The sequence below is a fragment of the Varanus komodoensis genome, unplaced genomic scaffold, assembly GCF_004798865.1.
Source record: "Varanus komodoensis strain SLA01 unplaced genomic scaffold, ASM479886v1 scaffold1, whole genome shotgun sequence".
NCBI classification, from domain to species: domain Eukaryota; kingdom Metazoa; phylum Chordata; class Lepidosauria; order Squamata; family Varanidae; genus Varanus; species Varanus komodoensis.
In genome coordinates, this window is record NW_025335268.1 from 10,469,479 (window position 1) to 10,609,933 (window position 140,455).

The 140,455-nt window shown below is 41.2% G+C and overlaps 4 protein-coding genes and 3 non-coding genes across 8 annotated transcripts in view; 1 reads left to right on the plus strand and 6 right to left on the minus strand.

Moving 5' to 3' along the window:
* Nucleotides 1–32,864: 32,864 nt before the first annotated feature.
* On the minus strand, nucleotides 32,865–70,127 carry WDR43 (WD repeat domain 43). The gene is made up of 18 exons (XM_044438980.1): nucleotides 69,802–70,127; nucleotides 64,797–64,931; nucleotides 61,669–61,787; nucleotides 57,586–57,706; nucleotides 50,609–50,748; nucleotides 50,174–50,276; nucleotides 49,918–49,982; nucleotides 48,916–49,087; nucleotides 48,383–48,469; nucleotides 45,538–45,666; nucleotides 45,138–45,278; nucleotides 41,752–41,838; nucleotides 40,625–40,656; nucleotides 38,578–38,641; nucleotides 37,294–37,407; nucleotides 35,100–35,169; nucleotides 34,144–34,196; nucleotides 32,865–34,048 (listed from the first exon to the last, which is right to left on the minus strand). The coding sequence occupies exons 1-18, from the start codon at nucleotides 70,087–70,089 to the stop codon at nucleotides 33,899–33,901; spliced, it is 2,070 nt and encodes a 689-aa protein (XP_044294915.1). The 5' UTR covers nucleotides 70,090–70,127; the 3' UTR covers nucleotides 32,865–33,898.
* Nucleotides 47,456–47,533, minus strand: LOC123034443. The gene has a single exon (XR_006416755.1). It is a non-coding gene; the product is annotated as a small nucleolar RNA SNORD53/SNORD92 (small nucleolar RNA).
* Nucleotides 57,383–57,466, minus strand: LOC123034455. Its single transcript, XR_006416758.1, has one exon. It is a non-coding gene; the product is annotated as a small nucleolar RNA SNORD53/SNORD92 (small nucleolar RNA).
* LOC123034449 lies at nucleotides 60,297–60,374 on the minus strand. The gene has a single exon (XR_006416757.1). It is a non-coding gene; the product is annotated as a small nucleolar RNA SNORD53/SNORD92 (small nucleolar RNA).
* A 3,365-nt stretch (nucleotides 70,128–73,492) lies between the features above and the next one.
* On the plus strand, nucleotides 73,493–87,652 carry TRMT61B (tRNA methyltransferase 61B). Of its 2 annotated transcripts, XM_044439107.1 has the most exons (7): nucleotides 73,499–75,139; nucleotides 76,733–76,835; nucleotides 78,222–78,412; nucleotides 81,806–81,897; nucleotides 84,774–84,997; nucleotides 87,181–87,252; nucleotides 87,427–87,652. In XM_044439107.1, the coding sequence occupies exons 1-7, from the start codon at nucleotides 74,276–74,278 to the stop codon at nucleotides 87,492–87,494; spliced, it is 1,614 nt and encodes a 537-aa protein (XP_044295042.1). In that variant the 5' UTR covers nucleotides 73,499–74,275; the 3' UTR covers nucleotides 87,495–87,652. The 2 variants fall into 2 exon arrangements, 1 of the variants encoding a protein (XP_044295042.1); XR_006415584.1 differs by lacking the exon at nucleotides 87,427–87,652 and having other exon boundaries at nucleotides 73,493–75,139; nucleotides 84,845–84,997.
* Nucleotides 87,653–87,684: 32 nt separating this feature from the next.
* Nucleotides 87,685–97,752, minus strand: SPDYA (speedy/RINGO cell cycle regulator family member A). The gene is given in 7 exon segments (XM_044439279.1): nucleotides 87,685–87,794; nucleotides 89,681–89,712; nucleotides 89,714–89,970; nucleotides 90,949–91,120; nucleotides 94,733–94,818; nucleotides 96,272–96,330; nucleotides 97,106–97,752. Coding segments are annotated over 7 exon segments (924 nt in total). The 5' UTR covers nucleotides 97,335–97,752; the 3' UTR covers nucleotides 87,685–87,705.
* Nucleotides 97,753–113,209: 15,457 nt separating this feature from the next.
* Nucleotides 113,210–140,455, minus strand: part of PPP1CB (protein phosphatase 1 catalytic subunit beta) — a 43,508-nt gene continuing 16,262 nt past the window's right edge. Inside the window, exons 2-8 of the mRNA XM_044439395.1 lie at nucleotides 131,839–131,970; nucleotides 130,651–130,881; nucleotides 130,286–130,390; nucleotides 118,328–118,399; nucleotides 116,708–116,859; nucleotides 115,506–115,640; nucleotides 113,210–114,895 (exon numbers count right to left, since the gene is read on the minus strand). Of these exons, the coding sequence (XP_044295330.1) occupies nucleotides 114,791–114,895; nucleotides 115,506–115,640; nucleotides 116,708–116,859; nucleotides 118,328–118,399; nucleotides 130,286–130,390; nucleotides 130,651–130,881; nucleotides 131,839–131,970 (932 nt within the window). The 3' untranslated portion in view covers nucleotides 113,210–114,790. The remainder of the gene's footprint in view (nucleotides 114,896–115,505; nucleotides 115,641–116,707; nucleotides 116,860–118,327; nucleotides 118,400–130,285; nucleotides 130,391–130,650; nucleotides 130,882–131,838; nucleotides 131,971–140,455) is intronic.

A 140,455-nucleotide genomic window follows, 5' to 3' on the forward strand; every position in this document is an offset into this window, starting at 1 on the left:
AGTCTGTCAGCCATTTCTCAGGCGGCTTCCCTATGCAGCGATATATTTACAGTTCCTCCTATGTATTATGTACTGCTACATGAATTCCTAAATTTAATCACTTGCAGGTCTAGGTTAGTTTCAAATGCTAAATCTCAATGCCCCTCAAGCGACTGTGAAGTTTTATGCCGAGAAGAAAAACTCATCTGAAAGCAGACAGTATGTGGGGCGGCAAAACCAAGTGGCAACAGGTGTGCCCACGGAATCAGCCCCCCATGATTCCTCTCGCTCTTCTTACACCCACGTGCTTCTCATGTGCAAAATGAAGGGATCCTTTTCTTGCTTTGTCATGATAAAAACTATGATGGGATGAGAAGGTGGGAAGGCTGCTGAGTGAGTGAAGGGAGCCCTTGGCAGGACAGAGAGCACCATTTTAGTCTCAAGCATCTCTGCTTCTCTCTGCACCCCTCACTTGATGGTTGGCTGGTTTTGCTGCTGTGACATAATAGAGAGGCTTGCCAGCATCTCTTAATGCCCAAGAAGGAGGAGATTTTGACTCCTGGAAAATTCTTTTTTCAAATTTATGTCCTGCTATTTCTTCCTGAAGGCTAAATGAAACTCTCCACCATCATGATAATCCACTAATGAACACCATACAGTTTCCACTGTGTTGAAAATGTGATCTTGCGTCACACTGAAAGGCGATTGCAGAAGTGGGAAGAACTGGCAGAGAAATGATGCTCCAAACCAAACTTTTTTTTCCGAGTCATTAGCTATACAAAGTCTGAAGGAGCTAACGGGCAGAGAATTTTTTTTAAAGGGAAAATAATCACAGCTGCTCCTAGCCCCTCACAAAACACCATGGAGTGGGAAAAACAGATGGGGAGAGAAGAGAAGGCTGTACTCCAGCTTGCCACCTTTCTCCCACCTCCTGTGGAGTAAAACCAGCTGGATCATTCCCCTCCACACAAAAGCAAGGGCAGCTGCTGCTCCCATGCTGCCTTTCTGAAGAGTGGGTGTCATCAAAGTCAATGTGATTCACCTTTGAGTTAGCACCACTGAGAAGATTGTGACTTACTCCTGAGTAGACATGTCTAGAAGCACCGATGAAACTAATGCAGTTTACTTCTGAGTAAGTGATGGTGTGATGATGTGACTTACTCCTGAGTAGGCATGCAGCTGTTCCTTACATGGGGAGGGGGAGGGGGAGGGGGAGGGCACCACTGCATTTCCCCTCAGCAAGTCAGAGAGGGAGAGGCTGGGGACAGGGAGGAGGTGGGAAAGCAGTGGAAGGCAGACTGGGCTTTGCCGCTTCTCGGAGTTGCTGCTGTGCCATCCAAGGTGGATCAGGCACTTCTTTCATCAGCCCTCCCCCACAGCCCTCTGGTCAACTGAACTCATTCCCCCTCCCGGAACAGTACCACAAGCTTAGCACACTGGAAATAATGCAACATATATTTAAAAAGTTGTGGTCTGACTGGTCTGAAGAAATTTGGGGCATAATGGCAGAAACAGTGCAAGGAGGGTGGTTTGGGGTCAGCATCCTGTGACATGTCAGTGGTTCAGGCATTAAAATATCAGTAAAAATGCCAAGTGCATATCCCCTCTGTGCACAGGAACCTTGAACACACGGGAGCCACTGAGCACAAATTCAGCCAGTTCCACGCATTCGTTTGTACCCTTCATCATCTTTAGACTTTGATTCAATGACTGGAGAAAGGAGTTGGGTGGCACCCAGAATCCCCAGCCAAAACTTCCAAGTGATAGATGTAATTGCTGCACTTTATTCTACACTGCAAAGAGATCAAACCAGTGACTGCTCAACCCCGACTGCTCTTTAGAAGGCCAGACACTGAAGATGAAACTCAAATACTTTGGCCACCTAATGAGAAGGATGGACTCCCTGGAGAAGACCCTGATGCTGGGAAAGATTGACAGCAAAAGAAGAAGGGGACGGCAGAGGGTGAGGTGGGTGGGTGGAGTCTCTGGGGCAGTGGGTGTGGGCTTGGGTGGACTCCAAGGGATGGTGGAGGACAGGAAGGCCTGGAGGAATGTTGTCCATGGGGTCAAGAAGAGTCAGACATGACTTAGTGACTAAACACAGCATCTTAAAGCCATCAAACAGAAGAGAGCAAAGAATTATTCTCTGGTGCTCCTAAAGCCAGGTCCAGCTTTAACAGGTTTAAACTACAGGACAGTAGATTTCAGCTGAGCATTTAGGAAAACTTCTGAGTGATAAGAGCAGTTATACAATAAATGGCAGCATTCAGCATAAATGCCAGGCTTCAAAGTTTATACTAATATGAAAATCAAATAGGATCATCTGATGAAGTTGAATTCAGGATAGAAAAAGCAGTGCTCCTTCAAACAGTCCAGAGATAAATTATTAAATCCACTATCCTATGGGGTGGTAGTGGCAACCTTTTCAGGTGCCTTTAAGAGAGGATCTGCCAAATTCATGGAGGCCAAAGTTATATATGGCTGCTAGTCGTGATGGCCATGTCTGTATTGCAGATAGTATCACCCTCAGTGGATGGCTGAGGAAGCTGGGAATTGTAGTCTAACACAACTGAAAGGTATTACATTGGAGAAGGCTGGATTTATCTTATAAAGGATCTGATTACATCTCACAACAGAGGTGAAACTTAAGCACATTCAGTTTTTATCCAGGTAATATGAATCCAAATTATCTTAGTTATGTGGGTGGGAGAATAGAAAGGAAGCTAGTATAGACTAAAGGTTTTTTTAAACATCCTTTAAGCATTTCCAGTGGATTGCCAGGGACATTGTAGGTGTTGCCCTTGATAAATGGAGCAAAGTGAGGATATGGACAAAGCATATTTGAGTGACTTCTGGACAAGATCCTAATCTAGAACTCACTGAAGTTAACAAAATGCACTTTGTTGACAAGTAGCAATGCTCTCTAGATCCAAGCCCCAAGGAAGTATAAATGAAAATATACTTTCTGTTCTTGCTTCTTTGTTTGCTTAACTGCGAAAACTTGCAGAAAGATCTATCAGCCACCTTTCAGAAATCAGTGTATCTTGGCCACAACTCTAGTGGAGACAGTAACAATATGTACTCTGAAAAGACTGGGCACAATGCTTGAATAATCTGTAATGTCCTAAGCCTGGCACTCGATACTGGTGTTAATTACCTCTATAGTTTGTATTCAAAACCAGTTTGCCCTGCTTTTGTTCACTCCGCCCAGCTCATGCTTCAGCTTGTGATTGCGGGGCAGGTTACATTGCCAGAAATCTTGTTTTATGCAAACTTTTAATATGACCATGGCCACTATCAAACTTTTAAGAATCTCTTAGAAAAGGAGTCATTCTGAACTCCATGAGTTAAAGAATTAGAAAAAAAAAGCTTATGAATTTCTTAGCCGAGAAAGTTTTAAATGAGCCCTATATTACTGGACTGAATTTAGGTTTAAAAAAGTCTAAAGGACATGCATCTAATTTACTTTTATGTGATTAGTTTAAAACAATATCTACCACCTTGGATTTTTCTGGGGAAAGTAGAATCTTAGAATTGGAAGAGGCTTGTGGATTATTTAGTCCAAAAGTGTTAAGCCTGAAGCACATGAGTCAAGTCTGGCCGGCTGGGTTTCCCCTTGTCCCCTTCCCCTCCCTAGCCACAAGCTGATTCCAAACTGAATACTCCCCTTCCCTTCCAAACCAAAAAAAGCTGGATCCACCTTCAAGGTGGATTATGCTAATTATGGGCCAATCAGCAGAATGTTCCTTAATTGATCCACCTTCTCAGTGTGGCAGAGCATAATTAGACTAATGGTGTCTATCCATTTCAGTTTGCTCCCCAGAATCCCTCCCATTGCTTTCAACTGTGAGAGCCAGTGTGGTGTAGTGGTTAAGAGCATGGGACTGGGACTCAGACGACCAGGGTTCTAGTCCCCGCTCAGCCATGGGGCCAACTGGGTGACGTTGGGCCAGTCACAGACTCTCAGCCCAACCTACCTCACAGGGTTGTTGTTGTGGGGATAAGATGGAGGAGGAGAATGATGTAAGCTGCCTTGAGCCCTTTGCAGGAAAAAGGCAGGGTATAAATCGAAATTAAAAACTGTCTAGTTCTCAGTTCCTGCCTTGCTTATCTGTGTGCCCAATGGCCTTGGCGTTTCCGCTGCCAATTCCAACGCCAGCTCTTCTTCTACTCTTGAATCAGAGTCCAAGTCCACTACCTTTGAAGACTGAAGGGAGGAGTCGGTCCAATTCCTGGAGTCTGCGCATCCTCAGCTCTTGCTTCCTCACCTTACCTGCTACACTGAGCTTGGCTGCTAATATTTAATTTGAAAATACAGTAAACATAGACTGAAAATGGTATTCATATTTCAGTAGATAATCCCCCCCAATTATTACCTGATTAATATATTTTTGTGGAATGTTATAAAGCAGGATCTTGATTCGGGACATAGCCAATAGCATCTAAAACAACAAAGCAGCTGTTTGCTGAACATTAGAGAAGTGGACCGTGTGGCTGCCAAACGGACCTGGCTTTGCACATGCCCTGTGATCAACTGCAGTAATGAACCATGAGTGGGTGTCCCACAAGCGGTTGGCCACTGTATCAACGGAGTGCTGGTCCAGATGGACCTTGGACAGATCTAGCATGGCTTCTATTTTTAACAGGAACTAACTGAAAAAATGCAGAGGTCAAAAACTGAAACAGCTTGGCTAGAGGGCAAAGAACTATGTATCTGTCTATACTATTAATGCTTGAATAAATGTTGAATAATCTTAATGGTGTGGTGCATGCTGGCCAAGCCATTCTGGACATACCTATGGAGAGGACTGGGCCCACTCCTCCTATGAAAGAGCCTTCAAGGGTCACGGGAGCAGGCTCTGCATCAAATGAAGAGGCGGGGTTGGAATTCACAGCTGACATGGCAAGCCAATGGACTGAGAGTGGAGCCAGGCAGTGGCTGAGGATCAAGCAGCTTCAGGTTCTGTGGGAAAGTTCAGTGAGCAATTTTAGTGGGGTGGAGAACCTTACATCTCCATGAGTTTGAGGACATAGTGCAAGTTAAAGGACAGACTAGTAGAGAAGCATCAGACACTCTGGGTAGTGGGCCTTGAACTCTTCTCGGTTTTGAAAGGACAAGAAGCATTCAGTTCAGAATTAACTTTTCATCCTCAAGCAGCATATCCCTACAGCAGATATGTAGCCTTTCTTGGTACAGAAATTTGAGTCAAGATCATGGCTAAGAATTTGGACTTCTGTACAACTCACCACTCTGCCTGAGCAGATTGCTTCTTGAAAGAGTCAGCTCTGTTTATGGTTGAAAAAATTTGTGCGAAGACTGCTTAGCATCCCCGATTTCAGTCTTAAATTTAAACATTGGATTTGAGAGAGTATGCTTGATCGTTCTATGCATAAATGGTGGTGAAAAGAGAAGTCAGGGGGAAATGGGCAGCTACAGTGAAAGGCTGGATTAGAAGATAGACTCTTTTCTGACTGAGTTTTTCCAGGGCTGGCTCTGAAAAGTTTCAGTTCACACCGGACCCTGCCCAAGCCCTGCAGGTACTATCTCTGCTCATCCTTGTCAGGTCTAGAGCTTAATCTCTCCTAGTCCAAAGAGAGGGGAGAGTCTAAAGTCTAGATTGTATTTAAGGGGACAGTGAACAGTTAACAACTTTAATACATGTTGCACAACTATCACCTGTGGATTGCCTCAAAGAATCCAGAGCACAGTTTGCAAAAGCAAAGAGCAGAAGTCAGAACAAAATTCCAGCAAAGCAGTAACCCTAAAAGACAGAAGTACATAAAACATTTCCCAGAAGGAGTGTCCTGGATCTGATATATAGGAAGGAGCAAGCGACATTTTTAACTCCTCTGCTTCTGCCACTGTTGACTTTCATGCAGGCACAAGGCCAGAAGAGAATATTCTCTGATTTCCAGCTGACCAGAAACAACCAACATTTTTCATTCCAGTCTCGTCAGAGGAATCAAGGGGCAAGTCTAGCAGGGTATGGGCAACCTAAAGTATTGAGATCGTTCCATAGTACTACTTACCACCAAGTGAAAAGCTGCAATCCCAGGTCTTTTGTCCACAGCTATCAAGTGGATGAGCTCCTTTGACTGTTTTCTGGCACCTGTGGGAAGGAATCGTTGCCATGCCTCAGCAGAACCCTTTGCTAGGTCTTTTCCTCATCCCACAGCCCTTGCAGAAGACCTGCTTGCCTCAGAGCTGGAGCAGAGTCTCTCAAAGAAACAGCAAGCACCATCTTTCTCTCCAGAGGAGGAGGAGAGAGCTCTCTCCAGCAAACATCTCTAATAATGAGCTGAGGGAGCGCAGCCTTGTGCCCCTTAGAGAAATGCAGAGGCTCTGAACTTGCTTGCCACTGGCAGGAGAACAGCCTCTCTGCTGCAAACATTCCCAGGAATTTCTGAAAGAAAGGAGGAGCCAACTGGGAGCAGAGAGCTTTCTCCCTGAGGCGGATCCTGTTGATTGACGATTGGACCCATTTGACCAAGAGAGGACAATTAATTCCTGCACAGACCTTCTATGCTAGGGAGGCTACAAGCCAAACTGCCCTCCCAGTATCCAAATGGACAGCAAAACATTTCCTCCCAGTTCACTATTTCTCAGTGGCTGCAGCTTTCAGAATACATGAGGACAGGTCCCTGCCCTGAGGAGCTTACTATCTGAAATCTGACACAGGGGAAACAACAGAGCAAGAGCAGGAAAGCGGATCTGGGGAGAAACAGATCACTGTGCAGTGCTTTCCCATGCATAGGCCAGCCTTCCCCCAGATTTTTGAGAATACACCTCCAGTAAGCAGCTGGCTGGGGCCAGAGGTCCAAACGCCCCCAGTTTGGGGAAGGCAGGTGGAGACACGGATGCCCCAGGGGCTGAGACAGAGGCTTCATGGAAAGGGTGGGTGTAAGGAGAGATATGAAGGAAGTAAGAGGGTTGCAGGTATTCTGGGAGGCAGAATCATGCTAAGTTGGGCCTTTGGTCTATCTAGACCAGTATTGTCAGCGGAGACTGGCAGCAACTCCCCGGGATTTCAGGCAGGATATGTAGGCAGCCCTGCCTGGAGATGCTGGGGGTTGAACCCTGGACCTTCAGCTCCACCACTGATCTACAGTCCCTCCTGGCATCCAGGATGGTGAGGCAGAAAAGGAGAGTCCTTTAAGAGAACCGCGGATCATGTCACCAAAACAGAATTAAACCAGTGGCTAGAAAGAGTTTAAAAACTGCTTCTCAATAAATGGCTTGTGACTGGAGCCTAGATGCATTTTAAAGGTTTTTCACATTTGCTTCCCCCCGTCCTATCTAATGCACCAACAGTCCTCAAAGTGCCATGGCTCCTCAACGGATCCACAGTTCCTGCTTGAGTAGTCATGTGCACCCATTCTGGAAAATCGCCGAAGCATTGAGCAGGGGATCACGGCGTGAGCCTTCCTTTCAAGTCAACCGAAAACGGCCCTGTGAAACAAAGCACTTGCGCTCAGTTGCTCAGCTCAGGCTTCCTGCTCCTGGCATGCTCGAGGAAGCATGAATGGAGCCGAATTATAAGCTGGAATCCACAGCTGATCACTGCCATCGCTGAACACACCTTGCCAGGATACCCAGTTTTTGGCTGCTTGGACTCAAGTAGGGGTGCAGTTGAGTTGCCTAACTTTGCTTTCAGGAGTGGCAGTAGCTTGAGCCGCTCCATTGTAAGCACATACAATGTTCTTTTTTCAATAAAAGGGTTTAGCCATAGTGCCACTGACCATGTGCAAAGTTGTTTTCCCCAGAGGAAGTGTCCTTCCAGAGACTAGCTGAACTTGCTGCCTCATTGCCAGCTTTAACCAAAGGCAGTGATGATTCTGCTTATGACCGAGGGGTGGAGGGAGTTCAGGTTTTCCCTGGGATGGCCAGCAGGTCTGTGCATCACCCCAGAATCAGACAGCTACAAAAGACGCTACAAAAATAGCACTGGCTTCCTTGAAAAGGGCAGGTTGCCAAACGACAGAGTACAATATGCCCATCGAGTGAATCCATGGTGACCTGCAAAACGGGTGACCAGTCTTGGCACTTCCACAACTGTTGTTGATTTTCTTGGCATTGCATCCCATAATTCATACATTATGGTTCGAAGGGGAACACTTGGGCTGGTTGGCAGGCAACCCAGCACTGAAGGCCCCCCGTGCCCTGCAGTGGGGGGCTGTCCCAAATGCATGCACAGAGCCTGTTCAGCATTCTGCACGAAATTGTCCATGGCGTCTGTCCCTTGCCTTGCACCTCCAAAATGGCCCTAGCACTACATAGACCCCGGTGGGGCAGCAGGCAAACTCAGCAGAGGCTTTCTCAACGGTTGCTGCGAAGATGAAGTGGAGGGGCCACGTTGGCTGCTTCAAAGCAGGGTGGGGAGACTGTTGTATAGATCATGAAATATGGATCTATATCCTCCTTCATTTTCTCTGGAGTAAATGGGCTTTTCTAGGCTTCACCACCTCCACCTCCTCTTTTGATAACGCACAGAAAAAGTAAAGAAATGGGTACTTTTGGCCTCACAATTTCCCTATCACAGTTGGACATTCCTGCCCCACCAGAGATGCTCCTCTGTGCGAGGATCACTTGAACAGCCCCTTCTCTGACCTCCGAAGGCTGTTTCTCAACTACCCGCTCCTCAGCTGGCTCCTCAGCAGGCATTAAACCCTCTTGCCGGGTTGGGGGGGGGGCACGTTTTGCTGCTCCTCAGAGCATTAGCATGGCCTCCCCATTCTGAAGCCCTACACCTCTGAAGCAGGGAGCATCGTAACTCAGTGACACAGCAGTTATATAACAAGTTACCTAGCAGAGCATTTTGTGATGGGTGAAGGTATTTGCTGCAAAGTAAACAGCCTTATGAAAGATCCTAGCTCTGTGCCAGCAGCCAGTAATGAATGCGGGTCTGGTCACTCACCTGCATGGAAGCTCCTCTTTATTTCAGGAACCCGATTCCCATGTTATGGAACATGCCATCCCTTGGGGAGTCACAGAACGTGGCTGAAAGTGTTGTCCCTTTCCCTCTAGCAGTCGTGCTTTCCCCAGATCAGATGGCAGTTTTGGAAAGCTGTGGATATCTCACCGAGGCGAACCTTGCACTGCCCTGAGCTATTAAGCTTGCACCTCGCAGGTTATGCACACACAGAGCAGGCAAACAGTGTCACATACCGTGAACAAACAAGGCTGCATAGCAACCATTCCTTCAAAGAAGTCTTAAGATACAGACCTGAGGAAGAGCTTTTGCCGGCTGGCGTCTTCCTGGGTATTTGAATGGCAAGCACCTGAGTGCCCTTGACAGCACCCAAAATCCCCAGCCCCAAATCACGACAGGAAAGGGGTTGTCAACTTGGCTGCCTGCTTGTAGGAGCTGGCAAGAGAAGAGCATGCATAAAGCAGCTGAAAAACACTCAACAGATCAGGGATGCTTTGAATTCTCCAAAATTTGTGAATGAGAGCGGAAACCTGGGTTCTGTTTATTGGTGGAATAAAATATTCAAGCTACATGGTGTTTCTCTTCAGTTTGGAGTTACTAAGAAGATTACAGCAAGCAGTAATAATGAAGTACTACACTCATAATTCTGCTTATCTCTGTTTTACTTGTGGGAGTGTGATTATGTCTGTCAGATGTGTGTAAATCCCACACAGACCCACAGCTGGGGAGTATGAATGAGAATTTCATTTAGAAACACAGAAACATAGAAAACAGAGCGAGTCAGAAGGGGCCTCCCGGGCCATCTAGTCTGACCCCCGGCACCAGCCGGCTCCGCTCACGACATGCCCACCATGTGGATGTCCAGCCTCTTTCATAGCAACCCAAATTTGCACATTTTTCCAGTAACAGAATGGAAAGAATGTGAGATATAAGGAAGGTGGGAAAAAGAGAAACTAACTGATTTCTCCATTTAATTAGGGGTTCAGTGAAAGTGTGACCAGTGCAAATGGCTGAGAGTTTTGTATAGCTAGCTGGTGTGCAAATTGAATAAGTTCTTGTCCATGTCTTCATAAACAGAATGGACCCCAAGATCAGAAGGAGCTGGAAAGTGGGAGAAAGTGAAACTGACAGATTTGCCCTTCCCCGTCTGGGAAAGACTCCCACTGATCACAACAGGGCTTATTTCTGAGTGCATAATATCGCACTGTTAATTTTTAAAAACTGCAGCAGGAAGGACTTGCGCTCATGCACACAGCATAAGCATTCATTAGAGCCCAACAAATAGGTCTACTGTTCATACAGAACTGCCATTTAAGTGTCCTACCTAAAGCACCAGAAGGGAATTAATAATTCACTACCAAAAAGCAAATGGAGTCCTGCAGAGATACAGAAACAAGCCTGCAGTCCTTGTAGCAAGAGCGTGCTGAGTTCTGAAGTGGCCGCAGGGACTACGAAGAAATGAAAGAAACTACTGCTAGAAACAACATTCTGGGAAAGATTATTAGAGGGGGATGTGTTGAACTAATTTACAAAACCTCTCCATGCTGCTCTTTACTTCCTTCCACACTCCACCAGTACAAGCAGATCAGCCTTGCCAAAGCAGAAGCCCAAGGGGCTTGGCTGGATGCTTCCCTATTCTTGTTCACATGTTCAGAGAGTACCTTCAGATGCAGTACCTTGATAGCTGGGATGTAAGGCATGAGCTGAACATGTAATTGAAATGTGACCTGAAGATCCCGGAGCACTGAGGCATGGATATTGTTCAGCACTTCTTGCTGTGACAGAGCTAGCCGCTGTCCATTTCCGAACTATGAGAATAATTAGGCAAGTTTCCATTCGCTTCAGCTTCTCATTCTAATTCATCTCAAATAGTTTTTGTTTTAGTTCAGTGACCTGAAAATTTAATGTTCAGGGAAATAAAAATCCACTTGTAGTACACACACACACACACACACACACTTATTTGATGGTTGCATTTTCTGAACAATGTATGGCAAGTTAGCCACACATAGTTATGACCATGTAGAAATCGGCTTAATACGCTGCTACAAACCTCCAAAAGTAGACTAGGTTAGCTTTACAGTGTTGCACCAAAGGTTTAATCCTGTTTTGGCAAAAGGAACACATAAGTGGCCCAGCAAGAACCCAAAGTCTACTCAGCCATCTTCTCCCAAAGCTACCAAGCAGTTGTCAGAAAATACCTTTTATTCTCTTACATTGTGCAGCTGAACAAGATCTTCATTAAATTAATGTGAACCATTCTCAAAAGTTATATAGCAAAACTGGCTGTTCCCCAAAGCTTTCCCTTCCAGTCTAAAGAACCTTGTTTTCCATCAAGGGCCACAGTCCCTTGAGGGGCCCATGACATCGCTGTGCAGGCCCAAGCCAGCACTGGGTAAAGCAAAACATGGGCAGGGCCTTCCCTTTTGCCTCTCCCTCCATTGCTCCCCACTCAGTGGGTTAATGGGATTACTCTTGCCAAAGATCTGGTCACTTGCATGACGTTTCTGAAATTGGGCGGAGAACTTTCAGACTTCTGTGTTCTAGCTGTTTAACAAGTCTAGTTTACATAGTACTTTCTTCAAACAGAGCTAATCTGGAAAGACACAAAAACCCTTAAAGTAGAGCTGCTGAGGTGTCAGAGGAAACTACTCCACTGGCCAAAGTCACAGAGGGATGGGGAAAAGAGCAACCGGGGTGTTAAAGAGTTGGGAGGATGTAGACATGGCGGTGGCAGCGGCAGGAGGCTGGGGAGGAAGGCCATGACTGCCTGCAGTGGCAAGAACCTAAAGGTGGTCCATACTTGGAAAGCCTCCCATGTCTCCTTCAGTTTGCTAGCCACAGCAACAAAGCATAGGGTTATGGGATTTCAGAGATGATTCCAGCGATGAAACAAATCTGTGTTGTTATTGGACTGAGATCACTGACCCACAGCTAAGCAGAATAAATGCAACACAAAAAGTTCAGTGGTAAGAATGAACTCCTGGGCTTCTGTAATAAACTCAAGAATACATCTTCCTCCAGCTACACCTTGAATGATTTGCCATGTGATCTGCTAGCATGCATAAGACTCACATGATCTGGAGGTAACCTCATTAAGCTTCCTGTGCCATTAATCCAATTAATCCTACATATTGGCTTAACTGCATACTCCAGTTTTGCAGCCAACAGCACAGAGGTCCTGAGGCTGCTGCTCCTCAGATTGCATTTGTGCTGGCTGATACAAAGAGAAAAGCAAGATAAGATAAGCTTTTAATGAGCCCTAAACAGTGTTAAGATGGGAATGTTAATAAAGCATCAAAAATAGCCTTCAGCACGAATAAGACTCCATGAATTCTTAAGAGCAGCTGCTAGGAAATGGCCTAAAAGCAGGCTTTTAGATTGAACATCCAAAGCTTTTTCTCCAGCTGACATAAATTTAAGGCATGCTCTGATTGAATTTAGATTCAGAGTAAGTATGCTCTGTAAGTAAGTATTAATTCAGAGTAAGTATGCTCTGATTGAATTTAGGCTCAGTTTAGATAAGAGATTATGTGTTTACTGTTGGGCCAATAGTTTGTCTTCAAAAAACAGACTTCAATTTTTCAAGTCTGTACATTATATACAGACTTGTATATAAGTATATTCTATATAGTATATTCAGTAGTTTGGAATAACATTTTAAGAGATTCAGTAGTTACACATATCCCTATTTATTAGTATAGAACAGACTATGCTACTGTTATGAAAAATAATTATGCATTGTTCTACTTCTTGATTCACTTGTTTGGTCTGTCCATCCATCTGAGGGTGTTGTGCTGGTGATAGTCTTTGCCTGATTTCACAGAGACCCAGGAAGGCCATTTCCTTCTCCCCAGCTCTTCGAGATCTTGGCAGGAGGCAGCTGGCTTGAGGTTGGTGGAAGTCAGGTGCCTTTCGGAGGTTTGGCGGCTGCCATGACGGAACAATCCCCAAACTTCCTAACACTCCCCAGTGTGCAGCTCCTCATGCACTTCAAACAATCACAAAGTGTTTTTAAAATAAATACTTTAAACAATATTTAAAAATAAGCACTACACAAAGTATCAAACATTTGAAAAACCAAATATACAGATAAGTAGAAGATAAAACAATCTTAATAGTATGCTTAAAGCTGAAAATTAAGCTACAGTAAAGAATGGTAGACAACTTGCATTGCCATTTTAGAAGGAAGCCATGTTTTAGCTTTATTCTCCCCCTCCCACCTTCTCTAATGGTTCAGTTCAGTTGTTTTTTTACTGCACAATAAAAACAAATACTAAAACATGCAAATTCAGCAGTAAGTCTTGCTTTCCAGAGGGCTTACTCACAGCTAACTGGGTTCAGTATAAGACTGCAGTCTAAAAGAGGACCAGATGCACTAAACTTGTACTAGAGTAAAGGGAGGTTTGCCTAATTGAAAGAAGACTGTGAGCTATCCCAGACTTGCACTCAGCACATCTCTGCTTGGACTGGAGACACATAGCAACCTTTTGTTTTTCAGAGAAAGCTGAACGCTACGGGATGGAGGTGACACACACACTGATCCTACCATTATTTTAGTTCACAGCTTTTCACGAAGCTTCAAAAACCCATTTCATCTGAATTTTTAGTGAGACAAAATAAACACGATGGTTCCCCTTTCGTTCTGCTTTCAACTCTCTAAAATGCTGACACTCTCAACATCTCTGGGTGTTTCAGAAGTGTTTGTCAGGCTAAGCCGGTGAACAACTGTAAAGGGGCTTAAAGCATGATTTGTAGTAAATTTTACTTATTTATTTTTTCCAAGGAAAAAGGAGAGAAGGGAAGGGGTAGCCCCTCATTTACTCTCCAGTTCAATGGGCAAGAGAGAAACTGTTGAGGGGTGAGGGACACAGGAGAGAAACCGTAGGCTGATTCTCTTCAGAGCTGCTATTTTGTGGAGGCTGCCCATGCTGAACATGGCCAGAACGGCATCCCTTGAAGGCCAGATTTGGCCAGGGGCTCTGCTGGTGATCCACTGCAGAAATGTCAAACTATCAAGATGTAAAGAAAACAGTGAAAGATGACAGGGGAATCTCACCAGTCAAACCGGTTTTTATTCTTTGCATTAGCCACAAGGCAGATAAGATCACAGGGAGCCATATTATTCCAGCAATTATATTTTTTTTTTCAATGCTTGTAAGATACGTTGACTTTTTGTTATGAATAATATATTAATAGGAATGGAGAAAAGCAAACTGATTTTTATCCTAAAATCAGAACAGGAGCTGAAAAGTTTCAAAAGACAGACATCAGTTGGGACAAAACTATGGGGAAGAGAATGATTATGGGTTTCTTGTCAAGCTTTGGAACATCTACTGCTGGTCAGCCCCGGGATAAGCAAGCATCTGCTCAGTTACTGCTGAGCACCAATGCCCTGATCTATTGCACCAGGGTGCAAGCAAAATCCCTGGGGTGCTCTCCATATTAAATTTGGAGGTGCAGAATCAACCGTGATGGGCCCATGTATGCAGATTCCAAATGAAGCTTTTCCTTTTAAAACGGACAGTTGTTTCAATGTGCCTTCAAGGAGAATGTGTTAAGACTTCTTAGACTCGTTTGGACTCAGAGGCCCATCAAAACCACACATTTGCTGGGCTTGTCACAAGCTGTATCAACAGCACTAGCAGGGAAACATCTTTGCCATAACAGGTTGTGACACAAAAATGAGAACCCTTCCATATGTGTATATTTTAAGTATAACAATATAAAGGATATATCACTCTATTAATTAGCATCATTGGAAAGCAGAAGGAATGGCCATCTCACACTACCACAAGAGAATATTATTCCAGTGGTGGAAAGAAAGAGATATCACCACAACTAGCAATTTATGGACAAGTTTCAATGCACAGCAAACTTTCTGTTTGCATGGCTGCAAATATTTTCTGTGGAAAAATAACCCCATGAAGTGTGAAACGAAAGGAATAAGATAAGATATCAAAGAACTAGCATATACCAGAGTGCCTGACATCAGACATCAGCATACCAGTTGTAATTCTGATCTACGAAATTGAATTGTAGAGCTAGAAAACATGGTGTTAAAAATATGCCTTCCTTAAATTCATTTCCTACAGTTAGTTACATGGGCTTTGCAATGCCTCATAGCCAGAAGATCCACCAGTGCTACATTATCAAGGCCACCTGAGAAGCTGCATTACACTTATCCTTTAAGCCTTCAAGGCCAGGTTCTCCCACACAAACCAAAATAAGATGGGTCGGGCAAGACTTTGCAACTAAACAACAAACAGCCCTCTTCAGGTCTTTCCCACAATGGTACTCTGCAAACAGAATGTCTTCCACCGAGTGATTTATCTGATGCTTTTTGGCTTTGTTTTATATGCCAAGTCAACACCTTTCAGCTGCTAAATTGTTTACCACACAGTAATTTGATGAGAACTTTGCACTGATTCATTTTAATTTCTTTACGTTCTCTCCCCACCCTCCACCTGGTAAATGTTGCTTTTGTTTTCAATCATTTAGTTTGCTGCTGTAGAATTTTGTTGCTGCTATTAATCATGATATTTTGAAGGGTTTCTGAAAAGCAGGGTATCATTATGGGATAACATTATCAAATAACATTCCTAGTGCATCACTATACCTTCTCTCCTAAAATAAAAGATCAAATAGCATGGATTTTATTTGAAACAACTGGTTTTAGAACATCTTTACCCAACCTGGAGTCCTCCAGATGTGTTGCAGTACACACTTCCCATCACTGCCATGGTGACTGAGAATGATGGGAACTGCAGTCTGGAAGGCACCAGGTTCAGGAAAACTTCCTAAAACTATGCAGCAGTCTCCTAGTGAAATCTCTTAAAGGCTCAATGGAGCCTCAGTAGGACTTCTGGTGATCCAAAGGAAGGTGCTTCATTGTCATGTCCCATAACCCATGGAAAGAGAATAAACTAGGACCAAAGAAAGTAGTTATGGTCAGTCCCTTAACTGCTAGAGTGATGTATTATTTATTTACTTATTTATCAGATTTTTTGCCTGCTCTATTAGCAGTAAGGCTTCCTGGGTGGGTTACAAATAATACAATCAATAAAACATATAATAGGCCATATAATCAAACACTAAAATTTCAATATTAAAATCTAAGCATAAGACCAATATCACATTTAAAAACAACCATGTTTACATACATGGTAAAACAACACACTATTATAAGATATAAAATTAAAAAATAAAATCAATCTAACGGTTAAAATACTGGGAAAACAAAAAGGTCTTTGCCTGGTGCCAAAAGAATACAAAGAGGACACCGGGTGACCCTCTCTGGAGAGAGCATTCCAAAGTTGGGGTGCCACTCCCAAAAAGGTCCTTCTTCTTGTAGCCTCCCGCCTGATTTCCTGAGGAGGGGGCTCTTCCGAAGAGCCTCAGATGATGATCCTAGGGGTCAGAGAGGTTCACATGGGAAGAGGCGCTCCTTTCGATATCCAGGACCCAAGCCATTTAGGGCTTTAAACGTTCGTGTTAACACCCTGAATTGGGCTCAGACCTGAACTGGTAACCAGTGGAAGTGGTAGAGGACTAACTTTATGTGATCACGTCTGCCAGTCCAGTCCTTGTCAGCAGCCTCTCTGCCCTATTTTGGCCCAACGGATGTTTCCAGACCACCTTCAAGAGGAGCCCCACACAGAGCACAATGCAATAAGAGCAGCAGCACTCTGTGGATCAGGAGGCGGGACCCACAGTCTGGCTCGCCACTCACCCACGGAGCTCACGCCGTGCCCTTGGGCCACTGCAACTCTCTCAGTTTACCCTCCTCTCCAAGTCTGTTGCAACCTCTGCAAGGAGATGCACATATGCTGAGTTGCTGGGGGGAGGATGGGACAACGATACAGCAGTGCAATGCAATGCATGTCGAGACAATAGGCAGAGGTTGCAGAGTTTGAATGTCCTTGTTGCCAAAGCTTAAAAGGCACACGCCCCTGTGACCACAGTAGCTGGTTTCACAGGAACCTCAGCCATTTGTGTTCGTCTACTAACAAAGGAGGTGAATACCCTTCTAATTTGGAGAGTTCTGGATTTACTGCCTGCATACTTTTTAAGTATCACCATAGATCATGGTACTGCATTACTGTACATTCAAGTGCAGCCTGCCTGGCATTGCCCCAGCAATTACAACCCTTAAAAGGGACCTGCAAGGAACAGCTCACTTCGGAGCAGTAAATAAATGCCATTCAGCTTCAGATTTCTCAAACTGCTCCAAGCTACTTGGCAAAAGGCAGGATGGTAAAAGCAACAGGAGCATATGCTGCAACACCGACAAGAAAGGAAGCTTACCTCCATCCTCAGTTAGACAGCCCCAGGCCTGGGGCTTCTGCCTTTCCCCAAACATCCACCAGCCTCTGGGGCCACCCCTAACTTCATGCCCCCTGGAATTTTGGCTAGGTGCAAAAACCTGTCACTACATGCTCAGGAATTAAACCTAAGGAGATTCATTAATGTATGAGGCCAAGTCTGAGCTGATTGGCTCCTTTTTTTAGGCCTTTGGCACGTGGGATGCAAACAGATCTGTGGGACCTGGTGTCAGGGGAGACCAGGCGACCTGCCAACATACGAGCTTTAAAGGAAGCAGGAAAGCCAGCCCAGGCTCCAGAGTGCCAGGGAAAATTTCAGATCAGAAGTAAAATCAGTGCTGCCCAAAGGCGAGCAGCAGAGTGTAGACAGAGGAAGACCACATCAGCTCTTTCGGCACCTTCCCACAGACACAGGCTGCTCCCACTGGATACTGCCCTCTTCCTCATGAGAGGGTTTTCCCTGAGCAACTGCTGGTCAGATCTGATAAGCTGTTGCTTGAAGAGGAACTGAGCAGAGCCAGCTCCAGATGCAAACAGGATAGGACAGTCGCTGTGATAGGGCAGTTGGATCTGTTTTCCTCTTTGTAGGGGCAACAAGCTGCCGCAGTCCTCTGACAGTTCAAGGAAATGCCCATCCAGGTGATCCCACAGATAACAGACAAGGCCAACGAGGCAGGGTCTTTCAGTGTTGTCCTCACACTTCTGGAACTCTCTCCCCAAACACATAATATTTTCCCCCAATCTTTGTTAGCCTTCAAATGGAACATAAAAACATGTTTGTTTCAATCTTCCTTTTACTAGTTTTTTAAATGCTATTTTTAGAACTATAATTTAATGTTTTGTCTACATTTTAATATTTGTTTTCTATTGTTTAAAGTATGTTTGAAAGCCACTTTGGGACATGGGCCTTGCCCTGAAAGATAGCAAATAACTTTTCTTTACAGAACAAAAGAAGGAAAATCTGCTGAGTTTTCTCAAGAGAAGACTCTTTTTGCTCTTTTGCATGGGCCAACCCATCTCTCATAGTTTAGGAGGATGCATGAAACAAGCTTTTCTTGATCTCCTAGTGAAGCCTTCCCCAACCAAGTTCCCACCATATGTGCAACCTCCACAATCCCTGTTGGCCCAATTGGCTGGAACTGATGGAAGTAGTCCAACCATCTTTGGGGAACCAACTTGGGGAAGACTGTAGTAATGGGGTTGTTTAGGTCATTCCTCTTATCAAGGCAAAACCTCTCCCAACTTGGGCCAGCAGTGCTCTAGACTGCTCAACAGTATAGAACAGCCTTCACCAACCTGGTGGCCTTCAGTGGCATTTGGACCGCAACTCCCACAATTCCCATCTAGCAGGGCCACTGATGGGGAATTCTGGGTGTTGCACTCCAAATGTGTCTGGAAGGCACAACGTTGGGGAAGGCTGCTCTAGAACAAGTGAAGGAATAATCAAGAGCAGCACAGAAAACCATCTGCACGTGGCATTTTGCCCATCACAGAATATTCACACTCTGTCTCTGACGTATGGAACTAGGATGAGGGTTTGGACAGAGATCAGTTCAGCTAGTTCAGATTGACACTTGGACACTGGGGAGATGTCTGTCAGCCAAACTCTCAACCTATTTTTGATTTTCATTATTCTTGCTCCAAACCTATCATTACGATTACAATTATGAACTTGCATTTCTATCATATCTTTCTTCCTCTTGCAAGTGGCTTACACACTTCACCAGCCCTCCATGTTATCCTCACAGCAGCCACCCTATGAGGTAGGTGAGTCCACTTCTGGCCCAAAGTCACCCTGTGAGCGCCATGGCTGAGCAGGGACTAGAACCCAGAACTCCAGAGTCCCAGTCCAGTACTCTTAACCACTACACCATACTGGTACCTACGGAAGTTCAGTAAGGATTATCATCCTAGTAATTAAAGGCTTACCTAAAGCTGCTTTTAAAAAAGAGTTTGTCATTTGGATGGCCCAGCTGCTTGCAAAAGAAAAGAACATGAGCAGGGCAGGATTAGGTTGACTTCCTTTAAGTATCTAATGCCTTTAGCCAAGAAGCCAGAACTTCACAACCCAAAGAACATACCAGAGTTCAAATTTCACAGGGAGTTTTGTTTTCAGCCAAAGCTGTAACTGGGTTTCCAAAGAGAGGGCAAGCTACTTTGTATTAAAGTGGAACAGAAAAGAAACTTCAGTCTTGCTTCTTACTGGAAGGTGAACACAGGAATGTAAAGCTGCTTGGTAAAAACAACCCAGGCACCCAAGCCTTCATTTCAGAGAGAATAATATATAAAAGCAACCTGAAATACCACATTTCATGGCTGCTTGTATATACTGCAGAACAGGGTTGGGCCCATTATAAGACATGTGAAAGTGACACTGGTGCCTCTTCTTGCAGGGGACACATCTTGCATTCAACCCGGGAAAGCATGAGCCCCTGCGGGCAGCGGGAGGCAGTCAGGGATCTCCAAAAGGACACCAATTTGCCTGCAATTCATACATGCTAGCTTCTGTCTAACTATAGATAGGCATTTAGAAATTATCCTCATAATTTAAATAAAAATGCAGTGCCTCTTGCTATAGTGCCGAAGGCTGTGCCCGGTGGCCCATGTACCCTGTTCAGTCTATTCTGGAGGGGCTCTTCCAAGTCCCAGCTCTGCCTTCTGATGATTCTTGATCTGCAAATTGGACTCAAACAGGGTAACTCCTTCAAATAGAGGACAGTCCTCTGGCAGCACATGGCAGAGGACACATGACCACCAGGCCAGTTTGTGGCAGTGGCCGGCCTCCTGGAACAGCTGGGACTTGGCTGGCGCAGAACCTGTCTGCAGAGGGATTACTGGCAAAGCCAAAATATGTTCCCATCCCTCCATTGGAATCATGTTGTCCTCAACCCAAAAGACACAGCAAGCCTTATAGAATAACTTCTGGAGCATATATACTGCATGGAGAAAGCAGAAGCATCAGACTACCTTCCACTGCAGTGTCATACAGTTTTACGTAAATCTTACATACATTTTGCCCCCAAAGCATGTTTCTTTGTGGAAGAATACACCCCTATTCCAGAGCCAGGTTTTTACTCAAAAAAACTAAGCATATGATATCCGACCTTAATGGGAAAGATCCTTAGTGTGCCCAATTCAAACTTTTAGCTGCTGCGATCTCATCTTTTGACAAATCTCTGCCTAATTTCTATTTGCTGATCTCGCAGTTACGCCTGGACTTGCAATCAATAACATTTAATTTAACCAGGCTTCATAAACAATGCTGACATGTAATAGTAGCAGCAGCGTCAAAATCAGATAAACACCCCAAACACAGAGATGGGTAGATATACATTCCAGCTGCAGGAGTAATCCGTTAATACACTTCGAGTAATGACAGGCCCAACCATATATAACCAGGAATTAGACAGAGAGGGCTCGACAAATCATTGCCTTCCCAGAGCTGTAAAACACTGGGTGTCAGGTAGAGACCATTCAAGGACTAATTGGAAAAGGAAGAAGGGTTACAAACCTCTCTCTCAACGACCCTACCAGTGTGACGAAATCCCTGCACAAGAAAGCTGCTTCGGTGTAGAAATTTACACAAGAGCAAGAAGTAGCATTTTAAGTGTGAGTTAAAGTTATGTTGTGTTATTTTATTCGCAAAGTCATGCCCAATCCATTGTGACCCCATGGACAACATTCCTCCAGGTCTTCCTGTCCTCCAGCATTACCCAGAGTCCACTTCAGCTCACACCGACTGCTTCAGTGACTCCATCTAGCCACCTCATCCTCTGCCGTCCCCTTCTTTTGCCATCTATTGAGAAGAGCCTAGCATTAGGCTCTTCTCCAGTGAATCCTTCCTTCTCATTAGGTGGCCAAAGTATTTGAATTTCATCTTCAGTGTCCGGCCTTCTAAAGAGCAGTCAGGATTTCCTTTAAGATTGACTGGTTTGATCTCTTTGCAGTCCAAGGGACTCTCAGGACCACAGTTCAATTCTCCAGCACCACAATTCAAAGGCCTCAATTCTTCAGCACTCAGCCTTCCTTATGGTCCAACTTTCACAGCCATACATTGCAACTGGGAAAACCAAATTAGTTTTTCATAATCCACACGAAGGAATTGCTTTTCTGATCAATATGTAGGCTAGGTTGCCTCCTAGATAAAATTTTCGATTTGATTGTTCAAATTTTGTGCTCCTGAACCAGCTGCCACAAGAAGGACAACTCCAAGCCTGCTACCATTTTCCAGTAGTGGAAGACATTTTTAGACACCATTTTATTCACCACGGAATGTGATGAACATTATAGATTGGTTTAACTAGTACCAACCAATGCTATGATTTATTATTTTTTTAATTTACAAGCTTTGGGACTGGTGTGGCCCAGAGCACTAGAGATCACCAGACTTTGAATTTCTACACGAGACTTTTAATGTTCCAGTTTATAGAGGCTTTTGCGTCTGGATTCTTAGCAAGATCAAGATTAGTTCCTTTACATGTTTTCCCCCAGAGTTTTCTTTCTGTCCTTCTGTATGTTCCATTGTGCTGTGGAACAGTGGAATTGCTAAGTAAGCAAGGGTTTCATGTTGCCATTCACAGATGACGCCAAGTTCTCCCAAATTTTTAAACAAGCTACAGACGTGGTTGCAAAGAACAGGAGAGGCTGTGGAGGATGTCACCATAAAGCACATGTAATCAAAGAATTGTGTGCACACAATAAATGCCTCATTTAGAAAGGCTCTTTGTGATTATCTGAGTTAAATATCCAGCTTGTAATACACAGCAGTGCTACAAACATAGGATTTCCTTGAGAAAATCTCTGGCTCATAAGGTAAGGCAACATACTGCACATACCTTGTCAGCATGGTCAACATTAAGGCTAAAGAAGTTGCTTTTTAGTGCATGCACAGGAGTGATTCTAATAGGCACCCATATCTTTTATGAGGTTTGCACTGAAACTGTGCTTGATCACAGCAAAACCAGTTGCTTTGTAGACACATGCAGAAGTTATTTAATGTTACCTTTTTCTTGAATGAAAAGATCTTTGATTGTTATGAACTGTATGACTGCAGCACCTGAAGATGCATCTTTTTGTTTAGGAGGAGCAAAGCTGGCCCGAGGGTGGGCGAGCTGGGCTGAGCCGTTGCATGCACTGTCTGCAGTGAGCTAACAGGGGAAAACAGCAAGGGTCTAACCCTTTCCAATGTCTGGGTACCAAAACAAAAATGCACTTCCATCAATTAGCTTTAACATTGCTTTAATTGTAACTTTGGTATCAGTTGTGAATTTATCTTCCTTTCAGCCAGCTCTTGCAATAATTTCTTGCAATTTTTAAACGGGGTCACTGTTCTCTTCCTCCTTTCTTATCCCTGCTTATGTTTCTTTTGGCTGGGATGCAGATTCCCGGACTGACACTTTTCAGGGTACAACAACAAGGCACATGGCCCTGCCCGCACCCATGGAGCATGCACATCAACTTTACAAGAAATCTTGGAAACTAACAAGGCTTTTTACTCTACAATACAGAATGTGCACATAAACACCAAGTTAATTCTGAATTAAGTAGAAGAGGACTTGTCCCTCATTTAGCAGGAGTTACACCTTGAAGTAATCATATGCTAAACTAATGATGCTTCCCAGCTTGAATCTGACATTCTGATCACCACCTTACACAGCTTTCAATCTGCCCTTTCCTGCCTCATTTGTGCTGCATCACAGAATACTTTCCTTATCAAGAAATGTTGGTCTGCCAAAAGATACTACATCACACTGAAACACCCCAATTTCACTGTAAAATTGAATGGGGACCTTTCACGCCACTACAATTTTTCTTTCTCAATTTGCATTTATACTCTGTTTCTTTAAAAAATTACAATAAATCACACAAACAGTATCTTTCCTCTTCTACTAGGCTGTGCTCTAACTTGCTCTGGGCAATAAGGCACCCTGATTAAACTATCAGTTACCAAAACAAATTTTAATAATTTAAACCTTTATTTAAAAGAAAGCAAGAAAACAAATACCTAATATTGACCACTGTGATAAGAATGGATTCCCTTCACAAATATTACCTAGCACACCAAAGTCAAACTTTCATTTAGGTAATGGGAAAGAACATTACAATACTTTCTGGGAGAAGCTGAATTTTGCATAAGGCCCCTAGAAGAATTTAGGTTCAATCCATTGTCTTTCCAAAATGCATTTATTTGAAAGACCTATGTCCTACTCCACAATAAAATTCCCAGATGGCTTACACAATTTAAACACACAACTGTATACTCACAAATTTAAAAATACCATAAAATATACAAAAAACAGTAAAATCAATAGGAACAGCAGAAAAACAACTAACCTAGCCACAACATTATATCAGAATTGATTTAAAAGCCAGAAAAAATTAAAAGGGAGTTGCCTTTTTTGAAATATCAGAGTAGGCACCATTTGAACCAACTTAAAAGTCAGGATACCACCTGAGAAAGCTCCTTCTCCGCCATGCATTTTACAGCAAGGGAGCCTGGAGAACAGCATCCAGCATTTGATACAGTGACGAAGAGGGACCCCTGGGCATCCCTGGGTTGCCAGCTTGTCCCTTCAGAAGGAATGCATCTGCACCGATTATATTAATTCATTATATCGGCTGATCATCCAGTCCATGCCTGCAGACAAGCAGCCATCCAACACCTGCTTCCTTGCCTGAATTGGGCAAAACAAGAGAGAGCTGGGTGTCTTCTGCACATTAGTGTTCCTCCACACCAACTTTCTGGGTGTCTCCAGTTGGTGGTTTCATGTTGATGCTAAAACATGAAAGGGAGGGCAAGATGGCACCCTGGAGATCCCGCAGGGTCAATGCCAGGAATCAAGCAGTAATTCCTGGGCATCACCTCCTGGAATCGAGCCTCCAGGTAAGCCTTTGTGCCTCCAACTCCTGAAGGACACTCTCTCAATGGTATCAAAAGCTGCAACAGAGTTACATCGTCATCCATCAAAGCACCCCAAACAGCGTCAGTTGTCAAATCAATGGTAAGCTTCTTCTCCACATCTTCTCCCACACGGCTTTTCTGTACAGGACGTATCTTCAGAACTTTAGCATTGAAGCTCACCCTGAGCCATGCCTTACCGAACCCATGAGAACGGTGCTCAGCTGGTACCCACCACTGACCTTAAGTGGTCAGCCTACCTTTAGGGACTGTGGACACATCTGGCAATATAAGAAACTGTCCCAAACACCACTACAAAAGAGTTGCCATGAGAGCTAAGGCAAAGGACAAATAACTTGCCCAGAAGACCGAGTAAGAGGCAGAGGCAGGGTCTGAGCAATGCCTTTGAACCCAGTTTTCAGCACCAACAGAAAGCTACTTCTCAGCAATCCCAGGTGTAAGCAAGCAAATGAGTTTGTTTTTGCTTGTTTTTTAAGTGGAAGGGAAGGGCAGTTTTGCAGGTACCAAAAAAGGTGTGCAGGAATGCATTTGGTACCCATGTTCAGCACACTGCCTATCCCTCTTCTAAATGAACCCAGTCTGTTTCTATGTCTGTAGGAGACAAAAGGTTGTTGGATGAAGAGGCTGCTACCTCATTTGAAGCAGTAACAGCTCTCTCTAAAACCACCCCATATTGTGGAACATTCAGGAGCACAGGGGCCGTATCAGCTCCAGCAAATCCCCACTTCACTCGCTTGTGGTACTGATGGCGTGGGAAAGGGGGCCTGGAGAGGAGAAATAACCCCCGAGCATAAATAATACCAGTTCAGAAGGGGGCTCACACCAACCTGTTCTGCAAGCAATATATCTGGGTGAAAGAGAGACATTGCGATTGAACTTACCTCAACTAAAATTAAAAATTGGCCTGAGCGGTCTTGCCCAACTGGATCTGAGAGGCTCTCTACCCCCAACTCATTGATGTAGACATGAAAGAAATGCTTGTTGATCCCAGTCTCTCACAGCAACTGTTGCCATAGTAATAAATCATTTCTTATTACCCCCACTGGTGAGCCAACAGAATATAAAGAATGGATTTACAAGGTGAGACAAGTGTGACACACACAGGCCGGCTCTCCTCTTGAATGCAACTTTGGGCACCGATAGACCCCAGTCATTTTATTACCCGCGCTGCAGAAAGCCAGTAAAAATCTCTGAGTGCTACCCAGTTACAAGGAGTTCTAAAGTCACAAACCAGGTCTTTTGACATCCATATGCCATCAAACAACCAAGTCTACGTGATCTTTTTCCAGAGCAGGTATGGAGGGGGCTGAGCACTGGCACCCTCTCATACAAAGCGCAGGACGGGGGTATATTTTGCCACTTGCAAAGCGGTGGGGCAGCAGCCAGCTCTGCCTACTGTATGGCATGAAAATAAATTCATGCCATACTTCACTTCTAGAGTGTAATTTGGAAAAAAAAAACACCTCATAGAATTTAAATTATACATGAAGTCATGCAAAGTACGTGTGTGGAGGTATGCAGATCTGAGCTCAGATTAATGCACAAGAAAAGGTATCCTGCATTTTACCAAACTAAGGTCGAGAAAACCAGAACTGAGTAACTGAGGTGGGCAAAAACCTGGTGGAAACAGGACTTGCTCCTTGTTTCTCTAGGTCCTTCAAAGCAGCAAGGACCAGCCAGTTGGGTATTCCACTGCCATGGACTGCCCCCTGCCACAAATGTTAGCAATAGAAAGGAAAAGATTGCAGTGGCAAGGATGGAGGGGGAAATCTGCATAGTGCTATCCAGAGACCTTTGACACCACAGAACTGTAATTACTGTAGAGTCAAATATGTTTGTCCAGCAGTTGTTGTTTTTTTCCTTTTTTTGGGACATTCTGGCCAAAGCAGATCACAAAGTACATATCTGTAGGATAGAAGAAGAAGAAGGGGAAGAGGAAGAGGAAGAGGAGGAAGAAGAGGAAGAGGAAGAAGAAGAAGAGGAAGAGGAAGAGGAAGAGGAAGAGGAAGAGGAAGAAATCTATTTTTCTAGTGTTGTGCTTCTGCAACCTTTCTTTTTCTTGCTTGCTTGCTTGCTTTTATATGCCATCCCAATACTAAAAGTCTATGGACAGCTTACAAAGAATCAAAAACCAAAGCAACCATATACAACATACAACATACTGCATCTGCTAAATGATGATAAAAACAAAGATAAAGCCAATGAATTGTTAAAATACCAGGAAAATAAAAAGGTCTTTGCCTGATGCCGAAAAGAATAAAGCGGCGGCGCCAGGCAAACCTCCATGGGGAGTATGTTCCACAGTCAGGGCACCTCAGCTGAAAAGGCCCTTTTCCGAGTAGCTACCATCCTAATTTCCTTCAAAGAGGGCTCCCAGAGAAGGACCTCTGCCCCAGATCTCAAGGGACGGCCAGCACATAGGGAAGAAGCCGCTCCTTCAGGTATCCAGGACCCAAGCCGTTTAGGGCCTTATAGGTCATTACCAACACCTTAAATTGGACACAGACTTCAATTAGTAACCAGTGTAGACAATATAGGACTGGTGTGATATGGGAGTATCTGTCAGTCCCTGTTAATAACCTGGCAGCTCTATTCTGGACCAATTGAAGTATCCAGACCGTCCCACATACAGTGCCTTGCAATAGTCAAAATGAGAGGTTACCAGAGCATGGGTCACCACTGCCAAGCACTGCTCATCCAGGTAAGAACACAGCTGATGTATCAGCTGAAGCTGAAGGAAAGCGCTCCTCGCCACTGCCAGCACCTGGTGCTCCAGGGACAGGTCAGGGTCAAGGACCACTCCCAAGCTGCAGGACAGTATGACAAGAATAACAGAAAGGAACAGCACACATTTTTCCAAGCATTACTCCACCTGCCAAAACCAGGAACACTAAAAAGAGGGGGCAGAAACAGATCTTCAGGTGCCATATTCCATGCCTGGTTTTGAACACAGATAATACTTTGTAGAACATAATGCAATTAGTCTTGGAAAATCAAAATTTCATGAATAAAAAAACCATTAACACATTTCCACCAGTTCTCATGTTTTGTTTTCAAAAGGAGCATTTAGTATCTCTGGATATGTTCTGTTAACATTTTGATCATCAAAGCAAATGTAGGAAGGTCTTTCTATATTCCAGTGGTGAATTGTTCATCCTCCTTATTCTCACTTCCAGAACACCTGCTTCAAGGCCACAAGCCTCTATGACACACTTGCTCAGTTTTACAGGTAAATATTAAGGTATGGGTGTGCAAAATTTATCACTATTCCAAAAATGAAGGACTGTGCTTATACAAAGTTCACAAATCACACACACATACGCCAAGCACAGATCTGAAATAACATTGCTTCTAGAACACAGCGTTTGGCTATGGAGCCATATAAAAATGAAATAGATACGTTTGGAAGCACATCAGTCTAAACCTTCTGCACAAGAGAAGTTCTCTCCAGTAAGCAAAATTTCTGCTATGCCTACAAACATTAGGAGAGAAAAGTCCATGATGTTTGCTGCTTAAGAAGACCTTAAGAGATTAGAAGACCTGTAGAAAGTTTCTGTATGTCTGACCACCAATATTACAGGACTAAGACCTCCCATGACATCCAGCTAGGTACGCACAGAAATCTTAATTATTGAAGTAATTTGGCAGCTGCATGAAACAGGTCAATTCAGACGCAGAGAAAAAGCAAACAAAAAACCCTTGTTATGTAATAATATTCTGCAGGTTATTGCTTTGTTCACTGGATGTGGGGAAAGAACTTTAGAGCAGGTAATAGGCCACTGAAGGGTGGAATCTCTGAAGAGGTGAAATCGGCCAATAGGCACTGCAGTTCCTCCGCAAAGAAGTTTGACTGAACAGAAGAGATTGTTTGCGCACATCCATGCAGAAGGCAATAGTTGTCCTAATGAGCAAATGGCTGTAAGCACTTCAGCAGCTGCTGAGGTAAAATGCCATCCTCAGAACAGAAAATGGACGCTTGCCCGCTACAGCCTTTGTTATCCCTGAGGTGGCCTAATTATGATTTCTGTATCAAAGCCATCCAAGCCCTTTGATGTCTTCCACCCTCACAAGCCTCTTTCAGTTCCATTTTGACAGCTGCTACAAACAAGCAGTATCTCCAGACCAAAATAGTTAAAGAAAGCAGACCTGAATGGGAAGTAAAGGTTAACTGAAAATCTTCACTACCCTTTTTGCTTTAATTGTCTACCAAGGCCTTGGGCTGCTAAAGACCTAGAGAGGGTACCTTGCCACTCAGGGTCTGGAACTGGCAAGGTTGGGTTGAAGAAGCTGGAGCCTGGCAGATAGGAAGCAAAATGAAGTAGAGCAATCAAAACACACTGCTCTGTTGACCAAGCAAAGAGTACACCATGCTCTTGACATTTACAGCAGGTCACAACCACCCAGAGGCTTCAAATGCCTACTTGTTTACCATGACCAAGCCAGCCCAATACTATTCATCAGGCAATGTTCAGAGCTTCGACCATGACGCTTCTAGAATGAGTTTCAGAATCCTGCCATTGCTGAAAATTCTAGGGAAGGGATCTAGAAGCAGAACCTTCCTTTGTGCATTGCAGGCACAAATGCTCCTAATGAGAAGGCCAGGCAGCCTTTTCTGAATGAGAGGATGAATGCTGGGGAAGATAAAATTGGTATGAGATGCCAAGGATGAGATCCCTTGATAAAGGGGTATTACACTCATCAGAGAAAAGGAGTAACCTTGGAAGAGGCTACTGCTCAGCAGTTGTGACTCACCCATGCTCCTCACCTACGTGTGTGCTGGTCCAGAAAGACTATGAAGAAAACAGGTTCTTACCTGCAAATGTGGTTTTCCAAGAGGCCATCTGTATATTCGTACTATCTGCCCTTCTTCCCCTTTCCAGTGTCCTACACAGGGGCAGAACCCATGTGCATGTGACCTACAGAGATCCTGAAAACCGCTAAAGATACGAGCACTACAACTACATACAAGTAGGAACCCCAGCATACGACCAGGAGGACCCTTTAGCATCTAGCTGGTCCAAAGCTCTCATTCATGAAGGCAAGGTGACTGCATGACACCACCAACAAAAATGCTAACTGTGTGTACAGGCCTTCATGCATAGGCTTCAAAAAGCTTGAGAAACGCACAGTCATAAACTTCGGTGCTCACCAGTATCCTGCTATTTAGGAATACTGTGTTGGAATGTTTGGTATTGTAATTCAGGGAAATATTTATGCAGGAGCTATTCAGCCCTCCACTCAGAGCACACATATTGTAAGGCAGCTTACAACATGACAAAAACATGAACATGCAATTACAATTAAACATGCAAGCACTCAGAGAAATAGCAGCAACTAATAACAACTAAGCACCAAATGAGGACAGAACGAATGTCTTTAATTTTCTTTAAAAGCCAGCAGGGATTAATTTGCATGCATCTCTCTGGAAAGTGTTGGACACCACTGAGAAAGGCTACCAGGTATTAGGAATGGCACTAACAGCTACTGCTGGGGGACCATTGCAGTGGGCATTCCAATGCTGATCTTAACACCTGGGCAGGCATGTGGGCTTCATTTGTGCTTCCAAATGAAGCCCAGAGCCTTGAAGGGGCAAAATCAGGAACTGGGCTCCAGAACGAATGGATAGCAGTGGAAATGATTCAGAAGTGGTAATCAGTCAAGGAGCCAAGTTCCCTCAACTCTTCTGTCCTACACTGTAGCAGTTGCACTTTCTGAATAGTCTGCCAGGGAAACCCTTTATAGAGCACATTACAGTAATTCAGGACAGACCAAACCAAGGCGTGCCATGCCATGCCATGGGTCAGAATGGCTATGTGAGTTTTCTCTAGACGCTACGACAGCTGCTGAATCAGTCTAAGTCGAAAAAGCCACCAGCTGCACCTCTGTAGAAAGTGCCAAGCTCAGGGGCACTCCCAGACTGCATACCTGGCCCTTCTTTTTATGATACACATTTTAAGTATGTGTTCATATGTTCCATATGCTTCAAGGCATGGTAAACCATGCTGAACCTTTTGGGGAGGTAACATTAAAATGGGCAACTTTTTTTTTCTTTTTTGTAGTGTACTGGTTAAGCACACAATATAGTGTACCCACCTCACTGGAAGCATACACGTTGAGCAAATCTTTGGATCATAATGTGCATCAATGTGAAGTGCTTTCCCAGTGCGATGCTAACATGCCAGAACTTCCAAGAGATCAGGTCTAACTTGTTCAACTGACTGAAAGTGTCAAGGGCCTATCATATTCTCTCATGAGCTTTGCAAACTACAGAACATTTTCACAAAGTAAGAGGGGATATAAACCTGAGCTCTAATTTAGGGTTGGAAGAACCAGCCCATTCCCAGTAAATTATGACACCATGCATCACTTTTATGCAGCAAGTTACATCACTCGATGGCACAAATCTGACACCCAATGGCCATTTTTGGAATCAAGGTTCCTAAGACATTAATAAGCTTAAGGTACAATCTATGCAAATTTAGCTATAAAAGGCCAACAAATTCTGACATGTCCCAGCCATGGGAATTGTCGGCTTTTTTTCTGTCTAGGATTGCACCCTGATTCACCAAATTCTGTTTATACAGAGAATCAGTGCCTGGCTCAAAGGCACCCAGTGAGCTTCATGGACAAGTGCAGACTAGATCTTTCAAGTCCCAGACCGGCACTTTAACCACTATGCTACACTGGTTGTAAATATCTATTGTGGAGTGTAGGAAATTATGAGACGTATTTCCTCTCTCCAGCACCCAGTTCTAGCTTGCTCTGTGTTCCATGTTTCATGTTAGAGTTGTAGCTACTGCACTGATTCACATTCAAGATGGAGTCATTATATCACCCCATTCACGTGTGACCACTACTGCAAAAATCAACTCACTTATTTGAGAAGGATGGCCCTTGTTTCCAGTCCATCCAGACATGACCATTCTCTTAAGAGAATGCTTACAGTAGTGTGAAAGAGGTGGTAGGAACTAGTGTGACCCTTTGAATTAATTTGCCTCAATTCCATATTCCTTTGCTCTTTCTTACATACTTTCTATAGGCTTGTCCCAATCCCATCTCGCTGAATTTGCCCAATACTTCCAACAGTCCCTAGGAGCACCTGATGTTCCCAACTCAAATTCACAGGCTTTTCCTTACTCTTCTTCCATTGGACAATCAACTTGATTGCTTTTTATTTGGCCTTCTTACCTATTACAACCTGTACACTGATAACACAAAGCAGTTTACTGGTTAACTTCTGACAATATCGCATCCGCCACTGCCACAGAAACCCCAGGATTTCAGCATGCAGCCACATTCAGAGCCTACAAGATGCCTTATGATCACCAGGCATGCCTTCACACAGCCAACATGTTTACAACCACAACCACACAAAATTTAACCTCTTTAATTATCAGGATACCTGATGGATTTTTAAAGATTTGCTTTGCAGGCTCTCACCTTTGTGTCTTCCGTCCCATTTCAAATAGCAACACTTTCCTGCAGCCCAATTCAACTCTATCCTCTCAGCCACAAGTCTAAAGAAAGACACTTTAACATTTAACATTTAAATGTGCATCATGTATCTTCTCTTTTGTCTTCCAGAAGCACAACAGATGGCAAATTGTTGTCAAGGAATTGGGCTATATTTTACTTTGTTTGAAGGCATGGTGGAAATACCTAAAATACATACATCTCAAAAATCAGCAATGTGAAACTATCAGTATAAAGTATGGGAACGCTGGAGAATATTCTTCATATGCTCATTTCATAAGGAAAAAATACTAGGTCTGTAAATGCCTTTCTGAAGAAAAACATGGCTTTAAACAGAAGTGGATTTCATGGCTGGTCGTTGTATGAACCAGCTGGTATGAGCGTACCTACGATAATCAACTGATGTCCTCCTCAGGGTTTTCCCCCCAAGGAAGGCTTGGGGGTTGGCAACAATGGCTGTTTTCAGTAATGTCCCTCCAATCACAGAACAGTCACCCCAGTGAGGTCGACCTGGAATCAACACCACATGAAGACAACTCCCAGGTATTTGACAGCATATAAACTTTTAACTTGTCTTGTGTTCAACTGATTTGTGGTCCACCAATAGAACACAACTGAACTGTGTTCTAATTATACGTAATTGTTTTTATATTGTGTTTTAAACTGCATTGTATTTTTAAGTTGGGGGTTTCTTTGTAAACCACCAAGAGAAAATTCTAAAATGAAAAAATAAAGGTTACATTAATGTAGCTCAATGCAATTTTTTTGTGCAGCCAGACAGAGCCTTCGAAGATTGTTCAAGGATTTTTGTTCTGATATTCCTATGACCCTTCATGCTTTACAAAGATGTACTTATACAACACATTTTGACAAGTGTCAGACATTTCCAATTTCACCCAAGCTTCAGAAAAATCCAGCTGGATTTTCTTCATATCTCAACGCTTTGGCCTTGCAGCACATGTATCTTATGACAGCAATATACTTGAAAATACTCTAGAGAATGCTCTCCCACTCACATTCCGACAACGCAACAATGAAAGCAGAATGACAGTGCAGGAAATGGCATGGAGAAAGATAATGAAATGTGGCAGGAGAGGTCAAGAGCAGATCTCTCGCTCAAACCTGTGTCTGGTAGTTTTGCTTTCCTACAGAGAAAGAAAAAAAAACCTGATGAATTATTATCAGTCCAAGATTCTACATCTGATCATTCAATCTATAAGCCACACACAACAAAACTAGTACTTGGTAAAGGCAATGTATATTTATTCACTTTACAAAGGAGGGCAGTATTTGGTTGCAACAGCTCCAATTATAGACAAATATAACTGTACATTATACTGGTGAATGGCTCAAAACTTACCCAATCTTGCACTTAAAAATTGTTTATACCAATTCAGCTTAACTAAGCTAATAGCAACTCTCTGTTCTGCCCCTAAGTTTAAAAATTCACAATAAATGTATACGCTGTGTTACATTATTCACAAGCAGTTGCCCTCCATTTTTCATTATTTTTTTAAATCCATGCTTTCCCAGAGATAAGCATGTTTAGGACCCTCGCTCTGGAGGCCAGCATTAAACTTATATACAAGCTCAATTAAAACAAAAAAGTTAGGAGCCACCAATGAGTCTATTTTTTCTTTTTTAGGTACAAGAAAAGTGACTGATTTACACACACATATATAAAAAGTCAGTTTGGTTTTAAAAAGAAAATGCTGTTCTCAATTTGGTTGGCATTGTATCACTGCCAAGCCATGAATTCTGTTATGGGGAAATGGATGCTTGCAGAGAGGGAAGAGGAAGAACTATTAAGAAATTCAACAGGAAGGTTTTACATCTTACAAAAATATTCTCTTCCAAAAAATGTAGCAAGATGTCAACTGGAAAAGCACTTAACTAAAGTAAGAAGATACAGTCTTCAATCCATCACAATTTGGAACTCATAAAATAAAGCTTCAACAAGTTTCAAAGGGCCTTGGCAAGCTATTTCAGTTGAAATGCGAAACGAATGTCCAGGTAAGACAGAGATTTTTTTCCTCTATGTAGAAGTGTTTCATTGTGTACCAGGAAGAACAGGATGGAGAAAAAAATGCAGTCTGGTCTTGTTACACATTCTGGGCTTGGAGATGCCTTGTCCAATCTCGTGCCACACACACTGGCCAGATATCAAATCTGCACTCCCTTGTGTGGTGTGCGTGCCTTTCAGCATGGCAATCCAGAAGTTAGAAAGTGTTAATGGCCAGCTCCAGCAGGTTTAATTTCTTTTAAAGTGTGTGTTATTCTTCTTCACTTTCATTTTCTGGGTCCAAATCTGATTCTCCATTGATTTCTTTTTCTACAGCCATCTCTTGCTCATCATCTGATAGATCGTCTTTCTCTTCATTCTCCTCCTCCTCTTCGTTTTCATCATCTTCATCCCAGTTCTCCTGTAGGAGGGAGTGACAAAACACCTCAGTACTGCAGTCACTTTTAACCACCCAACCCCCATGCATAGGAAACAATATGAGGGAAGTTTACTTACATCTGAATCTCTTTCTGCAGCCATTTCATCATCTGAACCTTCTTCTGATGATTCTAAAGTAGAGAACACAAGTGCTTGATGGAGATTTTTCAACCAAATGCAAAGAGCATGCTAATCGCTACACATTTAAACCTTTAAACCATCTAACATTTAAACCACCATTGTATTTTAGTAGAGTGAAACTAATTTTGTTGACAGAGGAGGAAGGGATTATGCAAAGTTCAAATTCAAAAACCAGTCCTAAAAATCTAGGACCAATTATAAAATCTCCAATCCTTTCAGGAATGGGATTAACAGGCTGGTTTCAGTCTGTTACTTAAAAAAAATCCCCTTAATTATTTTCCCTGAACAAACCAACCAGAGAGCTTCCATGGTTCACTCACCAGTTTTGACTCAACACTGCGGTACTACAACCAGGCTACCTGAACTAGCAATTTGCATAAGATGGACACATTTCCCACACTCTCCGCACTGGCTGGTCCAATGGAAGTCCAACAAGGGCTGAGGTTCCCCAACCACAGGGCTTTATTCACATTTTCTTCCACACCTTTTTCATTTGGGTGGAAGAAGTCAAACTGCGCCTGCTATCCACCCCCAGCCCCAACAAGGGTATGTCTGAGCAGGATGTCTGAGAGGGAGGCCTACTCTTATACAGAAGTATGCACAGATCAGAAAGCATCTCTTTTCAGACATCCCACTGATGTGCAAAGGGGTGGGGGCACGATGAGTAATGTCCTTGACAGCCTGGCACACATAAACATTATCGGAAAAATAATTCAAATAATGAACATCATTGCCCAAAATGCAGAATCTCTACAATCCATTTCACATGATGAGGAGACTGAACTGAAATGTGTACCTCTCTCAGTACGAAATGGAAGAGCCACTAACAGAACATAATATATCACATTTCCTGATTGTTCCCAAGATAATTTCACTAAAGTCACTTTACTTACCTTCTTCATACACCAGCTTTGCTGTCTGATCAACATCAGGTACATCTTGAGCCTGTTCCAACGCAGCAACCTGAAAAGAAGTGAAGGCCATCAGTTTATCAAGTCAAGCTGTTCTGCATGTAAAGCTTTCATTATTTCATAGAAAAAAAAGATCTGTGTCTAGCTACAAAGAGGTACTACACAGAGTGAAAAGTCTGAATCAAATAAAAGCAGGTGTTCTAAAAACTTTAATAAAATGTTTCCAAGTTAAACTTTGTTCTTTAATTTAGGAAAGCTTTTTAAAATTTGTAAGTACAAATTAATGTTTAAAAAATCTCAATTTAAAGCAGCATGTTTTTGTAATAAAAAATGATCACATTATGTATTAAACGTACTTTTAATTTCCAGAGGAATATCCCTATCAGTCTATGGCAGATTCCTCTGGAATCTTAAAAACTAGCAATATTTCTGAGGCATAAGCCTTTGCAGACTTGAACTTCCTCTATTCCAGTGCACTCGTAACAGCAGCAAATAATGGTTGGATTAACCCATGATTTGGTGCAGTGTGTCCCTTGGGTCTCTTTGAATATGAAACCTCCATTGGCTCAACTTTATGGGCTAATAACCATTAGTAGCTATATTAACTGTGGGATGTTTAATTGACAATTAAGTCATAAGTCTGGGTTTGGACATCACAGAATACCCTCCATTTGGTGGCTGTATATTCAAAATGGTGATAGCATGTACTATGACAAATTTTGGGTTAAGTAACTTATATTACGGATGAATGAGGCATCCACCGAGAGGTGGGAATCTCTCGGATTCTCTGGGCTTGGCTCTCCATCATCCGGCTGTTTTGCAGCAGCCCAAAGTCTGGGTTCCTGGCAAGCATGCCGAGCAGTCATGGGGTATTTACCAGGAACTGAGTCCCATGCACTGCACAAGCAGTGCCCTTTCATGAAGCAGGAACAGCTGCTGTTCGAGTGGCTGTATTCATGGACTTCCTTTTGGCTTGGCTTGCTTTGGAAGACCAGGCTGAGCACAAGAGGAAGCCTGCAAATGCTTGGAGGGATGGATTCCAACTAGGTTCATCCCAACCCTACTTGTGATTTCTTGTTATTACATGTGAACAGGTCCTCTTGTAGCTGCACAAAGTGTTATGCTCAGTGGACAGATGCAATGTACTGAGAGTAACACTTCATGATGCTGACAAAGTGGGCTCTAGCTCACAAAAGCTTATTCCACAAAAAACTGTGGCGCTCAAAGTGCTCCAGGAGTTTCTTTTCAGTCCTATGTTATTCAAATCAATATTTTATACTCCAGAGACTAAATAAACGTATACGTCAGAGAAAAATAGCACTTTGGGAAGACAGTAACATCTCCAAATCTCAAACCCACACTTTAAAAGAAATTGCTGTGGGAATACATGCTATAAACCTGTTTTCTTTTTTTGCTGGTATCACCAGATGATGCCCTCTCTAAAAATAAACCAAAGTGCTGGTTTCAGCATTATTAATATAGCTATGCAGCAACTCATCAAATTACTAGTACTGAATTTTGCTAGATTAAACAACGAAGGGGAACAGAAAGTCTCTAAAAATATCAGACTGACCTCTGGCATGAATGGGAGATACAGCCAGCTGCTATCAAATTATCTGGAACAATGGCTACTGTAGATCAAGATGGTTTAATCTATTTTTGATAGCATACTCCAGCTTAGTTTTTACAAATGGCAATTCTTAATTGAAAGAACAGCATGATTACAATGTAGGGATGTGCACATGATTCAGACAAAGCACGAAACCTGGGAAGACGCAGGTTTACTTTCTGGCATTTTCTGAGGCAAGGTATAGTTCCCTCCTACACCACAAGAATTGAAGCTGGACGCAAACAAGGGGTTTTTTGTTTGTTTGTTCTTTTTTTTTTAACAAAACCATGCTTTGGAGACTCACTAATTTTATGCTTCCTGCATTAAGTTTTATTTCTGCAGAATGCTGATTACAAGCTGGGGATTATGAGGAGTGCATCAAGGTGACTGACAAGGCTACTTTCTAGTCCTAGGGCGTATTTTACCAGGGCTTCCATGCATGAATTCTGGCACATCTGGAGTATTACCAAAGAACTTTCCATGCTTTCTGATAGTGGATCTCACTATAACGTATCTCTATTCCACATTCACATCCACCTGGTGTGTCACACTACAGTTGCAACTCACCTGGGTTATAATAAGATAGAGTTTCCCATGCAAACGAGAGAGTTTCTGCAACGTCTTCACTCTGCTCTCCATTAACTGATATAGCATTCCCAGCTGGGGGACCAGATCTGGCAACTGGGTGGGGGGAGGAATGAAATGAAATGCTTATCAACAGCCAAAGCAGGTGACATGAAACGAAACACAGGAACACTTTTTCAGCATCAAGAGCTACCAGCCCAAGTATATGTGTTTGTGTGCAGGTCACTTGTATGCAAATCACCTGTTTTGAAGACATCCCTTTATTTATTTATTTATTTATTTATTTATTTATTTATTTATTTATTTATTCATTCTTTCTTTCTTTCCTTCCTTCCTTCCTTCCTTCCTTCCTTCCTTCCTTCCTTCCTTCCTTCCTTCTTTCTTTCTTTCTTTCTTTCTTTCTTTCTTTCTAAGCTTTATCTTTATTTGGCTATTTGGATACCTGCCACAAATACTGTACTGTGCGTCTTTGCTCAAGTTTTTCTACTGAACTGCAATACCAACAAATGAGTCTCTCCTCTGAATCAAACGTCACTCTCCTTAGGAAAAGAGAACTGTACAGAATTCTTAACTTTTAAAGACATAACAATGAGAAGACTAGATGGACCTTCGGTCTGATCCAGCATGGCTTTCTATATTTCAAAGCTCTCACAGTCTCAAATCAGTATTGTTCAGCATTACAGAATTGGTGCCACGAGTTCAAACCCTTGGGGTAACCAGGTAGTGAAATTTCTTCTATGTTTTGTAAAATGACATTCTACATCCTGCTTTTTCTGCCCCAACTTGTCATAAAATTCTGAAGAGGTGTAGCATGCGATCAGCTCCCCATGAGCAACCAAGTCAAGTATAAAAACCTTCTGTTGTGTCTTAACATGCAATCCATTGAGTACAATCCCAGTTGGAAAGAGAAAGGGTGCGATCCATTCTATGGCAGCTACTTTGCATGTATCTCACTCCACATAAATGCATAGCAGAAGCACACACTGAGAACAGAGGAGAGAGCAGCAAGCAACTTCCACAACCAATCTCTGTTCTTCCCCCAGCGCCAAAGGCAGTTCAGGCACTTTCCTCCTGAATTTGTGCTGTGTTTGTACAACACAGCACAAATTAATCAAGACCACGACCACCCCTTCCCCTCTGCTTTTTGGAAAGCAGAGGGGAAGGAGGAATGGAGAAAAATGTGTTCTGGGCACTGTTTACATTTGTGGAATTGCTAAATAAATTCTGAAAAGGGGTGGGAAACAGTTTGGTAATTCATGTACTTACTGTTGAAAGGTAGGATGCGTGTATAGTTAAAACAGACTTTAGCCATCGAACCATTTGGGATGCACTGGAAAATAACAGTAAAGAAAATTATCCACATGTTGGCAAAGGTTAGAAACATAAAGAAACAAACAAACAAACAAACAAACAAAAGCCACTTTGTATCTCAAGATCATCAATCCAAGCTGCACTGTACAAGGATATGCAACTTTAGGCCAACACACTAGATTATTACGGATTAGTATCTTCTGCTTCACAGGAACAGCATTTTTTTAAAAAAAGTTTTGGACTCTTGCAATATTAGCAAAATGGAAAACCTGTGGACACAATTGGTTGTTATTGGCTAAGCCAATACTGGGGATCATCATGTTCTGTGCTCCTCTTGCTTCCAAGTGCCTCCATTCAACAGCAAAGGCATCACTGGGGAAGTGAAGATCGAGCCAGAACGTGTCTCTTTCACTTGCCAGACTTCCCTCCTGGACCTTGCCCTTGTCAGGAAGCAGGTCGAGCTGAGAAGAAGTCCACAGATGCTCAGGAACTCTAGCAGTTTCTTTGTGCAAAGTACTTAACTCCTTGCACAAAGTATGCGAGCCTGTTAGTTACATGTGTGGAAACAGAAGTTCACTTGCACAGCAGAGAGAATGTGTACAAGCTGGCCTGATACACTCACTTCCTGCCGGACACCCACGCAAATGCTCAGTGCAAGGCAGACTTATGGCAGAGAAAGTAGGCTGGAAGTTCAGGGAGCTGAGCCAATGAAATCTGACAGATTCCTGCCCTCAAGCCAGATTCCTCACACATCACTAGGCATCACCACCAATGTTCTGGCTTCAGTGGCTGCGCAGTGAAGTAACTCGGAACCCCATGCCAAGCAGCATCCAAAGAAGCTTCCTCCCTCTCTTCTCTTTCCTACAAAAAAGAGAGTGCCAGCTAATGCTCAGGGACAACTCCTTAAAACTGAGCAGTAGCTGAAAACCTTATTACTTGTTTATGCTCATCAGAGGTTTGTTATGTCCGCAATAGCAAACATGATGAATGAAGCCTGCATAAAACTGAATTGCACCAGGAACCCTACTAAATTCTTAACACACACTGGGACTAAAGCAGGTATCTGTGTATCTTACTTTCTCAACTACACATGATTGTACACATTTGAAGCAGCTTTGCCTCATCTACCATCACCAGATCCTATCTTCATGCTCTACATGTCATAGTCCATCTGATGAGTTCACTGTCACATGACATTTCTGATTTTATGGCATATTTTAGGACACTCAGCAGAAACTATAAGGATCAGATTCTTGGGAAAAATAAGCCTAGCCCTGTATTGTAATGATACAGTTTTGTGCAGTTAGGTAGTAGTACTCTGCACATAACAAATAATATAATAAATGCAATATCCTCAAAATTATTTTTATTAGAAATAATATCTGTTCTAATTTTATGAGCCTTTTCTCACAATCACAAAAAACCAGCAAAATCCAAAAAATGAATACACACAACTCTAGTCCCCCTTAAAATAATCTAAAGCTGGAAGGGAAAGTTTTAAAAAAGAGTTCAAGTCTTTCTTTCATGTTTTAGTGAGAAAGCTGAATGACTCCAATTCAGAACTGTCCAGCCAGGAAAACTTTTATATCCATACATGGTCCTGAAAACGGCACATTTTCTTCCCTGTCTAGTTCCCGCTCTGGAGATATGTGCATATAAGTTACTGTATGTGCGGGATGTACAAGGAATCATGAGCATAAATGTGTTTTATCTTTATTTCTGAAACCCATCCTGGAATTTCCACTGAAGAGAAGTATACAACACTTTACAATAACAAGTCAGACATGCAGCCGAGCATAGCTGCCAATGACCAGCACTTTGAAAGGGAAATAGATTCAAATACACATTTTGGCATTACCAGTTAAGCTAAACCATCACTGTAAGCACCATTGCGTCACCTGTGTTTTATCACACTGATATGTGATACATTCAAATGGTAAACTGGACAATATTTTTCCTTTACAATGATGACCATCAAGAGTTTCAGATAACTTCTACTTACCTGTATGGATGACCTTGAAGCCTTTTTGTGAGCTAAAAAAAGAAATTAAAAAAAAAAAAAAACAGGCACTGAGGTATAATCGGAATCTGATACAACCTGTTCTCTTTAGCAAGATACACTAAAGACTTCCTTCAAAACATTTTTAATGAATTAAACCTTCTGTGAGGTATGCTGCCAATGTATTTGGCATCAAAACAGCAGAGTTTCACTACTGGGGCACAAAAAATAGAACAACATACAATGTTTCTTTCCAGTCAAATCTTTGTGGTTTATAAAACTTTGCACCTTAACATCGGCTGAATGAAAGATGGATGTATTCATTAAATACTGACTTCAAATTTCAAGTTCTTTTATTTTTACATCTGTCCAAATAACAAGAACCCTTTGGTTTAATTTCTGGGCCATTCAGCAGGTTTGTTTATAGTGCAGTAACTCTGTTGAATATTCATAAAGTCAAATACAATTTGATAAAATATTTTAGGCTTGAATACCAGCATGAACCCTGCTCCCATTTTCAAAGGGAAAATGTAAGATACATTCCTTTTATCCATAAAACAAAACAGACAGGAGCAAGTAAAGGCTACTTTTCTTTATTAGTCCAAACAACTTAAAATGCCTTCTAACTAATAAGCTTAATGTTGATAAGAGCTGAGCAAGGCCCATGGATAGGGTATTTTGGAAAGCTTTCATTCATAGGTTTTCCAGAAGTTGGTGATGACTTGATGGCACATAACACCAGAACAATAAACTTAGTATCACACAGCAATCTCCACATCTGTGTGTGTCATAATAGAGCAAGACAACGAACTGCATTCACATATAACAGATCCTGCATATCACTGTGGCGTTGCTATCATTTTCAGAACTATCAATTTGACTTTGATGTTGCACTGGATTTTGTGTGACAAGAAATGACTAATTTGTGATAAGATAGTCAAGCCACTCCAATTTAACCCACTACTCCATTTTTAAAGTTGGCTACAACCTGATGACCTCAAATTTGGAGAACCAAAGGCTACCCAATGCCACACAGAGAGCACTACATCCACATCACCCCGTTAGCTGTGTAATGTGCATTTGGTTTGCTTGAACCATATATAGAAGGCATTCTAGAATCTAATACTTACTTCATGCAGCAGTGGAATGACAGCATACACAGGTATTCTGGCTACTGTTTTCTTTATTATTGCCTCTTTTTTGGTTTGCAGCACTTTCTGTTCAAAGAAAGGAAAAGGATCATGAAGCAATGAAGTTACCAGGTTAAAATCAACACTAAAATGTACCTACAATCACAGCCTGGAGTGGTATACAAGCTAGCATTCTGTTATTCAGCTGGCCAGACAGGAGTTCAAAACACTCATCCATGAAACTCAGTGGACGGTGGGGTTTGCCTACATTAGTAATTATTCTCACAACCTGAACATCAAGAAAAGGAGGGGGGGTTCTATTTTGCTTCCAGCTACCAGTACAGTTTACAAGTTAAACCTGTGGACAGCCACTAAATAACAACAGGGACCTGTGTTATTTAAGAACTGTTTTCCATATTAGCATTTCTCATGGCATTTCTCACTTCTACTGAAAACTCCACACATATAATAAGGAACATACACAGCCACCTTAGCTTGTAGCAGACCACTGGTCCATCTAGCTCAGTGCTGTCGGCTGGCAGGATTTTTTCCAGCCTACCAGAATATGCTGAGGAATGAGAGTGGGACTGAGCCTGAGAAATTCTGCATGCAAAGCAGGTGTTCTATCAGCGAGTGAGGGTCCCTCCTTTAGGGAAGGGAAGTCAAGAACTGTTACACATCTGTTTTCAGTGTGCTGGTTTTCTAGATGGTGGAAAGGTCTATCTACACAGATTCTATCTCCAGCTTATCAAGCTTGTTCAGGAACTGCTGTTGTTGCTGCTGCATTATTTTTTTTTAAACAGTTTGTAACAGACATCAAAAAGTCAGGTGTGAAGACATCAGCCTCAAGCAAAGCCTTCTGAAAGAACAACTTTCCATTCCAGGTGTTTGTAAGGATAAAGGTGGCAAAAAGGATGTGCTTACATTTAAAGGGGATTACTATAACGTCATATACAATACGTGCAAAAAAGGTCATCCTTGAAAGGATCTGTCTAGCCTGACAGATATCCTAAGTCTGATGGGTCTTCCATTAGAAGAGGTAACCCTATGCACATTTACTTGTAAGCAGGTTCTATTGACCTCAATGGTATTTACTTTGTTAGGTTTGCAATTTGGGGAAGGCTTCCTGACCAAGCTGTTCTTGTTACTGGATGTTGAAAAGGTGCTTGAGCCAAGGAGTATGTTTGCTATGCTTAGACGGATATACTAACTTACCAAGTTCAAACATGACAGCAGCTAATTTGGGTTAATTAGACCACTGCATGATTTTACAACCCTGCATTTGTCATAGTGTGTGCTGGGTGGCCATTCTAAATGTGATCAACCTGTGATCGGGCCTTGCTACATCACACTAAAACCTGAATACTATAGGTTATTGACTGATTAAACAACCCACAATGAACAGCTCCATGGGGACTATGCTTGTGTTACCCCGAGTCCAGATTACAGTTAAGCCACTCTATATGGAACTGCCTTTGAAAAGCTCCCAGAAATTTCGATCAGTGCAGTAGGCAGCAGCAAAATTCTCTCTTGGGCCAGCATTACGCAGCACATAGTATTTTCCTTATTTCACAGGCACACGTGACTGATTTGATCCTGGGCTCAATTCAAAGTGCCATTTATTACCATTAAATCTATAAATGATCTGGGACCAAAATCTTCAAAGGCTGCCTCCTCCCTTATTACACTACCAATACCCAACATCAACTGAAGCATCAGATGTGCATGTCTCCTCTTTACTGGATGTATATGTGGTCTAAGAGAAGGAGGTACCAGGTAGGTCACTGGTTTCTTAAAAACTTTTGGCAGGCATTTAATTTTAACTGATCGATTGTTATATCTGCTTTTGCTATCTTTTCAGCTCATTCTTTGATTTTGAATTTTGTTTAATATATCACTTGTTTTAATGGTGTATTTTCCCATTTATTCTAAACTGCCTTGGGTGCAAGAGGAAAACCTCAATAAAGAACATGAAAATACCTACTCCAGTTGTCCTTGTGGTTACCTGGATTATTTTGCAGATGGCCATGCATATGTCTATCTACAATGTGTAGTTGGTAACTTAAGTGTAAAATAGTTTGGCCCTACCTGGTGCTAAGGTTCTATACTATACTTCAAAGGGATCATTGAAAGACAAAATTATAAAAGATGAACGGTTACACATTTAAGCAAGGGTACGCTGGAGATAATGACCAGCAATAATATGGCAATTCCTGTTTAACACAAGCCGCTTACAGTTCATGACATAAGAATCCAGAAAACACTTGGCTGTTTATGGGTTAAACAACCCATAATTAATCACAAAACAATGGGTAATTACCAATGTCAGTGTATTTTCTATTTTACACATCATACAATTCCTTATCAAAGAGTGCATGCTAACCTGTTGCTATAAAAATATTAAAACACAGGTTTACAAGTGAGAATAATTGTAGTTCAATGATAGAGCACAAACTTCACATCCAGAAGGAGCCAGGTTAAATTGCCAGCATCCTCAGATGTGCTGGAAAAACTCCAGCTTGAAATCCTGAAGAGCCACAGCCAGGCAGTGGCAAATATATAGGCCAGTAATCTTAAAACAGATAGGCAGCTTCCAACGTCCCTGCATTACTAAATGAAGAATTTGTATCACCTAATCCAAAAACTCTGGTCACACTGCCTTTGCTACAACACAATTATATCTCCTTGAAACACAAAGCAGGCAACTGTGAAATTAATTGATTCCTGCTTGGTTCTGTATTCAGACAAGAGCACTTACCTGAAAACAAGGGCTACAATCCAATACAGAGTTAGGATTGTGGGCCCAGTGCCTAGACCTTTACAGAAGCAAGGACTGAAAGTACTGGCAAAATAATGTTTCTCCATGATAATGAAAAGTAAATGGCTACATTGTTTAGTTAACAGTCATAAATATTCATAATGTGCCACAATAGTATATTACCTACTTTAGAATTCATGATGTTTGCCTCAAATTTATCCATCCTAATTTTTCCCTTTTATCTAGGCAGGCAGGCTTTAATGAAATGTGTTACTGAGGATCCTGAACTGAGTTTAAAGACACAGGCACAGAATCTGGTGTTTTAACTTGTTTCATTTAAAACTTAACCCATTCTTCCAAAAATAATATAACTGCCTTCTAAAAAATAAAATCTAATTGGCAGCTTTACCACCATAGACACTGACTTACAACAAAGACAGGAAGCTTCTCCTATCCGCCTTTCTCCTTAAATATGTTATTTAATATATTTTAATATTAACCTTCAGCAGAGCTTCCAGAGTGTCATACAGAAGGTGGCCATGCACAAAATACAATAAATACAATTGCTAAAATATGACCATTGACGAGAATCCGCCCCGCCACCACCAAAATACCCTTAAATACTTACATTTAAAATTTCAGGATCATTGCTTTCCAGACCTTGAACCAGAAGCACTGCAAAATTGTCAGTCTGTGGAAGGCCTCCTGGTGATGGTTTCGTTTTCATCACATCAATATCCATTGCGCCAAGGCGGTCCTCAATGCTCTCCTATGTAACAAGAATAGAACCCTGTTATTTACTGAGAAGGTTAGTGTGACAATGGGACAATCCCCCTCGATCAAAGTTTGCTTAGTCTACTGATCCCAGCATCAACCCAGTCAGTTCTGCAGTACAGCTATTGGACTGATGGGGGTTGACTATTTCTTTAAGTCTGCAGAACACACCCAGCATACTCCACAGCAAGTCATGGGTTAATTAATCCATATTTTCTCTCATTACATATGAACAGCTTCAGATACCAACTTACCTCTTGGCCACCCGGCTTCCTTTTAGTTTCAATTTTCTCTTTGCGAGATGAAGTTTTGATAGCTGCACTATGTCCAGGAATCCCAGGCACTAGTGTTTTGACTTCTGAATTGACTACAGGAGTTTTCACCTAATTTTAAAAAGAGAGAGTGAGGTGCATCTGTCCAAGTACAGCTGCTTTCCATATCTCATAACAACTGTTTTCATCTCGTTCAAGCTCAAAATCAGGTCTACTTAAAATCCAAACTCTTATTTTACACAAGACCCACCAAGTAGGTAATGCTGTTTAAACAACCCTACAGAGAAGTTCTCCATTAATACTCTCTTTTAGACTAGAATTTTCTTCACATTCATATGAAGTAAAGTTCATCAGAAAACTGGTCATAATGGCAACTATAACCACTATTCTGCTGTACAGTGTTTAAAAATTCCCTTCTTAAAATCTTTGAACCTAACTGTGAACAAGGGAGGAGAAAATAGCAAGGAAAGGAGTGAAATGGAATAAGATACTCACCTGGGAAACAGAACAGTAAGGCTAACCTAAAATTTAATTTTATCAATGTTCTTTAAAAATTAATTTTAAAATCTGGATGACAAGTTGAAATCTCTTATGTTTTAAAAATGGAAAGCATTTTTTGCTGGAATCAATAAAACTTGTACCAGATACACAGATGATTGGCTTATTAACAGCTGAAAACTAATACCTACCAATGACCTATCAATTGCCCCAGTAGTTTAACACACACCTCTGTTAGAGGTATGTGGTGTATTAATTGCTCTGGAGAGAGTTATGCCTAGATTTCCCTAAGATGCAACGGGCAGTAATGGAAATGTAATGTAAAGTAATAATAGTTGCCAAGGGACATACAAGCTCTTCAGTTTCTTTCCCCAGGATTTTGTACAAATCAGGAAATAAAGGTAATTAGATTGAACAGTCCTTCAGTCACAATTCTGGAAGCTGGAAAAGACCAGAAAGTGCTTGCCTCAACTTCCCATATGCTTTCCTCTTTGTATTTTTGCAGCAATTTAGGAAAATTAATATGGCTCCCTCTATTTCTTTTTAGTCCACCTAGAAACCTTAGGTAAGAGCAAGTACTTCTGTTCAGTTATACTGAAACTTTGGGTCTTCAAGAGACACTAACAATTCAAATCCTGAATTATGAAAAGAAACACTGGGAGAAGCACCACATTACAAGAAGTTATGCTAGGACTGAGGGTCGCATATGGTTCAACCTACTACACATGGAACTGCAGGAAAAGACAGACAGGACAGGTTAAATGTTTAAGATGCAAAGTCATTCTAACTAGTTTTCAGATGAAAATACTTTATACTACCTAAGAAATCCCACCTTGCTTCAGCTGGCTTTTTTTCTTAGCTAAGCAAAGCTGGATTACAGAACAATGCCACCAATTCCTTGTAGAACACAAGTGAACATGGTTTGGCCAAGCTTGTGCACAAAGATGTCATCTTCTATTATTTGTAATGTGTACAGATACAGCATGAGAGGGTTTTGGCAGATCATTGCATTTTTTCTCACCATAATAATTTGAACCAGTGGCATCATCCCTGCTTAGTAGGTATGCAGGTTAATAACAAAATGCAAATAGTTCTAGATACACGATTTAAGCCAAACTTGCGTATTTTCAGTACTTCCAGGGCAGCCCTATGCATGTCTATTCAGAAGCAAACCACACAGTTTTCAAAGGGGATTATTCCCGGTAAGAATGCATAAAATTGCACCCTCAGTTTGGACTCATCAAGCTGCTGTGCTTATTGCTCATTTTATGCTTTGAAGAAACTATCCTACTTACAAAACAGTCTAGCCTTTTGGTGGGCTTTGATTGGATCCTAATTACAAAGGCTCCTAGAATAGAGAGACACGTCCATATGAGAGAGATATTCCTTTCAGCTGTTTGGCATGCTCAGACAGCCAAGAGAATGTGTCATCATTGGAATTCGGCAATAAGCGAAACCAAGATGGAGGTCATCACAGCACACCCAAGGATACTTAAGCTCTCCTTACTGTTCATTTGTACAAAAAAAAAAAAAAAAAGAATTTATCCATCTCTACAGGAAGTCCCAGGGTTATGAATGAATTTCATTCCTGAGCAAATGGAAATTATACTTGCATTTTTCCACTTCTGTGGGGGTCCTGCACCCCAGCCCCAGGAATGTAGGGGGTCAACTAAGTAGAATATGACTTACTTACATCTTAAACTTAAAGATGATTTTTTGTTTTCACAAATATCTCTAGCCCCACTCCCACCCAAACTCACCAGTGCCACCTCTCTGCAGCACAGAAAAGCTGGAGAGATTTCCCTCTCTGGATGGGCAGGGTAGGAAGGCCTGCTCTGGAGGCCCTCCCTTGCTCCCCTTTCACTTCCTCTCTCTCTCTATGGTGATGATGATCTCCTATATTATTATTATTTTTTAATTAACAGGCTTTCTGGTAGTTCGTTCATAAATACAGGTTGTTCGTAACCTAGATGTTCATAACTCAGGGACTGCCTGTACTGGCATGCAAGAGAATACTTTTCTAAGGAACCAATCATGAAACCATCTCACAAGCATGTTTCAGAAAATGCCAACAGTTCTCTTCATGTACCTAGACACCAAACACTGGATGAAAACATAGATTGATAGATAAGGCAGAATGAAAGTGTGCAAGTTAGAGTTATCCAAGTAAAATGCAGCTTAGGTTCAGTTATCTCCATGTAGGAAACACCAAACTATTTATAAAATATGCCTGTTGCTGCCATCATGCCATTTTATTCTATTCAGGATAACCAACACCTCCATTAGAAAAAGATCACTTTAGAAAACAGGAATCAATTGCAAAACTCACCTTTGTTACCACCATTTCTGTTTTAAGTGTCAGGGTCTTCTGAATGTCCCTTACTAAGCACACATGCGATTCTGTAGTATTCAGAGCCTGTAACAGGGATGGATGAAAACACACTGATTTCAATGCCTTTACACATCATATCAACTTTCAGTCAAAGTATGCAACTGGTTTCAGCTATGGAATAAACTCTCACACAAAAGATATTCTGGTTTTCCTAGTCCCAACCTAGTCCCAATTTATTCATATATAAATTATGTTTTTATTTATTACTGAATTTATATTCTGTTTAATCAATAATCCAGCAGGTCACTGTAAATTAAGCCTGCAAATATATATTGCAGCAACATCACAAAACTAAGGGAAATATAAAGTCCCTAAATTTTAAAATTCTGAAGCAAAGTTCAAGTTTTAAAAAATATAAAGAATATCTGATAAAGCATAGCATGAAATAACAAAGAACTCAACATAAAGAATTTCATTTTCAAGTTCTGTAATCAAGATATCAGCTTTGAATTCAACAGGGCCTTACATACCACTCTCTCAAGGACAGGCTGTAAGGAGTTTCCATATACAAGTAGCAAAGATTCTTTATCTGAACAAAATGCAGCTGCTAAAACAGGGACAGGCGTGGGTGTGGATTCGTGGCCCTCTCCAGGTGTTGCTATCTGGATTGTACACTTTGATGTCAACGGCTTTTTGCAGTACCTGCCAAGAAAGGAGTCTATTCAGAACAGATCAACTGTAGAGTATTTATATTATGCACTCGTCTCCATATTTTGTAAATCAATTCTTATGGCCTATCATAGCACACAGCAGCCAAGTTCACTTCCAAATATGGCTGTCAATTGCAGGTTAAATGCAGACTTAGTTGAGCAGCTAAAATTAATGCATTAAATTAGGTTCCATGGATTTCAAAGTGTCAAATATGACTAAGTTTGGATCCAGCTTTATGCAAATAGACACTAAGTTGTATCCAATCAGCTGCTTGTGCTGATGGAACAGGGGACCCCCTGGAGAGATAAGGGAAGAAGGGAAAATTCAAATGTGTGAGCAGATGTTAGTTGAAACTCATGGTTATTTGTTTCAGTCAATATACTCTTCTCAAGTATGCAACCAAAGGACTGCAATTATATATTCTAAATATGTGAAAAACCAAACTGGGATCTTATAAGAGCATCAACTGTTTGAAGTATTTTCAACACTGAACTTGCTGCAGTCTAGCTTTGCCTTACTAGTACCCCTTCAGATCTGATAACAAAATCCAAACGAAAATGTGACAAAAGACCTTGATGGAAGTGATCCCACGGGATTGTCCCTTGTTCTCTTGCCTGAGTCCCTCAAATCTGCTCCAGATGGTTAGGGAACCATCTATTGCAGATTTGGGAAGTACACAGAGAGGGTGCTGAAAGAAAGGGAAATCTGTGCCACCACAGTGATGTCCATTCCAGAAGCTGATGGTCAATATTGCATCCAAACCACTAAAACCAAATTAAAGTAAGAACACTAAAAAGGCTGATGCTTAAATACCAACTTACCCATTCAAGACTTGTTCAAACAAGTGCAACTGGCCATCTCTGCATACAACTGCTAGCTTCACTGGCTGAAAAGAGTGAACCGAGTATCAGTGCCAAAAACTACCACCAACCCTGACAAAGGAGGCTATGTATCTGTCTGTCAGCATCACAACTCCCACACTGAGAAACCTAGCCACCTGAAATTTGGCATGCATATTAAGGGACCCTTAAGTTGCATCAGAAACTCAACAGTGGAAGCATAAGCTATGTTCCTTACCTCCTCTTTGCTTTCTGATACCGTCAGGTCAACATGGATGGGTTCATCTGGAACTGTGAAACTCATTACAGCATTCTTTTCTTTCCTGTCTGATCTCACCTGCCTTGAGATACAACAGCATACTTTACACCAGAACTCTAAAAACAGATGACTTATTACAAAGACTAAAACAATTCCAAAAACAAACACCAGTTTCACAAAGACAAACACTTACTATGAAAATAAAAGGTACATGTGATGAGATAATACAAGTCACATAACATGGAGTGCTGTGGAAATTCATTTCTCCATTCAAATGCCACGGAATAGAAGATTTATTTCATATAGTATCTATTTCCTGCAGCAAGCTACAACTCTGATTTTTATCATAGAATTTTATTTCCTACTTTTCAGGAGCTGACACTCAATATTTATTTTTACAGTTTAAATACATACCACACACTGAGCAACCGGTCATGCATTGCTCCAGATAAGAAATAGAGCCCTGTAATTCCATCAAAGGGCTGGTTTTCATTGGAAGGTCGTACTGTGATGAACATAAGCATAGAAACTGCTGTAGCATGTCCCGTGAAATGCTAGAAAAGAAATTTTATTTGAGATAGGTCAGGAAAACCTATATAGCATTACAGTAATTCTTGATCTGCAATGAAAACGTAAGCTAAAAGACTGTATTTACAACAATTCTGAAATGTGTTCTTAGAAAGAGACTTTAACAAAATCAATGGAAGTGTTAATAAGGAATGAATTTAGGGTTAGAATCAGAATGGAAGGCAGCTTAGGGTTAGAAAGCCACTTTTAAATCCAATAGTAATAAGCTTTTATACTCTAGTCTAGAGTTTAAATTTTGTGTCTGAGATAAATGGAGAGAGAAAATGAGAATGAATTTTCTACCAAAAAGTGAAGAATGTAATTTCTTATGGGACCCTGAACAAGTAGTTTTCTGAATCTATTTGAGAACGTGAAGTCAATATCACATGGTGATGTTACTTTACATTTATTACTCTTTCTACAGTTTCCAAGGGAAAATAATACAAAAAGTCATCAGATTCACCCATCAGAGAGGCAGGAAACCTATTAGAAAAGGGTTTTGCCAGATAATGAATTACTACATCCTTGGGCAATGACAGATTTCTTGCCACTCATGTGTTCAAAAGTTCTGCATTCCTACACATGACAGAATCATTTACCCTAATGTATGTGTTCCTGAACTAGGAAAATTATGCACAGGACAATAAATGGACAATAATACATCATCACAAGACCAAAGTCTGAGGTATTTCCTCAATTTTTATGGACATCTTCAAGTCTACATAAGTAATCAGACGTACCACAAAACAGAATACCTATGTTACTTAGTCCATACAAATGAATATAATTTAAAACTCTTGTGTTATATTTCCTTATTATCGAATATTCAAAATTGAGGTTGTGAAAGGCAGTAATTGTTCTTTTTGGCTCCTGAACTACTTGTCTGTGCAAAAGACTTCATCCTGCCCCTCTGATGTTCCCTTCAGAGCACTGTCCTACCTTGATTTGTCCCACTACTCTCACTGAATTTTTAAAAAGGAGGGGCAGCAAGAAAGCATTTTGTTGTGGTTCAGTCACACAGTTGTGCCTGACTCTTCGTGACCCCATGGACCACAGCATGCCAGGTCCTCCTGTCCTTCACTGTTTCCCTGAGTTCACCCAAATTCATGTTCATTGCATCAAGAAAAAGAAAAGCACACCCAGGCTCAAAAATGGGTTCCTATGTATGGGATCTCTCAGAACCAGCTAGTCATACTTGGGTTGGGTGAACAGAATGACTAGTATATTCAGGGAGATCTCATACTGTCTTGTTTTGTACACTACTTGGTAGATAGAAAAAGTAGACTGGAGTTCAGAAATTGGTGAAAAACATGCACATGAGATCACTAAGTTCTGCCGCTTCTCATACTTAATTTGTATGAACAGGTAATAAAAAGTACCTTTCTACACAACTGAGGAAATTATATGTATTCAGGGGCTGCGTAATCAAGCTTGGCTTTCCTTATGCTTGCATCTGTATGTGCAAAATACGAAGCAGCTGTTCAGAGCAAGTGTGATGGCAGGCCGTGGCAAGTGTTCCCACAAGACACTACTCGTGCCACTTTTGATTACTCAGATTCAGAAGAGGAGTATTTCTGTGGAACTGAGGAGCAGGAGGTTGCTCAAGGTCCTGGTATACAACAGGTGAAGATTAGCTCAAGGCAGGCAGACCCTGGGAATAGCATGGAGATACAGATAGTGGGAGTGGGCACTGAGCACAGTGAGTCTAACCCTTGGACTGGCCCCTGTGCCTAGGTGTCAACAAAGGTGAGAGGCTCAATTAGATGAGAAGCAAGTGGAAAAGAGGCAGGCTTGCTTCAACAGTAGCCCCTCCCTGAGGGTTGGGGCACAAACGTGCTCATAAGGAGATTTGGGGATGTAGCTGCTAAACTGAGGTCAACAAACTGCTTTGTGTATGCTCAGAGACTTGTCCGGATCATTTGTGTTGGGAAAGAATAAAGAGTGTTTTGTAAAAGAAACAGCTTGAGGCTAGTGACTGTCAGAGGGAAGAAAAGCAGTTTTTGACAGCAGGCTAGTTACTATACTTGCAAGCAGGAACTTGCTGTGGGTATGTTAATCTGCTGTGGGTTATTAGAATTATTCAGAGTAGCTTATAGTATCTTAAGAATGAACTATCTGGAATCAGAAGTTTGATTTTAGAAAGAAAATATGTGGTCCATCAAATCTCAGATATTTGAATGTAAGGACAATTATGTTATCTTCTTATTGCATGTATATCCACTCTAGCAAGGAACTCAAGGTAATTCTCCTCCTCTCCATTTCATCTTCACACAAACCTGTGAGGTTGGTTAAAATGAGAATCCATGACAGTTCCAAAACCATCCAGTGAAATTCATGAACATGGGGGAACTACAACCCAGACCTCCTAAGTGTCAGCCCAGTACTCTAACCACTGCACAGCGCTGTCAGTTATGAAGACAAAAGGCATATTTATGGATTTGAGGGGAAGACTTGCAAGATGGAATGGCTAGAAAGCATGAAGTCACCCACAACAGACCAATGGGCCACTAAACTGAAGCTCAATCCAGACAAGACGGAGGTCCTATTGGTGGGTGGTTCGGGACTCGGGATGGGGGACTTGGGCCTTGTCCTAAATGGGGTTGCACTCCCTCTGAGGGACAGGGTTCACAGCTTGGGAGTGCTCCTCGACCCTGAGCTGTCTTTAGAAGCCCAGGTGACGGTGGTGGCAAGGAGCCTTCCTTCAGCTTCGACTGATCCATCAGCTGCGTCCCTTCCTGGAGAATGATTGCCTAGCAACAGTGACACACGCGTTGGTAACTTCCTGATTAGATTTCTGCAACGCGCTCTACGTGGGGCTACCCTTGAAGACGGCCCGGATACTTCCATTGGTGCAGAATAGAGCTGCCAGGCTGCTGACGGGGACTGGGCATTGTTCTCATATAACCCCAGTTCTCCGTCAGCTCCACTGGCTCCCGAGTGAAGTCCGGGCCCAATTCAAGGTGTTGGTTATGACCTATAAAGCCCTCAACGGCTTGGGCCCTGAGTATCTAAAGGAACGCTTGCATCCATATATGCCCTCCCGCCCCTTGAGATCAGCAACAGATGCCCTTCTCCGGGAACCCTCTGTGAATATTAGGAGGGTGAGTACCCGGAGGAGGGCTTTCTCTGCGGTGGCGCCCCACCTATGGAATGTGCTCCCCAGAGAGGTCCGCCTGGCGCCGTTATTTGTTTTTCAGCACCAGGCTAAGACCTTTTTATTTAAAACTTATTTTAAGTGTTAATTTATTATGTAGGATTTTTAATAATTTTTAAGCCGAGATGCACTGGGTTTTAATATTTTTAGTGTATAATTTTTGTATGATTTTGTTTGTTTTTGATGTGAGCCGCCCCGAGGCTTTGTTGCGATGGGGGCGGCATAAAAATATTTTAAATAAATAAATAATAAATAAATTATCACTTCAAGCTCATAGTAGGTTGACAAGACACATGCAACTTCCTGGATGTCTACAGAACAACTGAGGGACAAACATTAAGGAAAGTTGGATCATGGACTGCTGAGGATTAGCGAGAGAGAAGTAGAAGCATGTTGCAAATGAAATATTAGTATATAGCACAATCAATGCATGCACTATGGCTGTATAACCACAAGCAAGCCAAATGTTCAGAACTGCACCATGCTACACCCATTGGAGACATTTGAAATATCTTGAGTAAAAGTGTATTACAAGCTCTTGATAAACAAGCTACACACAATGTAATCAATTAGAGAATGAGCAAATACAGAGCAGGTCTATAATCACTGATGGGGTCTGTGCAGACCTTACCATTCCCAGCAAATAGTAATGATAAATAGGGCAGCAGTTATCAGGTGGTTTCCCATTAGCTGCGTTTTAAGAGAAACAACATGATCATAGAGCAACACAATCATGGTTTCAAACCAATGAATGAGAATGGAGATAACCCTATGAATAGGTGTGAGTGAATAACAAATGTATTTCTGTAGAAAAATCACTGACTGAAGAATACAACTTCACAAACCAATACTGATATGATGATGCAGATATCAAAAATATTCAGAAGCTAGTTATTTTTTGAGAAGCAACAGAATTTCAGTATTAAGGGTGTTGCACAAAGGTGAAGTTTAGACTATGATAGATCTTTTACTGCAAACACACTGATTTCCATTACCAGAGAAGTATTTCTAAATGTCAGTGTCACCACTGTAGTGTAACTAATATTAACGTAATCGATTAATAATTTGTCCATCTTGTAATGCTGGAATTGAGAATTTGTGACCTTCCAGGTATTCCTGGAACACCAATTCCCATAATCCTTCACTGGGGATGAGGGAAACTGGCTCTGGAGGGCCACAGATTCCTTCATAGTTGGTGTATGGAGTATCTGGCTGAAGAAATGAAAAATCTGACAGGTGATACAGAGCTCAGAAAGTGTGATCGTGAAGAAATAGAGAGGGGAAATTTTTTACTCAGATATGAAGCTGCTAAGTAATGCAGATAGTTTATTTCTATTGTGTTGATAATTTTAATTTATTTGTAAATATATTTAAGCAATACGCACAAGCTCTGTCTTTATTTCTGTGTGTATGTACTAAATATTCACTGCTACATTTTGACTGCAGTCTAATATTTCAAGTTTCAAAAACAAACTGGACATGGAACCACTGATTGGTTCAAAATTGAGAAAGGAGTTCGGAAAGGCTGTATACTGTCGCCCTGCCTATTTAACTTATATGCAGAGCACATCATGAGAAAGGCGGGGCTAGATGAATCACAAATTGGAATTAAGATTGCCGGGAGAAATAGCAACAACCTCAGATACGCAGATGATACCACTCTAATGGCAGAAAGTGAAGAGGAACTAAAGAGCCTCTTCATGTGGGTGAAAGAGGAGAGCGCAAAAGTTGGCTTGAAACTCAACATTAAGAAAACTATGATCACGGCACCTGGTCCTATCACTTCCTGGCAAATAAGATGGGGAAGAAATGGAGGTAGCAACAGATTTTATTTTCCTGGGCTCCAAGATCACCACAAACGGTGACTACAGCCAAGAAATTAAAAGACACTTGCTCCTGGGGAGGAAAGCTATGGCAAATCTAGACAGCATACGAAAAAGCAGAGACATCACCCTGCCAACAAAAGTGCATATAGTCAAGGCTATGGTTTTCCCAGTTGCAATATGTGGCTGTGAAAGCTGGACCACAAGGAAGGCTGAGTGCCGGAGAACTGAGGCCTTTGAATTGTGGTGGTGGAGAAGACTCCTGCAAGAAGACCAAACTAGTCAGTCTTAGAGGAGATCAACCCTGACTGCTCTTTAGAGGCCAGATACTGAAGATGAAATTCAAATGCTTTGGCCACCTAATGAGAAGGAAGGACTCCCTGGAGAAGAGCCTAATGCTTGGAACAATTGACAGCAAAAGAAGAAGGGCATGGCAGAGAATGAGGTGGCTAGATTGAGTCACTGAAGCAGTCAGTATGGACTCCGGGGGATGGTGGAAGACAGCAAGGCCTGGAGGAATGTTGTCCATGGGGTTGCAATGGGTTGGACGCGACTTCGTGACTAGCAACAAGCCACAATATATTTCAGGTTTCAAAAGCAAACCAACAACTGTTTATCAAAACAAGGTTGATTAGGGATGTGACAAGCCTCTCTGGTGCTTGTCCCTCTCTACGAAAGCAAGCTGAGCCCAAAAGAAGTCCATGAGCATTCATACAACCTTCCACAGCCACCATTTCTGGTGGCCAACCTTCTTCCCCACTCGTTACTACTGGCAGCAGCACATAGAGAAAACTGGTGCCGCATGTAGGCGCACCAGCCACTATTCCCTGTGGCCAACCTCCTTCCATGCTTGCTACTTCTGGTGGCAGTGGCAGGCATGGGAGAATGGGCGGCTTGCACAGTGTAAGCCCTGGGAATGCTTGCCAAGAACTTGGAACTCTGGGCCACTGCAAAGCAGACCAGAGTCTGGGAAGCCAAGCCTAGGGAATCCAGCAGAACTTTCCACCCAAAGCATATTTGTCACATATCCCAAACATTATTCCTCAAAATGGTTACAGTCAAGAAATTGAAACAAAGCACCACTGAAGAGCAGATATACCAAATATCAGTTAATAGTTTCAAGTGATTGATATTTATCAGCTAACACTTGTTTCTCATACTCAGATGAGAAACATTTCTCAAAATCAATACTTCACTTGTAGTTATCGTCTAGGTTCACAAACACTTCTCAGCATGTTACTCCAGAACTATATATGGGTCTTTTGAGGGATGTATGAAAGCCATCCAACACTATCCAACATGGGAAATGATAACTTGTATAATGTTTCTCTTATTTTGGATCCCATTTCTGATTAATCTGTAAGGACTTGTTAATCTAAGTTGTTGAACTGCTTCTTGGATAGAAAGACAAAATTACTTGAATGAAAAGTTATAAAACTAGTGATGTTTTAATGCTATAAAACTACAATTTCAGTGTTATAAAACCACTGGTGTTTTAAGTCAATTTATGTATTACCTTTTCCCATTTAAGGGGTTCAAGCACCAGCAGCAATTTCAACACAACATTCACATGCACGAGGCAAAGCCAATGAGGCCTGTATATTTTATAACAGATAACAATTGGTGAGCCACAGGTTGCTGGCAGCGCTCAGACACAGCCAAGGAATATCATGTCCTCATTCAACTGTCAGCCAGTCGAAACCACAATTGGAAGTCTCATCACAGCAAACTTTCCAGCAGTCTCTGGCCCCTTGGATTATATAATTTAACAAAATGAAACAACATTTCATATTAAGAAGCTGGCAATTCTCTTTACATTACTCCTTGCCTCAAAACAAAATACATACTCTGTAGACTTCTTTGGTCTCTAGGTCCCACAATTTGATAGATCGACCAGCTGAAAGAAGCATCTTTCCATCAGGACTGATGCACAGGGAGCTCACACTGCTGTTATCCCCTTTCCATTTGCTGAGAAATTTAAGACAATTGTGAATAATAGTTAGTACAAATTTATTTAGAATACCATGGCAAGAAGGGAGAACAGTTAAGGACATTTAACAGATAAGATTTCTACAGCCCCAAACATTTCTTTCTATTTATGCTTTGATGAAATTAAGAATTGGTTAAAGGCCCTGTACTTAACAGTTTGTGTATCTTGTGATCATGGAAAAATATATGAACCACAATCTGCATGGCTGCCAATACTCAAATATGTTACTTATACTGAGGATTTCAGGATAAGCAGACAATAGACTAGTTTTCCATTTTTTTAGTATAGGTAGTCCATGGGTTACAGAAAAGTTCCATTCCTGAGAATTTCCCTAAGAGATATTCGCAGCTTTTCTGTAGAGATTTGCTAGGGATAGTAACAGCTATCTTGAGGGAACTATAGGACGTATCTCTAGGGATCTACATGCAACATTGGCAACACATCAAGTGGCAGCCTAGTTCTCTAGAGATACAGTAGTCATGGCTCTATTGAAAAACTGTGAATATCGCTAACAAAAAGCTGTGAAACATGTCACATATTTCCCTAGAGATATTCATGACTTTTCTCTAGAGATATTCATATAGGGTTTATGGCATTTTGCACATAAAATATGAGTTGTTCATAACCCAGACATTCATAAAAACATCTTCTAGCAGCTAATAAACCACAATGAGGAGACCAATGAGTCTCTTCGGGGAGAGCATTACACAACTGGACCTCCATTATTGAACAGGCCTTCTCCCTAGGAACTATCTACATAAGGTCTTCAGTTATCACAGGCCATAAGGGGAAAAAGGAATGAATGTCAGCTTTTAACCTATGCAGACATTCATTAAGTGTATGCCCATGTTACAAGTTTAATGTTTGTAACATCTACTTAGGGCTTCTAATATTCTGAGCCACACATCTTGGTTTAGAAGAAATTCAAAATCAATTCCTTGCAAGAAGCTCAATCACTTCACAGCAGCCAGAAGAGATCAACCAAGGGCTCAGACCATATATTTGGCTGTTCTTTTATGACATGATGAGAGCAGAACATATATATAGCTCTTGCATTTTATGTTGTTCTATAAGAAACCTTGATGGTGAATGTTGACATTCTTCCGCATCCAGGAAATACAAGAAAACTGTGGCCTGCATGTTGCCAATGGGTGACTTAAAATGGATATGAAGCATTTTCAAAAGTGATTAACTGTTATACAGCTGTTTTTCTCAACTGATAAAAAAGTTAATGCCACTGTCACTGAAATGGGATTCATTACTGTTATAATATTACAAGCCATCACAGAAATGCATGGCTATACATTCTTATGGGCATCTGAAAAATGTCATCTCCCTTGCACTTATGGTTTTATTTAACATCCTCTATGTTGAAAATACTCCCAGTACACAGCTAATAACTCAGGAGAATGCGGTAGCATACGCACAAATCCACAAAGCTACAAAACCAATCCATATTGTATCCAACAATACAAGAATACACCTCTGACTGCAACCTTAAACAGGTTTCTTAGGAGGCAAGCCCCATGTCCAAGTTAACAGACTGAGCAGCCATACTTTGCCTTGTTCCAATTATGAAACAAATTGTTACATCAAGACAATTATAAAAAAATAAAGTTTTACTATAATTATCAGGACGTTCTTCACAGGATTTTCTCCCATTCTAATATGTGCCCTTAGAATTTAGGATCTACAAATATTTTCATTGTAAGCATACTTTTTATGTCTAGCCTGTCTCATTCAAAAGATAAGACTGGACAAGTCTTTCCAGTTTAAGTAGTACCAAAGTATAATTTATCTACTAAGGATACTGTTAAAATTGATTTGACTGATCCAACCACACCTTCTTCACTATTAACTGGTATTATCCCTTTGTCAGAGAATACATGCTCCAATACAGGCAACTTTTATTCTTCATAGTTTTTTTTAAAATACAGTTGCTATAATGCAAGATACAGTGGGCTGGATCCAGGCTTTCCTTTTGCCAGCAGATAGGGGAAATAGTGTAAGGGAAACAACTTCAGTTATGCAATGTTTTTTTTTCTTTTATATACACACTTAAGCAGCTTTGTTAGGGCTTAAAAATGCAGTATAAAATGGTTTCATAAAATTCTGCATAAAATACCTATGCATATACATGGATGTGTGTGCCTGTATATCTATACAGATATACATATAGGTGCACTTGGCACTGACACTATTTTCATTTCGGGTCCAGGTCAAAATCTTTTTATTTTCTCATTATTTTAAATAGTAGTTAGTAGTGTTTTAAGTCTGATTTTATATATTATCATCTGGATGCTGTATCTTATTTATTTTATTGTATCACCTCCCTGAGACACTGTGACGGGCAGTATATAAAACCTATAAACAAACAAACATACAAACAAGCAAATAAGATTGAGCAATAGAACTTCAAGTAGAACTGAATGGGATTATACTTTTCCTTATCTTCTACATCTCCTATTTTTAAAATCTATTCTATCTTACCACCTTTCCTTTTAAAATGACAGAAGGGAAAACATTTAATTTACAAATTATTCAGTCATATCACCCTTTGATTCCAGCCTGCTCAGACAGCCAAGAGGAAACTGTCCTCACCACATGTCAGAAGTGAGCGAAACCAAGTGGAAATCATCACAGCAGTACATAAACAAGTAAACTCCATCTACTACTACAGGTTTCAAGTTACAGCACCCACACACATCACTATGGCTGGGTCCTACATGCAGAATCTCAAAGAGATCATAATTTAAGAAATGTACTCACTTTCAAACACTTTACCTTTTTATTGTCCTTCCAAGACAAATTATGGGAAAGCATATTATGTCCTTAATTTTAAATTGGGTATGATGATCAAGAGCTAGATAACCAGCTACGATGGTCACATGTGATTCAAGATGCTGATTGCCCATTGCAGTTTTAGCATATACATTATGTCCCAATCTTAGCTGCATGACAGTAACTATTCTATGTTTTGGAGACATTTATTTCTAAAACTATAAAAGAACGCTGTTGCTGGAGCAGGCAACACTGAATGAGAACACAAATATGAATACAACCATTTGGAGGAGCAGTACATGGACATTTTAAATGGAAAAACCATGCAAAGGTGATTTAAGAAACATTCCCTCTGAGCACACAAGGGGCTGCTTCACAAAGGCATGGCCATCACTTCATTTCTCTGTACTTGATGAGATTCTCATCCAGACTGAAAGCAGCACGCAAACCAGTGGCCTAGTTCAAGTGTCACAAGAAACTTTTTAAAAGCAGGGAAGACAGTGTATGTGAGGGGAAGAGGGAGTGAGTAAACATATGGCTTGTTGTTGGGCCAGAAACTATGGTTTACTGCAGGAGTGGACAACTTTCTTGAAGTTGAGGGCTGCACTGGCTTTTGTGGAGCCCTTCCGGAGCCACATGAGTGGACAGCACTGGTGGTAAACGGAGCAGGGACATACACACCCATTCTTACATGCACACATCCTCTTCCTACAGTCGGGAAAGGGGCTTGGTTAAAGGCTCTAGTCATACACATGCATTCTAATGATGCTGATCAGGAGACCTAGGAGATATTGGTGTCTTCTCCTGCAGCAATCCTGTTCAAGAATGTTCTCTCACTGCTGTGAGCAGCAAGGAAACAGTGATCCTATTCAAGATCACGGAACTGGGGGTAAAAAGACGAAGATACTTTAACCTCACCTCTACCACTTCAAATGGAAATCAGCCTTTTAAAAAGCTTCCCATGTTTTTCTTCCTGGATGGCATGCCTACTTCAGTAGTGTTAAAAAAAAAAAAAACAGCTGTCACTCCCTGCTCAAATGCAACCTTTTATGTAAATGCTGAGTGTGACAATTCATGGACTTTCCACCTAAGATAAAGTGGGAAGAAAAATACTGAGTCAAAGAAATTCCAGTCATCTTAAAAGCAAGGTCAGGCTCACCATTTCACTTTGCATGTCTGGGTGTTCCATTCCACAATGTGTTTGTCATCTGAACAGCTATATAAGCAACCGTTGTCCTGGTGCCACCGTACACAGTTTACTTTACCGTCATGGCCACTCTAAGTAAAAAATGAAAAATACCAAGAAAGCATCATCATATTTGAGTAGGCCTGAACTATACACTCTTTTGTGTCCACAGTGCTTTATATAAAATACACAGCAACACAGTTCCTGTTCCCTGTCAGTTACTCCCAGTGGCTTGGTGATTAGAACAAAATAGAGGCAAATGCATGACTTTCCTAAGAAGGGGCAAGTGATAACATGGAAGCAGTGACCTCATGTTTGCACAGATTCATCCCACCATACAGAAGTGGAATGTGGAGAAGAAGTGCATCTCTACTGCTGCCAGTGCTTATCTTTCACAGCTCTTCTCTCCCTGCAGAGCACAGACTAGGTATAGGCTGACAAAAACTATTACAAACTGGAAAGATATATGAGGTCAGGGAAGGAGCTCAGCACTCCCTACCTATATGCCCCCGTTGCGGCTAAAAAATGACCCTCACACCAACTTTCAGTACAAGTGGAACAGATTTGTAAAGACATGTGCCTGCAGCTGATACCTGTATGACAACTCCTAATAACCCTTTAGGGCACAATCGTATGCATGCTTAGACAGAACAAGTGCTACAACTTCAACATTCCTGGTACTGCTCTTGACCACAACATGACAACGGCAGAGGACGGGAGCACAATTAGAGGATCAGCATGCAGAAAAGAGGCATGTTCATTTCCAAAAGACCCCTCCCAAAAGGATGGGCTCCAAAAATATAAAGAGAGTTCCTAGAAGTAAATACTAAATTGCATTCAACAAACCACTCTGTGCATGCTCAGAGATTCATTCTGGGTGTTTGTGCTTCTGGAAAACACTTTGGTCAATAAAGAACATTTTGCAAGAAAGGACTGTGGCTTTGAATGTGAAAGAGGAGGAAACCTAGCTCACTACCATTTGTGTGCCATGAGGTCCTGCTTCTGACATAGCTTAAAGTTTCCCCTGGTTTATCTTACTAATCCTGCAAGTGCATAGATCAGCATGAGGGTCCCTTAAAAATCACAGGTCACAAAACAGATAGTTTTCTATCCTTTCAGTTCCAAATCCAAGATTCTTTTTTACCCTAAATTCTAACTGAGAATTATTTCTGAAAAACTTTACTAATATAACAGCACATTTACAGAATATACTGGCAGTGCCTGTGGGATCAACTGGAATAATTCAGATCCCCAGGTCACACAGCACTCCAACCTTGCAACTAAGAACTGGAGCTCATTTCCTCTGTTTCCTCACAAAGAATGCAGAAAGAACTGTGCCAGCTGCTCTCCAAGGTCAGCAAAGCAACTGCAGAGAAGGGTGAGGGGAGGAGACTGTAGTAGCCAAGATAAGAAATATCACGGTGGCACTCCAGCATCCTTTCCTTCCCCTTCACCATTAGATGTCTGAAATTGGCTGTCCTGTATAAATTAGAACAAAAGGACTGGGAAGGTATATTGAGCCTGTACTATAAAATGCAGGCCTCCAAAGTGTAGGTCTTACTTATCCTAACTAAACTAATGAATCTAGTTATTTTCTCCTTGCCTTGGCCAGGTGCAGCTGTACTCCATCCTGGACATACACCTTATGAGGCCTGCTAACGACCTTATGCTTTACTGTATGATAAGTTTACATTTCATTCTATCACTTTGTCACCTGAAGCAGAAATAAGACCCTTAAATAAGGAGACTTGCCTGGCTATGGAAGGAAACATCTTACTTATACAGTATGGCTTGCTAATGAGGTAAATAGTTTCACTGCTAATATCACAGCACCTGTGTAACATCCAGCACCTGTCAGGATTACAAGGATCAATGCTTTCCTATCAGTCAATGTTATAAAGCTTCCAAAGTATGCTTCAGTGTATATTTGCTGTAAACATGTAACCTACAGTATACAATTCGGCCATCCCCTTTGTATGTCGTTCAGACTTTGGGCGATGGTGCGGCTGTCATTGTTGTCAGCTCCAACCTATTGTGCACATGTGAGCGTCTGTAAGTTGCTCAATAAAGTATCCTTGTAAGCAAACCTGGACCTAGTTTATCGATTCCCTGGGATCCCAAAAACCTTTGGCCCATGGCCAAGGCAACACAGGAGATAAAGTTCACCTCCACTGCTTCTCTCATATTGTATTAGATGCCCATAAGCATCTCTATTTAAGACCTCACAAGCATCAGCAGAGGTTGTGCCCTTAAGGTACCAATTTCCATTTATAAATCCATAATAACATAGTTATTATGACTGTAGTCACTTGCCATTTATTCATTTAGTTGCAATATTTCTATACTGCCAAGTATTAAAAACCTTAAGCATTTTAAATATAACTATTAACATCACATTTAAAATATTAAGAAAATCACATCTTACAGTTGTGTTACCGTAAGAAAAAATCCAAAATCCATATTAATGTAATACTTTTTTTTTTTTTGCTGCAACTCAAAGGTCACTAAAAATATGCAAGTGTTCAAGATCTCCAGATTGCTTCATCAGACAAAAAAGCAGGTTGGTGGTGGGAATAAGGAGGGGGGAAAGCAGGGTGACCTAATGTTTCAGTCATGAAGTCTGCACAGTCATGGTTGTAGGTGTATATAATGAAGTCAGCCTGAAAGCAGTGAAATTGGACCTCATGAGATGATAAGTTGCAGTACCTCCAGGTCCATGGGGAGTAGAAAAGTGACAGAGTACTGTTGACTCTTTTTTTTTTTAATATAGCTAACTCAGAACTGTCTCCATCCTAAGTGAACAAGACAGACTCCTTGACTGACAGAAATTTATCTTTTAATTTTTTAATTAAATTTTATTCAGAAACTTTTTAATCAGAAAGAGATAAATCAGGAAGTCTTTCTATTAACAAAGACAGTCTTGCTTTTTATTGTTTTGCATAATATCAACACTGTCTCTGTAAATATAAAGGTTGTGGTATTGTGAAATCTATTTTTATTCTACCTGAAATATAATCAAGTTAGTCTAACAAAAACTATGTTAAGATAATGACAATTTATCTTACTAACAGAGAAATAATATTGGTGCAAATAATACTTACTAGTTTGCTCTGTAACTCTCCTCTTATTGTGCTGTATAATAAAATGCTGCCAACTGCTGTACCAATAGCCAAAAGATCTAACTGTTCACCTGCTTCAACAGCTTCAGATTTCCTCTTTTTTCTCTGAGGGCCTTCCTGTAAAAAGACGTTTCAGGAGGTGCCATTAAGTGAGAAATAACCTGATTGGATATATCAAATAACAATTTTAGAAAAATAATGAAACAAAACTTATTTATAACTTAATGAATATAAACTCAGAACATTATATTCAATACTTCATTTCTTTTTGAATTTTTAAGAATGAATAAAATCAACCAGCTGATTTAGCACATTTTTCTGTTCAACAGAGATAGCTCAAACTCCTTTCTGGTAGCCTTTATTTCAGTAAGGTTGACATAACATAAAGAACTTCCATTTTCAAAGTACAAGTTCAAAACATCAACGTTTTACTCTTATTTTTCTCTATTATTTTTATTTAAGATAAAAATGTTCAGCAAAATATCCCAATCACTAGAGGAGGAAGATATAATTTCTGTTTTACTGATGTGATCTAGCAATGAGTGAACAAGAAGGAGATGCTGGAACTTTGTGGCCAGGTTAATGAACATGTCAACCTAGTATGGAGCTGCTGAGGAAAAGGCAAACTGCTGATTAGGCATAATTAATAATAGAAATGAAGAACTGCCAACATCATTCTCCAATTATACAAAACAATTGTGTTGTGATCACACTAAGTTCTGGTCACTTAAAAAATGATATTGCAAAGTTGGAAAAAGTGAACAAATGCCCAACTCATATGATGAGGAGGCTGCAGCCAACTCTGTTAAGGGAGTTACAAAACTTGGATTCTTAAGCTTAAAAAACAGTAAGAAAACATATTCAGAATTACACACCGTGTTAAGAAAGTGGCTATTAGGACATTTTTTCAGCCTCTTGTTCAGAATTCAGGGTCATCCCATGAAGCTAATTGGTGGGAGATCCAGCATAGATAAAAGGACTACTTCACAGAGCACATAGTTAAATTATGGAATTCATATCCACAAAATGCAGTGATGGCCACCAACTTCCAAAGTTTAAAGAATGGCTGACCAAATTCATGGAGGATAAAGCTATCAATGACTAGTCTTGATATAACGGTGTGCTGCCCCTGTATCAGAACCATGGGTGGGCAAAATGGTCCACTCATGTGTTATTTGGGGGTTCCCCATGGGCAGTTAGTTGGCTACTGTGCAAAAAGAATGCTGGACTGGATGTCTCTTGGTCTGACCCAAAGCAGCTCAAATAATGGAAAACTCTATGCAACACAAGACATGTCCTGCTATAAGAAAAATTAATACTGAATTGACAGTGTGGTTCTTAAGTGAGCAATTAGGGTTAAGTGAGCAATTATCTTTATCACTTTAGTTATTTTTAACTGCTTTTATCAGCTTACTTTTGTTTTTCTGCACCCTGTCTTCTCCCCATAACACTTTCTCCTCTTCTGTAAATGTAAGCAGTCTCCTCTGTTGGCATTGCCACGCATCATCACCCCTCCCCATTACCACTTCCTTTCATTCTTTCCCCTACCAACAGGTCTCTGAAGTCCTACCACACTTGTTTCAAATTCTAATATTACTCTCTCATCACAGATCTCATTGTGCATCCATGTCTAACCTCTACTTCTCATTTTTCCCACCACCCAGATAGCTACACTTATCTTATGGGTCTTACTATACCACACAAATCACTCTCCTCTCAGTACTGCTATCTCTGTCAACAACTTCTTTTTCTCTTGCATCTCATAGTACTTTCCCAATCCCACACTTTTTTCTTTGGGTCTCTGTTTTTGTTGTTTTTCTGCCATTTTGTTTTCACCCTCTTCTCATCCTAACATCTCTTTAGTCTGGCAACAATGGTCTGAAAGCTTTCATCCCCTTGATGAATCACATCATAGGGAAAAAGATTCAGAAGCATGTAGAACAAGAAGCATGCCCGAGTGGCTGCAACAGGATGGACCATAGATTCTCAACTAAAAGCATCACACGAAGGGGATATTTGATTTTTCTCTTAAAACTTGCATTTCTGCTATCTGAAATACTAGAATGAAATCTAGTTTCTTAATCTCATTATAACTTTGTTCATTTAGAATTAGACCTGAACTACCAGAACAAACATTAGTTTCCTGCATCCACAGTAGGAAAGGATCACTATAAAGTTTGTTTACAAATCTAATATGCAGATTTTTTAAAAGCCATCTCAAATGTTGTTTAGGATGAAATCCTATGGCTTCTCTAAGGAGCCATAGGATATTCAGGATTCCCACTTCAAGGTCAGATGCAGTGTCTCAATCTTGGAAGACCGGGGAGGGGGAGTGTCCAACCACCATCCCCTTGCATACAGAACAGAAAATAGTTCGCTAACCGGCCTCTGACCTCATAGAGGAGAAAAGAGGGCGTTCTGGCGAACAAGGAGAGGAGCACACTGGAAAAGCTACAATGACTGGAAGCCTTTGAGTTTGGAGGTTTCTGATCATCAAGAATACAACCGATACGTATCTTTATACATTAAGACCTAAATCACAGTGGCTTGGCTCACACATGTCTAACTTTTGTAGTTCCTCCTCTCCCACTGTTAGTCTTACTTTGAGCAGACTTATGGAAATGAATGGGCTTAAGGCAAATAATTTTAGTTTCTTTCCAAACCAGAACTGGAAGCCATGGATCTACAATTATGGTTTGGAGACAATGTATGATTTGCATAAGCCACTGTCTGCCTGATTCAAACAGAGCAAACTATAGTGGTCTTTCCCACTATAACTCTGATTAGATCTAACAACATCCAGCATCAAACTATGGGTTAACTGGGGGGGGGGGGGGGATATGCACTACATCTGAGCTGTTTCCCTTAACCTCTGAATGCAGCATTGTTTTTGTGATGTCTGAATAAGGGCACTTTATTACGGGTTTTAACCCGCTCCCTCCAATTAACCCCTGGGTTGTTCCACAATTTGCCACCAGAAATCACTATATTGCCCATGTAGGATGTAAATGCCAATACTTTTTCATTTGTAAACTTCTCCCATCTTCAAAAACAGCCAGATTTAATAAATGAAAAGAAAACTGTTTGGGTTTTAATCCTGAGCATGCCTAGGCCATAAATGATATTGAAAATACAGCTGACATGTACAGTTACAGCTGTAGAACGATATGGCTTCTGGCATGAAAAACATCAACAAAGTTACACTACATTCTTCTCTGCAAATGACCAATGTCTTCTACAACATATTTTATAGGTTTCAGCTTTCAGCAAAGAAAGGTAGCACCAAATAAAAATCCTGAAAGGGTGGGTGGATTTTTCTACTTCTCACTAAACTGGATATGAATTGGAAAAAATACTCTGAAATGCAATACACGCTAACCAGCTTGTGAAGAATGATGCTTTCAGCTTAATAATTCACAATATTCCCAGTCTTGGTAATAAGTCTTACCTCCCAAAGATGATTGGAGTACTTTTAATACACTGAAAAAGGTATTAAGGATGTGTTGATATAACAACTTAAAAATTTCATAATATTAAACAAGATATAAGTATCACTAATAAATAAATAACAAGGCATAGTTGAGCTACACTTGCACAACATGTTTTAACAAGTGAAGCCTTTATTTTTTTAATGTAGATATACCTGTACATTTGAACATGCTCGAGGATGTTTTTTTTTTTAACAGTACATATATATGCTATGTCTGCAATGTTTTGTAGAAAAGTAACTAATAAATGTCTCAGTGGAAACAAAGTTCATTAAATTGTTTTGTGTGTCCATGATGTGATCTCTGGAAAAACTGAACACTATTATTTTTTATTGCAAAATGCAACAACACTCTCAATTGCCACATGGGTAGCAATCTTATTTCAGTAACACTGTTAAGAGTGTGTGGCTAGCAGGAGCAAGACAGTAGTGGTCCCATACACTCTTACCTGAAAGCAGGTCTCATTTAACTCAGTAGAATGTATATTTATGTATTACATTTCTATACCGCCTCATAGCCCCATAATTGACTAGACAAGTGAAGCATATGCTGTAAACCATCATTATTTACTCTCCATGTCTTGAGTATACCTGTGGCAGTAAGCCATAGGACTACAAACTTATAAGATACATTGCTTTCTATCTGCCCTACAACAGACTCAAAAAGAAAGAAGGTCCCTGTACATACAAAGGCTTGCAGGTAGACCTGAGCTGTACAGGCAATGTGATGGTGTTATCTGCAGTTTACATTCACCTCTTCGTGTATTCACTGGGGAAAATATTTCTCTTCAGTTACCCACTCTTCTCTCTTAATAACTGAGCAAGCCTCCCTTGCAATAGTGAATGCCCTAAAGACCTGAATCAGTTCCTCCGTTCTTAATCTCTCGTTTTGCAAGTAGTCATGGAGCCGGAAGAGAACAGGACCCCCAAAGCTTTTTCTAGCCGGAGCCCAGGCCTCCCAGTCAGCGTGAGAGAGCACGCAGTCTTGCCCCAGTGACACCGATTAAGGCCACAGGGCGCCTCTTCGCCTTCTGCTCCCCAGCCACCATGCGTGCAGGCAGGGCGGAGCCAGGGCAGCGCACACATGTGCTGCAGCTGCGGCCCAAGGAAACTGGTCTCGGAGATCCGGGCAGCGAGGGGTGGCCTCAGCCGCCCCAGAAGAGGAGCGGAAGCAGAGGCAGCGAATGCGCCCCTCAGTTTCAAGCCGCCCCGCCCCCTAAAAAGAGCGCGGCGGCCAGGCTAGTTCCCCATTCGTGCCAGGGCCCGTTACACGTGAGAATGTAGATCAAGTAAGGACTTCGGTTACTTCAGCCGGATCGGATATTCCCCGGCTCACTCTCTCTACCTCTTCCGCTCTCTCCCATCCGTACGGCGTGACCGAGTCCCCCCTCGTGTGCGTGGGGGGAGCGTGCGCATGGCGTGGCGAACGGGAGGCCCAGGCCCCGCGGATCCTCCCCGCCGCCGCAGCGCGGCCTCCCAGCCCAACCACCCGGGCGATACCTTGCTGGGAGAAGGCCGGCCTCCTCCGGCGCCCGGCGGCGCCCAGGCCAAGCAGGTGCAGGCAGCGCTGAGGTGGGCAGAGGGCACGTACTCGTGGTGCAGGCGGCTGCTGGCCGTCTCCCACACGCGGAGCCGCCCGTCAGGCCCAGAGAGCGCGAGGAAGCGCCGCTCCCGAGGAGAAAAGGCGCAGGGGGTCCTTGCCACGAAGACGGGGGTCTCGAACGCCGCTGCCTGCTCGCCGCCGCGCGCGGTGTCGCCCGTCGAGGAGCCCGCTCCTGCCGCCGCCATGGCGCTCGCTCCGGGCCCGTCCCTCTCTGCTCCCAGCAGGCCAGCGGGCCGCCGCACGGCAGCCACGTGTGCGGCCCCCGCGCAGGCGCACTGACGCTGATGGGCTCCATCCGCGACGGGTTCGCCCGCCTCGGCCGCGCAGGCGCAGCTTCCCTTGGTCGGGCAGTCGTGGTGAGTCTTCCCCTCTTCCTCCTCCTGTTCGGACTAACCGAGTGAGCGAAGCGGCCTAGGGCAGCGGTGTCTTGTCCCGAACCGGTGCGCGTTGAGGTTGCAACAGCCGCGGAGTCTGAGGAAGCCACTTCCGAGTCCTGCAGCGGCATAAGGCGAATATCCTTAAATGCAGTCCCCGTTTGAAGGGGGGGGGGGGCGACTTCCAATGATATTTATATTTGGGTGTCTCTAGTCAATGATGTTTCTGAAAGCATTTCACAGCAACAACAACGAAGTGGTTCCCAACACCAGTTGGAATAGCAATTGGAATACCCTTTTGCTACTATATTCTCCAGTGAAATCCACTTTTTTACTCATCTTTTTTTAAATGAAGGAATTGTCTGGTGGAGTTGGCAAGCATAGTGCCAATTTGAGCCATTTGATTATCATGGGGTGCCAATATCTCATAATTTAGCCTGCTATCTTGCACCCATTTACCAGGGAATAAACCCTACATTTCAGTAGGCATGTATAGGATTGGACTGTTGACTGTTCTATTTATTTGTTCCTCATATCTCATTTTGGGGACTTTAATCACAGGGTTGCCATAAATTTATTTTTTTATTTAAAACATTTGTATGCACATGACAACAACAAAATATTCCCTCTTCTAAGGAGCTCATAGTGGGGTATATATGCCTGTCTTCACAGCAGCCCTGTTAGGTAGGTTAGGTGGAAACAGCTGACCCTGAAACTGGAAATATTTGCTAAGATCTAGGTCGTTTTCCTCCAATCTGGCTCCGACCAGATGTATTGGATTACAACTCCAGGCATGGCAGGGGGATACTAGGAGTTGTAAGCCAATACATTGATAGGGCATGAGAATGAGAAAAGCTGGTCTACATCCTAGTGAGCCATAGTTCAGGTTAAGCATAAGACATTTGCTATTCGGAGGATATTATTCATTCATAAAATAATCCTAAGTCATAGTGGACTTGATGGGACAACAACAATGCAAAACTTTTAGAAAGATGTATATTAATGCAACTTGAAGGGATTATTGATTAATTACTCTCTCGGGCTTGTTTTTGACCAATCTTGATGCTTGGCTTGCTTAGTTTGTAAGCAGCACAGTATTGGGCTCTTATTTGTGACTGAAGCAGGTATTTTATGAGAAGATAATTTCACATTGTAAAATATGTTTATAAAATATGTCTTTTAAAATAAACAATGTACAATTATTGAATATTTACTGTGGTTTGGAATGATGTGTCACAGTATCTAACATCACTTACATATTGGAAGAGATTAGCACTGCCCCTTTTCTCTTTCATCCACAATTGTGCAAGATACATGGTTATCTAGAACTAAGTCCAGAACTAAGCAAATAAAAGCAAGCATGCCTAAGCTTTATAGTTTTAAATGAGTCATCAAAACTTTTACATTTCATCTATGAGGATTACTTTATGTAGGTGGCAGCCCTGCTGATCTTTACTAGTTAACTTATTAACTAATGGCAGCCCTGATTATCTTTATTAGTTACCTTATTGTGTCATCCTTTAGCTAATGAAGAGGTGTGCTGAGGCTATCATTTTGACAGCACAATCCTATATATAACTACTACGTGTAGTATATGTGAAAGCCAGTGTGGTATTGTGATTAAGAATGCTGGATGGGGACTTAGGGCAAGTCACTTCCTCTCTGTGTAACCTACTTCAACAGGGTTGATGTTCTGTGACCAGAATGGAGAAAAGGAGAAACTAGTAAGTTGCTTTGCATTCCTTGATAAAAAAAAAAAAGTAAAATGGGACAGAAATGCAAACTTGTAATATCACCAAGAAGTAAATCTCATTGTGCTCAATGGAGCTTTATCAGAGTAAATGTCAGTACAAGAAGGCTGTTCTTTGACATGTACTGTCAAAGTGAGGCAGTGGGTTAGCAAGAAGAAGCCTTTCTCAGCTGTGGCTTTTCTGTTTATCTTCTCATTGTCAAATTTTTGTTTATCTGTAATTTCTTTAAAGTTTTTGCTGCTTTTTTTTTTTTTTGAAGTTCTGTGCTTTGGTTTGTGTCATAGTCTTGTATCTTTGCTTTTAAACAATAAAACTTCCTTGAAAAGATAATCTATAAATGGCAACATAGACTACAAGAGAGGGGAAAAATCAAGAATAAATGTTTTTAGGTCATAGATTCAAAGCATAAAGATGGTTAGAACTTTCCAGAAAGTTTAAGTTACAAATAATCATAATCAGCACAAAGAGGGATAGGAGGCAGAAGAATGGGAAAAGATGCAGGAAAGAATAGAGATGAAAGGAATTTACTAATCCCATCCCCCTAAGAAAACCAGTTTGTTGTCTGATATCAACAGGTATCTCAGAAATTACATAAGATTTAAAGATCTAGGATTAGCCTCCAGTTCTAATTGAGTCATTGTCAAGACAGCTAGAAATTAACAGGTATTCAGAAACCTTGACTAATATGATAGCAAAACACCATGAGGCTGTAAACTTATACCCACCTATCTGGGAGAAAACCCTATTGATGGACTCATTTTTCATTGGGCATACGTATGATGGTATGAATGGTGCTGAGTCTTGTGACTCTAAACATGCAAATTTCCTTGAGTATGGCTAAATTCACAGCCTGAATAAAATAAAAATACAAATACATTGTTTCTGGTGTTACATCTTCCTTTGCTAGTAAATATGCTAGCATACTTAGTTTTGCTTTATTATAGCTAGGTCTAGGGTGGGTGACTTGTGGCCCTCCAGGCATTTTAGACCACAGCTTTCATCAGGTCCAGACAGCACAGCCAGTAGTCAGCGATGATGAAACTTCTAGGCCAAAACGTTTGGAGGGTCACAAATGCCTACCTCTGCCCCAAATTCTTTTCGATTATCAACACCTGGCACAATCTAGTGCTGTTACACCTGGTCTCCTAAAGAGTGAGAAAATAAGGCGCCAACCACACAAAAGGTCAAAAGTACGGACAGGGTTGTTGAAGAAATGCTAAAAATGACACGAGTGCAGTAGTCATAAACGCAAAGCGAAAATCACGAGCGTTATTGCATGTGGCCAGCCATGTGAGATTAATTGTCGCGAAGCATCGACGTCATCCCTTGCGACTCCCATCTCTAGATTTTCTCTATTGGAACGACCAGTTGCTAATGAGGTAGTAGAATCGTCCCTATGCGGGGCGGGTTAAATGGAAGTTCATAGAGCTGCATGTAATAACAATTATTTTTAAAACGAGCAGACGGGTTTCGTTGCAGGTCTTTGAATTCATTCGACTGCCCAAGGCAAAATATTCACGTAAAGCCAGCCAGAGCAGGGCAGCTGTGCTTTTCAGTGCCATATCCAAGAAGCAAAACGTGATGAAAATGTAGAAATTTGTTCAATGTCTACTGACTGAAGATGTTAGGTGTTGCAGTGTCTGGGGGACGCTTCCAGTGAAGAAGACAAAATAAGAAAAACTGCATGGAGTTGAAAATCGTAGAGGTGGAGAAGGAAACATTTTAAACATCATGTGACAAGTAGAATTCGACCGATACAGGCGTATCGTGAGGAAGGCAGCACCTCTTCCATTTCTGCCTGTTACGGTTTAGAAGAACGAGGCGGCAAGCATTGCTCCGATAGTGAGAGAAGGATACTTTCATTTTCTGTTTTAGGGGAACAAGCCACTATTTCCAAGACTGCCTTCGGTTCACTTGGTGTTTCCGCTGCTTCTCGTTCGTTCCACTTTATCGCCGCCCACTTTGTGGCGCCTAATCAGAACCGGAAGCGAAAACGCGCGAGCTTTCTTAAACGCCCTTTGGTATCTTTTCAATTGGTTCCGCGGAGCTGCGAACCGAGCGACGCGCGCCGGGAGGAGGCGGGCCTGGCCGGGCCAGAGCGCGTTGGTTGGCGCGCCCTCGGAGACATGCTGGAGGTCCGCTGCAATGTCCGTGCTGCCGCGGATTGAGGCGAGCAAAGCAAGCGGCTGACTTGCAGGTATCCGGATCCAGGCGGGACATTTCCAGGAGAGGTGCTGCGGGTGGCCATGATGCGATGCTGGAGGGCAAGGCTGGCTCTACAGGCGTTGCGAGGGGAGACGTGGGCGGCTCTCGCGAATGAGGCGAAGGGGAAGCGTCGACCCTGGCGGGACGAGGGGGCATGCGGCCTCAGCCTCCAGGCGCGGGGGTCAAGGATTTGCAGCGATCCGCCGCGGCCGCAGCAAGACGGATCGCTGTGCCCGGGAAAGCACACGGCTCCGCTGCCTGCAGGCATCTTCCGGGACTCGAAGGGCCGGCGGTTTTCCAGCTCCGTGAGGAACGGAGACGGAGCGAACGAGCCCGAGGAGCAGGTCGGTCCTGCTGCAGCTCCGCGGGACTGCGTTAGGCTGACGGGGATTCGCAGAAGGAGGGCTTGGGAGAGATCCCTTTCCCCTTTGGAAAGGGTGAGCCGCCTGGTCCCCGAGGAGTTTCTTTCCCCGGAGGTCAGAGCCCTGCGGAGCGTCGAGCCCGAAGAAGCGCAGCGGCCGCAAAAAGAAGCGTTCGCTCTGGGAGAAGAGCCGGCTGCTCCTCTCGCGAACTCCCTTTCCCGGCCAGCACGCCCGGCCGCTCGAGACCCGATGCCCGAGGAGCTCCGGCGCGCGCCTTCCAGGAACATTCCCCTCCAAGTAGGGGATCTCATTCTAGCGGAGGTCCGCCGCAGTCGGAGCTCGGAGTTTAAAATGCTGACCAAACTCACCGCTGGCGGAACACTGAACAGCAACTGGGGGATGGTGCGGCACGCCGAGATTCTGGGCCAGCTCCCCGGGCAGATGTTCCGAACGACCGCGGGTCACCTGGTACTGGTCAGGAGGCCAGCCTTGGAAGAATTTGTGCTGCTGATGAAGAGAGGACCTGCCATCTCGTACCCGAAGGTAAGAGAGGCTGCAGCCGTCTCCCTTAACCTGGCATGCACCAGTGTTGGAGTATATCTCCCATCATCCCCAGCTGGTCTCTGGGAGCCCGGTTTGGGGTAGGCATATACGGAAGATGAGATAACCAGATCCCAAGCCATTTTTAATTTCTCCAGAAGCCTTATGCCCTAGGGGCGCAGTCCCATCTGTTGTGTTGAGCCCTCACTGCTTGTAAGCCTCGGACATTGGGCTTGTGAACATCCAGTTTAGCCCTGGAGGAGAACATCCAGTTTAGTACAGAAGGAAACTTCACTGCCCCACTTCTCGCACCTTACAATTTTCTGCTAAGGAGCTGCTGCATGTTGGAGTGGGAGGGAAAGAGGCTGGAGTGCCACAAGGATGCCTTTCTATCCTGGCAGCCCTAGTCTCTTTCTCTTTCAGCTCCCTTCCCACACACCCCGATCCCCACGTAGAGCTCCTTGTGTTCTGAAGCCAGAGCTCACTTCCAAACTGGAAACCCAAAGTATCTTACACCTGCTAAAGTTGGTCTAAGGCCATAGGAGCACAGTGTAATTGATGCACATCTGTTCAAAAGTAAGTGCCACTGAGTTCAGCAGGGCTCGGTTGTTGTTGTTATGTGCCATTCAGTCTTCTGACTGATGGTGACCCTATAGATGTCCCTCCAAAATGGCCTGTCTTTCACAGCCCTGCCCCGCTCTTGTAAAGTCACAGCGGGTCTTACTGCTAGGTAAATGGGTATAGTGTGGTGGCCTGCATCCACGAGCTCAGTGGGCGGACTCCACTCTAGCCAGTTGTGAATGGCAGCCCAAAGGCTGTAACTAACTTACCTATTCAGAGTTTGTGAAAAGGTGGTGTAAGTTTTAATATGGAATGAAGATAAAGCATATGGTAAGTGTGTGGGGTTTTGAATTTTAAAGCAGATTTTTTTTGGAGGGGAGGAAGCCATAACAGCATGGGAGCTATTTAGGTCACCATAGCCCACCTTTTGACTAATGGAAGTTTGGCATGGCTCCTACTTTAAGTACCAGTTTTTGAAGAACACAAGCAGAATATGCTATGCACTTAAGGCCTACTTATGGGTTTCCCATAGGCTGCTATGAGAACCAAAAGCTTAAATAGAAGGCTTTCTGACTGACCAAGCATGGCTTTTACAATTTGGAATCTTCATCACACAGAACCCATTTAAGGAACAGGGCTAAAAATTCAGAAACTCTTGCACCAGATATGAAAAGATGCTCAGATCATATACCATCTTCCTTTCTTCATGTCCCCAAGAGTATTGCTCCATTTACCTTAACAGTTACTTCCATGCAGGGAGAAATATATGTGGCATTAGTGCTTCCCTTTAAACTTAATTTTGGCTGCTGTCTGATGCACACTGATTTGGGAGTAGGTCGTACTGGTTTCTGTAGCCATGCTTAGGAGTGTGCTGTTACTCTATTTGCAGGAGTTGTATGTATACAGCTGCTCCAACTACTGTGGTCCATTTGCCTGTAGACTCAGTTTGATCTGTACTGAAACTGAACATGCAAATTCTGCTTGAATGACAGTTTATAAATATTTAGGATCTTCCTTTGTTCTCTTAACTTCTAGGATATGAATGCAATGCTGTTGCTAATGGATATCGGTCAAGGAGACGCAGTGCTGGAAGCTGGTTCTGGGTCTGGTGGTTTGAGTTTATTTCTATCAAGAGCAGGTAAAATGACATAGATTTCTTCTTCTTTCTTTAGGAAGCGTTCTGCGTACTTAGACTAGCAGTGGATTTTTAGAGCAGAAAGTGGTATTTCCCAACTTCTGTTATCTGATTTTTTTTTTAATCCAAGAAGTATCAGGGCTTATACTTGAGGCTTCCTGCGTGCAAAACGTGTGTGCTACAGCTAAGCTATGAGTTCCCCCTTATGGTGATCACACACCATTTTGCCCACAATGTCTTCAAATATATTTCAACACCCTAAAGAACCTTGGATTTCAGCTACTCCCTAGCAGGAAATATTTGCCCACTGAAAATGGATTGGTTAATGTACTTCTTGGCATAGTAATAATGCATCAATGTGAGTTTTAGTTAGGCAACTTGAAGAGAGAGCCAGTGTGACACAGCAGTTAGAGCACTGGACTGAGACTTGTGAGATCCAGGTTCTACTCCTCACTTGTCTATGAGGCTCACTGAATGATCTTGGGTCAGTCATTGATTTTCAGCGCAACCCACCTCATAAGGTTGTTATGAGGATAAAATAGAGATGAGAATTACATAAACTGCTTTGGGTTCCTTGAAAGAAAGAAAAGCTAGGATTTAAATGTAGTAGTAGTAATTTTCAATATCAGAAGTGCAGTGTTAAAAATCAGGCCTTGGGGTTCTTTAATCAATATCCTGCTTTTTCTCCAAGAAGTGCAAGATGTTGTACATGGAGTGGATTAGGTAGAAAGATGGAAGCTAGCCTAAGGTTATCAGTAGGCTTCATGGCTGAACATAAATTTATTACCAGGCTTCCTTAGCATAGGAATATCACTCTAGCCAGTACAGCACACTGGCCCACTTAGTGCTTCCTTGAATATGTGAAATTAACATTTAGTGCGTCTTTTCATTTCTATATATTAGTGGTTGCTTCCATCAGAGGACTGTGCTGAACGAGTTCCTAATCACCTGGGCTGCAGGCACCTTGGATTACATATAATGCATCTTAAATGGGGAGGGGGTCACTGAGCCCAAGGTCTTCAGGACTATAAACAAGTTGCTTTTCTGGAACTGGAGCATTCTCAAAAGGATCTCCTACCACTCATGTTTATTTAAATTACTGATCAGTTACAATCCAGGTAATCGACTAGCAGGACAGTCCTTATGCATAATTATTCAGAAGCAAGCTCCCATTCTGCTAAGTGGGACTTAATAAATAAGTGTGTTTAGGAGAGCATCTTAAAATCTGCTTAATCGGACAGCCATGTTAGCTGTTATGCCTTAAGTCCTCATTGTATTGAAAGAAAGACAGTTTGCAGCAGTCCACTGCTTCATTTCTTGTGTGATTTAACTTTTTATAGAAAGGAAGAGGACAGCAATTAGCTTCAGTACTATGTTATTTATTTTCAGTTGGGTCACAAGGACGTGTTACAAGTTATGAAGTCAGGAAGGACCATCACATAACGGCAAAGAAGAATTATCAGACCTGGTGTGATGCATGGAAAATAAGGCATACTATAGAGTGGCCAGATAATGTGGATTTCATTAATGAAGACATTTTAACAGCAGGAGAGTATTTGAAAACTATGACTTTTGATGCAGTAAGTTTGCCTTTTTAGAAAGGAAAATATGATGCTTTACCACTCTTCAAGAATATAGTGGGACTAAGAAGAGAATTTATCTCTTCTCAAAGGCAGAAAACAAGTCTTCAATAAAATCTGGGATCTGCAACATGTTTTTGTAAATGGATTTTCAGTGTTTACCATTATAATTTCTTAGCACCCAATAGGTAAAATATAGTGCCTCAATTTTTATTTTCATAATTCTTAACCTTTTCCCATAGGTCTCCAGACCCCTAAAATTTAAGTAAGACAAAAATTACCATTAAAATGGTTAATTAAAAAAACAGAAGAACAGCAGTAGTAAATCAACTACATAAACCTGAGCTGATCTAAAACTCAGTTTCACCAAAAGTAGTAGTAAGAGGGCCTGATGCCTAAGGTAGCATAATCAGCAACTATTCCAAGGGGAACTGAGGCAATATGACTTGAAAGGCCCTGTCCCTGGTAGTCAGCTATCTAACCTGATAATGGGAATACCTAGAACAGGACCCCAGTTGACGATCTTAGGGCAAGTGCAAATGAGAAACGTTCCCCCAGATGTGTTTTTAATCATTAGCTTACATCCAGAAATGTATCCAGAAAGGAAAGAGGGAAAGGTCCATTCCAACTGAATTCAAGCAGCCTCATCCCTCAGTTACCGTCACTGTGGTAATTTAGCAGGACTGAGAAAAGATGCTGCCCTTCACCCCATAGCATTTGAAAGCAAAAGCATCCCAGTGAGCATACAGGTTTCTTTACTGCTCACAGTTCTCTGGGCAGGGACCTATTCAGAAAAAAGCATCACATGGAAGAAATCTTGATTCAGATACTGCAAATTGTTCTGCTGTTTGGGTTTGGGTTGTCGTGGGCTGATTGGAAAGGACATCTTGTTGTAACCACATTTTGCAAGACAACAAATTGGAAGAGTTTTTACTGTCCCAACTTACCATGACTTTTATCCCAATTAGCCTTCTGGGATCTTTTGATCACTTGCTTTCCCATTTTTCTATATCATTTATACTGTTTACTATACATTGTATATATTAGGTGCAGGGGCACTCAAGACAGACAGGTCATAGCAGAGAGCTCTGACAAAAGGTGATCCATTGGAGAAGGAAATGGCAACCCACTCCAGTATCTTTGCCATGAAATTGCTATGGACAGTATCCAAAGACTAAAAGTTGAGCCCCTCAGGTCAGGTGTCCAGCGTGTTACAGAGGAAGAGCAGAGGGCTAGTACTAGTAGTGCCAGAAAGAATCAAGTGACAGGGTGAAAGCTGAAAGGACACTCTGTTGTGGATGTACCTGGTGGTGAAAGGAAAGTCTGATGTTGTAAAGAACAATACTGCATAGGAACATGAAACACAAGATCTATGAATCAAGGTAAGTTGGATGTGGTCAGACATGAGATGTCAAGACTGGACATCAACATCTTGGGAATCAGTGAATTAAAATGGACAGGAATGGGTGAATTTAATTCAGATAACCATCATATACTACTGTGGGCAAGAATCCCACAGAAGAAATAGAGTAGCCATCATACAAACACTGGCTTCCTCGGCTAGGAAACAGATGAGCACTGCCCCCTAGAATCAGGCATGACTGGACTTAATGTCAAGGGGAAACCTTTACCTTTTACATCGTCAGTAGAAGAGTAGGAAAAGCAGTACTGGGACACAATCTCCAGAATAACAGAATTGCAGGCATGGTTTTGAAGAGGCAGAGGAACTAGAGATCAAATTGCCAGCATATGCTGGATCATGGAGAAGGCTAGGGAGTTCCAGGAAAACTTCTACCTTTTCTTCTTTGACTAAGCTAAAGCCTTTGATTGTGTGGACCACAACAAATTGTGGCAAGTTCTTGAAGAGATGGGAGTACCAGACCATCTTATTTGTCTCTTGAGAAACCTGTATGCAGGTCAAGAAGCAACAGTGAGACCTGGACATGGAAATACCGATTGGTTCAAAATTGGGAAAGGATACAGCAATGCTGTATGTTGTCACCTTTAGATGCAGAGTACATGATGCGAAAGTTTGGGCTAGATGAATCCCAAGTAGGAATTAAGATTGCCGGAAGAAGTATCAACAGCTTCAGATATGCAGATGATACAACTCTAATGGCAGAAAGTGAAGAGGAACTAAAAAGCCTCTTAATGAGAGTGAAAGGAGAGTGCAAAAGTTGCCTTGAAACTAAGCATCAAGAAAACTAAGATTGTGGCATCCGGTCCTATCACTGCCTGGCAAATAGATGGGGAAGAAATGGAGGTAGTGACAGATTTTGTATTCTTGGGCTCAAAGATCACCGCAGACAGTGACTGCTGCCAATAAATTAAAAGTTGCTTGCTCCTTGGGAGGAAAGCTATGGTAAATCTAGACAGCATACTAAAAAGCAAAGACATCACCCTGCCGACAAAAGTTCGTATAGTCAAAGCTATGGTTTTTCCAGTTGCAATGTATGACTGTGAGAGTTGGACCATAAGGAAAACGTGAGTGCCAAAGAATTGATGCCTTTGAATTGTGGTTCTGGAGAAGACTCCTGAGAGCCCCTCGGACTGCAAAGAAATCAAACCAGTCAGTCTTAAAGGAAATCAACCCTGACTGTTCTTTAGAAAGTCAGATACTGAAGATGAAACTCAAATACTTTGGCCACCTAATGAGAAGGAAGGACTCACTGGAGAAGAGCCTAATGCTGAGAACAATTGACGGCAAAAGAGAAGGGGACGGCAGAGGTTGAGGTGGCTAGATGGGATCACTGGGGTGGTCGGTGTGGACTTGGGTGGACTCCAAGGGATGGTGAAGAACAGGAAGGCCTGGAGGAATGTTGTCCATGAGGTCATGAAGGATCGGACATGACTTAGCAACTAAACAAAACCAAACATTGACAGTTATCTGAAAATTTTCTCAACCAGAGTTGATGACACATAGCAAGACTCCTTTTGATTGATCCCCGTTTCAGAGGCTCAGTTATTTTAGTATTTTTTAGGTCAGTCTATCCTCAGCTCAAAGATAAGTCCTCCTTGGAACACTGACCAGATAGCTGCTCTCTTCCCCGAGATACTCACTCAAAATACATTCTAGCATTGCACCTGGTTGCCTACCTCCTGAGGTTTCTCAAGGTTTGTACAATATATGTATTAGCTTGTCACTTACTGTGATAGGCTCTGTCAAAGTAAATAAGACCATGTAAGTGATGAGAGGCCGGCCTCCTGATAATCTGGATGTGTTTGTGTCTGACATTACAGTTTGTGGCCTTAGGCTGATACAAACATTGTGGTGTCTCATGCTAAAACTTGTAACAGGCATCCTTACATTTGAAATATATTTTCTAATGTAAGTGCATGTTAGAATTGATTGTATTCTCTTTTAAACTTTCTTAAAATATGTTTCTTCTTTAGGTAGCTTTGGATATGTTGAATCCCCAGAATGCCTTACCTGCAATTTTCCCAAGTCTTAAACAAGGAGGTGTTTGTGCAGTATATCTTGCAAAGTAAGTATTGTGTCTTCACATTTGTAACTTTAAGAATGTAAGAAAGCCCTGCTGGAGCAGACCAGGAGCCTGTCTAGTGCAGCACTCCTTTCACATCATGGCAAACCAGCTGCCCACAGGATCTCTCAAGCAAGACGGATGCAAGACCTTCATCTGCCCAAACTCCTCAGAAATTGATGTGTGTGCAGGCATGCTGTCTCTGATCATGGAGGCAGCACATAGCCTGCAAGGCTAGCAGCCATTGAGAGTCTCCTCCATGAATTTGTCCAATTCCTCCATGATTTTGCCCCCTTAAAGCCATTCAGATCAGTGGCCACCACTACTTCCTGTAGCAGTGAATTCTATGGTTTAACCATGTGTGATATGAAGTACTTCCTTTTAGTTGTCCTGAATCTTCCACCAATCAACTTCATGGGATGACCCTGGGTTCTACTGTTATGGGAAAGGGTGGAACATGTCTCCCTCTCCCTTTCTCCACAACATGCATAATTTTAAATACTTCTGTCATGTTGGGCAGCTGGTTCTACTGTCATATTGCTCTGACAGTGACGGAACTCTTCCTGATATCTTGCCTGATTCTGGGTTGTCACAGCTTGATTTGATTATTCTGTCTGCTATCAGCAAGAAGAGATCTTGACCTTCCTCTTTGTGACAGCCTTTGAGGTACTTATAGAGGGATATCATGTCCCCCCTCAGTCTTCTCTTTTCAAGGATGAACATGCCCAGTTCTCTCAGTCTCTCCATATAGGGCAGTACTTCTAAACCCTGGATCATTTTTGTTGCCCTCCTCTGGACCCTTTCTAATTTTTCTGCATCTTTCTTAAATCTTGGTGCCCAAAACTGAACAGTATTCCAGATGAGGTCTGACTAGTGAGTATATGGGAACTACTATTACTCATGATTTGTAAGTAATACTTCAATTAATGCATCCCAAAATAGCATTTGCCCTTTTGGCAGCAGCATCATGTTGTTGACTCATATTTAGCTTTATTCCCCATCTTGTATTGATGCATTGGGTTTCTTTTTCCTAGGTGGAGGACTTGGTACTTGTCCTTACTGAATCTCATTTTGTTGCTTTCAGCCCAGTGTTCAAGTTTATCAAGATCACCCTGGATCTTCGTTCTGTCTTTTACAGTGTTTGCTATTCCATCAAGTTTTGTATCATCTGCAAATTTGATTATCTTTCCTTGTACTTCCTCATCTAAATTATTAATAAAGATGTTGAAGAGCACTGGGCCCAGGACTGAACCCAGTGGCACCCCATTCGTTACCTCCATCCAATTTGAGAATGTGCCATTGATGATCACTGCATGTCCAATTTAGCTACCAATTTTGGATCAACCTTATAGTTTTTCCATCTAGTCCAGTTTTTGCTAATTTTCTTATCAGAATGTTGTGTGGCACTATATTGAAAGCTTTGCTAAAGTCTAGTTTATGTCCACAGTGTTCCCTCTGTCCTTTCAGGTGGTTAGCCAGTCAAAAAATGAGATTAAATTAGTCTGATAGGATTTATTTTTAATAAATCCATGCTGGCTTCTAATAATGACTGTATTTTCTTCAAGATGCTTGCAGATGGATTTTTAATCATCTGCTCCAAATTTTTTCCAGGGATTGATGTCAAACTAACTGGTCTGTAGTTCCCAGGTTCATCTTTTCACCCCTTTTTGAAGATAGCCCTTCTCCAGTCATTTGGCACTTCTCCTGTTTTCCTAGATTTATCAATGATAATAGCCAGTGGTTCTGAGAGTTCCTCCACTAGCTCTTTTATGACTCTGGTGTGGAGTTCACTGGACCCTGGAGATTTGAACTTGTTTATTCCATCTAGGTATCCCTGGACCATTTGTCTGTCAGTCTTGGGCTGCCATCTTTCAGCTTGTGCTTCCTTTTGGTTCTAGACTTTGTTGTGGGTGAGGAAAAGTAGGAATTGAATGCCTTTTTCTTGTTGTCTGTTGTCACTCTGTTCTCCTCTTATATACATGTGGATGGCAATCTTGGAGTTTCATTTTCAGTTCCTTTCCTAGTTACTGTATGCCTAACATCGTTTGCCTTTTTCATGACAGCTGTGCTCTGGGTCGATATTTCCATTTTCGCAGCAGCTGACCTCCACATTCCCAAAACAACTTTCTTTATCACTGAATTTGTAATGGCATCATGCACTTGTTTAAGACAGCCTTAAAATTTCTTATACCATGAAAGAGTATTTAACCCAGCTCCACCTCCCACACAGAATATCGAATCGGAAGCAGATCATGGTTTGTAAGTGGTAGTTAATGATAGTTTCACAGTTGGACAGCATGGAAATTATGGCATAACTTGCTTGCATTGGGTGTATAAGAGGATGGTTAAGTATATGTTCACAGGACTTATTTTGTTCACAAGGTTTCATTTGGACTGGTTTAATAATGCTATTGTAACATACAATTGCATATATAATTATATATCCAATTGGATATATAATTGCATAGATTCTTTTGCTTAGGTGGAAAGGCAAGATAGAAATATTTTAAAGAAATAACACTAAAATCAGCCCAATCATTTTTGCTGTCATTGTTTTCTAGCTCCTAATAGGTGATAACTGTTGCTAACAAGGTATGTTTTTATAGTATGAGTTCTTTAGGTAAGTAGACTTTTGTAGTCAAGAAGAAATCTTTTATTCACAGTACATTTTGCTTAAGTTTTGAGTTGGTCACAGTCAAATCTAAATATAGTGCATTGAAACTGCACATTTGTGCAAGTTGCTTTGGAAATAAGCCTTCCCGATTGCATTGGGACAAATCTCTTGACTAAATGAGCGTAAGATTGGGCTGCAAACTGTTGTATTATACATTTATGCACAGATTCACTGGCAATATGTGTAATTTGAGTTGTTCTTCAAGTATTACCCAGGTTATTGAACTGTTGGAAGCCATCCGGACCAGAAAGTTAACCCTTTTTTGTGAAAATATAGTGGAGGTGACACACAGAAATTGGTTAATATTCCCAACCACATGGAGAAATGGTGGAATTTTCCAAAATATGGAGGCTATGCAAAATGTGAATGATGAATCAACTTGCGATGATGAAAATGAAGAGGCCCCTGCCGAAGAAAGAGAAGATGATGGTATGGAACATGTTCTAGTGGAATCTTGTTTTGTGACAGTAAATGGAACACTGCAGACCCCATTGTAGTGCCATTGATAGGAACTTTATTGTAAAATATAGTTGGATCCTCTGACTACTAGCAAAGTGTTGCTGAATTTGTTAAGCCATTCACCATACGTAGTCTGTGAGGGCTACTGCTTGCAGTTGTTGTCCCTTTTGGGTGGGGACATGTAGGAACAGGAAGAGGGATCAGGCTGTCCAGAGGAGGAGGTAAATTAACCTCAGATGGAGTTCAAGTGCACCTTGTATCTTAAGTATGATGCTTGAGGAACCCAGGATGCTGGCTGTATGTGACTTCAGTTTCCATGCTGAACCTGCCTCTGGAGTACCAGCTCAGGACATCATGACCACAGGACTGTCTGTCATTGGCCCAACACATGAATAATGGCAAATCTTTGATTTGGTCTTTGAACCAAGCAGTAAGATGAATAATATGAAAATTGGGTGGGTTGAGGAGACTTCATTGTCATGGTCTGACCACTTTCAGGTAAGATTTTAATTCATAGTAGTCCTCCTTGCAGGGGTGGGGTTGAGGACTGAGATTTAGATAGTGTGTCCCAAGAGATTGATTGAATCCAATGGATTTCTGAATGCTTGTAGGGATTTTTCAATAGAGAAAGCTGGTGATCCAGCCAAGTCCCTAGTTCTGCTATGAAACCAGATGATACAGAGGACCATCACCTCAGTTGTACCTGAATATCCACTCTTATGCTGTAGAGCCAAATCTGCTCTTTGATATACTGGGGAACTCTGGTTAATGAAACAAACTGGATGACTGCTGAAGTGCAATTTGCAGAAGGCATGCAGTGATGACAGCAGACCAGACACACAAACATGCCTATTTACATTGCATCCTCAAGTAGGCATCCAGCAGAGCCCTTTTGCTTTGTTCTGGAGCTGCTCACTCTCTCCCCAGCAAATGGGGTTGAGGTTCTCTCTAAGACCCACTGCAAACTTTTTGCATCACAATTTGAAGACGAAGATACTTGGTTTTGCAGCAGACTTGATGCTGCAGTTTGTAGAACTCCAGTCAAGGTGCCTGACACTTCCATCTGCTCAGTTTTGTGCGATCAATTTCAGTTGTTGCAACCTGATGATGTGGACAGGATGCTTGCAGTAATGAGACCGGCAGTGTGCCCTCTGGATCCTTGGTACTCCTGCCTAAGTGGGATGACTGGGTCAAAGGAGCAAAAACTGCATCTGTAAGAAAGAATTATTTCTACTGGCCTTAAGGAAGCAGTAGTGCAACTCCTGCAACTTTCTTCAGCACTCCTGGAGAAACCTACTCTGGACCCAAAAGTACTTGACGATAACTGTTCAATTGCATATTGTCCTTTGTACAGAAGGTTCTTGAGATGGTCCTGGTGGTAAGCACTCTTGGAGGATACTGATTCTTTACAACATTTCTACTCTGTGTCTTGGCCCGATTGCACAACTGAATTAGCCTTGGGCACCTTGATGCATGACCTTTGTTGAGAGAGGAATGGGGAGTACAACCTTGATAAATCTGTTTGATCTCTTGTCAGTTATGGATATCATCAACCATGGTATTCTGTTGGATGGACTCTGCAAGGTTGATTTCAGAGAACAGCACTGATTATTATTCTGACCCTTGGCAATGGAACAGTGGTTGCATGTAATACATTTACTTGAAAAAACTGCTGTGGCTGTCTACTGGCTACCAGGCTAAACTTTAAGGGCTTGGTACTAGTGTATAAACTCCCAGCTTTATAGGACCAGGATATGTGAGAGGGCATCTTCACACTTGCAAACTGGTTTGGTCCCTGGATGACATGTTCTTGGTGGTTCCCATATAGGCATGTGGCCTGATTGCTTTTCTGCAGATAAATTCCAATCAGTGCAGTGGCTCCACTTCTCTGGAACCCTCTGCCTCTCAAAGTTAGGCAGGCCCCAATATTGCATTGTTTTTGGTGGTACTTAAACTTCATTATTTCAGGAACTCTTCCTGAACTAACCAGCTACAGTTTTTATAGATTCTGTTTTAACATATTGTTGAATTCCCTTTATCCATTTTTATCTCGTATTGTTCACTGTCTGTAAATATGGAGCAGCATATAAATACTGTAAATAAATAAAATGGAATTAAATGTGTTGGATAACAATGTTTTAATTTTATTTCAGCATCTTTAATTTCTGACAGTGCAAAACCACCTTACATTGCCAGACCATACCCATGGCAAGTTGGACACACAGGTAAAAAAAAAAAAAGCCTGGCAAATATTTTGTAAGCTATACACTCATTATTACAGTTGTATTTTCCATAAACTAGTAATTTTTTCCAAAAGAGAAAAATATAAATTAAAGCTTATTATATGTACCTACTAATATAATGTATTGCTAATATAGACATCTTTTCCTCCAAATTAGTCTTTCTTGTCAAGCTACGGAAATTTAACTCGGCATATCCAAAGACTGCTGCAAATGATATATCCTGACTTGAAGACTGCACTCCACCAGAATGAAAACTAAATAATCCTCATATATACAATTAAGAGTAAGCCAGCTTTAATTTATATTGACTAGATAATTGATACTGTATTGATAATGTATTGAAACATAAGAGAACTTAACATAATAAATGTTTTGAAAAACATCGTGTTTTGTCCAGAAGACTAATTTAATCAATTTCTAAACTTCAAGTGTGTTTTATTCTTCATTTCCAGTAAACCAAAGCATGGATTCATCTTGACTGCTATAGCAATTTTTTCTTCCTTTGTTAGGTAATTTGTTGCAATCTATGAAAAATCAGGGAAAGAAATTCATATTGAAAGAATATGGGGGCTTACAACACTGTTTGGTCTATGTAATCAGGAAAGCTTCCATTTATGGGAGCAATGGAGAATACAATTGGGATGCTAAATTTCTATTCTCCAACTAGTCACAAAAGACATATAGGGAATTAGCTCCATTTGTTGTTGTCCTCCATGTATTTCATTTCATTTATTTTTGTATTTCTTTTCAGATAAAAGTGGGTAACTTGAAAGCCACTGTTGGCTACTCCTATGTATTGCATATCTTCCCATGTAATTAAAGCACAGAGACATTGCTCATCAATTTATAAATAGGGGGCAGTATCCAACTGTATCATTCTGCTACAAAATCCAACTAAAGTTACATTTGCACGTGTATGTTTATGCAACTGCTTGCGCAAACATAATGCATACATGCTAGAGCTATTTGAACTTGTAGAATATTGCCTAGTATATTCAAAATAATACACTTTTCACATTACATTTAACTTTTCCAGTATTCTGCTACTCTTTCTATGCTAGCTCCTCATGGAGTCTAATTTTTGGCCTTTTTCTTAAACTCAGTACTTACAAAGTTACACCCATGTGCATTCTAATAAATTTGATGTTTATTGTAGACAAATCTGCTCAGTGGCTTTGAGATTGGCCAATAGTCAATTAATGGTCTAGCCATGCACCAACTAAACTTACATTTGTCTGCTAGTTTATTTAAAAGATTTATTAGGGATGTTTTAGGGTAAACCAAAACAGACAAGGTTTAAATAAATGCATGCAATTTTGCAAATTCACGATTTGAGCAGGCAAGAAAAGCATTCAATGATGTGGGTGGGAGGAACAGGACAATCTGTAGGAACCACAGAACCGTGACAGATTTCTGCTTGGAGAAAATTTGGAGGACAACAAATGACATCACACAGGGTGAAGTGAACTCTGCAGCCTCCCTCCCCCATTCATTCATTTGTTTGTTCGTTCGTTCATTCAAAACTTGTAAAAATAAATCTAAGACAAGGATGCATAGTTGATGGGGCACATGTGACTCCCTCAATTTTGTGCATCACTCACTGAATTCTGTGGTGTTCAGAGTATGTTTTGGGGTGTTGAAAGCCTTCCCCAGCCCCCAAACCACTCCTGCAATGGATCATCAAGAGGTAATGACTATAACCTATGTACAGAGCTTAAAGGATGCAGTAAAGCTTCTGATTCCACAACTACAATGTACGAGACTTGTGATTGCTTCCATTATCATTCTTTAGTCTATGCACCTAGAAACAAAGTTCCACACACTTGTCCCTTGCTGGATTGAGAATCACAGATGCAAACAGCTATTGAACACAGGTTGCACAACCCAATTCAGCAGCCAAGTCTGTGCTTCAATTTGCCTTTTTAAAAAGTACTGGAATTCTACCAATATTGGGAAAAAGAACAGGGCCCAACTCAATCCATCCTTCACTATTGATTTCCTGCAAAATAGCTGCTTTCCAAAAGTGAGTGAGTGTGTGTTTCTAAAGGATTGAGCATTTCATAGTCTTGGCCACTTGTTTGTATACTCTGTTACACAGAGTTGTGCTCTGACTATTCATAGGTTACTAATGTTTTTAGACTGTAACCTGTAAATGTCAAAGTGGGATTTGTAGCACACAAAATTTAGTGACAAAGGAGTTCATTTAATTGTTGATTGCAACTATAGAAAATGTGACAGTATTTTAAACTTAGTACAGAACAACTACATTTTGTAGCTTAAGTGTAGGCATTTGAAATGCTACCAACTACTACATAAAAACTGTGATCCCTAAGCATATTTAAAAATAAGGGGAACTGACCTGGGTACTGTAAATCTAGTTTACATACCAATAATGCTAACCGCATCATACCTTGGGTGTAACAGCAAGATGGTGATTCAAGAATTATCAGCTTGAGAAGAGTCGTGCAGTCCCTGAGTTACATGTTGCTCCATCATTTCCAGACTGCCACTGGAGGAAGAGGATGATAATCCTAGCCTTATATATCTTGTTTTTTTCCCACAAAGCAAACAATCTGCAGGTGTGGCATTAGGACCACGAGGCAGCTGTACTTCATCCCGGCTATTGTTTCTTCTTGCTCCACTATGATGCAGGGAACGTTCCCGCTGCCATATATAATGTGTTGGAGCAATAGCCATGACCTGCATTAGAGAATCATGGTTCTGAAATTGAGCAATATCAGAACAAAAAGCAAGCAATTACTGCACAGCAATCGTAAAGCTAGTTGATGAAGTTGGTTTTCTTGGTTATCGATAAAACTGTTTCAGGGAAGATTGAACCTCGCAGAAATGAGCACTGTACTGCTATTTATTGGGGTACTTTTCAGCACCTGGGAAAAACAATTTCCCTCTGCTGAGAAAATCTAATTAGGCCTAGTTTCCAACAAAATGGCTTTTTTAATTAACACAGACCACAACAATAGATTTCTCATAGTTAGAACAACTGCATTTTTTGTAGTTTTTTCAATTTTTATTATCTAATTCCATTTTTAAATTTTGCTAATCTGATTTTGATTATTTGTACTCATAATCCTCAAGACGTGCAGGCTGTTGGGCATCCTGTGGAGGGTGGGAAGATCACAGAAGGGAAGGTTGCCTCCATGCTCCTCTCACTGTGCAGAACTAAGTGTGGCACTTTGGAGTGGAAGGGAAGGAGGGGAAGGACACTGAGGTGCTGGCAGGCTATATTATTTTATGGATATTGGTGCTATAAATTTGTATATTGCATTTTCTGTTTCATATACTGAGTATAAAAGGTATCTATAATGGTTTCATATTTTTCAGCAGTTGCTAATGTTAAATTTTCTGAAAAAGCACCCAGATTGTTGAAGAGAAATTATATGATAGAATTTAATGAAAACATGGCAAACATCAGCAATAAACTGAAGCAGTCGAAGCACCACCAAACTTACAAATTGCCTCTCCAAGAAAGTTAGGCTAAACTAACCTCCTCGGCATCTTTTTAACATGACTGGTGAAGACAATATTGCTCTTTCTAGCTTTTAATAGTTAATGCAATGTTCTGTTTTCATCCTCAATTCCCAGTTTTAAAATACGTCCTGAAAAACAGGATGCTGCTCATTAAAATGTAGTGCTCAAGTTATATATATATCCCCTTACCTCGTCACAACAGCGTCTGCTTACAATTGCCCTATAGTCCATCTTGCTCCAGAGTTCATCCCTTAGAATTAAGAAATCTGGAAAAAGCTTTCTCCAGGATTTTCCTAAAGCCCATGGAAAAATCTCATACTTTGACTCTTCGTCATCTTCTTCCACTGTATTTGCCAGGTACCTATAATGATGTGCACTATGACTGATTTACATTGGTTTTAAGACAGATGAGTACCACTAAGTCCTTATTCTAGCTTTTCTTCCATCACACACACACACACACAGTCAAAATTCAAAAGTAATTTAATGTGAATCGACTTTACCAAACTTATTTTTACAGCCAGGATGAAAAAACTAATTACCTTGTCTGAGACTAATCAAAAGTCAGAGCTGTACACACAGGCAGCAAAACATCCAGAACTTGAAACTGGAGAACACCGCATCCTGAAATCTCAAATTATACTTTTAAAGAGAGCAGGTTTCTATCTCTTACAGGTTTGAACATGCATGAACTATGCTTAATGAATTATCAAAAGTCGGGGAGTTGGCTCAATAAACATGCCATGATTCAGTGGATGGAATTCTTGTCCCTCTTCATTGGTAGCAGAAACCAAATGATGCACATCCAGCTAATACCCGAACCTAAGTTTGTATAATTTATACAGGTCAGGCTGGTGCAGAATGTTGATAGTTCCTAATGCAGAAATTTTATACAATTGTTTCTAACCATAGTGCAGAGGCCTGCCCAAAGTTCAATGCCAAAAGCATCTGCTTGAGATAGATTTCACAGACTGAGAATTTTTGACAGTATACTGCTTGTTTATCTTGCCCTTATATCAAGACAGTAATTCATGTAATGTGGGCTATTTTGTCTAATTCATATATAGCTATAGGCTAGGACTGTGCCTCAAAAGTATTCAGGCTGCTTTGGAATCCTGAGTTTGTCAAAGGCAAAGCAGGCTGGTCCCAAGAAGGGTGTTTATGTTCTATACCTTTTGGGCAATTTGATAAATTTTTGTAACATCCCTTCAACATCATCTATAATTAGGAAATGTCAGGCTGTGCAAGTTGGGGGCATGGGGAATAATTCGATGACTAACCGTTGTACCTTCCAACCAGAGAATGAAATTATAAGGGCTTTCCTTTTACTTCTGATGAGCAAGGACCTAGAAATAACATTAGAGGCTGTTTCTTTGGCCTTTGTGTGTCTGCCTGGCAGCAGCAGCAGTAGCAGCACCTAAGGAGCTCTGGTAAACTTGCCTTTCGTGTCCTGTTCCCATAAGCTTCCACTAAGAATGCTACGCAGGCACAGCCAGTGCCAGATGTCAGCTTTTTCCAGACAATGTTTAGCCATTGCCCAGCCTCACTTACAGAATTGCAGTGGGTGCCCAAATGACATCCTCTCATGAACCTCTCCTGTTTGCCTATTGTTTGTTCCATCATTTTTTTAATCATAGAAAAATCCACTAAGGAAGAAAAAAGTACATAGCTGCACAATGCTTTCTGACTGCAGAGAGAGGGTTCCCACTGAATGTGAAATGCACCATCTGTGGCTTTGTTTTCCATAGCGCAGAAAGTACATAGAGGGCATCATCTTCCTGCTAAAGGTGGTGCATGCTGCAAGGTTGTTATAGGGGGCCATGAGTTCAAATCAGACCAGTGATGCATGCACCCACTGGGATGCACTACCTGTTTTAATGATCCCAGATACGCCCTCACTTTCCTTGTCAGTCGCTGGTGCCATGGCCAAAGAACGGTACAAGAGTGGGGATGCAGGGGGTCACTTGAGTTCAATCACTGGTTGAAGACCCAGTACAGCCACCCTCAACTGTGGTGCTCTGCTCGCTTTTGGTGCCTCACTTTGGCACACTTCTCAAGTTCTCCCCTACAACCCAAATCACTTTCCCTCCAGGCAGTGGGAGCTTTTCTTTTTCTGTTTTCAGAACACGTCGGGCATGCTGTAGAAGGGCAGTTGCACCAGCTATTTTCATTTCTCCGGTTGGCCTCTAGATGGCCATATAAACCCAGAGACACACCAGAAAAATTAAAATGCTCAAGGCAACTGGGGCTTTGTTTTGCAGTGTTTCCTAAACTAAATTAAGGGCTTGCTTGCTTTTTTAAGGAGAGCAAGCAAGAAAGATGCAGCTCCTGGTAAGAGACAGGAAAAGAACAGCAGTAAAAGAAATAATACCAGTATGAAAGAAAGAAAGAAAAGAAAAGGCAAGGGACTGAGTGGTGGGGGGAGGGCGAGAGAATGAGAGAGAGAGAGAGAGAGAGAGAGAGTATGCCTTGGGGGTAATTTGCAGGAGTGGGTCCCCAGGTCCACTCATCCTGGGGCCCTTCTCTGCCTGAAGAGGAGGTAGCCTGGGCTCTGAAGGTGTGGCCATCAGCAGGTGGGGAAGTGGGGCGATAGTATACTTGGTGAACACCACCACACCTTGCGCTTTTCAAAAGGCATAAGGTGTTGCCCACTAAGCAGTGTTTTTAGCAACTCCTTCCTTTGCCTCATCATGTCCACATCAACTTCACACTTTCTAAAAATTGTGATGTAAGTAGCTCAAGAAACAATACATTTAACAGCCTCATCTTCTGATTGTGCATCCCCAGCTGCCTTGAGCCCTTTGTTGGAAAACGGCAGGATATAAATCAGAAAAAAAAAATCAGCTTTGTACCTATTTCCCAGTTATTTAGCAGATTTTATCCTGAGAAGAATATGCTTGCTAATTTTATCTGAGTATATACCTTGGGACATGCATGCATTTTATCTTGATAAAAGTGGAAACTGTTTGTAATATTAAACAGAACTCCAAGAATATATACAGAACAAGAAAGAGAGACTTAATCTTTCAGATGGTAAATATTACTAGAACTCTACAGTGACCAGAGTTTCAGTATACAGGTCTGATAATATAAGCTGTAGTTTTACACCTCTGTATACACACCAATACAGTGGTACCTTGGCTCACAAACTTAATCCGTTCCAGGACTCTGGTCGTGACCCAAATTGGTCGTAAGCCCAGTTAAATTTCCCCATAAGGTTCAATGTAAATAAAGTTAATCCATTCTGTAACCATTTTTAAATCAGAAAAATGTGAAGCAAAGTGACAACAAACAAAGATCATGGCCATCTCCCCCCATCCCGAGCACAAGCGCGGCCATCTCCCCGCCACTCCAGCACAACCGAGATCGTGCCTGTCATCCCTGCAGGCTCCCGTCATCCTGGCACACTGGGGGTGGGGGGGAGAGATGGGCGTGATTGCGGGCACACTGGGGGAGGAAGAGATGGGTGCAAATGGCACGCTGGGGGACAGAGAGACAGACGCGAATGACGCGTACTGGAGGAGAGACTAGCGCGAATGGGGCGCGCTGGGGGTGGGGAGATGGCCGCGATCGTGCTGGTTGGGAGGGAGGAATGGCCGAGATTGCGCCTGTCTTTCCTGCATGAATGCGCCTGTGATCACGCACGCCTTCCCTGCACAAAAGCAACTGCGATCTGTGGCCATCTCCCCACTGGGAGGTGGGGTGGCTGTGATCTTGGTTGCCACCCAATGCGGAGTTCGCGACCCAAGTCAAAATTTTAATGACATTTTTGTTCGTTACCCAGTTTGTTCATAAACCAAGGCGTTCGTGAGCCGAGGTACCACTGTATATTAGTCTCTAAGACCCCATCCTAAATATCTGATGGGGCAGCAAGGCTTCTTTCTGACCACAATTCTCTCAAATAGCAAAATCCAGAGAGAACACTGTTGATTACATTTAAATTGAAATCATGATATTTAGAGAATATACTTACAGTGCAACAAAGAAATTAAGTCTGGTGTGTTCATTTATATTGTAGCCAGCCCTCTTGAAATAAACAAAAGTCATTGCCAAAAGATACTGTTGGAAAAGATAAAATACTGATGTTAATATCCCTTTTTCATGTTTTTCTTAAATGAAAAGACTATCTTTTAATTATTTGGTAACATCAATGGGAGAAATATTTTCACCTATCAGGAAAAATGCACACTTTATTGCAATGAATGGAATCCAGCATGGACAATCCAGTCCATGTTAATGCAAGGTCATATTTGTGAAAACTAGGATATGATAACAGCAGAACAACAACCCTTTTTGGCAGCATACAAACTAAGACACCAGAAACAAATTTAAACAATAAAACAGATTATAAACAGAAGAAAAAAACTCCTAGCAGCAGAGAAGCAGAACTCCCGCATACTAAAGCCAATGAAAAACCATATGGAGAAGAACGTTTTCACTGCCTGCCAAAAATTAAAACAGATGAAGTTCATACAGCCTCCTCTGGGAGCAAAAAGCACAGCTGAGGTGTTGCCTCAGAAAAGGCCTATCCGGCTTTTCCAGCAAATATAGCTTCTCTTAGTGGAGAGAAATATAACAATGCCTCAGAGAAATCAATGGCTTTCTCACTATAAGATTGTAACCTCTGAGCAGGTCATAAAGGAGGAAATGGTCTTTCAGATATCCCGGCTCCAACCAACACTTTGAATTTGGTCTGAAAACAAACAAAATGCCATTGCTGTTGGTACATACTATTGTAAATCATCCAGAAAGCTTCAGCTGCTGGGTTGCATAGAAATGAAATTGAATAAATAAATATATAAGATCAATGACAATAAAGGAAAATGAGCTGTTCTTTCAGAACTGTTCCCTGTTTCCCTTTCCCCCGTCCCTTATGTCTAACTAGAAAAACAACATATCTCCATAAAGTTTTCAATCATAGAAGATTAATGTCAAGGTTAAAATTAAACTTTTTTCAGCACCTAAAGGCAGATTGTGATTAAGTGCCTCTTTACTTAACTCATCAAGTAGGACCTGATGGAGTTAACTAAACTGGGAGTGGCAATTCAGCCAGTTTTCCTGAGATCATATCTAAACCTGTCTCTGCCCCACCCCCCTGTAGAATGTCTAGGAACTTTCTTAAAATGAAATAATCTTCCTCTTTTTCAATCTAGAGTCATCCCTGATTAATAAGTAACATTTAACTGTACACATATACTAAGAAGCTAGTCCTGCTGATATCAATGGAACTTAAATAAATAAATAAACTTCCCAATAAACAAGTTTAGGATCACCATTTGATTTTATATTTAAGTAGTAGTAGCAGCATGTTGTTCTGTAAATTAAGCAGTATCTAATTCACATTATTTTCAAAAGCATTGACATATTCATGTTATCTGAAACAATGGAGTTGTTAAGGTAAGTTCTGCCTGTGTGAGGCTGGATTTAAGCTAATACGTGTAGGCTGCAACAGGAGAATAAGATTCTCAGTACTTAAGATTGTAATGACATTCAAGACTACACACAGCTTTACCTTGTCTGCAATTTTACAGCAACAATCCATCCACAAGAAATCTTGAATTAAATCATCATCTGTAAAATAAGGCAGCTATGACAGACCAGCTATATGTTTTTGAAAAACACAGGAAGCATTGGTTAAAAACACCTCTGTACAAATCAAGTATCATTCTTGAAAAATTACTGGTTTCCTGGGTAGATAGCATCCTACTGTCTGAAGAAAGAGGATGCTTTCATATAAAAGCAAACATCAAAAACAAGGGAAATGACTATGAAGACATAATGGTACTCTTTATATCTGGAGTGGTACAGCTTGCCTTCCTACTCCTTTCCTTCCAGAATTGTTCTCTATTACCTACATAATAATCTCCACGGACATGTAAGGTGCAAATCTATGCATGTTTAGACAGGAAAAAGTCCCTCCCAGCAGTACCAACTTAGCAGTGCTGACTGTGGAATGCTGGGAGCTATGTGACATTTTTCTGTCTAAATGTACATAGGATTACACTTTTAGTCTCAGTTTATTCAGGCCTTAAAGTTAGCAATGTATATGTATCTGCATTCTGTGAACACAGGATTTATATCTATTGTACATGCATGTATGTCTGTATCTCATAAGAACTAGCATGATGTAGTGAAAAGAAATTTGGGTATGGAGGTATGAGATGAAGTTTCAAGTTTCAATCTGTGCCTTCTAGCTCAGTCTTGACTAAATACCTTGCCCATTTTTTTCTCTTTCCCACACAGACACGCATGGTAGTCATAGATAATAGATACGTCCTACTAAAATAGGAAATACGCAAACATATAGATTTAGTGCATTTGAACAAACGACAACCCAGGAACCTACCAAATAACTTAAAGAAAGCTGTCATTTCCTGTCGCTGAATAACTAGACATGAACCTTTTGGATGTTTTGCTTTGGTATTAATGTTTTTCCCACAAATCTCCTGGCTGTCTTTAAATTTAGGACGTTTAAGGCCAAGACCTTTTTTTTGCTGATATGATCTGGTTGCAGTTGATTTTATATGGACAGTGACACTGGGAGGTGTCTGGCAGCAGCTCTGGTTATGCTTCATTTTCTAATGAAGTAACCTGTTAAACATTAAATTGGCAGAACATGAAAAAGGGATAAGTCTTCTCTATGTTTATTTTTCACATTATAAGAAAATGCAATAAAATTATATGCACATATAATACACATACACATATACACATTTCCACTTTACCTTTCAGATTTTTTTTCCTCATTAGAGGTCTTTGCCTGCACTGCAATTGTATTTCACCTACCTAACCAATCCTGATTGTAAAAAGGGGGGGGGGGAGAGGTGGGGGGACTTTGCCCAAAGGAAAGTAATGAGGAATAAATGTAAACAGCTTTAAAAGAATACCCTCACAAATGTCAACAGCATGAAGGTAAATCATATACACATTTGAATACTTTCACATACAGGTAAATGCTCAAACAGGAAGAACCTTCTTTTCGTACACAATGCTCATTAGCTGTGTTTCAACACAGAATGGCATAAGCAAAGGCAGCAGGGAAATATAGTGTCTATTTATGCTATTTATCTTTCCATAACAGGTTTGTTTGTTTGTTTGTTTGTGGTAGTTCAGCTCCATTGCCGTTTCCCTCCACCTGTGGTGTGGAAAAGTGGTGGTATTTGCATACAAGGCAAATGCCATAACAAAATACCCAAGAAGGCTATAACCCTGTGCTTTAGAAGCAGGAAATTTCTGCCATATGTGGGACTCCATAGGCCACGACAAACCTACAAATATGGCTGCTATAAATGGCCAGGTGTGTGCAAGATATGAAAATGGTGTCCATTTTCACACACACACATATGCACAGTTAAATTGGTTGTTGTTATCTGCCATCAAGTTATCTTCATGAAGGAAAGTCCTCCTATCCTATCCATGACATTCCTGCTTAGCTGTTCCAAATTTAAGGCTATAGCTTGCTTTATGGAATCAATTCATTCTCTTATTTGGTCTTCCTCTTCTTCTGCCTTTGACTTTCCTTGGCATGACAGTCTATTCCAGTGAGTCTTGCCTTCTCATGATGTGTCCAAAGTGTGACAGCCTCAGTTTTGTCAGGTTTGCTTCTAGAGAAAACTCTGGTTTCATTTTATCTAGAACCCACTTGTCTGCCAAGGGTATCTGCAAAGCGCTCCTCCAGCATCAAGTTTCTAACACCATAGTATGGTGTCATCCACATATCTTAAACTAGTGATGTTTCTTCTGCCAATTTCTACTCCTTCCTTCTTTTCTAATCCGGCTTTCCTTATGATGTGTCCTTCATACAGATTGAACAAATAGGAAGATAAAATACATTCTTGCCTGACATCTTTGCCTATGGGAAACCATTCTGTTTCTTCATATTCTGTCCTAAACTGTAGCTTCTTGTTCATGTAGTGCAGAAGCACACCCATTTCTTTCAGGACCATTTATAGCTTCTTGTGATTCAGACAGTCAAAGGCTTTGCTGTAGTCTATAAAGCACAGACTGGTCTTTTTCTGAAATTCTTTGGTGTGTTGTAATTTGGTGTGTTGCCAATGTAAATTTGCAATATCATCTGTAGCGCCTCTTCCTTTTTGAAATCCAGTGTGGACATCTGGCATTAAGCAACTAACATAATACTCTAATAAAATATTAAAGGTTATTAAATGCCCTCTTCATAGAAGGCAGTCTTAACTTGCCACAAAAAAGGGCATGCTGGGAGTTACAGGACTTTTTTCTGTCTAAATATACATAGGATTTAACTCCCTTGTTTTCAAGAAAGCCTTTCACCTTCCACTCTGCGTGGTATTTGAAGGAAGCTGCAGTCCTGTGAAGGGACAAGGAAGCACTTTTGGAAGTGTTCTGTTGCTCCCTGAAAATAACCATTAAAATATAGTAGTCGCACTCCCCATGCAGATGACAGGACTTGGCCTACACAAGATGTGATAATCTCAGGCTTGTGTTATTCCTCCAACCGTACCCCCCCACCCCACCCTATCACCATTAAACCTGCCAGCCAAAGACTACCAAGTTTTTGGCCTAGCAGCTCCAAGCTACACACCAAATTTATCAATATAAAAATTACCTCAGATTTACACGGACTACATGAGCAAAGGAAAACAGGGCTACATGGGGTAAGGAAAATCTGTCCGCCTATCCAAAATCTCCTCAGACCAACAACTTCCTGCACAGAAGGAGCTCAACTCCTGCCAAGGCAGGGAGCTACTCCCCTGCTTTTGCATCCAATCCAAACACAGGCATGACGGGTCTTAGCCAATTAAAGGATAAGGGCCTCCTCGAACTCCTCTCCCAACCTAGGAATGTCTTAAAGCATTCAGCCAATCAGAACAGGTGGCCTTTGTTTCTAAGGCAGACTTGAAAACTATCCTTAAATGTTTCTTTATATAGGCCATTACTAAGGCATGCTTATTTACTAAGTCGTGAGGAGCATAAATTGGCATAAAGAGTCCAACTATTTGGGAAGCACACAAATATATTTAATTATAAACTGTTGCAGCACACAGAGTGTAGAGGAAATTTATAAAAGCTTTTTCAGCAACTCAAAAGTACTTTGGTCTTTTGCATGCTTTGCTTGATCAGGTAATAGAGAAGGTGAAGTTATTTGCTTCCTGGCAGCCTGGACTGATGAACCCTGGCCAGCAGGTGGCTGTAAAATATAATAGAACAAAGGCAGGTGCACACATGGAATATTGGGACATATTCCAAAGCTTGTTTCCTGAGAAATGGTTAGGAATTAGGAATTAAAATTGTCTAAGCAGCAATACAGTGGGCTGGGTTCAGATAACATACTCAGTAATCTATAGTGAGTAATCTACTAAGGGGTTGATCATAAGTCGCTAAGGAAAAACAGAAGTGGTGGTTGCCCAGTTGCTGTGCTCAGGCAAGACCACAACAGCCCAGTTTTTTAACCCATGGCCTGAGGTATGTGTGAACCAGATCCCCGTTGAAAACACAGCAGAACCTTTTTCAACCTGATGGCAGAAGTCGATGTTGGAGTTCTTGGGGGCTTCATTCCAATAGTGTACAGGACTAAAGGCAAAAAGGTAAGTACTAATGTATCAACGTATCTTAGCTTAAAACTGTTACTGCCAACAATTAAGCCTTAGGAGATGGCCTGCCAACCTTTTAAAATGAGGGTTAGGGTTAGGGGAATGTTTTATGAAGGCCAGAAAACTGCCAAATGACTGGCAAGTAGGGGAAAGAGAATGAGGTTAGAGGAAGAGATCATGGCTTTCTTTAGGAACCCCAGATGTTCTGATTTGGTTGAAATCCCTCTCCTTAGTTCCCGAAAAGAAAATCTTTAAGCCAAAATATGTTAGTACTGGTTGCGCCTCTTCAGCCTTTAGCATCATACACTGGAAAATGGGTCCTGACAGCTTCTGGGAAATGGAATTAAATCTCCATGTTGAAGGAGAAACCCTTGATTAAAAGGTGCAAAAAGGTCTTTCCATGAAAATCAATGGTTGGTTTCTGCAAGTACATTGGGATTTGGGCAATTGATTGTGTGGGCCAGTCTAGCAAGACCATTTTCCCAATAGTGTGCAAAGGACTAGGACTTAAGAAGGTAGGAATCTACCAACCAGTGATGAGTGGCCAATATAAAAAACTGGACATATTGTATTCTGCCAGTTATCAATTGGGCCAGGCCTAAGATGGTCACTGAAAACCAAGAAATCCAAGCCGGTTTCCAGGAGTCTTAATGTGAATATTGACATTCTCAAAAAGCAATATCTGCTTGAGTTTTAAAAAATCTCTTAATTTTTATTTTCTTAACATAAATGAATGCAGAAAGAAAATCACATATAAAATAAGGTAAAATAAGAACAAGTTGGAGGAGGATGGAGACTTAATGACAATCTTTTGTTACAAGAAGATATTTTGACAAAATCAGAAGTACTAGAAGAATTTTTCAGACTAAATTATTCAAGTGCTGTTTCCATAGCTACAATATGGAAAGCCAGTAAAGTTTATATGAGAGGGCACTTTTTAGAAATAATGTCTAAGAAAAAGAGAGAGAAATCACAACATAGTTTAAAAATATCCCTTGAGACCAGGTCAGCAAACTTCTGTTGCACCACCTGATGTAAAATATACCCATAATAGAAGTAAAACAGTAACAATGGAATTTCCAGTTCTATGTGCATAATTTTGGGGAACTGTGAGATATCCTGGAGCTGTGGAAAGAAATATGCTTGTCAAGCATTTTAATATTTAAGAATTAAATGAATCATAATAGATGACATCTTTCTGATTGAAGTGCCTTTGTTGAAGACAACATTTTGCTTGTAAAGTGTGAAAACTTATATTATCATTATTTCCCAGGGCTCTGTGCTGGGACCAATCCTGTTCAATCTTTTCATCAATGACCTGGAAGAGGGAGTGACCAGCCTGCTGATCAGATTTGCAGATGATACTAAAATAGGGGTGGTGGCCGCAACTGAGGAGCAGGTACTCCAGATCCTGAAGGATCTGGACAGACAATGGAAGTGGGCAGGGGGCAAAAGGATGGTGTTCAACGCAGGTAAGTTCAAGGTCTTGCACTTGGGGCATAGGAATGGGTGTCATAAATACAGGTTAGGGGACAAGTGGCTGAAGAGCAGCACTTGTGAAAGGAATCTCAGAGTACTGGTCGACTGCAGGCTAAACACGAATCAGCAGTGTGACGTGGCAGTCGAGAGGGCGCACACCACCCTTAGCTGAATAGCTGGAAGTGTGACTTCTAGATCAAGAGAGGTGTTACTACCACTCTGTCTGTTGGAGATATATAGGTACATGGGGGGTGTCACATGGAGGTGGGTAGAAACCTGTTCTCCCCTGAGGAGATGGGCAGGACATGTCGAGCAAAGCTCAGGGAACCAAGATTCAATTTGGATGCCAGGCAATACTTACTGACAGTTAGGGCCCCAAGTGTATGGAATGGGCTTCCACGGGAGGTGGTTGAAGCCCCATCGGTGGGGGTGTTCAAGAATAGGCTGGACATGCACATGGTAGGCATGTCATGAGCGGAGTCGGCTGGAGCTGAGGGTCAGACTAGATGGCCCAGGAGGCCCCTTCTGACTCACACTGTTTCTATGTGTCTATTAAATCTACCTTTCCCACTGCCTTCATAAACCAGCTTATCATTTTATAGTAACATAAGCATATGAATTCCAATTCATACACATACATGTGGCAGCCAATCTTCCTATGCAATGGAAGTAGACTATAATCTATCTCTCTTCAGGGTTTAAAAGTGAAGAAAGTGTATCTATGTGGCCAACACAAAGAAAACCTTCTTTCTAAATATTCATCACCCTAATACTTCTTGCCAGTGGGCCAGAAGGAAGAGTGATATTAATGTTTGAGCAAACTCATACAGGTGAAGATACTTCAAACAACATGGTCTGAAACCATTCAGGGTTTTAAAGGCCAAACCTAGCCCCTTGAATTGGGCCCAGAAATTAACAGGAAGCCAATATAAACAATTCAGAAAATGAGTGATATGATCCAAATGACCAGGAATCTCATGGGTTTAATTACTGAATTTGGTTTTACTAATTAATACAACTTAGAAGAACATGCACACTTTAGGTCATAATTGCACAATTAGCTAGACACGAGGGGGCACTAGTAGATCACTGTCAAAACTGAAGTTTTGCTAGTTCAGCTGCTTGCAAAGAGTGACTGCAAATACAGGACAGACTGAAATTTAATTTCTTTTTGCCTGAACACAAGTATTATTAAAGCCCCAATTCTAAACAAACCAAGAGCATTTCTAGACTTATTATTTATACTGAAATACTATCAGGGCACCCAAGGCAATTCCCTGTACAAACATAACATGAATATAATAAAAACAAGTCCAGAATAAATGCAACACAGACAATAACACAAGAAATATGAACAGAGGAAAGGGCCAAATGTCTGTGGTAGAGTACTTAATTTGTCTGAAGGTAGTTCAGATCTAGTACCTTTATCTTCATAGAGTAGGGAAAGGTCCTATTAAGTTAGACCAGCCTTCCCCATCCTTGTGCCTTCCAGACTTATTTGGAGGGCAACACCAGAATTCCCAATCAGTAGCCCTGTTCGATGGGAATTCTGGGAGTTGTGGTCCAAATGCCTCTGAAGGCCATCAGGTCAGCGAAAGCTGAGCTGGACAGACTGATAGTCTGACTCTATAGCAGTAGGAGACCTCGGGATCTAAAATTATTAAACACAAAAATAAAATAAAAATTGCAATTGTGTTAACACTTTCAACATCCCATTTTGCAATAAGAAACACTCTCCAACGAATTTTAGTTTTATTGTTGTTGAAAGGACTGTAATCTACATGCACAAGGGACATGAATCTCATACAATTCAGTCTCAGTGGAAAGCTTACTGAATTTATAAGCTATAGTTGAGTGTACCCAATGGTTTAAATGAGTCATTTGATATGGCTTCTTTTATATGTAAGAACCTGTTTCCATTCTTACATTATTATTTATTTGTGATAATTTATAGACCCCTGTCTAATTAAGACAACTGCACAGGCACTTATCATTTAGAGGCAGGATGATATTAATGTACCAGTATAGCCAGCATAATAATGTAATTAGCAGTTGCAGCTTGTGGAGAGTCATGTTGTACTCTGGATGTAAAAGGCATGTTTTATGATGGATAGATAGATAGATATTCAGCTTGCTATTATATGACATATATATTGAATGATCTCACTATAGCTATTTTCATGCAATTATGCTGTATTTCTTGGATATATATACAGATACACAAAATAGAGGGTTGAAAGACTTCATAAAAACCTAGAAAATGTTTAGAGAGAATTTTTTTAGGTTGTTTAAACTGATTTGTTCTTTTCCTAAATATTTAAACTTGAAATTTAAATTTGAAATTCTTTCAAGATTTTAGTTGAATTTACCTGGTTTACATGACACAACAAACTACTGTGCATAACTAGCCGCAATGAGTTCCCATTTCAAATGAACTCTGGCTAATTCCTGCAGGGCCCTGAGAACCCATGGGCTGTAGTAGGGGATGTTCAGTCAATGACTGGTGTCATGTCTGAAGCTGGGTGATTGGATCTATTCTAGGTTGTTGGACACAGCAAACAAAGACACCCAGTAAGAGTGGATAAAAACTTCTTGATGATTTTTCCCTTAGCACCTCCAGTGACAGTCCACCCAAGACTACCCCAGTGGCACATTGGAGGGGTATCACATATTGGCCACAAGTAAAAGAAAATTGCAAAATTGCACCTGAGATGTGCACAATTTTTGTGGTAGTTGTCATTTTAGTTTTTCAGTCAGACTTGTGCAACTGCAGTGAAGGGCAGCAAGTACAGGCACCAGCCCTGAACATTGACCCAGGGAAGTTCCAAGCAAGCCTTGTTTTTACTTTGCTTTTGATATGGCAGCTATCAAAAGGTGAATTGTCAAGCCAAAACAAAGCCTCAAGTGATCTTTCCTCATGAAAAGGGGTAGGCAACGTTGAGATCTTCACAATGTTGAGCATACCCTCCACTAAGTCCCAGGGTGCCCAAATTTTCCACCCATTCCCAAAACTCTAGATGCCCAGGAAGGTGGAAAATGCAACCTCATTTTTGCTAACGCTTGCTTTTGACAGTTCTGAAAGGTAGGCATTTCTCTGCAAACAGGGCAGGGCTAAACAGAAAAGTCCCGGAGCATGGGTGGTGCTGCGGGTTAAACAGCTGAGTTACTGGCTGTGGATTGGAAGGTCTGCAGTTCAAATCTGTATGGGCAGGGTGAGCACCTGCTGCTTTGTCCCAGCTTAAGCCAGCCTAGCAATTCAAAATCATGCAACTGTGAGTAGATAAATAGGTACCACTTTGGTGGGAAGGTAACAGCGTTCTGTGTGCCTTGTCATTTAGTCATGCTGGCCACATGACCATGGAAGCATTTTTGGACAATGCCGGCTCTTCGGCTTAGAAATGGAGATGAACACTGCCCTTAGAGGCGGACACAACTAGCATGCATGTGCAGGGGACACCTTTACCTTTATATTTGAAAGTATATCAGCAGTACCTAATAAAGCATGAAAGGCATGAAGGACTCTGTTGGGTCTTATGGGGAATCCCTTCCAGCAGAGCTCAAAGGTCTGGAGAATATGGAACATAGCACTGGAGATCACCAGTGTATCTGCCCACCTGACAGCATCATCCAGTTTGACAAAATTCATTCCCAGCTTCTTTTTTTCCTTAACCAAAAATTGTTTCCACCTTTGTATGTCTCCTTTACACCAGAATGGAAGTGCACCTTCTTTCTGTCCATCGGTGGTGCCTTGACAGACTTCTTGACACAGAAACATAGCAAAGCCATTCAACCAATCATTTGGGCAAAGTCTGCACTTTTAATTTGTGCTGGGCTAATGGTATTTTTAGACTACCTTTATCCTCCTGTCCTTGCCAGATATGTATGTCTTTTTTAATACATTATGTATTGCTAATGCATAGTTGGGGAATGTTTGTCCCTCCAGATTTTGTTGGACTGCAATTCCCATCAGCCCTAACTACAACTGTCAATGATGAGGGATGATGGGGGTTGTAGTCCAGCACATATTCCCCACAGAATTGAAGAATTTTTTAAATTTTATGCACCATTTTGTTGGCAAAACTTTTGAAACCACAAATAATTTGAAAATCATGTGACTTAGGCACAGGGACTTGCTAGACTGCAAGCCACTGTCCACCCAACTAAATTCCTTCATCTGTAAAATGTTACAGGGCAAATCTGTTCAAACCATCAAAACTGTAATTGGCCTAAACAGGGTATTTTGGGTGGGAGTAGGTACAAATGAATAACCAGCAACACAGCTGAGAGCAGCTTGAAACATGAGTAAAACTTCTGCAGAATAGTGGCTGTATTATAAGGAAAAAGTATCCAGATTTTGTGCAGAAAAGCACATGGCTACAAAGCTATTCCTTGGCAGGTCCACACCTTGTATTTGGGGGACCATTATTAAGTTAAAGGAATCATATTTAAAGCAACCCTAAGCTTGAGAAAAAAATACCTGTAATAGAAGGTAGTATTCTGCATGCAGATTTCATCAGTCTTACAGAACAATCTCATCTCAATTGGACTCCTGTCCACATAGTTGGACCAGTATTAAGAGCCATGTAATAGCATCTGATATGAAGTTCTGATTAACAGATTCTATGGCTAGAATCTGAAGAAATATGAATAGCCGCTTCTGCACAGAGGTTTTTAGGCCTCTGTCTCTTCCATAGCGCCTGCTTGTCCTGTAAAATACTTTTGAAGGGTGGGAGGACCATGCAGGGCAACAGCTGACTTTTATTAGGAGGGTTGCTTTGAAAAAGGATTTAAATTTCACTTATTTACGTATGCACTGTTATCCTTTGGGACTTAAGCTTGTGTACATGTGGATTACTTCACAAATCAAATGTCCACACATCTTTGAAAAAGCATACACAAAGCTACCTCTGATCACGCTGAAGAACATGTATATCAAGATGGGAGACACAGTCCCATTCCTACACTCCAGAATGTTTGTGCTGCTGGGTTGTTCCGAACCCAAGGAACACACCTGTTTTACAGTGTTTCTATAATAATCCGTAGGAGCATTTTCTTCCACTCTGATTTATACCTCTGAGTGCACAATCCTATGTATGCTTAGAAGGAAAAATGTTATACAACTCCTGGTATGGATGGCTAGAGAGCACCAGGAGTTGAGGGAGGTTTCCCATCTAAAATTGCTCAGGATTGCACCCTAATTTAATATAATAGGTAAATAAGGTGCTGGTGTCTTTGCTATTGCTAAGAAAATTAGAAGACGATATTAGTGGAGACAACTACTAATTCTCTGCCTTAAATAGAGAAAAGTATTTCTTTTTTTGGCCAGTACTGGTGATAACAAGTTATACTGACATTTTCTAAAATTTGTATTCTATATTTTGCAGCATTTCATATTTCAGTACATTTATATCATGTGGTTTGCACTGTATATTTTCCAACAGCTTTTGCTAAATGCAACAAATATGACTAATGCCATTCACAGAATACAGTCAGAATCAAAAAGTCCTTTCTGTGCACTGTACTTAAGTGTGCATGCATGGGCCTTTGGGGATTCTTACCGAACTAATATTGTTGAAACATGTATTACTGAGTTCCACTGATGTTCATCTGGTTCATTTGTTCAGAGTGCAAGTTTAAGGTTTTCAAAAGGCTTGTCAAATGACACCTGATAAAAGTGAAAGAAGAAAGCACAAAAGTAGGACTGCAACTGAATATTAAGAAAACAAAAATCAAGTCCACAGAAGAATTGGAGAACTTTACCTTTGCCAAGAAATTTGAAGAAGGCTGAGATTTGGAAGGACAGCAATGAAGGAACTAGAAAAGATCATCAAGTCTAGACATTTTACTGGAGACCAAGGTCAAGATCATCTGAACTATTGTGTGTGAATGTTGGACAGTGAAGAAAGCTGATAGGAAGAAAATTGATGTGTTGGAAACATGGTGCTGGAGGAGAGCTTTGCAAATACCCTTGGCAGACAAGTGAGTCCTAGATAAAATGAAACCAGTTTTCTCTAGAAGCAAAAATGAAAAAACTGAGGCTATCATACTTTGGACACATCATGAGAAGGAAAGACTCACTGGAGTAGACTATCATGCCAAGGAAAGTCAAAGGCAGAAGAAAAGGCAGACCAAATAAGAGATATATTGACTCCGTGAATTTGAAGAAGCCTTAAATTTGGAACAGCTAAGCAGGAATGTCATGGTTAGGACACTGAGGACTTTTATTCATAGGGTCGCCATAAATTGAAGATGACTTGATGGCACATAACATCTCTTTTTGCCTTTTAAATTTTTGTACAGTATGAGAAGGAAAGACTCACTGGAGTAGACTATCATGCCAAGGAAAGTCAAAGGCAGAAGAAAAGGCAGACCAAATAAGAGATATATTGACTCCGTGAATTTGAAGAAGCCTTAAATTTGGAACAGCTAAGCAGGAATGTCATGGTTAGGACACTGAGGACTTTTATTCATAGGGTTGCCATAAATTGAAGATGACTTGATGGCACATAACATCTCTTTTTGCCTTTTAAATTTTTGTACAGTATTTTTTATGATTTTTGTTGTTTAATTTTATATTTTATCTGCTGTTCTAGGATACTAAAGGAGAACTAGTCATCACTGATGTATCAATGCACTGATAACCATAGGATTTAATGAGGTCACCCAGCTACAGTATGTAGCAAGAGCACATTAGAAGGCCAATCACCAATCCTGAAAGAATCCCAGCAGAGAGAGCAGATAAAGAACCCCTACCCATGAGTAGCGATATTGACAAGGAAAAGCAGTTGTGCAAATGAGGAAACATCTAAAATTTAGACACATCACAGCATTCTGGTCTCCGTCACACAATTTTTATTTCCTTAATGGCTCCCCCCCCCCCCCCCCCCCATACACTCCTCAGAAAATACCCAACTATAGGTAGATGATCAGCTGTTGATTCAGCTAGTACTGTGGCAAAAATAATTGCTTTTTTTCCATTATTCTCATTCTGTATGATAGAACAGAAATTGAAAGAGGAAGATAATTTCAGGAAAAAAAATCATGGTTTCCATTCAGGTTCTTCTGCTTATGAGGTGGCTGAGAAGCGTGCACAAGTGTACAACGAGCTTAAATCATCTGTAGCCTACACATCAATTAAAGCTCAGGGAGACGTCATGAAGTCATTCCACTGGGCTTTATCTGATTAGGAAGAGCAAGCAACCTGAGGCTGTGGATGGAAATGGAAAGCTGTGCAATGGAAATACACCCACCACCCTTGGCCAACCAGCACTTATTAGGCTAGCTCAAATAGACCACCAAAAGAAATGATAACGTGTGCTTGAGAATAACCTCCCTGCCCTCCCAAAGCAAGCCCCTTTCACGGCTCCATCTTTTCCCTGGAGCTGAACTCAATGCTCCCTTTCCACACCTGCATTCTGGAAAATAATAATTGGGCTGGGCAAAAACTATTAGGAAAAAAAGATGCTGTACTACAAACTCTGCCAATGATGAGCCCTAATAATGAGAAACTGTTGAATTCCCTGAGGAGAAATTTGGTGAATTGCCCTTGCAATGATTTAGTGTTATGGGTGTGTTCCTTTAATGTTGGTAAGTTTCAGAAGGGGGGGGAAGAGGGGGAGTGAAGTGATTGGTTGGTGACTGACTGTGGGCGGAGCTTGGAGGTGTGTGAGTTGAGGGAACGATACTTTCAGTCAGTTGCAGTCTGCACTCTGAAGAAGCAGCCTTCTCTTTAGAATCCTGTACAGTGCTGTGGAGGGCATTTTGGAGTCATAAGGAATGGGAGGGAAGTAGAATACAAGAGGACGTATCAGTGATGAGGGAATGTCATAATTTAGTATTGTCAAGTATTATATGGGTGTGAGAGATATTTTTGTTTATTGTTAACTCAGAGTCATAGGCAGTTTGATTATCAGCATCTCATCCTCAGGACCACATAGTCCAATGAAGGAACCCCCTGGCTTGGGCACAGTATTGAGGGAAAGGTAAGATTGGAATTAAATTCCTGGTGGCAGCATTGCATACCAAGAGAAAGTGAGGGAAATATCAAGACAACACAGCATTTCCACACAGATTAAAGGACAGTACTCATGACAGTCCTGTTACTCTGCCCACAAGTAGGATAGGTAATTTCAAGAGGCTATTTGCAAAAAGCTGAGTATGGAAAAATTCTTCAGTCAAGGACCAAGCCTTAAAGAGCCCAGAAAATCCACAGAGGGTAGCTGCTGTACAAATGCTTGACGTATCTGAATACTTTGTGTATACATTGTGTTGCATCAATCTTCTATGAAGGAATTCCAGAGCAAACCTTTGCAATTCATCAGCCACCAGGACTAGCACAGCCCAACCCAGGCATGTATCTCGCTAGAAGTTTGCTGAACTTCAAAATGGTCTAATTTTGGAGTGTGTGTGTTGGGGCAAGTGGTAGAAACAATTTGTGTTATTCTATGGAAAAAGTCTTTCTGTGCTCTGAAAGCTCCCATAAAACAATACAGTTGTATGGAGGCTGGTACCTTGGGTGAAGAAGAGAGCTTTGACTCTTGACAAGTATAGAAATGAAAATAATTGCAACTGTTTTGCACAGGGATAGTAACACTAAGTACAATGGTGTTACATACATGATTAGAACACTGATATCACCGCTTTCTTGGAATTACCTAGTTAACCCAGAAGATCGAACACTGGCATTACAGTCTACTTAGAAATGTTGAAAAACACTGAACTATCCTTTGTTTAAAAGTGAGGGGAAAATGTTTGAAGTGTTCAAATTTTCATGAACATTCATATGGAGGAATTTAATCGTTAAAGTATTTTTAGATTTTCCAAATATATTTTAGTGGGTTTTTCTGTTCCAGGAAATGTTGCCATCACCAGGGAAGAAACACTTCTAATTTTCTCAACAGCACTATTTTAGAGAAAGCTTGTGAAGTGCGTCCTGTACATTTATACAATTCAATCAAACAGCTGCCACTAGAAAAAGGAAAAATCTCCCAGTTCACCTTCCTGTTCCTTTAACTTGCAAATTATTTCCCCTCTTCCAAGAGGATATTCTAGGAGCCACAGTCAGATGGCAGGAACTAGAACCCTCTCAGAGCAGCTGTCAGATTATCTCCAAGAGGACAATCCAGTAGCTATAGTAAGAAAACAGCATTGTTTGCTTTGCTCAGCCATTGCCTGGAGGCAGGGTGGCACATACTTTTAAAAGACCTTAATGTTAGAGCAGGAGGGCAGTCCAAAGGGAAGGAAACCTCTGCTAAGGTAAATCAAGTCCCGATCGTAAGCAATGGTGAAGATAAAAGGAGACGAATTCTAAACCACGAATCTAAAAGGAATTGGGGGCATCAAAACTGCCTTATACTGAATCAGGGTGTCAATCCACCCCAGTACTGTTAACACTGAGAGCAGCTTTCTAGAGTTTCAGGCAGAGTGCCTTCCTACCTGAAAATGCCAGAGTTAGAACCTGGGATCTTTTGTTTGCAAAGCAAATGCTGCACCACTGAGCTATAATAAATGAAAAGTGGATGCCAAGTATCACTGGCAGAGAGAAAGAGTACAAATGTCTAATCTCCAGGCTAAAATGATGCATGTTTTTGTCTTGAGCAGTTTGCTGTGCGCTTTAGTGACACCCCCCCCCCGCAAGAGAGACACATTATCCCTGCCATCCTCATCTCCTGTTGTTCAACCAAGTCTTCAATCAACCTGATGCCCTTCAAACATGTTGAACTACAACAGTTTCTATCATCTGCAGTCCAGTAGGGGAAGGGTAGTCCAATCTCTCCTCCAGGTTGCCGGGCATTACTAAAATAACTAGAATGTCTCAAAGTAGGCCTACAGAGTCAGTGAAATTGAAAACTACACCTTCATTTTGGAAACATGAGAATGGCACACTAACAGATAACTACAACAAAATAATTAACAAAAATGTATGCTGGTCTAACAACAAGGAAAATGTGCAAAATAAGACACTTGAATACAGGATCAGGAGGTTTAGTAATATTTATTCCTAAAACTCAGTATTTTCCTAAGCTGGCAGGACACAGCCAGCTCAGAGTGATGTTCTGCATCCACAATACGAGTTTCAAATGATTTTTGTGCATTCACACATGTGAAAAACAGGTTGTTTGTACAATTTGTTCAAAAACTATCCTGTGAACTAATTTTATTTAGGAATTTGGTAGACAGTCCTCATTGCACAAGATTGTCTTTAAGCAAATTGCTTACATGACACATTTTGATGGAACAATGATAGGAACTAAAGCCTCCCTCACTCTGCCAGTAAGTAGAGGTTACTTAGCAGTAAAGTGTGGAAGAATGCTACTGAGAAGTGACACCACAAGCTTTAGGGGGGGCAAGTAGAGGATTTTGTTTCCTTTTATTCAAAAAAGAAAAAGGGGTGGGTGGGAAGACAGACAGTAAAATAATGTTTAGACTCATGCTCAATACATCACTACTTCCATCCCAGTTACACAGAAAGAACAAACAACCATGGCCAAAATATTTAAAGCAAACTGCAAAGCCAAGAAAAGGACACATTTCACTTGACCTTTTAATCTTAATTCTAGGAACATCAGTTAGCAAGGGCCTGAGTTTACCCTCATACCTACAGAGACCAGCATTTGCATTCATGGACAAACTCTAAACACTGTTCATGAACTGTCTTTAATTTCAAAGAAAATGCTTCCAGAAATGCTATTTACAGGGTAGAAATTAAAAGTGGTAGTTTTAGCCATTCAGTGGTTTCACTGATATTAATATTGCAATGTTATCAGACATTAAGAAGTGACAAGTGAGCCAGTGGAAGAAATAGCTATTACAGTAGACCCCTAAATAAACAAGATACTGTCTTTCAGGATGGCTTTACATGCATACATGGGCAGTGTTGCCATAACAGTTTCCCAGAAGAATGTTAAACCCAGTTGTTCACATTAAACAACTGACTTTAAACACATTTTGGACTTCCATACATTATCTGAAATGAGAGAGTAAAAGTGTAAAAAAAGAAAACAAAACATTATCCATTTGACATAGAAATGATGGTTATGGCAAAACTTTGTGTCCACCACATCACATACCTAATGTGGACATCTGTGTATTTTTCCTTGTATGGTAATGTCTCAAGAAGTTCACTTTTTGCAGTCAGATGAAAATGCTACCAGGAAGCCACAACTGATGGTCAGCCATTAATCTGCCGGTGATATTGTCAGTTGCTTGGCATTGGGTATGTCTTCTAGTACGTAACTGGGTTCTATCATTTCAGAGAAGGATCACAAGGCTGCCATATTTTTACAAAATCATTCCATGAACATTTATATTTGTGTCAATATTAAGCTTTTGTCTATGGCACCTAATATATGCCTCAAGGGCAAATGATTTAATGAACAAAGTTTGGAATAACCAGTCAAGACTTCAAATCAATTAAACAACTTTACTAAATGAAAAAAGAAAACTACATTTAATGTGTGTTTAAAACAAAATGGAATTAGAAAAGAGACAATTTCAAAAGAAATTCTCACTTTGCCAGAAATCTTGCATAATACGTGCCATTTCATAAAATGCAAGGTAATAGAATCCTCAATTTAACATTTGTTAAGATCATAAAGAATTTTACATTTATTGTTGCACATTTAGAATGATATAAATTGGAAGCTTCCCTTGTAAAGAATCCTATAAATTTGACAATGTTCAATAGAATTTGTACTCTTATTCAATGAAGCCTCCGCCTTTCAATTTTTATCCTTACAAACTTCTTCACATATCTTTAAACTTTGCCATTTGTCAATGTGAACTCTTTAATAAAGGAAAAGAAATACTGCATCAATTCTTGTCTTGTACAGAAATTATTGCTACTAGAGTACACTACAAAGCAGAAGTTTCTACAATAGTATATGAACGATCATGAAAATCCAGAGAAGATAATCTTTAGTGACATAAGCCTTACAATCATGTAAAACATTCACATGGCATATTAGACAGTCCAACCACCACTAGCCATAGTTAACCTACTGCTCACTTATCAACATTCATTTAAATAACCCTCCTGAAGCACTGGGTGGAGGGGTGGGCGGAGGAAAGAGACAAGGGCTAGCATTTCAAGGCTTGTCAGGGGAGGATCTTCATGTTTGGTGAGCTATGCAAAATGCAATTTAATGCAAGTATGGCATTACCAGGAAGCTAAGCATGCCAAAAGGTGTTTCATGCTAATAAAATCTAATGCAAGGTACCACGTATCAAGTTACCAACTAATAATACCATTCCTGCCCTATTTTAATTAAATGAAGTGCTATCATGAGTGTAATGTTAGTTTAAAATGGTGCAGTGCACAATGCATTCTGTGGTAATCTAAGATTAAAAAGTCTCTGTCTTATGAGAAATGTTGACTGCTGGGCTGCTGGACAAAGGGCATTACTGAAGTCACTAACTTGAGCTTGGTTGTCTTTAGTCACTATACTCCTATTAGAGGGGCACACAATTAGTCAGCAAGATTATTGGGAAGAGGGAGAACAGCAGTAGCTGTCCCAAAAAACCCTTCACAATTCCTTTTTAAGCCAGGGAACATGACTAAATACTTTGCCATCATTCTAGCTACAAAATAATAGAAATAAAAGCAATCAAGCAACAGTAAGATCACATTACACAAATTAAACATCATGCTCTCATTTGAATTAACTATTACATCAAGCCTAAATTGGGATGTTGGTCAACTTTAAAACTGTGATGTGAATACGCAACCAAAATAATTTGTTTAGATCTGATTTTACTCTATGTTGGATATTAGAACTTTGAGTATACTTGTTACAATACAGTGTTGCACATCTGTCAACTAGAAAATATTAAAGATCCTTTACCCGTCTCTTTAAGTTAAAGATGTGACATCATAAAGGGTGTCAAATGGCTGGATGGTTTTACAGTGCACACTTATTATATACTGTATATATGGAGTTTTGTCCTTAATAGAGCTGAAGATTTTTTTCTACTGTGTTCCTTCTTCACCTTTTCTTCGGAGGATTAGCTGTCCGAGGTGGAGTGACTGGACGTCCAGAGTTCAGTCCACCATATTGGTACTTTGCTTTCTTTTCAGATGGTTTCAGTATCTGAAGAGAGACAGATAAATCTCATATAAGAGAGATTCATGCCATCAGAACTCTTCCATTATATTACAAACCACAGTGAAGATCCTCTTGACCGAACATTATATAAGCAGTTTCCACAAAGCTACTACTGAGTGTAATATAGCAGATGTCCACTTCCATATAAAATTACTATACATAAGCATAACCTGCTCTTCTATGAGGTGACTTCCTATTTCAATAGTTTTTCAATATGCAGTTACAAAGCAAATGCAAAAAGTAATTTTATAGCCCATAAAGATAGTAGCCCATTCAGCTAAATCATGAAGCTTAGCGGTAAAGCACATACGTCTTACGCAGATGGTCCAGTTAAATCCCTAACATTCCACAATTAAAAGAGCTGGGAAAGAGTTCAACATGAGACTTTGGAGGTCCACTTCTAGCCGGAAGAAATAATATTGGACTATGTAGCTTTTTTAGTTTATTTTGTGGCTTGCCACCACCGCCCATGGGTGCCTGATTGCAGCTTTCAAACATCTGAACTCTAAATAAGGTAGGCTCATGGAACTAGGAACATTAAACCTAGTTGGTTCAAGAGCAACACATTAGTTTCCCAAATCTTAGTTTACCATACCTGAAAAGAACACATCAGAGTTTCATCCACGCTCATCATGCCACCAGCGTTATCAAACTCTCCACAGTAATTTGGAGCAGAAAATAGGGTAACCAGCTGTCGTTTGGCAAAGAATTCATAGCCATCTTCAACCACCTGTTGGTGAGGAAAACGAGCCAAGAATAATGTAAGACATTTCTGTAATGTAAGATTACAGGTTATGCAGAAATCATTTTGGCTAAAAGTTTTCAGAGAAGCCAAAGCAAAAAGCAATGCTATGCAACTTAAGATTCTGTATTCAACCTTGAATACCAAAAAATAATGACAAGACACAAGAATGAGAAGGTGCAAAACAGGAATAGGTTTAAAGGAATTGTAAGTTGTGTCACAAAGCTAGCTACAGAAAGATCTTCCCAACCTTTTAAAAACACAGACTACGAATGAGTTTGTACAACACAGCAATTCATCCTCAGAATATGCTATGCAGTGTGGTTTGTTTCTGGAAGAACCTATGGTGTGCATGACAGATGATCAGGCTGCCTGTCAAAACCCTGTTTCAAAAGAAAGCCTTACTTTTGACAGCCTTCAAAAGTAAGTGCTTCAGGAATGGAATGGGAAACATCTTGGATGCTTTCAAGGGGCTGTCAATTTGCAAAATCTTGGTCATGCTCACAGCAAAGAGAGCAAGTAACAGTTTCTCCAAAGTGCTAGTTGGGCACTAGCTCTCTCTGGCAATGGCCCAGGTGAGCTCAGCAAGAGCAGTAAGGGATTTATATTGCTCTTGCTGAGCAGCTCTTTAACCAATTCCCTGGGTCTGCAATTAGATCTGTCTGTTTGATTCAGATGACATGCCAATTTCTCTCAGGTCAAACAGTCCCTAGAACAAGTCAGAGTTGACAAGATGGCTCACTGTCCAAAAAACAAGCAACACTGCAGGAAGTAGTCCTAGATTCATATGCAGCTAGTTACCTATAATGAGGAATTGTGCCTTGCTAATTGGGTCAGTATAACAACAAGTAGGATCCTGTATCCTTTAATAATAGGATCCTTTAATAGAGGAGTTTGGAGTTTCAACAAGCTATCTGCAGCCAGACCTGGGGCCTTGTTCACCTGTTTACCAGCATGCACTGACTTCCTGCACTACAGTGTGTGCCTAAAGGGCAGGTCTTTGAATACTGGAAAGTTAAAAAGAGATACAGATTTAAAAAGCAGTAAGTTCATACCTGATGAGCTCGACAAATCAAATCCAAATCGTGACGGTTCAAGAATTTGCTGACCACATCAGCTCCAAAAGTGAAAGAAACTCCACGGTCATTTTCACCCCAACCCTGCACATCCTTGTCTGGATCTGACCATAGCAGGTCACAGAGTAAGCCTTAGAAAGAGAAAAAGCATACATAAATTAGGTTATAAAATGGGTCAAAATGTGTAGAATACTTTACCTAACACGGTTATGATTTTGGTAAGCATTCTATGTATGCACTTGATTTTCAAAAACTTATCCACCCTGAATGAACCTTTCCTCCATGCCATTTAATGAAATGGCATGGGAACTCATGTTGATTTCCCAAGTCTCATTAGTTCATAAGTGAACACAAACATCAATTGACAATATAATGTTCTCCCCATGGTCTGCATCTCTCATTTTCCAGTAACAGGAAAAAGCAAATGTAGCTTAGAAGGCACAATTTAGTGAACAGATCCAAAATGATGATGATGATCCCTTATCAAACAATTTGAACAAAAAATAAAAAGATGAAAAATAGGTTTTAAAAGTTATCTGGAATGGGTACTTCCCTCAAGCCAGTATATCTTCAAAGGTCCCAGCACAAACAGCCATCTTAACAATAGACAACAAGGTTGGTACCAGGTAGACCTCAGTGTGAAAATCATTCTATAGATGGTGAGGGGCAAGGGCACCACAGAGAAAATCTCCCCTCTTGTTGCCAACCTCAAAGCCTCCCTTAGAGCTGACACTTGGAGAAAGGTTGTGTAGTGATTTATTTATCCAGATACAAGTCCTGGCTCATGGGCATCTTACACTGATGGATGGAATTCCAATATTTCACTCTTCTACAGCAGTATTTCCTTAAATCCTTCTTCCCAAAGGGAAATACATATGCTGCAGGATTATGGATGCAACAAAAGCCACACATTTCTCCATATTTATAACATATCACTGTGACTCAGATTGAACTTCAAATCTGGAGTTCTTTTGTTGACATTTTAATTCTGTCATTAATTGAGTAAGCAAGTCAGCATTTCTCAGCCTTGCACTTTTAAACTGGGGATAACATTGACCTATTTTGCAGGATTTTTATAAGTAAAGTCTTTATTCTAAACATATTCCAAAGACTTAAATATGCTGCACATACTTACGTATTTTACTGCATCTATTTTGAGACTACAATTAGCAAACAATGCTTTACAAGTCTATACATTTCAAGTTTTAGAAAGTAATATACTATTAAAAAAAAGCCAGTTATGGTTGATCTAAAATAGCATCCCAAATGATTAAGCAGTACTGCTTGACTTGATCCTCTAAAATCACTGGGACAAAATGCAACTAATCTGGTCTGGATCCCACCCACAGCAGTCATAACTAGGAAACTTCTTCAATGTACTTTACAAACTACAACCCTAAATTGGTGAAATTAATAATTAATAAATTTTAGTTCCCAGTAGCACAAGTAGTATTGGGTCCCCAAAGTCTCAAGGACAGGAAGAGTAATGACATCTCAGCATTACTACTTAAAATGGTAATTACAAAGAGATGGCTCTACATTCCTACTGCAACAGTTTCAAAATATTTTACAATGAGAAACCATTTGTGCAAGCCTCACCTGTGTCAGGAACATCTGTGGGTCTCATAATTCTTCTGATCTGTTCCATTGATTGTAGATCTGGTGATAGTCCTGTCAACATCAATGGATATTAAACTAATTTTGTTTGCAGAATAGGGGCAAAAGAAGAATTTGCATTGTACTATTCTCCTGTATTTTTCACTGTAATTAATATTAAGTAATACCATGTCTATTTTATTTTATTATTTTATGTAGTTATATCTTGCTGTCTGACCCAATGTCTACCACAACAACTGATATTATAAATATAATGCTGTAATGTTACAAAAAGTGTTGAGTGATAGGAACTGAACTACTAAAGACAGGGCCATCTCCAGCTTTTTTTAAAAAAAATGGATACAAAGCTAAGCTTCAATTCTGTTCTCAGGATTCAGTCATAAACTGCATGGAAATATCCATGCTTCATTAGAAGTACAAACAGTTCTTCATTTGACAGCTGTGTTCTTTGATACATGCACAGAGAACCATGGTGTGCAAGATGTCTAAGGAACACTCATTCCCCATAGTTAAGAAGCTTGAATTAAAGAGCTTTCCAGTTTCCTTATTTGGAAAAGCTTTTATCCTTCTACAGATGCAACTTAATTTACTTTTGAGGAGAAGTAAAAATATTCCACCAAGCAAAAAGACTCTCAAATTCAAGGAGGAATCATACTGAAAGAATACCCAATAATGACAATGTTAATAACAAATACTCTATCTTACATGTAGGTATTAAAATTAATTTTATTTTAAGCTAATGCCTATAAAATAGTCTAAAACAACTATTTTAAGAAGATAGTTCTCTAAACTTAAGCAATGAAAGGTAAAAACATTAAGTTGGGTTGCATTTAGTACTGGAAAACCGAAGTTTAAACCAGTAAAATGTCTAATTGATATGAAAAGATATGGAAGAGATGAGACAAATAAAATTGTCCATCAATGTCAAGCCTCTTTTGGTATTTTGGCATGCAACACACATTTCACAAATGTACTGAGAAGCAGCTTCTTGACTTGTGTGCCTAAGGAAGATCCAACATTTATTCAGTTATTCACTAAGGACTGTATACACCCATTTCTTCACATGGTAATTGTTTTGACTGAGAAGAGTACAAGCCACAGCAAGACTGAGATTTTCTTCCAAAACCAGCTCCTATAAAATCTATGGCAATTTATTCAAGGACGTGAGCATTTGTTAGAATCCAGTTCTAATATGCATTCCTAAGGAAATCTGTAGCACCCTAAACCATCATACAAACTATCAAGAACATACAGCTAGTGTAAGTTATGCTGAAGAAATGTTTCACCTTGATCAACCTGCTTTTCAGTAAGATATACTTTATTATAGTCTCTTTGGCATAGGTATAACAGAGAAGTGGCACAATATGAGCACCTCTTATATCAAAGTGCTTACAGTACAAGATGTTTTTGTTTTCTTTCTTTCTTTCTTTCATTTCCTCCATGCCAAACACACAGCAAGATCAATGCAGCCAATGGGTCTTTTATCTTGCATACTAACCAGTAGTTCCCCTGGAAATGTGGTTAGGAAACCAAACAACCTGCTCTAACTTTTGGAAGCTGTTCCCAGTGCAACACAAGGCAATCATAGTTCAGAAAGTAAATGTTTCAATATGTGTGCTTCAGGAACATGCATCTAAGTGATAGCTTGTTGGATTGTTCACAAATACAGAATAGTGAGATGTTAGATCTAGACAGAACTTGGAGGTGTATGCAAAATTCACTGAATTTAATGCGATTTCTGAACACGCATGCATAACACTGCACTGTTAGAAACTAAAAGGGCCCTTGGTAAAAGGCACTAGAAGGGCACAAGATACATAATGCATAACATAAAACTCCGCTGAAACACCAAATATATGCATAGTTACAGTTGTGGCCACAACAAAACAAAACAAAAACAAAATGGAAGACCGGCAAGAAGACCTTCTCTGAAAACCAGTATTGTATCCAATATATTAAAGGTCTTTAAGAGGTACAAATTATATTAGGTATTGAAATTAGAAAGCTAACATGGGGGACTATAGCAAGTTCTAAATCAAGCTGGTATACAATGAAAGATGAAGAACCCATCTTGATGAAAATGCACTTGCACACAAATACATCATGAAAAGACAAGACTCACTGGAAAAGACAAACATGCTATGGAAAATCAAGGGCAGAAGAAGAGGCTGACCAAATATGAGAGGGATTGAATCCATAAAGGAAGCCACAGCTTTCACCTTAGAAGGCCTGAGCAGGACTGTCACGGACAGGACATTTTGGAAGGCTTTCATTCATAGGGTCACCATACATTGGAAGCAACTTGACGGCACATAACAGCAACACAAAGGCAAAACTTCACAGCACAGAAACTTGAACAATGATGTTAAAAAAATTAGTCAATGCATGACTATTTTTTCATGTGCTAGCATTTAACAATTAAACAGGTCATGGAAGTACTTTACCAAGGAGAGAGAACAAAAAATCACTTTTATCAATATCCACAGAAACAAGTTACAGAGCTTTTTCAAGCATGGCTCATGTTAAATAAGGTGAATAAAATGAAGTGCAGGAGGAGGGAATGGAATAGCAAGACAGATTTACACAAGTGAGGTGAATTGTCTCAATGTAAGCAAGAACTTTCAACAGAAGAACACAGAAAGCAAGATCAATTATCTGGGGACTATGGCTGTCAATATAAATTATGAATGTCAACATGTAGATGGAAGGATAACACAAGCTAAGACACTGAAGCCAAACTAACCAGGACTATTTAAGGTATCTTTCTTAAACATTATGTTGCACAATTTGACAAATATTTCACTAGATATCCCACAGCAATTTTAAGAGCATAAAACAGTTTTAAGTAGGCTTCACCGAATATCCATAGTCTGGCTCTGTAGAGAAGTACTGAAACTTGGATCTGTAATATAGCACATTACAAGGTGGCTAGATACTGGTAGTCTAGAGTTTAGATAAACAGGTTTGAAAGCAATACTCTTCTTTTTAGATGTGGCCTACATCTTCCATTCCTATGCTACAAAATGAATTATCTAAATTCAAATGAAGCAGTGGAACTGCAATGCCAATTCAACAACTAAGACAGTGTGAAGAGATCCAGTGTGGTGGAGTGGTTAAGAGTGCAGGAATGGTAGTTCTGGTTCTAGTCCCCTCTTAGCCATGGAACTCTCCCTGGGTAACTTTGGGCCAATCACAGACTCTCAGCCCAACCTCAGAGCTGAGAGTTCTGAGGATAAGATTGAGAGGAAAAGGAGAATTATGTTAGCTGCCTTAAATTCCTTGAAAGGAAAAAAAATCAGGATATCAATATAATAAACAAATAAAAGATATGCACTTCATAGTTTTGACATTATGTGGGAACAAGGAAAAAATCCATAGGGAAGCTGCATTACATCTTCATAAAGAAATACGGTAGAGTACCACATAGGAAAAAAGATATTAGACTCACAAAGCAAAATAGGTTACAGATTTGCTTTGTTACATTCTTATTCAAACTCTGGTAGACTATTTACTTTCAAGCTTAACTGGGCAACATCCAAAGTCAGGCAAGACTTCTCACACAACAGGACTCCCCCACTTCTCTTCCCCCCATGATTGCCCCTCAGCCTTCTGGAGTAAATCTGGGGACACAGAAGGGCTGCAGGTAAAGAGGGAATCAATTTCGTCAACAGTGTCTGTTCTGCTGGAAAATCTATCCTGCTGAGCTTTACACACTATGTTTATTCCAAAGTTATAAATATATTTTAAAAAACACTACCTATTACAACACTATCAGAGATGCCAATTAACCACAGAACAACCTTAGGTTATATCACTGAAACAATTCCAAAAAGCCAGTATTTTTAATGAAGGAGCTTTGCTTGTCAGCACTCCAGAAAGTAGTCTAAAGAGATCTTACCCTCTGCAATGACACACATAAGCACAGTACACCCATGTCAGCCCTGCATTTCTCAAGGGGTAAACCTATTAGTATGCCAGTGCTGAACCTTTAAAGGTTGGGTAAGCAACCATGCATCATGGGCACCTATGGCCTTTTTTATATACTGTTATGGACACAACCACAAAATGGCTACCATGGAAGGCATGGGAAAGGACCAGTTACTTGCCCAAAAAACTGAATTATAAGGTGGAAATAGAGTGTGAGCCACAAGACACTAAAAAACCCCACAGTATTCAGTGCCAACCGCAATCCTAAATGCCAGTGAAGAAATATGTTAAGTAAAAATGGGGAGGTAGATCCCCTTGGCGAACACGAGGAAAGGTGTTCACTGGTCCCATGTTGCCTACTTTTAATGGGATATAACAGAGTCTGAAGTAGTCTTGAATAATGATGGGAATGGATTAAATTATATATATTCTTCTTTCTGGGCCCCATTCCTTCAGCTAGTTTGTGAAGGCAAAAGTGGTTTTACACCACCTTATCCAGTCTGTCCTGGGCTGTTCCCTTCTCAGTACTATATGGTCTGACCATCTTAATTGGCCTCTTTAAGTTGCAGGTGAAGGTTCTGTGGTAAGATGCCCTCTTCAAATGGTGCAGTAGATTATAGGTTCAGAATTGATTGGCTTAAAAGAATCTGCTGAGCTGCTAATGTTGGGGATTATAAAGTTTCTGTCTCCACCCAATAATGCCAACTAACAGAGGTCTATGTGCTAAATTAAGTCCTGGCTGGAGTTCTGCCCTGTGGAAGGCACTTTGCTCTTGATAACTTATGAGGCAGCCATTGCATTGCTTTAGTGTGTTGCACTGAAGAATCTGTGCAATCAAAAGTGAATTCCATCCCATCTCCTCTCTTTCTCTGCATTTTTCCTTTTATTTTTTTATCTCAGTTTGAGTGTAGTTCCTTCCAATCCAATCCTAATTTCAGGGTTTTGAGCTAGGTAATGAGCTACTTAATTTTTTGTTCCAGAGTAGGAAGAATGTAATACAAGAGGACAGCTTGTACACTTATTCCAAGCAACCCACTAGTTCTGTGAGAGTTGAAGTTGCCTCTTTCTTTCAGGGCTCAGCTGATGATTAAAGGGGTGGAGGCAGCCTACTGGTAAAAGTTACCCCTACCTACCCTATAGGGAGATTAAATGGCTTCCCTCCTTCCTTCACTCAGAGCAAGGAGTTTTTAATAATTGCTTTCTGACAAACTCCAAGCAGGAGCAATAATTTTTAAATCAGCCATTCAAATGCTTATAAAACCCTTTCAAGATTAGACTGTAGATTTCCTGACTATACAGAAGTGCTTACTTACCTTATAACACTGAGGCACTTTATAAATAGCATTACCTTGTACTTTTACTTCACTGAAGACACCACGTGCCTGATAGACTCATTCTGCATTCAGCTCCCTAGCATAAAGCAAGCAAAACTCTAAGGTTTCAAAAGAGTTTTACTCTAGGGCCTGCAACAGCAATAGTTGTAAGCAGACACAAATGTCACTACTTAGTACAGTCTCACAAGGCAGGGTTTCCCTTGAGAACTCCCACTCCCTCCAGACAAGCACTTTTTTTGTGAGGAGAGTGTAGACAGACAAAACAACCATTCTATACAATCATGCTGCTCCGCATGGCAACACAGTGGGGTTTTAATGAGGCCACTGTTCTTCAATTTGAAGTGACAGCATATCTGCCATTGTGCTACTTAACCCAGAAATGCTATTTACATGAAAAGCCAACTAATAATTTATAAAGCAAATCCAAGTTACCAGTGCTTCATCTCTATGGAAACGACCCAGGTTAGAGGTGTTCAGCCTGTTCTGGAATAGGATGCACTCTCTCTAAACATTTGGTTGGGGGTACTTATTGATCCAACATGGTCACTAGAAGCTCCATGGCTCAGAGCGCCTTGTATCTGGTTCAACTGGCACTCCAGCAGTGGTCATAGACAAAAACAGTTTGAACACTGTTACCCCATGCGCTCATAACTTCCCATTTAGATTAGTGCAATAAGTTTGTGAACCTTCTGGAAACTGCAGTTAATCCAGAACAAGGAAGCAATTTCTGCTAATCTGGATTGGACAATCTGAATATAAGGTAAAGCTATATTATCAGTTGACTGGCTCCCAGTGTGCTTCTAGGTCCATTTCAAAGGGCTGGTTTTAACCTTTAAATCCTGGTAAAAGTAGGATAATAGGAATATCACTTTCTTTAAGAAAAAAAAAACCCATTTCCATTTGTGTTTTTACTGATTTAAATTACTGTTTGTCTTTGAAAATGTTCAGTCATGTATTCTTCTCTCTAAGCATTTTTAAACTGCAAGTTGTTTTCTGATAGTTATACAGTATTTCATATTGTACTCTATTATATTTTATTTGCATTTTATCATTAGCCACCCAGAACAGCTTTCTCATCAGTCTTATATCAATATAGCAAGTAAATAAATGAAAATATAGTATTGATGAAAAGCATCTTGACCAAACATTTTTTGTTTAATGTGCACTTCATCTGGGATGGATGGTTCACACTTTTAAAAAAATGCAGTATCTATTTTAAAGGGTAAAAGGAATAAATGCCCCTTTCGGTCTTCAAAATCCATTTGTACACTTGTCTTTTGACAGGTGCAGTCAAACTTTGCTATCTATCTAGAAGGTGAGCTGGTCATTTTCATTCTGAAATACTGAATTATGGCTTATTCATCCAAGTTCATTTCCTTTTGATTCAACCTATCAATTAAAGCAGTCTGTCATAAGTCTTCTTATGAATAAGTCAGACAAATATATTTTTCCACACAAAGAAGGGTGTTTTGGCTGATGACCTACTTCTTTTCTGTGGTTCATGAATTAGGGATATTGTCTTGTCTCTATTAGATATCTTTCTTAGGCACTGTATTCAATCACTGAGAGTTCACTAAGGACCCATGTGTTCAGAAAGTGCTCTACAGCCCAACAAGCTAGATTTGGCCTAGAAAATGCAGTTCCTTTTTGAAAGACTTTGCACGTCTTGCAAGGTGCATTTGGCAAAACTGGCAATTTCACCGAGGTGCTGCAATCATTCAGACAGCATTGGTTAACTTGTTAACTCCAGATCACTAAAAACGTGCTGCTTTACAACTACTAGTATTATTCAACAAATCCACAGGCTGCTCTCCTTTGTACAAAAACAACACTTCTAGTACAAACTACCCAAAATGAGCAATGTATTTGCAAAGTGGCCTAAAAGCATTAGAGAAGACCAAATGGTAAAGGACTAATATTGAAAATAGCACAATAAAAACTGAAATAAAGAGGCCTAAAGGTCAGTGTACATCCTTAGGCTTTTCAAATATATAATTTCTGGCCTTCCCCAAAGGTTGAATCAAACTATGCTGGATAAGCTGTATGACTCCTTCCTGAATGAGCTTAGCTGCCCATTCATAAGGATTTGCTTGGACACATTCGTGGAAAATGGAAATATTCTAAAATACAGGTTTATAATACAGAGCTTTTGGCTCTGGCCTCTTGGCAGAGCAGCAGAGGCACAGGCTGGGAGAGAGTGCTGAGTGGCCAGGGGACTGGCGAAGGCAAGGTAGGAGCTGGGCAGAAAAGCAGAGGGCCAGAAGCAGCAGAGAGGAAGGGGAGCGGGGCCAGAAAGGCTAGAGGAGCCAGGAGGAAGCGGACAGGCGGGGCCACCGGCCTGAGGGACTGATAAGGCGTCATCCTTTGTTTGCGTCCCTTAGCTGTGGCCCAGGCTGTCCAGGGACTCCCTTCCCTGGGACGCAGGGGTTTTTTTTTTTTTTTTTTGTGATGTGCTTTGCTTTGTTTTTCCTCCAACTTAAATTTAAGTTTATTTTATAAATTTAAGTTTATTTTATCCTTGTGTGTGTGTGTGTGCAAGTGGTTTTTGTCTGGGAGAACTGGGCGAGTGAGAGGAACTGCAGGACAAACAAGGCAGGGGACCAAGGTAAGGTCCCGGAAGGGATCCCAATGGCAGACCAGGAGATGGCCTTGGCGGGAGTCACGGGTGTTGCTGTCTGCTGCGACATGTTCGCCCTTCTCCCCCAGGGGAGGCAGGGTTACACTTGCCCTTGGTGCAAGATGGTGACCCTGCTAGAAGAGGAGGTGAGGTGCCAGAGGGCCGAGAGAGCTCTCCAGCCCCCCACCACGAGCAGCCCCCCTCTGGACGGAGGGTTGAAGGAGAGGCCATGGGAGGAGCAACCGCGGAGACATGGAGGTATGTCACCCACAGGAGGAGGAGGCCAGCATGGCCTCCTCCTCCTCCAGGCACCAATCTGGAGCTGGAAAACAGGTTCTCTCCACTTGGGCCTCGGGGGACCAGCAGGACCACCAGCCTGGGACGACAAGCAGCAAGGGGGGTGCTGCAGGAGAGGCGAGGGCCAGGGCATGGCCACCCACCACCACCGGGAAGACACGGCGGTGGGTAATTGTTGTTGGGGACTCCCTGCTGAGGGGCACTGAGGCGGCGGTGTGCCACCCCAACCTGGAGACAAGGGAGGTTTGCTGCCTGCTGGGCGCACGCATCCGGCATGTGAAGGACAGAGTGGAGCATCTTGTTCGCTCCGGAAGTCACCAGCCGCTCCTGGTGATCCATGTGGGCACAAATGATGTGGCCAGGCAGGGTGTGGTTGGGACCACCAGGGACTTTGAGGCCTTTGGGAAGAAACTCAGGGAGCTGAAGGCCCAAGTGGCCTTCTCGTCAATCTTACTGGTCCGGGGATTTGGGCCAGGAAGGGACAGGAGGGTCTCTGAGGTGAACGACTGGCTTCGGGTGTGGTGCCAGAAGGAACACTTCGGGTTCCTCGACCATGGCACTCGGTTTCTTGCCAATGGACTTCTGGCAAGGGATGGGTTACACCTCACGAGGATGGGGAAAAGGTTCTTCGGAGATGCTCTAGTGAGCTTCATCTGGAAGACTTTAAACTGAGCCAGGGGGAGGGGAGTTCAGGCCCCCCAGAAACGTGTCTGCACTGGACAAGTGTGGGGAGAGGATCAGGGCTCTGGGAGCAGGGTTTTAGAGGTACTGCAGGGACTGACAGGACTCCTACAGAGAGGGGCCAGGTATCACGGAGGATGGGAGGAAGGAGGAGGCTGGGAAGTCCAAGGAAAGGAAGCAGTGGGAAGGAGTTGAGGTGCATGTACACCAATGCTAGGAGCATGGGTAATAAGCAGGAAGAGCTTGAAGCTCTCCTGGGAATAGGAGGGTATAACTTGGTGGGATGAAAGGCAAGTCTGGAATGTGAACATAGAAGGGCATCACCTTTTCAGAAAGGACAGGAAAGGAAAGAGGTGGGGGCGTGGCTTTATACGTCAGGGAAGGGATAGGATGCAGCACAGATGGGGATTCGGTAGAGGCAGTCTGGGTGAAACTTAGGGGTTTTGACAGGGAAAGAGACCTGACAGTGGGGGTATATTATCACCCTTCAGGTCAACCTGAGTCCCTGGATGATGTCCTGACAGGCCAGATTCTAAGGATATCTGGGGGGAGAGACACAGTAATTATGGGAGATTTCAATCTCCCAGATATTACTTGGGAGACTCACTCAGCGGTGACAGCCAGGTCACGTCGCTTCCTAGAAGCTATAGAGGGAGGGTTTTTCACACAGAGGGTCCGAGAGGTGACGGGGGGGGGGGGGGGGAACATCCTTGACTTGGTCTTGACCAATAGGGAGGAGCTGATAGATGTAATACAGATTAGGGGAGCTCTGGATGTGAGTGATCACTCCATTCTTTGTTTTGAGATCAGGGGACTGGGGACGTGCAGCAGGTCGAGCACTAGAAGCTGGGACTTCCAGAGGGCCAACTTTGGCCAACTGAAGGCCAGACTGGGGAAAGTCTCCTGGGATAGGTTACTGGAAGGTAAGCGAGTTGAGGAGGGGTGGATGGCACTCAAAAGGGAGGTTTTGGAGGCGCAAGCCTTGACAATACCTTTAGTCAGTAAGGTAGGGAGGCGGAGAAGAGTGCCGCCATGGATGCAAAAGGAGGTGGTTAGAGGGATTAGACGAAAGAGGAACCTCCATAGGAAATGGCTACTGGGGCAAATAAACAAAAGGGTATACCAGGAGGAGGAGGCCCGTTGCAGAAGGATTCTTCACAAGGTTAAGGCTGATTATGAGCCGAGACTTGCCAAGAATATCAAGAGCAACAAAAGGGGCTTCTTGCAGCATGTATACAGGAAGAGGAAGGGGAGACAAGTGGTGGGACCACTAAATAAGGAGGAAGGAGATCCAGTGACTGATATGAGAGAACAGGCACAGATGCTAAATGACTATTTTGCCTCTGTGTTCTCCCCAAAGCAGGACGGGGGATATAGGCATAGGAGATTAGATGAGGCTGGGTTCTTAGGGGCACAGATTAGAGTCACCCCCCTTGAAGTTGAGGGGCTCCTCAGGGCATTGGACATTACAAAGGCGCCAGGCCCTGACGGGTTACACCCGAGAGTACTTAGAGAGCTGGCAGGGGTTCTCCCACGTCTCCTGGCCTCCATTTTTGAGGCCTCGTGGAGAACGGGTGAAGTTCCAGAGGACTGGAGGGTGGCATCAGTGGTCCCAATTTTCAAAAAGGGTAGTAGAAGGGACATGGGGAACTAAAGACCTGTTAGCCTTACGTCCATTGTAGGAAAAACAATGGAAAAGCTCATAATAGAGAGAGATCTAGTGATGCTAGATAGGGAAGGGAGGCTGACAGCCACACAACACAGCTTCCGCAAAAACAGGTCCTGCCAGACAAACCTTGTGGAATTCTATGACAAGGTTTCGAGATGGCTAGATGGAGGGGATGCAGTGGATGTGGTATACCTGGATTTCAGCAAGGCCTTTGACAAAGTGTCCCATGATATCCTGGTGGAGAAACTGAGGAGTTTTGCGATACACCAAAGCACTGTCCAGTGGATTAGGGCACGGTTGACTGACCGAAAGCAGAAGGTAACCATTAGCGGGGAATCATCGGGATGGCCGCCAGTGACAAGTGGGGTCCCCCAGGGCTCTGTCCTGGGGCCGATCCTGTTTAACCTTTTCATTAATGACATGGAAGAAGGGGTGAACAGTCAGCTGATCAAATTCGCAGACAACACTAAAACTGGAGCAGTGGCCACAACTGAGGAGCAGGTACTCCAGATCCAAAAGGATCTGGACAGACTATGGAAGTGGGCAGGAGAAAACAGGATGGCGTTCAATGTGGATAAGTGCAAGGTCTTGCACCTGGGGCATAGGAATAGCTGTCATAAGTACAGGTTAGGTGACAAGTAGCTGGAGAGCGGCACTTGTGAAAGGAATCTCAGAGTACTGGTCGACTGCAGGCTAAACTTGAGTCAGCAGTGTGATGCAGTGGTCAAGAGGGCAAACGCCACCCTTGGTTGCATAGCCAGAAGTGTGGCTTCTAGATTAAGAGAGGTATTACTACCACTCTATACGACTCTGGTGCGCCCGCAACTGGAGTATCGTGCTCAGTTTTGGGCCCGCATTACAGAAAGGATATAGTCAGGTTAGAGTCAGTGCAGCGTAGGGCCACAAGGTTGGAGGAGAGACTGAGAGAACTGGGTCTCTTCAGCCTGGAGAAGAGGGGACTCAGAGGGGATATGTTGGCGACATACAGGTATGTGAGGGGATGTCACGTGGAGATGGGTAGAGACCTGTTCTCCCCTGCAGAGGAAGGCAGGACGTTCTCCAACGGAGCAAAGCTCAGGGAGCCAAGGTTCCATTTGGATGCCAGGAAGCATTTCCTGACAGTTAGGACCTCGAGGGTGTGGAATGGGCTTCCACGAGAGGTCGTCGAGGCCCCATTGGTGCGGGTGTTCAAGGATAGGCTGGACATGCACATGGTGGGCATGTCATGAGCAGGGTCGGCTGGTGCTGGAGGTCAGACTAGATGGCCCGGGAGGCCCCTTCTGACTTGCTCTGTTTCTATAATGTTTATCAAATCCACTTTGTTTGAAATTAGTTAGGAGAAAAGAGTTAGAATATTCTCAGTTGACCAAATTTAAAGTAATACACCTAACCAATATAAAATGAAGTTTACTTACCTCCATGACAACAAAATATCTTTTCATCTACAATGGCTGCAATAGGCAGACAATTAAAGCAGTCTGTAAATGTCTTCCAGAGCTTGATATTAAATCGCCGTTTACCTGATAGGATTAAAAGAATAATATTTTATACATCCTTTGCTGTATTGCACACTACAGCATGGCCATTCAAAATGGCAATATAGATCACCTAAATCTAGCGATTACTAAAGTGGGAAGTTGTTTAAAAGGATAGACTGCACAATTTGAAGGTTGCCAAAACACTATTTTAAGCCACCCAAGCAAGTTTTTCCTAATAGGTTTCAAAAAAGAACAGACATTTCATAAAATGGGTAAACACATTTATAGCAATTTTTACTTACATTCATCGTAGAATCCATAGATGCGATTAATACTAGCACACTCATGGTTTCCTCTCAGGAGGAAAAAATTCTCTGGATATTTGATTTTATATGCAAGTAATAAGCAAATGGTTTCCAAGGATTGTTTGCCTCTGTCCACATAATCCCCCAGAAAAAGATAGTTGGCTTCAGGTGGAAATCCCCCATATTCAAACAATCGAAGTAAATCTGTGTATTGGCCGTGAATGTCACCTAAAAAAATGAAATTGCATATAGTATGAAGCTACAAACTGACTCTGTCTCAGATGTCTTGGCGATGAAATACTCAGTTCTAGGGCTAAGACAAAGATCTTTCCTCATTCATTTTTCACCTTAAATTATAATGCATATACTTTTCTGTTAGTCAGAAAGCAAGCCATTTTTCTACCACAGTATTTCAGTCTAACAAAAGTAAACAAGTGAACCTGTGTTAAGCAGGGATGTTCTACAAAAAATCTAATTTGTATTAAAAGGGCACCTGCTCCTCCTGCAAATACTTTAGGAGGCTCTTTACCAAAAAAAACCTGCAAAGTGTATAATTGTTGAATTCCATATAGGAAGCACAGAAAACAAGTTAGTGTGCATGCCTGTTTGATAGACCAGTATTTGAATACACCGAACAAAAGCAGAGTTCTACCAAACCTGTATATCAAGTACAACTTAAAGCTAGACTTAAGAAGGAATGTAACTGTTAGCATGGTGCTGTAACCATGTCTCCCTGGAACACCCTCCCACCCCCACCCCCAGTCTGAACAATTGAACTTTAAGGATTTAGGAGTACTTTTTTAGGCTCTTTCCCTAATAACAATGGACAAACAGCTTGAAAATAACTTCAGAAAAGTAAAGCATTTTATCATTTTTTCTTGATGTTTAAATTGCTTTAATGGAATGGGAAATACTTAAACCTATGATTAGTAATTACAGATTAAATGTAATTATCTATCTTTCTCTAAGTTAATGGGAAATTTAGCAAGAGTACTTAGGGTATATTGCTCAATATGCTAACGTTTGTGAAAAACTAAAACATTCCAGTTGGGTAAGCACACATTTTTATATTAAATGTAATTGCTGCTCTTCATATCTTAGTATTTGAATACATTTGTTATGCAAATTTAAAGGGTTTTCTTCATTAGCAAATACTAGGATTACCCCAAACATCAGCACACATACCACAGATTTTTAGTGGTGCCTCCAGCTCCAAAAGGATTGGCTGGCTAAGGAATATTTCTCGTGATTTTATACACAAGCCCCGAACTTCAGCTTCTGTCATCTGTACAATCTTGCCAGGACGACATCCTCGCACTGAAAGACAAATAAATGCTTGTAAATTTTAAGTCTCTGAAACTATGACAAGGAAACCCACTGAAGCTAATGGTGTTATAAATACTTGCTGTCCTAATAACCGAACAAATCTCTATGGAGGAAAACATATGTTCAGTTATCTATGCTAAACAACTGCAACAAGCAAAAGCTCCGATTAAAAACAAATCTTTGCAGTCACTGAAGGAACTGAAAGTGTTTTTTCTAAAACATGTTACTCCTACTCTAGATTAGCAAGTTACCCTCATCATGAGATTGTTTGCATTTCTGATTAAATGCTAAGCACATTTCAGTTGGTTGAAGATCATGTTAAGCCCAATGTGTTTTACATTCAGAAATAAGCACTACCAGTATCAATTCCCAATTTTAAGTATTTGTCATGAGGTTTTCCTCCCCTGCCACCCCAGCCCCCAGTTAAGTGGCTGACAAGAGGCCTTTGACCATTCAGTTCCAGAAACAGAAGAAACAAAATAAGCATCACTGAATTCCAGAAGGAGGGCTTCTGTTCTGAGAAGCTCTGCCTGACCCCTGGCAACAAGCACCTTCTTCCTCAATAGAGAGATTTGTCACTACCGCGAGTGTTTTATCACTGTATTGCAAGGAAACTAAACGCTCTCCCTTTCCCATATTTAAGAATGGGAAATTAAGCACTGTTTGTGAAAACATCTAGTCCCAAACAAAATGAGTCTGAATGATTTCTGTTGCCAGGACTAAAAGTTCTGCTATAACACAGCCACAGAAAAGCTAAAATTGACAAGAACAGTTTTACACTGTTAAGATGGGGTCACGATCTGACCAGAAAACGATGTTGTCAGTCTTGTTCCTCAGCTACTCCTGGTTTAGATATACAATGTACAAATATACTAATGTATGTTTGTCTTGAGTCCCCCTGCCCTTTTTGACCCTCGCTGTAAACCATTCGACCCTAATACATTATAAAAGCATCTCTTACAGAATCCTTCTTCATAGTTCCTTTTCAGCTACTTATATACTGCATTGTTTTTCCTTATGTCTAAATAAACTATAATGCTCTTTTGAATGTACACCCCAAGCATACCTGTGCTCATTGTTTGACACTGCCCATCATTTCATGAATGAATGTCAGCTGCAAGACCATCCTCTCCCTGATATTACTTTGGAAAGCTTTGCCCAATCTGATACCATCAAACTTTTTGGACTACATTCCTCATCATCCCTAACCCCGTATTGGCAGAGTATGAGGGGAGTTGTAGACTAAATTATCTGAAGGACAGAAAATTGGGGAAGACTGCTTTGGATCAGGGACAGGCAAATGTCTTGGATTTCAATTCACAGAAGCTCCTGCCAGTATGGCCAACTGTTATGAATTTAAAATTCCAAAACATTTGGAGATTTAATAAACAGGGAGATCTGAAAATCTTGTCTCATTTCTCATTTGAACCAGAAGCCAGGAATCCAGGATTCTGGAAATCTAATACAAGGCCAACACTACTGACATTTAGTAGGCAAAATGATTTTTACTTTAAAGTAGCATTGGACTACTAGCCCAGTAGTCACAGGTGATTAGGAATTTCCCACAGGTAGTTGGGCTGGAGTGCTATGCATCTCCTTTCTGTCAAGCACAAAAACAGGTTAGCAGAGGAAAAAAGCATCTGCCTACCATGCTTACTACTGAAATGTAGCAGACTGATGGAGATGGGGCAGCACTTTCAGTCACGCCTCTATTTCTAGCCAACCCCAACTAGGTTGTTTTTTAAACTAATAAACATATTGTAGCCCAGTGTATGAGGAAGAACATGCTTTCCAAACAGCTAGTCCCAGATTCAATCCAATAGCCAGATCTGGCACCAGGCATCTTCCTATGTTCTTCATTGAGGTCAATGCTATCAATGGCATGATTATATGTTGCTATATATTGGCAGTATCAGAGGCAATATCTTTTTAATACTGGATCTTAGGGAGCATGAATGGGGGGCTGTAACTGCATTTATGTTCTGTTTATGAGCACTTGGGAACAGAATGCTGAAACTGATAGACCTTTGGTCTGATCCAGCACAGCTCTTCTTACATTCTCAAGCCTTGTGGGATTAACAAAGCTGCCTTAAGCCTAAAGTATCCTGGATGCAATTATCCTGGGCAGAGAGCCATGTGGCTAATAGGGCAAGTTAGAAATCAAATAAGTAATCTAAACAGTCATCACTACTCATACTAAATTGCCTGTGCAACATAAGTAACAACTGAGGCCAGTGCAGGTAAACCTTTTTAGGACCTTTTCATGGGACACATGAATTGCAGAAAACCCTACCAGCTTCAACACATTTTAATACATAGTTTATTTCTGCATTTCAGACAAATACTGTTTCCCAAAGAAATATTGCCATCCCTCCCCCCTGCACCAAAAGGCAAATAAATACAGGGCCTGCTATCAAGCTTATAAAATTGCTTCATAGTGAGGGGAAAATTATTATTCTCTAGGCAGGATTTTGCTGCTGCATAAAACTGACATAATTGAGAAAGTAGAATTTCATGATATTTACGTTATTCTTGTTCTTCATTTTAACGGGCATTGGAGATTCTACAGACTGTAAGACAGGAGAGAAATGCTGTTGTGTTTTAATGTGTATTTTTAATTTGATTCTATTTTAAGTGATTGTCTTTTTTAACTTTTTCCATTCTGATTTCATATCATTCTATTGTATTGTTTATTATTACTTCATGTGAATTATGGTTTGGTTAGTTTCCATTTTGGATTTTATCGCTAGCTGTTTGGTGCCTTTTTAAAGAGGGAGTATGAATGCACACAAACACAAAATGAATAGAAATGTTTTTAATTAATTGCGCCACCATCTTCTTTGCAGATCCAGGCTCAAAGCTTTTTAGCATAGAACCTACTCCAGTGCCTGATAGGTAGAACATGAAATAGACACACTTAACACCAGCCATTGCACAGAACTGCAGCTAAAGGAAAGGCCCTTTGATCACCCGGGGCCTAGAACCTACTGCTATTCAGCTCCTCCCCTTCTAGAACCACTCTCATCAAAAGCAAGGGTATAAAACAACTGAACTTTATTTTACTTGAAGTTTTTCCCCCACTGGCCCCATAACTTCTTAGATTAGAAGCCACTGTTATAAAATATTAATCTTACATATTAATATAAATATATAACTTGAATACTTTTGGCAGAAAACAGTATACAAATATGGTAAATAATTACTGAACAAGTATCAGACATATATATATTTGTCACTGTGCCACATATAAGACAAGCACTCCCTTTGTAAAAAGCCTTAACCTCCCCCCTTTATTTAGTATAATTTTGCTAGTGGCTCTTACACTTAAAATTTATGTTTTTCCAGGGGTGCTCCCCAATTCATAAACAAATCACTCAGATAAGTTTTAACTAATTCATTCTCAGTAAATCTGCATAAAATATTAGTTTTAAAGAAAAAGCCTCAGCTTCTTTTGTTAACTGTTGTGCGCATGTGTTACATCAGGCACCATCTTAGAAGCAATGGAAAAATGCCTCTTCTAAAATGGTAATTGCCATCTGCATTATATATCAATACTTATAGAAAAATAAAATGCATTGCCTAATCAAAAATGCCTTTAGTCAGTCAGAGCGCAATCCTCTGAAGTTAAGTGTAAGCCTCTAAATTCAGAGGCTCTCTTCCAGTGCCGACCAAGAGGAGTAACAAAGAACTCCGCATTTTTGCTAGACAGCCATTTTTACTGTCTAGCAACAGTGTTTCAAAAGGAGACAGAAGGAGGCTAGAGAAACCTCTGGATACCACTTATCCTGGCTGTTCTATCATTTAATTCCCCCTCCAAGGTCACTTTCCTGACCTCAGAGAGAAGTTAGTTCTTTCCACACTCTCTAAGGGTTCAGAGCTCTAATTCCCAGTTCCGAAGGCAAAGACTCTGAGCTGGGAATCTGAATTATCCTATGCCCCTTCAGCCCACACCTAGAGACCAAAGAATTCCTTTACAGGTTTTGAAATAGGAAAGCCTTTTAGTTTAGTTTTTGTATTTCCTTACGTTCCAAAACTTAAGATATAGGGTAAGTATGTCATAGCAATCCACTTGTGTAATACTGTCCTGACTGTTCTCAGTCCCCTTCACTTTTTCCACACTTCCCCCAGCATCTCTAGATTCTCCAGAAGGGTAAAACCTGACATCCTCCAAGGCTTTCCACAAACACTTTCTTTTGACATTCAGTGATCAACTCTAATCTCCCTTGGATACTTACCAGCTATTAGGGACTGAAGCAGGTCAATTCCCTATTCTATCCCTGCAACATTCTGTTTATATTGGAAACTTATGGGTCCAAGTAAAGTGTGGGGGTGGGAGAAATCATTAATTTGTAAGTTTGAACACTTCTGCTTAACTGACAGGTATTAAATAAAATTGAGAATAAACAATCTGAAAATGCCCTCAGCCTTCTCCATTCCAGCCATCTGAGTTATGAAGCAGGACCTTCCATTGTTTTTAAATAACCTACCCACAACTGGAATTAAGAGGAAGATGTTAATAGGAAGGTATTTGGATTGAAAATATTCTCAAGCTGAGGAGGAGATGCTGGGCTGCAAAGACTGTTTAGCAATAATTTCAGCAGCTGAATTCCAGGAAGAGGACAGCATTGGGAAGCAAAGAGTGTGCATGAGAGAAGCAATTCTGCTCAGGAGAGGGGGAGAGGCTGAAAAAGGTGTGTGGCCAACACTCTGCCTCTGTCCACAAATTAGGTCCGCAGCATTCTGGGAAGGGAAGGGAAGGGAAGGGAAGGGAAGGGAAGGGAAGGGAAGGGAAGGGAAGGGAAGGGAAGGGAAGGGAACTTTGCTGATGCTATTCAGTACTAGATCACACTCTCTCCCAAAAATCTACTGCAGGTATTTCTGGCAGCTTAATTTAACGGCTGTTATGCATTCTCCCTCTTGCTTACCAAGGTGAACAGGCTCCTTGAAGACACATGATTGAATAAAGCCTGCTATTTTACTTGCCCTTGCTCAACAATAAGAAAAATTAAATAGAAATGGAGTGACATGGACCCACAATCAACATACCAAAATTACAGTGGTACCTTGAACTTAAGAACTTAATCCATTCCAGGACTCTGGTCATGACCCAAATTGGTCGTGAGCCAAGTTAAATTTCCCCATAAGGTTCAGTATAAATAAGGTTAATCCGTTCTGTAATTATTTAATCAGAATAATGTGAAAGAAAGTGACAAAGAACAACAAAGATCATGGCCATCTCCCTCCCAGCACAAGCACAGCCATCTCCCCGCCCCCCCCCCCAGCATGACTGTGATCACGTCCGTCATCCCTGCACGCGCCCATCATCCTTGCGCACTGGGGGTGGAGAGAAGGCCACGATCGCAGGCACGCGGGGGGGGGGACGGGTGCAATCGTGCTGGGGGAAGATGGCAGAGATCACGGTTGGGCTCATGCAGAAAAGAAGGGCACGATCTGGCTATCTCCCCCCCACCCCCAGCATGATCATGGCCATCTCCCCACTCGGGGAGTGATCGTGGTCGCCACCCAATGTGGAGTTTGCAACCGAGTCAAAATTTTTATGAAATTTTTGTTCGCGACCCTATTTGGTTGTGAACTGAGGCATTCATGAGCCAAGGTACCACTGTATTTGTCTTCTTTGCCCTGCTGAGAATTCCTTCATTCCCTGGAAAGGTTGACTAGATTCCTCCAGCTTGGTGATAGGGTAGAGGTACAAATGTCATGTGTAGTTGCACTGCGCTTCAAAGGGCACAGCACACTGAATGGGTAATTCCTACAACCCACTCTAACTCCCAGCTACAAAAATGAAACATTTTAGGGTTAAGGTTAGCCATTTTAATGATGGGAGGCAGAAGTGACTTGGCAGCCTAGCTCTGAAAGAAATTCTTGCTTTCTTCAACAATAATTCTGGGGATAAGTAAGGAGTGTGGATACTACCATGTTTAGTGGTGCTTACTCCCAAGTAAGTGTACTTAAGATTATGACCTAAGGTTGCAAACCTATGCATATATATCAGAGAATAAACGTCCCTAAACAGCAGCATTTACTTCTAAGAAGATATGTATAGAATAGTACTGAAAGCTAAAATCCAGACTACCAGAAATGGTTAAATAGCAAGACCAGCCAGTATTTGTGGGGCTCCCCCACTCATACTAAATTTGAAGAGACAAAGGGGAAAGATGAGAGAAATAAACTGCTTACCATAATTAATGCTAACCATATTACTTCCCTAAGCTACCATCAAAACGGGTTTTAAGTCATCCAACTTCTGAAATTCCAGGTCATCTTTGATCTGGCCCAGTGAAAAGCCAAATAAAGACCAAGTATATATAGGGAAAATTAGATGCTCACAGCTCTGGCAGTCAGTCCTCTACTTAATTTGACAGCTAACTTACCTAGGAAAGTGCAGATTCAATAGTTACACATATTATAGTACAATTGCTACAGTCAGCTTTACACTTTTAGTTTTCTAAGCATCATGAACATTTAGAAACTGGTACATTTCAAGACTCCTGTCCTCAACAACTGAAATATAGCCAGTAGTTCAGTCATGCAAAATGAAATGAACTGATAAATTTTTTATAACTGGTTCATATGTTTGACAACTCTGGCAAGAAAGAAAAATAAACTACTGTAGATTTGATTATAAATTTACCAAAATAACTAAATCATACTGTATTCTAAAGACGGCTTCATTTACTGGCCAGTAATGCTTTACCCTAGTCAGGGAATAGTCAAAATTCAAGTACATAATGCTAATGTTACATACTTTGTTTGAAAAGTTGGCATTTGGCAGGGGGAAACAAATGAGACAACGTAATTACAACCAGTTCTAGTCATCCTGCCTCAACTTCAAACTAAGTAAGAAAACTATAAAAGCATCACCATATTCAAAATGATAAAGCATATGATTTCCAAGATTGCATGCTTTATGTAATGTGTTCATATGATAGAAACACCAATGTATTGACAAGCACAAAAACAAAATGTTAATACTACAGTACTCAAAAGCTTAAGCATTCTAATGTTACAATTAAATCCAAAGGGGAACGAAATCCCTCACAACCAGTAAATGGAAACCCAAAGAACAAGAAGAACCAATGCAGCAGGACAAGAAATCACAAAAAGGGCAATCATCTAAAGTGTATAATAATATATTAAGCACAAACCAAAGAAATGAGTATGAATTATAGTGTAATAGAACACATGATAAAAGAACAACCTAGAATTGAATAAGCACATGAACTAATGCTAGTAGCACCTAAAGAGGCAGCATGGCCCAATCAACTTTATGTATTTATATTTTTTTAAATTTCTATGCCTCCCACTAATCCAGATGGATCCTCTAGGTGGCTTACAGTAAAATAGTATAAACAATACAACCAGTTAAAATCACAATTAAAAGCATTAAAAAATATCACAATTACACCAGGTAAGCAGAACAATAGATGTCTGAATAAAAAACAAATTTCAAAACAGTTCTTGGAAGTATTCAGAGAAATGTCTTCAGCTGGCGTAGAAACAAAAACAAGGATGGCACAAAGCACATTTCTTTGGGAATCCCTGTTCCATAGCTGAGGGGCAGCCACTCAGAAGGCCTTTCTTCTATTTACCATCTCCTTTACCTCCCTAAGCAACAGTTCTTTCAGAAGGACCTCCTGCTCAAATCTTAATGGGCAGGTAGGCATACATGGGAACAGATAGTCCTTTAGGTAGCTAGGTCCTATTTTAAAAATCCAGCCCTGGTTTACATGTACAGAGTGTTATTTCATGAATGTTCATGGGGGAAGTTGTGGGAGATCGAGTGCTTGATGAAAACAAAGCTCTAAGATGCAAAGACTTGGAAAGATGCAGAAAAATGCACAAGTCTGGAAGAATCCTAAAAAAAAGTTGTGATCATTTTTCCTCTTAAAACAAGTGACATGCTAAGACAAGGCTTTATTCACTCAAAATGTGCAATATAAACATGCTTATGTAATGCAATCTACAGCATTAGGGAATGATAATTACTATGCACTGTTCTTGGTTGGTTGGAAATTATTGGTGTTGCAAGCCAATGCATTTTGAGGGCACCAGGTTGAGAAGGGTGTAGTAGATATTTTCGGCACTCAAATACAAGATGTATTTTGTCACCTAAAGGGTACTAGCATATTTGTGAGAGCATTCACAGCCCTTGTTAGTTACGAATTGAGACTGGCTTCCTTGGGTGAGTTTTGATTAAGTCTATTTAAAAAACAACAACCTACATACATATGCTTAGGGACCATAGGGACTAGTCGCTTGCAGCTGTCGGCTGTATCTGAAATATTTACTGTTTGGCTGAGTATGTTACACTAAACAGAGTGGGTCTTTCTTCTGAGAAAACATGGAAGATTGCACTTTAAATTTAGTATTTCAAACAGTGCAATTTTATACAGACTCAAGCTTTAAATAATGCCAATTGTTAAACCAGTAAAAGTAAAATGAGTTGGGGGGGGGG

Excerpts from the sequence above, each read along its gene's own strand:
- TRMT61B (XM_044439107.1), top strand. The coding sequence starts at position 74,276 with ATGATGCGATGCTGGAGGGCAAGGCTGGCTCTACAGGCGTTGCGAGGG. Across the intron at positions 75,140-76,732 it reads CTGCCATCTCGTACCCGAAG|GATATGAATGCAATGCTGTT; the intron begins GTAAGAGAGGCT and ends CTTAACTTCTAG. Across the intron at positions 81,898-84,773 it reads TGTGCAGTATATCTTGCAAA|TATTACCCAGGTTATTGAAC; the intron begins GTAAGTATTGTG and ends TTGTTCTTCAAG.
- WDR43 (XM_044438980.1), bottom strand. The coding sequence starts at position 70,089 with ATGGCGGCGGCAGGAGCGGGCTCCTCGACGGGCGACACCGCGCGCGGC. Across the intron at positions 57,707-61,668 it reads CAGACATGCAAAGTGAAATG|CAAATGGAAAGGGGATAACA; the intron begins GTGAGCCTGACC and ends TAAATTTCTCAG. Across the intron at positions 37,408-38,577 it reads ACGCATCCTACCTTTCAACA|TTGCCAGATCTGGTCCCCCA; the intron begins GTAAGTACATGA and ends CCCCCCACCCAG.